Raw genomic sequence first — 105,806 nt, 5'->3', positions numbered from 1 at the left:
TTATCAAGTGCCTTTAGGTCTTTGTATTTGAGAGATTGTTAAGTTACATGTTTAAGTTTCAGCAGTGTAGTTGCAGTAGATCCATTTTCAACAGGGGGGATGCCTTTTCCGGCAGGTACTTACCGAAAAAGGCATCCCCTTGAATTTTGCACTTGTGCAGCTCCCATCATCTAGTGCCTTTGGGACTTTGTATTTGAGAGAGTGTTAAGTTACATGTGCAAGTTTCAGTTGCATAGCTGCAGTACAGCTAGTTTTAACAGGGGGATGCCTTTTCCGACTAGTGCTGGCCGAAAAATGCATCCCCTTGGATATTGCATTTGTGCAGCTCCCATCATCAAGTGCCTTTGGGAATTTGTATTTGAGAGAGTGTAAACTTAGCTGTGCAAATTTCAGCAGCGTAGCTGCAGTACAGCCAGTTTGAACAGGGGGATGCCTTTTCCGACTAGTGCTGGCCGAAAAAGGCATCCCCTTGGATTTTGCATTTCTGCAGCTCCCATCATGAAGTGCCTTTGGGACTTTTTATTTCAGATAGTGTTAAGTTACCAGTGTAAGTTTCAGCAGCGTAGCTGCATTAGATCCATTTTTAACAGGGGGCATGCCTTTTCCGGCAGGTACTTTCCGAAAAAGGCATCCCCTTGGATTTTGCATTTCTGCAGCTCCCATCATCAAGTGCCTTTGGGACTTTGTATTTCAGATAGTGTTAAGTTACCAGTGCAAGTTTCAGCAGTGTAGGTGCAGTAGATCCATTTTTAACAGGGTGGATGCCTTTTCCGGCAGGTGCTTGCCTAAAAAGGCATCCCTTTGGATTTTGCATTTTTGCAGCTCCAATCATCAAGTGCCTTTGGGAATTTGTATTTGAGAGAGTGTTAAGTTACCTGTGCAAGTTTCAGCTGCATAGCTGCAGTACAGCCAGTTTTAACAAGGGGATGCCTTTTCCGGCAGGTGCTTGCCGAAAAAGGCATCCCCTTGGATTTTGCACTTGTAGAGCTCCCATCATCAAGTGCCTTTGGGACTTTGTATTTGAGAGAGTGTTAAGTTATATGTGCAAGTTTCAGCTGCATAGCTGCAGTACAGCCAGTTTTAACAGGGGGATGCATTTTCCGACCAGTGCTGGCCGAAAAAGGCATCCCCTTGGATATTGCATTTGTGCAGCTCCCATCATCAAGTGTCTTTGGGACTTTGTATTTGAGAGAGTGTTAATTTACATGTGCAAGTTTCAGCTGCATAGCTGCAGTACAGCCAGTTTCAACAGGGGGATGCCTTTTCCGACTAGTGCTGGCCGAAAAAGGCATCCCCTTGGATTTTGCATTTCTGCAGCTCCCATCATCAAGTGCCTTTGGGACTTTTTATTTCAGATAGTGTTAAGTTACCAGTGTAAGTTTCAGCAGCATAGCTGCATTAGATCCATTTTTAACAGGGGGGATGCCTTTTCCGGCAGGTACTTTCCGAAAAAGGCATCCCCTTGGATTTTGCATTTCTGCAGCTCCCATCATCAAGTGCCTTTGGGACTTTGTATTTGAGAGAGTGTTAAGTTACATGTGCAAGTTTCAGCAGCGTAGCTGCAGTAGATCCATTTTTAACAGGGGGGATGCCTTTTCCGGCAGGTACCTGCCGAAAAAGGCATCCCCTTGGATTTTGCATTTCTGCAGCTCCCATCATCAAGTGCCTTTGGGACTTTGTATTTCAGATAGTGTTAAGTTACATGTGTAAGTTTCAGCAGTGTAGGTGCAGTAGATCCATTTTTAACAGGGGGGATGCCTTTTCCGGCTGGTACTTGCCGAAAAAGGCATCCCCTTGGATTTTGCATTTTTGGAGCTCCCATCATCAAGTGCCTTTAGAACTTTGTATTTGAGAGAGTATTAAGTTACATGTGCAAGTTTCAGTACTGTAGGTGCAGTAGATCCATTTTTAACAGGGTGGATGCCTTTTCCGGCAGGTGCTTGCCTAAAAAGGCATCCCTTTGGATTTTGCATTTTTGCAGCTCCCATCATCAAGTGCCTTTGGGAATTTGTATTTGAGAGAGTGTTAAGTTACATGTGCGAGTTTCAGCAGTGTAGGTGCAATAGATGCATTTTTAACACGGGGAAGCCTTTTCCGGCAGGTACTTGCCGAAAAAGGCATCCCCTTGGATTTTGCATTTCTGCAGCTCCCATCATCAAGTGCCTTTGGGACTTTGTATTTCAGATAGTGTTAAGTTACCAGTGCAAGGTTCAGCTGAATAGCTGCAGTACAGCTAGTTTTAAGAGGGGGATGCCTTTTCCGGCAGGTGCTTGCTGAAAAAGGCATCCCCTTGGATTTTGCACTTGTGCAGCTCCCATCATCAAGTGCCTTTGGGACTTTGTATTTGAGAGAGTGTTAAGTTACATGTGCAAGTTTCAGCAGTGTAGTTGCAGTAGATCCATTTTTAACAGGGGGGATGCCTTTTCCGGCAGGTACTTACCGAAAAAGGCATCCCCTTGAATTTTGCAATTGTGCAGCTCCCATCATCTAGTGCCTTTGGGACTTTGTATTTCAGATAGTGTTAAGTTACCTGTGCAAGTTTCAGCTGCATAGCTGCAGTACAGCCAGATTTAACAGGGGGATGCCATTTCCGGCAGATGCTTGCCGAAAAAGGCATCCCCTTGGATTTTGCACTTGTGCAGCTCCCATCATCAAGTGCCTTTGGGACTTTGTATTTGAGAGAGTGTTAAGTTACATGTGCAAGTTTCAGTTGCATAGCTGCAGTACAGCCAGTTTCAACAGGGGGATGCCTTTTCCGACTAGTGCTGGCCGAAAAAGGCATCCCCTTGGATATTGCATTTGTGCAGCTCCCATCATCAAGTGCCTTTGGGAATTTGTATTTGAGAGAGTGTAAACTTAGCTGTGCAAGTTTCAGCAGCGTAGCTGCAGTAGATCCATTTTTAACAGGGGGGATGCCTTTTCCAGCAGGTGCTTGCCGAAAAAGGCATCCCCTTGGATTTTACACTTGTGCAGCTCCCATCATCAAGTGCCTTTGGGACTTTGTATTTGAGAGAGTGTTAAGTTACATGTGCAAGTTTCAGCTGCATAGCTGCAGTACAGCCAGTTTGAACAGGGGGATGCCTTTTCCGACTAGTGCTGGCCGAAAAAGGCATCCCCTTGGAGTTTGCATTTCTGCAGCTCCCATCATCAAGTGCCTTTGGGACTTTTTATTTCAGATAGTGTTAAGTTACCAGTGTAAGTTTCAGCAGCGTAGCTGCATTAGATCCATTTTTAACAGGGGGGGATGCCTTTTCCGGTAGGTACTTTCCGAAAAAGGCATCCCCTTGGATTTTGCATTTCTGCATCTCCCATCATCAAGTGCCTTTGGGACTTTGTATTTCAGATAGTGTTAAGTTACCTGTGCAAGTTTCAGCTGCATAGCTGCAGTACAGCCAGTTTCAACAGGGGGATGCCTTTTCCGGCAGGTGCTTGCCGAAAAAGGCATACCCTTGGATTTTGCATTTCTGCAGCTCCCATCATCAAGTGCCTTTGGGACTTTGTATTTGAGAGAGTGTTAAGTTACATGTGCAAGTTTCAGCAGTGTAGTTGCAGTAGATCCATTTTTAACAGGGGGGATGCCTTTTCCGGCAGGTACTTACCGAAAAAGGCATCCCCTTGGATTTTGCACTTGTGCAGCTCCCATCATCAAGTGCCTTTGGGACTTTGTATTTGAGAGAGTGTTAAGTTACATGTGCAAGTTTCAGTTGCATAGCTGCAGTACAGCCAGTTTCAACAGGGGGATGCCTTTTCCGACTAGTGCTGGCCGAAAAAGGCATCCCCTTGGATATTGCATTTGTGCAGCTCCCATCATCAAGTGCCTTTGGGAATTTGTATTTGAGAGAGTGTAAACTTAGCTGTGCAAGTTTTAGCAGCGTAGCTGCAGTAGATCCATTTTTAACAGGGGGGATGCCTTTTCCGGCAGGTGCTTGCCGAAAAAGGCATCCCCTTGGATTTTGCACTTGTGCAGCTCCCATCATCAAGTGCCTTTGGGACTTTGTATTTGAGAGAGTGTTAAGTTACATGTGCAAGTTTCAGCTGCATAGCTGCAGTACAGCCAGTTTGAACAGGGGGATGCCTTTTCCGACTAGTGCTGGCCGAAAAAGGCATCCCCTTGGATTTTGCATTTCTGCAGCTCCCATCATCAAGTGCCTTTGGGACTTTTTATTTCAGATAGTGTTAAGTTACCAGTGTAAGTTTCAGCAGCGTAGCTGCATTAGATCCATTTTTAACAGGGGGGGATGCCTTTTCCGGTAGGTACTTTCCGAAAAAGGCATCCCCTTGGATTTTGCATTTCTGCAGCTCCCATCATCAAGTGCCTTTGGGACTTTGTATTTCAGATAGTGTTAAGTTACCAGTGCAAGTTTCAGCAGCGTAGCTGCAGTAGATCCATTTTTAACAGGGGGGATGCCTTTTCCGGCAGGTACCTGCCGAAAAAGGCATCCCCTTGGATTTTGCATTTCTGCAGCTCCCATCATCAAGTGCCTTTGTATTTCAGATAGTGTTAAGTTACATGTGTAAGTTTCAGCAGTGTAGGTGCAGTAGATCTATTTTTAACAGGGGGGATGCCTTTTCCGGCTGGTACTTGCCGAAAAAGGCATCCCCTTGGATTTTGCATTTTTGGAGCTCCCATCATCAAGTGCCTTTAGAACTTTGTATTTCAGATAGTGTTAAGTTACATGTGTAAGTTTCAGCAGTGTAGGTGCAGTAGATCCATTTTTAACAGGGGGGATGCCTTTTCCGGCTGGTACTTGCCGAAAAAGGCATCCCCTTGGATTTTGCATTTTTGGAGCTCCCATCATCAAGTGCCTTTAGAACTTTGTATTTGAGAGAGTATTAAGTTACATGTGCAAGTTTCAGTACTGTAGGTGCAGTAGATCCATTTTTAACAGGGTGGATGCCTTTTCCGGCAGGTGCTTGCCTAAAAAGGCATCCCTTTGGATTTTGCACTTGTGCAGCTCCCATCATCAAGTGCCTTTGGGACTTTGTATTTGAGAGAGTGTTAAGTTACATGTGCAAGTTTCAGTTGCATAGCTGCAGTACAGCCAGTTTCAACAGGGGGATGCCTTTTCCGACTAGTGCTGGCCGAAAAAGGCATCCCCTTGGATATTGCATTTGTGCAGCTCCCATCATCAAGTGCCTTTGGGACTTTGTATTTCAGATAGTGTTAAGTTACATGTGTAAGTTTCAGCAGTGTAGGTGCAGTAGATCTATTTTTAACAGGGGGGATGCCTTTTCCGGCTGGTACTTGCCGAAAAAGGCATCCCCTTGGATTTTGCATTTTTGGAGCTCCCATCATCAAGTGCCTTTAGAACTTTGTATTTCAGATAGTGTTAAGTTACATGTGTAAGTTTCAGCAGTGTAGGTGCAGTAGATCCATTTTTAACAGGGGGGATGCCTTTTCCGGCTGGTACTTGCCGAAAAAGGCATCCCCTTGGATTTTGCATTTTTGGAGCTCCCATCATCAAGTGCCTTTAGAACTTTGTATTTGAGAGAGTATTAAGTTACATGTGCAAGTTTCAGTACTGTAGGTGCAGTAGATCCATTTTTAACAGGGTGGATGCCTTTTCCGGCAGGTGCTTGCCTAAAAAGGCATCCCTTTGGATTTTGCACTTGTGCAGCTCCCATCATCAAGTGCCTTTGGGACTTTGTATTTCAGAGAGTGTTAAGTTACATGTGCAAGTTTCAGTTGCATAGCTGCAGTACAGCCAGTTTCAACAGGGGGATGCCTTTTCCGACTAGTGCTGGCCGAAAAAGGCATCCCCTTGGATATTGCATTTGTGCAGCTCCCATCATCAAGTGCCTTTGGGAATTTGTATTTGAGAGAGTGTAAACTTAGCTGTGCAAGTTTTAGCAGCGTAGCTGCAGTAGATCCATTTTTAACAGGGGGGATGCCTTTTCCGGCAGGTGCTTGCCGAAAAAGGCATCCCCTTGGATTTTGCACTTGTGCAGCTCCCATCATCAAGTGCCTTTGGGACTTTGTATTTGAGAGAGTGTTAAGTTACATGTGCAAGTTTCAGCTGCATAGCTGCAGTACAGCCAGTTTGAACAGGGGGATGCCTTTTCCGACTAGTGCTGGCCGAAAAAGGCATCCCCTTGGATTTTGCATTTCTGCAGCTCCCATCATCAAGTGCCTTTGGGACTTTTTATTTCAGATAGTGTTAAGTTACCAGTGTAAGTTTCAGCAGCGTAGCTGCATTAGATCCATTTTTAACAGGGGGGGATGCCTTTTCCGGTAGGTACTTTCCGAAAAAGGCATCCCCTTGGATTTTGCATTTCTGCAGCTCCCATCATCAAGTGCCTTTGGGACTTTGTATTTCAGATAGTGTTAAGTTACCAGTGCAAGTTTCAGCAGCGTAGCTGCAGTAGATCCATTTTTAACAGGGGGGATGCCTTTTCCGGCAGGTACCTGCCGAAAAAGGCATCCCCTTGGATTTTGCATTTCTGCAGCTCCCATCATCAAGTGCCTTTGGGACTTTGTATTTCAGATAGTGTTAAGTTACATGTGTAAGTTTCAGCAGTGTAGGTGCAGTAGATCTATTTTTAACAGGGGGGATGCCTTTTCCGGCTGGTACTTGCCGAAAAAGGCATCCCCTTGGATTTTGCATTTTTGGAGCTCCCATCATCAAGTGCCTTTAGAACTTTGTATTTCAGATAGTGTTAAGTTACATGTGTAAGTTTCAGCAGTGTAGGTGCAGTAGATCCATTTTTAACAGGGGGGATGCCTTTTCCGGCTGGTACTTGCCGAAAAAGGCATCCCCTTGGATTTTGCATTTTTGGAGCTCCCATCATCAAGTGCCTTTAGAACTTTGTATTTGAGAGAGTATTAAGTTACATGTGCAAGTTTCAGTACTGTAGGTGCAGTAGATCCATTTTTAACAGGGTGGATGCCTTTTCCGGCAGGTGCTTGCCTAAAAAGGCATCCCCTTGGATTTTGCATTTCTGCAGCTCCCATCATCAAGTGCCTTTGGGACTTTGTATGTGAGAGAGTGTTAAGTTACATGTGCAAGTTTCAGTTGCATAGCTGCAGTACAGCCAGTTTCAACAGGGGGATGCCTTTTCCGACTAGTGCTGGCCGAAAAAGGCATCCCCTTGGATATTGCATTTGTGCAGCTCCCATCATCAAGTGCCTTTGGGAATTTGTATTTGAGAGAGTGTAAACTTAGCTGTGCAAGTTTCAGCAGCGTAGGTGCAGTAGATCCATTTTTAACAGGGGGGATGCCTTTTCCGGCAGGTGCTTGCCGAAAAAGGCATCCCCTTGGATTTTGCACTTGTGCAGCTCCCATCATCAAGTGCCTTTGGGACTTTGTATTTGAGAGAGTGTTAAGTTACATGTGCAAGTTTCAGCTGCATAGCTGCAGTACAGCCAGTTTGAACAGGGGGATTCCTTTTCCGACTAGTGCTGGCCGAAAAAGGCATCCCCTTGGATTTTGCATTTCTGCAGCTCCCATCATCAAGTGCCTTTGGGACTTTTTATTTCAGATAGTGTTAAGTTACCAGTGTAAGTTTCAGCAGCGTAGCTGCATTAGATCCATTTTTAACAGGGGGGGATGCCTTTTCCGGTAGGTACTTTCCGAAAAAGGCATCCCCTTGGATTTTGCATTTCTGCAGCTCCCATCATCAAGTGCCTTTGGGACTTTGTATTTCAGATAGTGTTAAGTTACCAGTGCAAGTTTCAGCAGCGTAGCTGCAGTAGATCCATTTTTAACAGGGGGGATGCCTTTTCCGGCAGGTACCTGCCGAAAAAGGCATCCCCTTGGATTTTGCATTTCTGCAGCTCCCATCATCAAGTGCCTTTGGGACTTTGTATTTCAGATAGTGTTAAGTTACATGTGTAAGTTTCAGCAGTGTAGGTGCAGTAGATCTATTTTTAACAGGGGGGATGCCTTTTCCGGCTGGTACTTGCCGAAAAAGGCATCCCCTTGGATTTTGCATTTTTGGAGCTCCCATCATCAAGTGCCTTTAGAACTTTGTATTTCAGATAGTGTTAAGTTACATGTGTAAGTTTCAGCAGTGTAGGTGCAGTAGATCCATTTTTAACAGGGGGGATGCCTTTTCCGGCTGGTACTTGCCGAAAAAGGCATCCCCTTGGATTTTGCATTTTTGGAGCTCCCATCATCAAGTGCCTTTAGAACTTTGTATTTGAGAGAGTATTAAGTTACATGTGCAAGTTTCAGTACTGTAGGTGCAGTAGATCCATTTTTAACAGGGTGGATGCCTTTTCCGGCAGGTGCTTGCCTAAAAAGGCATCCCCTTGGATTTTGCATTTCTGCAGCTCCCATCATCAAGTGCCTTTGGGACTTTGTATGTGAGAGAGTGTTAAGTTACATGTGCAAGTTTCAGTTGCATAGCTGCAGTACAGCCAGTTTCAACAGGGGGATGCCTTTTCCGACTAGTGCTGGCCGAAAAAGGCATCCCCTTGGATATTGCATTTGTGCAGCTCCCATCATCAAGTGCCTTTGGGAATTTGTATTTGAGAGAGTGTAAACTTAGCTGTGCAAGTTTCAGCAGCGTAGGTGCAGTAGATCCATTTTTAACAGGGGGGATGCCTTTTCCGGCAGGTGCTTGCCGAAAAAGGCATCCCCTTGGATTTTGCACTTGTGCAGCTCCCATCATCAAGTGCCTTTGGGACTTTGTATTTGAGAGAGTGTTAAGTTACATGTGCAAGTTTCAGCTGCATAGCTGCAGTACAGCCAGTTTGAACAGGGGGATTCCTTTTCCGACTAGTGCTGGCCGAAAAAGGCATCCCCTTGGATTTTGCATTTCTGCAGCTCCCATCATCAAGTGCCTTTGGGACTTTTTATTTCAGATAGTGTTAAGTTACCAGTGTAAGTTTCAGCAGCGTAGCTGCATTAGATCCATTTTTAACAGGGGGGGATGCCTTTTCCGGTAGGTACTTTCCGAAAAAGGCATCCCCTTGGATTTTGCATTTCTGCAGCTCCCATCATCAAGTGCCTTTGGGACTTTGTATTTCAGATAGTGTTAAGTTACCAGTGCAAGTTTCAGCAGCGTAGCTGCAGTAGATCCATTTTTAACAGGGGGGATGCCTTTTCCGGCAGGTACCTGCCGAAAAAGGCATCCCCTTGGATTTTGCATTTCTGCAGCTCCCATCATCAAGTGCCTTTGGGACTTTGTATTTCAGATAGTGTTAAGTTACATGTGTAAGTTTCAGCAGTGTAGGTGCAGTAGATCTATTTTTAACAGGGGGGATGCCTTTTCCGGCTGGTACTTGCCGAAAAAGGCATCCCCTTGGATTTTGCATTTTTGGAGCTCCCATCATCAAGTGCCTTTAGAACTTTGTATTTCAGATAGTGTTAAGTTACATGTGTAAGTTTCAGCAGTGTAGGTGCAGTAGATCCATTTTTAACAGGGGGGATGCCTTTTCCGGCTGGTACTTGCCGAAAAAGGCATCCCCTTGGATTTTGCATTTTTGGAGCTCCCATCATCAAGTGCCTTTAGAACTTTGTATTTGAGAGAGTATTAAGTTACATGTGCAAGTTTCAGTACTGTAGGTGCATTAGATCCATTTTTAACAGGGTGGATGCCTTTTCCGGCAGGTGCTTGCCTAAAAAGGCATCCCTTTGGATTTTGCATTTTTGCAGCTCCCATCATCAAGTGCCTTTGGGAATTTGTATTTGAGAGAGTGTTAAGTTACATGTGCGAGTTTCAGCAGCGTAGCTGCAGTAGATCCATTTTTAACAGGGGGGATGCCTTTTCCGGCAGGTACTTTCCGAAAAAGGCATCCCCTTGGATTTTGCATTTCTGCAGCTCCCATCATCAAGTGCCTTTGGGACTTTGTATTTCAGATAGTGTTAAGTTACATGTGTAAGTTTCAGCAGTGTAGGTGCAGTAGATCCATTTTTAACAGGGGGTGTTGTAACTTTATTGCTGTTAAATGGATTTATTGTTATGCATACTTGATTGACTGACAGTTATACAATTATATTTCATTGATTTGTAAGAAATACAGTTATTGAGAGTACGTTTAAGTCAGTGTATTATGTTGATGCTAGAAAACTGCATTTCCCATGATTCTTTGAGAAGACGAAGAGCGGGATCTCAGCTCACGCAAAAAAACCAAAGGGGTTTTTTTTTTTTTTACTTCTGTTTCGAATGGAAGGCTGGAGAGGCGAACTTTGAGAAGCCATTAACTTTGTTGTAATTTGTGTTGTACACCAAATTTTGAAGTCTAACATAAAGACTCGTCATTTTCCATTATTGACGTCTTGTCCATTCTTGTTAAAAGGATTTGCTACGACATATTTTTTGGTGCCGAAACCCGGGATTAATAATGAGTGAACGGGACACACGTAAAGATGCAGCCGGAGCTGCGGGAGCAGCAGAGGAGGATCGTCAAAGGATAATGGAACGAATGAAACGAAAACGGGGAACAATTAGAGGTGCTAATACACGACTTGTACATCAAATTGACTCAGAAATGGCTAAACCAGATCCGGATATTGAACATTTGAGCACTTTGCTGGAAATGCTAGCTGCAAAGGAGCACAGTTTGCTTGATTTAGATGGTGAAATAGAACGCCAAACTGCACTGGATGACTTGGAGATGGAGGTTGAAACCTCAGAAGAATATAAGGAGCATATCATGTTGTCCAAGAGCCGCGCACAGCGCATGATTAGGCAAAGGGAGGACTCGCTCCGTGGAGCGTCACATCAAAGGGTGAGTGACGCTAGCTCATCAACGCAGAGAGCAACAGTAAAGCTACCCAAGCTGATAATTCACAAATATGATGGCGATGTCAGCTTGTGGCAAGAGTTTTGGAGCCAATATGAAGCTGCTATTCACCAGAACGAAGCACTGTGTAAAGGAGAAAAGTTTACATATCTGAAAACATATCTTACTGGACAGGCAGCAAAGGCAGTAGCAGGGCTGACATTGACAGATGAGAATTATGACAATGCAGTTGAGTTACTGCAAAACAGATTTGGAAGAAAGGATATGGTGATTAGTGCTCACATGTCAAAACTACTTAACCTAACACCTGTTAAAAAATCCTATGATGTACACGCTTTGAGACAGCTATATGATGAATGTGAAGTTCAAATTAGAAGTTTGGAATCACTAGGCGTAGTGTCAGAAAGATATGGAGGCCTACTATGCCTAATACTCCTGAAAATGATTCCAGATGACATTGCACTTGAATATAGCCGTCAGAGAAAAGAGGATGAGGAATGGAAGGTGTCTGAAATAGTCACCTTTTTACAGAAGGAAGTTCAAAGTAGGGAAAGAGCACTTCAAATGACGAAATCATACACTCCACAGAAGACGGAGAACAAGCAATACAAGTTATCGTTCAATGAAAGGTTTAAAAGACCTAGCATGCAATCTGCTGCTGCACTGCACACAGCTAGCCAGAAACAAGTCAACTGTTTATTCTGTGATGGGGCTGAACACAAATCAGAAAACTGCCCAAACTATGACATTGTTGAAAGAAAGGACAAGTTAAAGGGAATGGGAAGATGTTTTGTGTGTCTAGGCCAGAAGCACATTGCAAAATTCTGTAGGATGAAGAATGTGTCATGTGAGAAATGTGGAAGGAGACATCACGTTGCTGTGTGCACTGGTGAAAGGGTTGCTGTGCAGTCCCTATCTGGATCTGAATCAAGGGAGACAGTAGTTTCCTCAGTCCTTCCCTATCCAGTGAAAAGTAAATCAGGTGAACAGAAAGCTGTGTTGCTACAGACCGTGAAGGCATGGGTTGGAGGCCCATCAGACAAGGAAATAGCTCGTTGCTTACTGGATGGAGGCAGTCAGAGAAGTTTCATCCATGAAAGCTTGGTGAAGCGCTTAAAATTGCCAATAATAAGACAAGAGACACTCACACTACATACATTTGGCTCTTCTGTTCCCACAAGGTCACAACGCAATACAGTTAGGGTCATGCTGCAGAACATCTGGGATCCTAATCAGAAAATCGAAATAGAAGCTGTGGAAACCCCACAAGTGTGCTCAGCGGTAATGAAGGTCCCTGGTGAACAGATTCAGCATGAACTCAAGAAAAGAGGACTCCAACTAGCAGACTTCCTAGGAAGTGATGGAGAACCTGAGCTCGCTGTCCTCATCGGAGCTGACTACTATTGGCAGATAGTGACAGGGAAGTTTGAGAGACTAACAGAAGCATTGGTGGCATTGGAAAGTACCTTTGGTTGGTCTGTACAGGGACCAGTGTCTGCATCAAGCATTACTGAGGCAACTTGCATGTTCAATCCCTTGGGAGAAGATGTAGTCCTCTCTAAACAGCTGAAGGCATTCTGGGAAATTGAGTCTTTGGGTATCACAAATGAGATAGCACAGGAATCAATAGAAAATGAGACTCTACAGATGTTTGAGAGAACAGCAACTTATCAGGACAGAAGGTACCAAGTACAGTTGCCATGGAAACCAGAAGCAGCGGAGCTTCCCGACAACTACAGAATTGCCAAAAAACGGTTTGAAGGTCTAAAGAAAGGATTCAAGAGGGATGTGACTTTGTTTAGCAGATATAATCATGTGGTGGAAGACTATTTAGAGCAGAACATTGCAGAGGATGTGCCACAAGGCAGTGAAGGTGCAGACACTGTAAAATATTATATGCCACACCATGCAGTGCTCAGAGAAGACAAGGCGACAACCAAATTAAGAGTAGTTTTTGATGCATCGTCCCATGAAGATGGCTGTCCGTCTCTGAATGACTGCTTACTTAAAGGGCCAAACCTGAATCCAGATCTGCTCAGTGTTCTCATCAGATTTAGACGACACAAAATCGCATTCCTAGCAGACATAAAACAGGCCTTCCTGCAAATACGCCTAGCAGAAAAGGACAGAGATGCAGTCAGATTCTTGTGGTTCTCAGGTCCACCAACATGGGAAGAGAATGATCAGCTGCGCATTTTGCGGATGACAAGAGTGGTGTTTGGGGCAACACCAAGCCCATTTCTGCTTGCCGCTACAATCCAAAGACACCTGAAACAATATGAAACCGAACAACCACAAGTTATAAATACAATAAAGGAGTCACTTTACGTGGATGATTTTATTTCAAGCGAGCATACCGTTGAAGAGGCATACCATGTAACAACAGCTGCCAAACAAATGCTGGCTACTGCGGGTATGGAGCTCTGCAAATGGATGACGAACTCAGACGAACTGAAGAAAAAATGGGACGAGAGTTTAGTGAACTACATGATGGCGCCTGAAACAAATGGAACAGTGCTGAAAGTACTTGGGCTAGTGTGGAGGCCGGCGACCGACGATTTCACCTTTGACCTCAAATCACTAGTGAGCCTTCTAACAGAAACGAAAGGAACGAAAAGAAGCGTGTTACAGTCATCAGCACGTGTTTATGATCCACTGGGCTTCTTGAATCCCTTTACCATCAGAGTTAAGTGCATGTTCCAAGAGATGTGGGAAAGAGGACTCTCATGGGACGAGAAACTGCCACCAGATCTAAACCAAGAATGGCAACAGTGGTGTTCAGAACTGACCCAGTTACACAAGCTTGCCATACCAAGGTGGTACAAAATAGACATGCAGCAAGAAAACAAGCATGAGTTGAAACTGCATATATTCTGTGATGCTAGCGAGAAGGCTTACAGTGCTGTGGCTTATCTGCAAGGCAAAACACAAGACGGAGAAACAACAATGAGCCTTGTCGTTTCCAAATCCAGGGTGGCTCCTCTAAAAAGAATGACTCTGCCACGTCTGGAGCTCATGGAGCTCATTGGAGCGAGGCTGGCAGACAACTTAAGCACCTCCTTGAAAATGGAACAGACTCAAATAAAAATGTGGACTGACTCCATGATCGTGCTGCACTGGATTTGCAGCTCTGCTCAAAGGTGGAAACCATTTGTTGCGAACAGAGTGATTGAGATCCAGACACTTACCAATCCAGCTTCGTGGTCACACATCTCAGGAAAGATAAATCCAGCTGATTTTCTGACAAGGGGACAAACAGTTGAGACATTGATAGAGTGCCAGCTATGGTGGAATGGTCCCAGTGTTCCTCCATCAACCGAGCAGACACCACAGACTGGTGGTGGAGACATTTCAGATGAAGTGAATGCAGAACTTAAATCCAGTTATAAAGTCACTGTACAGCTTACTGTCAATGATACCCATGTTTATGAACCAGTACTGGAGGTTGAAAGGTATAGCAAACTGAAAAGGGTTCTTAGAGTGACAGCATGGATCAGAAGATTCATAAACAATGCTAAACCAACAACATCAAATTTACATGGTGATCTGACTGCAGATGAGCTTCTTGAAGCTGAAAGGTACTGGATTAAGGTTGCTCAACATCAGGGTTTCAGTCAGGAGGTCCAGCTACTGAAGGCAGGAAAAACTGCAAGGCACGGCAGTAAGATCCAAGAGCTTAAGCCATTCTTTGATGAACATGAGCTGCTAAGTGTTGGAGGAAGGCTGCAGCAGTCCAACTTTACATTCAGAGAGCAACATCCTTGGATTCTGCCTAACAAACATAGATTATCAGAACTACTGATACAGGACTGTCACGAAAGTGTGATGCACTCAGGAGTAAGAGACACTCTCGTACAAGTGAGAGAGAGATACTGGATCATCCGTGCTAGGCAGATGGTCAAGAGCATTGTGGCCAGATGCACAGTGTGTAAGAAATTCAAGGCGAAAGCTGGACAACAACCCACTGCACCTTTGCCTAAGGACCGAATATCTGAATCACCACCATTTGAAGTCACAGGCGTGGATTTTGCTGGGCCACTTTATGTGAAGGCGGATGGCTCTGTAAAAAGATCATACATTGCTTTGTTTACTTGTGCTGTTACCAGAGCTGTACATTTAGAGTTGGTTTCAGATCAGTCAACAGAGGCATTTCTGTTAGCATTGAAAAGATTCATTGCTAGGAGAGGATTATGCCGAGTCATCTATTCTGACAATGCTAAAACATTTAAGAGAGCAGACCAAGACTTGAAAGAGCTTTGGAAGAACATCAAAGATCCGCAGTTATTGCAGTTCTTCACACAGAGAGGGATCACTTGGAAGTTCATCGCAGAGCGAGCAGCCTGGTGGGGAGGATTCTGGGAGCGACTTGTCCGATCAGTGAAAACTTGTCTCAAAAGGGTTCTAGGCAAGGCGTCCCTCAACTTTGAAGAACTGTGCACTGTACTAACGGAGGTTGAGGCTACCCTGAATTCTAGACCTTTGACCTTTGTACACAATGAGGTAGATGAGCCACAACCACTGACACCAGCCAATTTCCTGGTTGGCAAACGACTGACGTCTCTACCGCCTAAGACATTTCCAGGCGACATTCATCATCAAACGCTTAAAAGGGATGACATCACTCGAAGATGGAAGTACAGGCAGAGGCTTATGACTAACTTCTGGAACACCTGGCGCAAGGACTATTTAATGGAACTGAAGTCAGCGCATCACTGTGGTCCATCAAGGTCCACCCCTCTGAAACTGGGTGATGTTGTGCTCATTGAACAAGACAACCTGCCCAGACAAGTCTGGAAACTTGGAAGAATTGAAGAGCTGTTTCCTGGCCGAGATGGTCTTGTTAGGTCTTGTTTAGTTCGTACTACCACAGGAACCTTGTTGAGAAGGCCGATTCAGTTGTTGTATAATTTAGAGATTTAGATGAACAAGTAGTTCATCGGGGGGGAGAATGTTGTAACTTTATTGCTGTTAAATGGATTTATTGTTATGCATACTTGATTGACTGACAGTTATACAATTATATTTCATTGATTTGTAAGAAATACAGTTATTGAGAGTATGTTTAAGTCAGTGTATTATGTTGATGCTAGAAAACTGCATTTCCCATGATTCTTTGAGAAGACGAAGAGCGGGATCTCAGCTCACGCAAAAAAACCAAAGGGGTTTTTTTTTTTTTTTACTTCTGTTTCGAATGGAAGGCTGGAGAGGCGAACTTTGAGAAGCCATTAACTTTGTTGTAATTTGTGTTGTACACCAAATTTTGAAGTCTAACATAAAGACTCGTCATTTTCCATTATTGGCGTCTTGTCCATTCTTGTTAAAAGGATTTGCTACGACAGGGGGGATGCCTTTTCCGGCTGGTACTTGCCGAAAAAGGCATCCCCTTGGATTTTGCATTTTTGGAGCTCCCATCATCAAGTGCCTTTAGAACTTTGTATTTGAGAGAGTATTAAGTTACATGTGCAAGTTTCAGTACTGTAGGTGCAGTAGATCCATTTTTAACAGGGTGGATGCCTTTTCCGGCAGGTGCTTGCCTAAAAAGGCATCCCTTTGGATTTTGCATTTTTGCAGCTCCCATCATCAAGTGCCTTTGGGAATTTGTATTTGAGAGATTGTTAAGTTACATGTTTAAGTTTCAGCAGTGTAGTTGCAATAGATCCATTTATTAAGAGGGGGGATGCCTTTTCCGGCAGGTACTTACCGAAAAAGGCATCCCCTTGAATTTTGCACTTGTGCAGCTCCCATCATCTAGTGCCTTTGGGACTTTGTATTTCAGATAGTGTTAAGTTACCTGTGCAAGTTTCAGCTGAATAGCTGCAGTACAGCTAGTTTTAAGAGGGGGATGCCTTTTCCGGCAGGTGCTTGCTGAAAAAGGCATCCCCTTGGATTTTGCATTTCTGCATCTCCCATAATCAAGTGCCTTTAGGACTTTGTATTTGAGAGAGTGTTAAGTTACATGTGCAAGTTTCAGCAGCGTAGCTGCAGTACAGCCAGCTTTTACAGGGTGGATGCCTTTTCCGGCAGGTGCTTGCCTAAAAAGGCATCCCTTTGGATTTTGCATTTTTGCAGCTCCCATCATCAAGTGCCTTTGGGAATTTGTATTTGAGAGAGTGTTAAGTTACATGTGCGAGTTTCAGCAGTGTAGGTGCAATAGATGCATTTTTAACACGGGGAAGCCTTTTCCGGCAGGTACTTGCCGAAAAAGGCATCCCCTTGGATTTTGCATTTCTGCAGCTCCCATCATCAAGTGCCTTTGGGACTTTGTATTTCAGATAGTGTTAAGTTACCTGTGCAAGTTTCAGCTGCATAGCTGCAGTACAGCCAGTTTTAACAGGGGGATGCCTTTTCCGGCAGGTGCTTGCCGAAAAAGGCATCCCCTTGGATTTTGCACTTGTGCAGCTCCCATCATCAAGTGCCTTTGGGACTTTGTATTTGAGAGAGTGTTAAGTTACATGTGCAAGTTTCAGCTGCATAGCTGCAGTACAGCCAGTTTGAACAGGGGGATGCCTTTTCCGACTAGTGCTGGCCGAAAAAAGCATCCCCTTGGATTTTGCATTTCTGCAGCTCCCATCATCAAGTGCCTTTGGGACTTTGTATTTCAGATAGTGTTAAGTTACCTGTGCAAGTTTCAGCTGAATAGCTGCAGTACACCTAGTTTTAAGAGGGGGATGCCTTTTCCGGCAGGTGCTTGCTGAAAAAGGCATCCCCTTGCATTTTGCATTTCTGCATCTCCCATAATCAAGTGCCTTTAGGACTTTGTATTTGAGAGAGTGTTAAGTTACATGTGCAAGTTTCAGCAGCGTAGCTGCAGTACAGCCAGCTTTTACAGGGTGGATGCCTTTTCCGGCAGGTGCTTGCCTAAAAAGGTATCCCTTTGGATTTTGCATTTTTGCAGCTCCCATCATCAAGTGCCTTTGGGAATTTGTATTTGAGAGAGTGTTAAGTTACATGTGCGAGTTTCAGCAGTGTAGGTGCAATAGATGCATTTTTAACACGGGGAAGCCTTTTCCGGCAGGTACTTGCCGAAAAAGGCATCCCCTTGGATTTTGCATTTCTGCAGCTCCCATCATCAAGTGCCTTTGGGACTTTGTATTTCAGATAGTGTTAAGTTACCAGAGCAAGGTTCAGCTGAATAGCTGCAGTACAGCTAGTTTTAAGAGGGGGATGCCTTTTCCGGCAGGTGCTTGCTGAAAAAGGCATCCCCTTGGATTTTGCATTTCTGCATCTCCCATCATCAAGTGCCTTTAGGACTTTGTATTTGAGAGAGTGTAAACTTAGCTGTGCAAGTTTCAGCAGCGTAGCTGCAGTAGATCCATTTTTAACAGGGGGGATGCCTTTTCCGGCAGGTGCTTGCCGAAAAAGGCATCCCCTTGGATTTTGCACTTGTGCAGCTCCCATCATCAAGTGCCTTTGGGACTTTGTATTTGAGAGAGTGTTAAGTTACATGTGCAAGTTTCAGCTGCATAGCTGCAGTAGATCCATTTTTAACAGGGGGGATGCCTTTTCCGGCAGGTACCTGCCGAAAAAGGCATCCCCTTGGATTTTGCATTTCTGCAGCTCCCATCATCAAGTGCCTTTGGGACTTTGTATTTCAGATAGTGTTAAGTTACATGTGTTAGTTTCAGCAGTGTAGGTGCAGTAGATCTATTTTTAACAGGGGGGATGCCTTTTCCGGCTGGTACTTGCCGAAAAAGGCATCCCCTTGGATTTTGCATTTTTGGAGCTCCCATCATCAAGTGCCTTTAGAACTTTGTATTTGAGAGAGTATTAAGTTACATGTGCAAGTTTCAGTACTGTAGGTGCAGTAGATCCATTTTTAACAGGGTGGATGCCTTTTCCGGCAGGTGCTTGCCTAAAAAGGCATCCCTTTGGATTTTGCATTTTTGCAGCTCCCATCATCAAGTGCCTTTGGGAATTTGTATTTGAGAGATTGTTAAGTTACATGTTTAAGTTTCAGCAGTGTAGTTGCAATAGATCCATTTATTAAGAGGGGGGATGCCTTTTCCGGCAGGTACTTACCGAAAAAGGCATCCCCTTGAATTTTGCACTTGTGCAGCTCCCATCATCTAGTGCCTTTGGGACTTTGTATTTCAGATAGTGTTAAGTTACCTGTGCAAGTTTCAGCTGCATAGCTGCAGTACAGCCAGTTTTAACAGGGGGATGCCTTTTCCGGCAGGTGCTTGCCGAAAAAGGCATCCCCTTGGATTTTGCACTTGTGCAGCTCCCATCATCAAGTGCCTTTGGGACTTTGTATTTGAGAGAGTGTTAAGTTACATGTGCAAGTTTCAGTTGCATAGCTGCAGTACAGCCAGTTTGAACAGGGGGATGCCTTTTCCGATTAGTGCTGGCCGAAAAAGGCATCCCCTTGGATTTTGCATTTCTGCAGCTCCCATCATCAAGTGCCTTTGGGACTTTTTATTTCAGATAGTGTTAAGTTACCAGTGTAAGTTTCAGCAGCGTAGCTGCATTAGATCCATTTTTAACAGGGGGGATGCCTTTTCCGGCAGGTACTTTCCGAAAAAGGCATCCCCTTGGATTTTGCATTTCTGCAGCTCCCATCATCAAGTGCCTTTGGGACTTTGTATTTCAGATAGTGTTAAGTTACCAGTGCAAGTTTCAGCAGCGTAGCTGCAGTAGATCCATTTTTAACAGGGGGGATGCCTTTTCCGGCTGGTACTTGCCGAAAAAGGCATCCCCTTGGATTTTGCATTTTTGGAGCTCCCATCATCAAGTGCCTTTAGAACTTTGTATTTGAGAGAGTATTAAGTTACATGTGCAAGTTTCAGTACTGTAGGTGCAGTAGATCCATTTTTAACAGGGTGGATGCCTTTTCCGGCAGGTGCTTGCCTAAAAAGGCATCCCTTTGGATTTTGCATTTTTGCAGCTCCCATCATCAAGTGCCTTTGGGAATTTGTATTTGAGAGATTGTTAAGTTACATGTTTAAGTTTCAGCAGTGTAGTTGCAATAGATCCATTTATTAAGAGGGGGGATGCCTTTTCCGGCAGGTACTTACCGAAAAAGGCATCCCCTTGAATTTTGCACTTGTGCAGCTCCCATCATCTAGTTCCTTTGGGACTTTGTATTTCAGATAGTGTTAAGTTACCTGTGCAAGTTTCAGCTGAATAGCTGCAGTACAGCTAGTTTTAAGAGGGGGATGCCTTTTCCGGCAGGTGCTTGCTGAAAAAGGCATCCCCTTGGATTTTGCATTTTTGCATCTCCCATAATCAAGTGCCTTTAGGACTTTGTATTTGAGAGAGTGTTAAGTTACATGTGCAAGTTTCAGCAGCGTAGCTGCAGTACAGCCAGCTTTTACAGGGTGGATGCCTTTTCCGGCAGGTGCTTGCCTAAAAAGGCATCCCTTTGGATTTTGCATTTTTGCAGCTCCCATCATCAAGTGCCTTTGGGAATTTGTATTTGAGAGAGTGTTAAGTTACATGTGCGAGTTTCAGCAGTGTAGGTGCAATAGATGCATTTTTAACACGGGGAAGCCTTTTCCGGCAGGTACTTGCCGAAAAAGGCATCCCCTTGGATTTTGCACTTGTGCAGCTCCCATCATCAAGTGCCTTTGGGACTTTGTATTTCAGATAGTGTTAAGTTACCAGTGCAAGGTTCAGCTGAATAGCTGCAGTACAGCTAGTTTTAAGAGGGGGATGCCTTTTCCGGCAGGTGCTTGCTGAAAAAGGCATCCCCTTGGATTTTGCATTTCTGCATCTCCCATCATCAAGTGCCTTTAGGACTTTGTATTTGAGAGATTGTTAAGTTACATGTTTAAGTTTCAGCAGTGTAGTTGCAGTAGATCCATTTTTAACAGGGGGGATGCCTTTTCCGGCAGGTACTTACCGAAAAAGGCATCCCCTTGGATTTTGCACTTGTGCAGCTCCCATCATCAAGTGCCTTTGGGACTTTGTATTTGAGAGAGTGTTAAGTTACATGTGCAAGTTTCAGTTGCATAGCTGCAGTACAGCCAGTTTTAACAGGGGGATGCCTTTTCCGACTAGTGCTGGCCGAAAAAGGCATCCCCTTGGATATTGCATTTGTGCAGCTCCCATCATCAAGTGCCTTTGGGAATTTGTATTTGAGAGAGTGTAAACTTAGCTGTGCAAGTTTCAGCAGCGTAGCTGCAGTAGATCCATTTTTAACAGGGGGGATGCCTTTTCCGGCAGGTGCTTGCCGAAAAAGGCATCCCCTTGAATTTTGCACTTGTGCAGCTCCCATCATCAAGTGCCTTTGGGACTTTGTATTTGAGAGAGTGTTAAGTTACATGTGCAAGTTTCAGCTGCATAGCTGCAGTACAGCCAGTTTGAACAGGGGGATGCCTTTTCCGACTAGTGCTGGCCGAAAAAGGCATCCCCTTGGATTTTGCATTTCTGCAGCTCCCATCATCAAGTGCCTTTGGGACTTTTTATTTCAGATAGTGTTAAGTTACCAGTGTAAGTTTCAGCAGCGTAGCTGCATTAGATCCATTTTTAACAGGGGGGATGCCTTTTCCGGTAGGTACTTTCCGAAAAAGGCATCCCCTTGGATTTTGCATTTCTGCAGCTCCCATCATCAAGTGCCTTTGGGACTTTGTATTTCAGATAGTGTTAAGTTACCAGTGCAAGTTTCAGCAGCGTAGCTGCAGTAGATCCATTTTTAACAGGGGGGATGCCTTTTCCGGCAGGTACCTGCCGAAAAAGGCATCCCCTTGGATTTTGCATTTCTGCAGCTCCCATCATCAAGTGCCTTTGGGACTTTGTATTTCAGATAGTGTTAAGTTACATGTGTAAGTTTCAGCAGTGTAGGTGCAGTAGATCTATTTTTAACAGGGGGGATGCCTTTTCCGGCTGGTACTTGCCGAAAAAGGCATCCCCTTGGATTTTGCATTTTTGGAGCTCCCATCATCAAGTGCCTTTAGAACTTTGTATTTGAGAGAGTATTAAGTTACATGTGCAAGTTTCAGTACTGTAGGTGCAGTAGATCCATTTTTAACAGGGTGGATGCCTTTTCCGGCAGGTGCTTGCCTAAAAAGGCATCCCTTTGGATTTTGCATTTTTGCAGCTCCCATCATCAAGTGCCTTTGGGAATTTGTATTTGAGAGATTGTTAAGTTACATGTGCAAGTTTCAGTACTGTAGGTGCAGTAGATCCATTTTTAACAGGGGGGATGTGTTTTCCGGTAGGTGCTTGCCGAAAAAGGCATCCCCTTGGATTTTACATTTCTGCATCTCCCATCATCAAGTGCCTTTAGGACTTTGTATTTGAGAGAGTGTTAAGTTACATGTGCAAGTTTCAGCAGCGTAGCTGCAGTACAGCCAGCTTTTACAGGGTGGATGCCTTTTCCGGCAGCTGCTTGCCTAAAAAGGCATCCCTTTGGATTTTGCATTTTTGCAGCTCCCATCATCAAGTGCCTTTGGGAATTTGTATTAGAGAGAGTGTTAAGTTACATGTGCGAGTTTCAGCAGTGTAGGTGCAATAGATGCATTTTTAACAGGGGGATGCCTTTTCCGGCAGGTACTTGCCGAAAAAGGCATCCCCTTGGATTTTGCATTTCTGCAGTTCCCATCATCAAGTGCCTTTGGGACTTTGTATTTCAGATAGTGTTAAGTTACCTGTGCAAGTTTCAGCTGCATAGCTGCAGTACAGCCAGTTTTAACAGGGGGGATGCCTTTTCCGGCAGGTGCTTGCCGAAAAAGGCATACCCTTGGATTTTGCATTTCTGCATCTCCCATCATCAAGTGCCTTTGGGACTTTGTATTTCAGATAGTGTTAAGTTACCTGTGCAAGTTTCAGCTGCATAGCTGCAGAACAGCCAGTTTTAACAGGGGGATGCCTTTTCCGGCAGGTGCTTGCCGAAAAAGGCATACCCTTGGATTTTGCATTTCTGCATCTCCCATCATCAAGTGCCTTTGGGACTTTGTATTTCAGATAGTGTTAAGTTACCTGTGCAAGTTTCAGCTGCATAGCTGCAGTACAGCCAGTTTCAACAGGGGGATGCCTTTTCCGGCAGGTGCTTGCCGAAAAAGGCATACCCTTGGATTTTGCATTTCTGCAGCTCCCATCATCAAGTGCCTTTGGGACTTTGTATTTGAGAGAGTGTTAAGTTACATGTTTAACTTTCAGCAGTGTAGGTGCAGTAGATCCATTTTTAACAGGGGGGATGCCTTTTCCGGCAGGTACTTACCGAAAAAGGCATCCCCTTGAATTTTGCACTTGTGCAGCTCCCATCATCTAGTGCCTTTGGGACTTTGTATTTCAGATAGTGTTAAGTTACCTGTGCAAGTTTCAGCTGCATAGCTGCAGTACAGCCAGTTTTAACAGGGGGATGCCTTTTCCGGCAGGTGCTTGCCGAAAAAGGCATACCCTTGGATTTTGCATTTCTGCAGCTCCCATCATCTAGTGCCTTTGGGACTTTGTATTTCAGATAGTGTTAAGTTACATGTTTAAGTTTCAGCAGTGTAGTTGCAGTAGATCCATTTTTAACAGGGGGAATGCCTTTTCCGGCAGGTACTTGCCGAAAAAGGCATCCCCTTGGATTTTGCATTTTTGCAGCTCCCATCATCAAGTGCCTTTAGTTCTTTGTATTTGAGAGAGTGTTAAGTTACATGTGCAAGTTTCAGCAGTGTAGGTACAGTAGATCCATTTTTAACAGGGGGGATGCCTTTTCTGGCAGGTACTTGCCAAAAAAGGCATCCCCTTGGATTTTGCATTTTTGCAGCTCCCATCATCAAGTGCCTTTAGAACTTTGTATTTGAGAGAGTGTTAAGTTACCTGTGCAAGTTTCAGCAGTGTAGTTGCAGTAGATCCATTTTTAACAGGGGGGATGCCTTTTCCGGCAGGTACTTACCGAAAAAGGCATCCCCTTGGATTTTGCATTTCTGCAGCTCCCATCACCAAGTGCCTTTAGGACTTTGTATTTGAGAGTGTTAAGTGACATGTACAAGTTTCAGCTGCATAGCTACAGTACAGCCATTTTTAAGAGGGGGATGCCTTTTCCGGCAGGTGGTTGTCGAAAAAGGCAAACCCTTGGATTCTGGATTTGTGTAGCTCCCATCATCAAGTACATAACAATAATAATAACAAATAATAAATAATAAATTTATAGAGTAAGTTGTTTGCAAAGGGCAGCCATCTGGTGGGACACCCAGAAAGCTGGGGGTTAAGAGCCTTCCTCAAGAACCTGCAGACATGGTGAGGCTGCGTTTGAACTAGTGACATTCTGATTTCATGGACACAGGCTTAGCCAACCAAGCCACACGCTGCCGCCTACAGAAAAAGTATATCCCCTCACCAAATTCATCATTATATTTGCACTGACCCCAGCATCATGCACGTTTAACTAATACAATTTGAAGACAGGTCAGTGTCATCTGAGCTACATGGTGCAACACTATTTTAGCCATTAATTAAAACGAGACCCAGACATTTTAAAAAGATTGAGTAACAAATAATTTTTTTTTTCATGAAAAAACAGTTACTGTGCATCTGATACACACTTATAATGTAACAAGTTTGCCACGTTCATGTCTGTTTTGAACTTTTGAATCGATATTAACAGGCACGTGACAGCCCATTAAGTAACAAAGCGTTTTCAGGTCAGCGATCTATTTTATTTGTTTTGTGTTATATATCTGTATTTTAACAAAATACAACGTCATGTGATGTGTTATGTGCGTTTTATGAGTTTAAGTAAACAGGAACGATCATTTCTACGCATTACAAAAAAGAGCTTTCGTTTCGCTGTTTTCAGCGGTGCGCGCTCCCGAGACAGGCATGCTTTCTACGGCAGGGATGCCTTTTTCAGCATAACACCGGGCATGACAAATTCATTGCAAAATGTGTGATTAGTTATTTTTTTTAATCGATTGACAGTCCTAGTTCAAATACTAACATATGACTTTTAAATTCCATATTTTAACCAATACTTTTGGGCTGTATCAATTAATCTAAGAGATTTGTAACATAGTGGGCTAGCAGCATTAAATAGCAGAGCAAAAAGAACATTAAGGAAGATCCTGAATAATGCATAATTGCATGTAGCTTCACGCTATAAAATTCACTCTCTTTTTCTGTTATTTAATCATTACTTTTCATCATATTGTCTACCTTCTGAGTGGGGTCATTTGCAGATGTATTGCTAATGGAGATCTTACATATTGGGCTTATAAGGGAAGGGGGGAGCTGGGATGTGTACTTGTTTTGAATGTTTGTTTAAATTAATAAAAAATGATTATTAAAAAAAAGAAAGCCTTTCAGGCACTGCAAAAGTTTGTGAACCATTGCATCATTCTGGGCAGAGAGTTTGGCTTTCGATGTAGGGCATCCGACTCTGTATTTTGTCATCCAAGTATATTGGATCCTTTACATTTATCAAGCACATAAAGCCTATTACTGACCTGACACCAGATATCGCCTGCCTTCTGTTCCTTTCTATAACCCAATGAATCCACTGTTTGCTTGCTCCCCCATTGGATGTCAACAGCAAAGAGGACCATTCTGTCTGTGTCCTTATGGAGTGCCATGTTTGTTTGACTTGGGGGGGGGGATATAGTCCAAAAGAACAATCCTGGGTTGCATCACATGACACCCCTCTCTGACTGAGGACTTCCATCACACCTAACCAGATTACCTGCACCAAGGCATTGGATGCCGTCAACTCAAAAATCTTCTGCCAGTCAACACATGCTGAAGCTAAGCCCATTCAGACCACACCCTGCCTCACCTGAATGTTACACATGCCTACTGCCTCCTAATTAGCCGAAGGATATATGAGGGTCTCTTTGAAGTAAAACCTTGTGCTTGCTCTTTGTTGAACCACTGACTGTGTTTTTAAGTTCTGTTCTGGTTCCTGAGTTTTTACCTCTTTTATGACCCTGGTTTCTGAGTGTGAATATGGATTTGGATTTCTTTTATTTTATGTTTTGGCCTGGGCTTTGGAATTTGCACATTCAGGATGCTCAAGCAAGTGTTGACATCAATGACTCCACAGACCATACACGACCAGACTCGGGAGCTCAAGCCTGAGAGGCACTTTATATATCACTGACGAGGGAGCAGACGAGAGGCAGCTGGAGTGTGTCACATGAGGGCTGAAACAAGAGGTAAGACAAATAAGTAACAGGCATGGCTCTTTAGAGTCACACTGGGGAGAGAGAGAGGGAGAGAGAGAGAGAGTGGGGGGGCGGAAGCAGAGCGTGACACTTAAAATAAGACACATATTTCGCATGAGTTGTGCTGTTTCCTTTACTCTTTGATCCTGGAACTCTATCATTATTCCTACTTCTGAGCCACATTACTGTATATTTAATATGGAGTAAATGGAGTCCCAGTTACACTTCAGCTGTGACTCAGTATCCTCCAAAGAAACAAGGTTCGAGGTGCTTAGCTCCTTTATAAAATGCTCCCTGCATAAAAAAAAATGGTGTGCACAGTTCTTAAAATGCTCAGCTTTTACTGAATAAATTAAGGTGAATGCCTTTCTCTGCCAGTGAATGGAGATTTGGTGACTTACAAAATTCAGAAAATAAAACATCCTTGCTATGAAACTAATTAATGCTAGTAACCTAGTAACTCCCACAATTAAATAGCAAGTGTTATTTGAAACAAATTTTACATGTACAAATGCATTCACAGACATTTAATAATTTCAATTCATAAAACTACTAAAGATTGCATTTATTCCAGATTTTTCACTCTCTGACATTCCCTCTCTCAGCTGCGTGAATTCACTAGCTCTCTATGCAAGTGAGAAAGTCACACCAGCAATTCTGTGTTAGTGCCTTTGCCTGAAGTAGCTTTGCAGAGATCGTTATTTATGGACTGTGTGTTTTTTTACTGCCATCCTGTTCAAGGTGTACCATAGCTTAGTGTCCTGTGCTGCCTGGGATAAGCTCCATCCACCTCACAGCCCTGATCGGAAGAAGCAGCTGGAAGATGAATGGAAATGTTATATTACAGAAAATTTTCTCAGTGGGTATGTTTAATCATTTATTTCGCCATAAAATCCCTTACACTTTAAATCATTTATTCCATTCCACTGACATTTACTTTTAGTTCTATTGGTGTACCATATTAATTACAGTTTCATACTCATATTTCATACTAGGGGGGCAGTATGTGGCTCAGTGGGCTAAGCCTATGTTCCAAACCCAAGCCTCAGCACAAGGAAAAAAAAGGATTAATGAACATTATTATACTCCTAACAGTTATATCACTAGTCGTATCCAGAAATGATATTTTCATGTGTAAATATAGCCATCTTGGTCAAAAATCATTTAAATGAAGTAGGCCGCTTGGGTCCAAATTTCCATCCATCCATCCATTTTCCAAACCGCTTATCCTACTGGGTCGCGGGGGGTTCGGAGCTTATCCCGGAAGCAATGGGCACGAGGCAGGGAACAACCCAGGATGGGGGGCCAGCCCATGGTAGGGCACATGGCAGGGTTCTGTCATGCCCGGCTCATCCGCTCCTCCTGTGTGCCACGCCCCCTGATTACCCATGTGTTTTCTCCCGATTGTACCCAGCTGTGTCTAGTTAATTTGCTCAGTCCTGTGTATTTCAGTCCGTGTCTTACCTGAGTCCATTGTCTGTTATTGATGTTGTTGTTCCGTCCCGCTGTACTCGCTCCGTTTTCCTCAATTAAACCCCCGTTTTCCCCGTATCCCGTCTGCCTGCCTGTTTATGATCGCTTGCGCTGCCGGAGCGATCTTCCGTCCAGCCCGTCCGGCAATTAGCGTGACAGAATGACAGACCCAAAGGAAAAGGCACCTTCCGTAACCGAGGAAGAGTACATCGGTTACGTTGAGCAGGTGCTCTTCTGGATTGCTCAACCCGGCATCCGGGAGGATACCCTAGCATGGGATCTCGTAAGACGGAACAGAGACATCCTGGACCAGCTGTCTCTCGAGACGGACGCTCACCTCACTTTGGAGGTGCGCGAGAACTTCCGGCAGCTGGTCAAGCTCCGGCCAGAGCGGTGGGTCGCTCCAAGTGAGCCCGGGACTATTCTCCCACCGTCTGCTTTTGTAGGAAGCGCGCAGCCTCCCCTCATGACGAGGAGTCGGAAGAAGAGGAGAAAGCCTGCGATCGTCCCAGCGATCGCTCTGGGGAAGTGTGTACTCGTTTCCCCCGAGGCACTTCCTCCGTCGCCCCCTGAGCGATGTCGACCAGAGCAGCTGGCCTTTAGGGAGGCCAGAGCGGTGCGGGAAGCCATCCCGCGAGTCCCCCGCTCTCTTAAAGGGGCCACGCCCGTTTCACCCGCGGCCCTCGCCGACAAATACTTCACCCTCCAGGGACTTTACTGGAGGGTGATGGGGGAACCGGCCCCACAGGGCCCCCCTGAGGGGGAGAGGCTCGCCGAGTAGCTGGCGCTGGATTTCGCCTCATTTTCTCCAGAATCTCCTTCTTCCGACCTGGAGAGAATGGCTGAGGACCTCCGGAGGCTGATCAAGCTCCGGAGAGCACCGGCTTCAGCTTCCGAGCAGCAGCAGCCGCCGCTGTCGCCCGCGGATCCCTCTCCCGTGCGGCCGCTGCTGCCTGCGCAGCCGCCTGCGCACCTCCCCCTGCCTGCAGCTCCAGGGCAGGCGACCCCACTGCAGCAGCCTGCAGCTCCAGGGCAGGCGCCCCCACTGCAGCAGTCTGCAGCTCCTGTCCCTGACCGCGCTTCTGTAGCTCCCGAGGCACCCCCTCCGCCTGCAGCAGCTCCCGAGGCACCCCCTCCGCCTGCAGCAGCTCCCGAGGCGCCCCCTCCGCCTGCAGCAGCTCCCGAGGCGCCCCCTCCGCCTGCAACTCCAGTCCCTTCTGCCCTAGTCCCCGAGGTGGTCCCAGAAGACCCCATCTTAGCTCCTCCCTCTCCGGAGGTGGAGGAGCTTGAATGGGACCCCTCGGGGACCTTCCTTGTGACTTCTTCACCATCGCCCCGGCGAACTCGACCCCGACCTGGAGTCGTCATGTCTGTGTCCCGTAAAGGGAGGGGACACAGACGAAGGACTGGGGTCCCGTCCGCCCTGCCCCCTGGCTCGCCCTCCCTCGCCTGCGCTAGGGCTTGGTCGGCTCCTGCAGGTCCTGGTCCCCCGGGTCGGCGGTCGCCTGCGGATCCCCCTCTTCGCCCTGCCTCGCTCCCTCCGCCGGGTCCTCGGCGGTCGCCTGCGGGTGCCCCTGAGGCGGCTCCTCAGTCGCCTGTTGGTCCCCCGCCTCCTGCGCGTAGGAGGACGTCGCCGCCTGCGGCAGCTCCCCCCCTCTCCTTGCCCAGGTCCCTTCCGGCTCCCTCGTCCCCTTCCCTGGTTCCCCTTCCGACTCCGTCCTTCGTCCCTGCTTCGGTCCCTCGCCCTGTCTCCTCGGCCCTTCCAGGGTCCCCTCCGGCCTCCCGGCCGCCTGCGGCCCCTCCGGCTGCCTCCTGTCGCCCGCAGTGGCTCCCTCGGCCGACCCTTTGCTCCCCCTCCTTCTCACCCGGTGCCCCTGCCTTTGTCCCTCCTGTCTTTGCCCCTCCGTTTTCTGCTCGCCCTTTCGTTCCGCCCGTCTCTGTTCCTTGTTCCCCGGTGTGCCCGCCTAGCACCCCTGGCCCCTTTGTTCCGCCCGTTCCTTCTGTCTCTCCCTTCCTGGTCTGTCTCTCCGCTTTCCCGTTCGTCTGTCAGCTCCTGTCTTACGTTCTGTCTCTTGCCGTGTTTTGTGCTTCGGTCCTGTTCCCCGTCCTGCGTCGATTCTGTTCTTGTTTTTCAGGTCCTGTTTTGCCTCGTCCCGTCCGTCGCCCCCTTCCTTGGCGCGCCCGGAGAAGCGCGCCTTTGGGGGGGGGGTTCTGTCATGCCCGGCTCGTCCGCTCCTCCTGTGTGCCACGCCCCCTGATTACCCACGTGTTTTCTCCCGATTGTACCCAGCTGTGTCTAGTTAATTTGCTCAGTCCTGTGTATTTCAGTCCGTGTCTTACCTGAGTCCATTGTCTGTCATTGATGTTGTCAATGCCTGTGTTCCGTCCCAGTCTACTCGCTCCGTTTTCCTCAATTAAACCCCCGTTTTCCCCGTATCCCATCTGCCTGCCTGTTTATGATCGCTTGCACTGCCGGAGCGATCTTCCGTCCAGCCCGTCCGGCAATTAGCGTGACAATATGCTTACAATATAATAAGTCAGTAAAGATTGCACATGGTGCTTTAATTATTTCAGATACAGTAAATTGAATGTAAATTAAAAGCATAAACATCCCATTTTCCTGAACAGATTTTCTATACGAGGGCAGTGATATTTAGCTCGTTTTTCGTTAGGTAGGTCTAAGTGATTGTAACCTGTCCTACGTAATTAGTTGTTTGTTATGGCTTTGAAACCAGCCGGTATCATGGCTCTAAAATATTAGTACATTATAGTTTTAACTGGCTGTCTATCTATTAATCTATTTTACTGCCAAACTTAAATAAGATACGTATTTTTCATGAGTTATAATGTTTATATAAATTGATGTAAAAGAATAAAGCATCAAATAAATGTCTTTGCATAAGGTCACAAGAGAGAAAGCGTGCAATCTATTTTATGAGTAATCACTTTTTGTCAGGCTTGCCTATTGCGATTTTCTATTTCCCTCATGTCTAAGCAAGGTAAAAATCTATATTTTCAAGTTAGCTTATGCTTGTGTTGGTTTTCCTTAATTTAAGGCTGCTGGGATTGCTGCACTGTGCGGGAGTGGTGTAGACGCTGTGTGCACTTGCGTTGTGTTGTGCGCATTTTGAAGCGGTTGACTGGAATTATCTGTAAGTACAGTTTTGTGGGTGGTTGTTGTTTCATTTTTCACTTTTTTTTTCTCGGTCTGCGTGAGTACTTGTCTGTTCTTGTTAATAGACGAGTGTTATCGGTAGCTGCAGGTGTCGCATGAGCGGTGTTTCTGTCCGCATGCCTTCATTACAAACACCCGCGGGGTAATATTATTTAACGTCGGTAACATTAACTTGGAAAAGGACAGTTGCTCCTGAGCTTTGCTCGGTCGCCAGTCGAGGCCAGGAGGACATTTTCCACTTTTTTTCCCGCTCCGGCAGTAGCCTGCTTTCAGAGGGTTTTTTGTGATTTAGCAGGAAGTTAGTCTCGGGTAGGTAATTGTTAATTTGGATATTTTAAAAGTTTAATTTCTAAGGTTGTAATCTCTGACCCTATCGAATACTTTAATAAGTTCCGTTTTTAACGCAAGTCTTTATTTAGTGTTTATTGTACTTCCCAAGCTCGTCCGCTCCTCGTGTGTGCCACGCTTCCTGATTATCCACGTGTGCTTCCCCGATCTTGCCCAGCTGTGTCCACTTATTTTCGCCCAGTCCCGTCTATTTCAGTCCATGTCTTGACTTAGGTTCTTGTCCGTCATTGACGTTGTGTTCCTTTATGCTGTTTCCTAGTTGCTGTTTCCCCGGTCTCCCCAATAAATCCCGTTTTCCCCGTCCTTTGCCTGCCTGCGCCGTCCTTCCCTACCTTCTGCCTGCCAACCTGTCCGCCTTCACCCGTGGTTCATAACAGTACTTGGCATTTTATTATGTTAACTGTACGTTAATTAAATCAAGTAAAAGTTAAATACGCTATATAATATACTGGGCTGGGAGTAAAGGACGGAGTCATAGTGAGCTAGTTAAATATGGGGCCAGCTCAGTGTTGTGTTTGCAAGACGTTTGCCCTTCTGGATGTTTGCATCCAGTCGGACAGCTTCTGCGATCGATGTAAGTTAGTGGACTCACTCATGGTCAAGGTTCATGACCTTGAGGAGCAACTGGCTCTAATGTAGCACAACAATGAGTTAAAGGAGAGAGCTAATATGCCTTTTAGGGAGACGGTGTGTACATCACAAGGTGGGAGGGGGGAGAATAATGAACAGGAAGGTCGAGAGAGCTGAGTGAACATAGGTCATAGACATAGAAAAGGGCATACACAGATCAGAGAGGCGGCATCAGCTGAAGTGACGGTGTCTAACCACTTTCAGGTGCTTCCCAGCTTTAGAGCCGGAAGAAACTGGGGAGGCAGGTGGGTCCTTGGGCACCAAGGAGCCGCCTCCCCCCAGGAGGAGGGAGGTTGTGGTAATAGGGGATTCAATTATTAGTGGTGTAAACAGTTATTTTTGCACCCGTGATAGAGGGTCCTGAAGGGTGTTTTGCCTGCCTGGTGCCCAGGTAGGGGACCTTCCGAATCGTGTGGACAGGCTTTTGACCCTAGTCGGGGTGGATCCAGTGGTCATGGTGGATGTTGGCACCAATGACATAGGAAAGGGCAGGAGGGCTGTTCTGCAGGATAAATTCATAGGAGTCGCGGATAAGCTTAGAAATAGAGCATACACTGTGGTATTCTCTGGAATACTTCCCGTGCCACGTGCAAGACAGGCTAAGTTAGCTGAGATAAGGAGATTAAATGCGTGGTTAAAATGGAGATGTAGGAAAGAGGGGTTTAGGTTTATGGGGCACTGGAAGACCTTCTGGAACAGGTGGTATCTGTTCAAGCCAGATGGGTTGCATCTGAACCAGAGGGGAACCAGTGTATTGTAGAGTAGTTGAGGAATGTTTCAACTAGGGACTGGGGGGGGGGGCAGGGAGGTTAGGTAAGAATTTAGGTGGGGAGAGACGGAAAGCCCCAATTAATATTAAAAGTGAGCACTGTAAAAGGCCTACCCTTTGCGGTTTGTATTTAAACGCTAGGAGTATTAGAAACAAAATTCATGATTTAGAGGCTTTAATTTCATCAGATACTTACAACATTATTGGAATAACAGAAACATGATTGAGTGACAATGATGGTGAAGAATATAATATAGTTGGTTACACGTTGTTCCGTAGAGACTGGATAGGAGAGAAGGGAGGAGGAGTTGCAGTATATGTAAAAGAAAACTCGCAGGCAAGGGAGCTCACTGATAAAAAATAAAAGTACAGAAGCTGTATGGATAAAATTAGATGCTAAAAACTCAAATGGCCTAATTGTCAGGGTTTGTTATAGAGCACCTAATGTACCTGCAGAGAAAAGCAGAATGTTATATGATGACATCAGGATTATTAGTAATAAAAATGATGTGGTGGTTATTGGTGATTTTAATTTACCTGGGATACAGTGGGACACTGTATCCCATACACTTGAGATGGTGGAATTAGTACAGGACTGTTTTTTACTCAGTTTGTTAATACCCCTACCAGGGGAGAAGCCCTTCTTGATCTTGTTTTCTCTAATAACCAGGATAGGATTGAACAATTAGAGGTTTTAGAAACACTGGATGGTAGTGATCATAACATGGTTAAATTTGAGGTTAATTTTAGTGTCTGAAAAGCAAAGTCCAAAACAAAAGTATATAATGTTAGGAAGACTACCTTTAGTCAGGAGGAAAAGGGCTCTCTTCCATAAATGGAAAATAACTAATGATTTCAAAACTAAACAGGAGTATGTAATTCTACAGGTTGAGTTAAAAAACAACATTAGACTCTCTAAGAGGAATATAGAAAGAAAAATTGCATTGGAGGCTAAGGATAACAATAAAAGTTTCTTCCAATATTTTAACTCCAAAAGAGCTCTAAAAGCTGAAATCACTAATTTGCAGGATACTAAGGGCCCTTTAATCGAAAATGAAATTGATATAGTAAATGAGTTTAATGATTATTTTCAATGGGTGTACACAGTAGAGAACATGAATAACTTACCACCATTTAGTATGAATACAGCATCGTCTTTGACCAATATATGTATAACTGAGGCTAATGTGGTAATAAGCCTAGCTAAGCTCAAAATAAATAAAATCGCAGGGGCCTGATGGCATCTTACCTATAGTTTTAAGAGATGAGAGATATTATTTAATATTCATTTAATATTAAAGATTTAATAACCTTTAATATTCCAGAAATCGTTATCTGTGGGTGTGGTACCATCTGATTGCAAGCATGCTAATATTATGCCCATATTCAAAAAAGGGGATAGAAGTAACCCAGCAAACTATAGGCCAATCAGTTTAACTAGCATTACTGGAAAAATAATGGAAGCTATAATCCAAGTGAAAATGGTAGATTACCTGAATGCAAATAACATTCTGAGGAATAACCAACATGGATTTAGGAGAGGTAGATCCTGTTTAACGAATTTACTTGAGTTCTTTCAGGAAGCTACAAGAGAAATTGATCACAAAAACGCCTGCGATGTGATCTACCAATAGAATGTTGGATTACATCTCTAGGCGTGTGGAGTTTAATCAAGGGAAGTGATGTTATATAATAGTAATTCCTTGGTAAGATCACACCTACAATACTGTGAGGGATGTTAGGTGGTACATTGGGCAGATCTTAATTTTGCTCAGCTTCTGACATCATAAGCGGGAGGGGGCGTATCCTTTATTCTGATTGGTCGAGGGCTTCTCTATATACAATACATGTTTATGCCACGTGCTGCCGATAGGGGGCCATATGGTTTGGGAAATTGTCGTTAAACTTTAATAGAATAAAAATATATTACATGTATTTATTAATGTGCTTTTTAAATTACGTTTTTAACGAATAATAAAACATATAGCAGGATGAATGCAAGCTAGCGCATACATGTCCAGCGGGGGTCCGTCCGGCCGTAGCCACGTGTTGTTAGTAGACACAAGCGCCACGGCGTATTTTAAAAGAAGAAAGCACCAAAATGTTTTAAAGAAGAAGAAAAACTTTAGCGTTATTTTAAAAGAAAAGCAGACGGAATTTAAACAAACATGCCCGAAAGAAAGAGAAGAGCAAATTTAAACAAACACAAGCGAAACCAATAGACATACAGCACGTAGTTTTAAAAGGAGAGCACTCATTACATTTAACCACCATGTCAAAAGAAAGGCTTTAGTGATATTTACCAGGTTGGAGAAAGCATTTAAGCAGCAAACTTTTAGAAGAAATAGGACGAAACCAGCCCGGAGCTTGGCCACATGCGACTACTCTGTTTAAACAACGCGGTCGAAATGAAAGACCGGGGTCCAGCGCTTGGCGCATGCGCACCCACGCCGAAATGGCGACACTGGCGGAGCGCCAGTTATTTCAAATAACCCCCTACAACCATAACGTTTTTAAGTAATGAAGCACTTTTCTGCCAATGTGAATAATAAAGTAAAGCGCTCTGAGCATTTTCGACAGCAATAATCAAGGAATAACGCGGTTAATTCATGTTTAAATGAGCACATGCGCAGACACGCAAGAGTTGTTTCCTCATTTCCCAAACGGCCACCAGAATTGGATGGTCCTTAAAGACCTTTCATAAGATTTGGAGGCCCTGTCCTGAGGTTTATCAAAGACCAGGTTTTTAATGTGTTTTTGAAGCATGGTGCTAAATGCAGCTTACTGGTTCCTATTAAATATAATTAAACAATCATGTACACCTTCTTTAAAATAACAAGACTATATCCTAAATTCTTACGCCCCTGCCTGATTCCACAGTTCGTATCCCACACTTATGTGTCCCCCATACCACCCTTCCATGACTTGTGAGATAAGGAAAGCACACTTCTGCCTGCCTGGTCGGTCATTTCTAGCCGCTATTTAGTTTCTTCCTCAAATCTTGTTGCCTAAATGACTTATATCACACGCATATCAATTTAAAATTTCGCTATAACAAAACAATCCTTATACAGGTCCTTCTCAAAAAATTAGCATATTGTGAAAGAGTTCATTATTTTCTGTAATGTACTGATAAACATTAGACTTTCATATATTTTAGATTCATTACACACAACTGAAGTAGTTCAAGCCTTTATTGTTTTAATATTGATGATTTTGACATTTTAATAAAAAACGTGAACTATATATGTCTGGTATATATAGTATATATATGTTTTTTTGATTGAGCAAACTCTTTTTTGTGTTTTTGTGTGCATGTCCGATACAACTGTAGTTTGTATACCTTTAAACATTAACAAAAACAGTTAATGTATTTTCTTTAAAATACATTAAAGTCTATTTCTGTCTCCTTTTTTGCGATAAGTTAGGAAACGACTAAGTTAGGGTGCTTTGGCGTTTGGTTACATATTGTGATCAGCAACATAAAGTTAAACTCTAAAGCCCCCCCCGAACTCCGGGGTGTGTGTGTTTGTGTGCATGCGGGTGAATAAACATTTACTGAAAAAGAGCAGCCACTAACTCTGCCACTTTCCCTGTGGTGACTCTGGTCACTCTGGTCTGGTGCTCAGCTGTCACTCTCTGCAGACCCTTGCACAGGATCAGCATTTTGGAGGCTGTAATGTAGCTGAAAATGAGTAAAGAATAACTGTTAAAATTATACTTTGTTTTATTTAGCAGTATATATTATTTCCATTCATGTCTAATCTACTTTTCATACCAATAATGCAACAACTAATAAAAATGATAATAATTGAACAATAATGATATTAATAACAATAATAATGTAATAGCATTTGTACACTGTACCTGTCTGCACTGATCTCCACAGTGACCTGCTGAAATGGCTCCAGAACCGTGCATGCCTCCTGCAGCACCTCCCATTCCTCTTGGCTCAGAGGATCAACAGGTGCACTGATAACAGCCAGAGTAGAGATGACTGCATCCTTGGACTCCAGAATACGTTTTAGCATATGAAAGGTTGAGTTCCACCTTGTAATGCACTCCTGTTTGAGCCTGGGCTCAGGCATGCCCATGTGTTGTTGGGTAGATTTAAGCTTCTCTGTGGCTGTTGTGCTTCAGTGGAAGAATTCCACTATCGCCTTCACTTTGTCCACAGTGGGTTTCATCACCTTCAGAGCATCTCTCACAAACAGGTTAATTGTGTGTGCAAGACATGGGTGGTGGGTCAATTTCAGGATTGTAATTGCTTTGATTATATTAGCCGCATTGTCACTGACACAGCAAACCACTTTGTTTTCCACATCCCACTCTTTTGCCACTTTGAGCAGCTCCTCTGCTAAGTTATCAGAAGTGTGTCTATCACTGAACTCAAAACAATCCAGAAGACTGGACACCATCTTGAAATTTTCAATAAAGTGGCAAGTAACTGCCATGTAGGATGTGGTGGTGCGGGATGTCCAGCAGTCAGTTGTCAAGCAAACTCCTGGGGCTTTTTTAACTCTCTCTTGCAGTGAAGCACGTTTTCTCTCTTATAGGTTTGGGATAATTTTGTGGGAGAGTTTTCCTGCTTGGAATTACATAAATTGGATTGAGAGCATGAGTAAAGGTTCTGAATCCTTTGTCTTCCACAAATGAAAATGGTTGGAAATCACGTGCAATCATTTTAGCCAATTCCTCATCAATTGTGTTCTGTTTTACTGGAGTCATAGCTTTTTGTACAAACTGTCTCATAGAGCTCTGGGTTGTAGGTTTAGGTGGTTGTGGTGTTGTACTGGATAACGGTCTAGACGTAAACAAACTGGCACTTTTAACAGTTGCAGTAGACAAATTGTCACTTTTATTAGTAGCAGGTTCACCTGCTTGTCTTTCTTCTTCCCACTGCACTGAAGGATGCACAGTTCTCATGTGCTGATGCAGGTTATTTGTAGAGCCTGTTCAATAAGAGATTTTAACCTTGCACGCTCTACACTCTGCCTTTGTATTATGAATGTAATTGAAATGAATCCAAATTTTACTTCGTTTCCTGCGGTCACTCATTTTGTCGTGCGACTCCTTCCCTCCTGTTTCTCACTGTGCGTGCAATTGCTGTATTTGTGGGTGCGTTTGACTTCACGCAGCCGTTTGCAGCACTGGCTTAAAGCAATGCATTCTGGTCCCAACGCAATGCATCATGGTTAGATTTTTTTTCTTCGACTTCAGCCAGCGCTGCAAAACGTCACCACCCGTAACCATGTCACATGGTACAAAAACCTCGCGAGAGCAAGACGACTTAAGACTTAAAGCCCAAGTCAAACGCACCCTGTAGCACCGCCCCTCCCCTTCTTGCTCAGTGCAGACATGCATCGTGTAGTTGGCCAATCCGTGCAGCTTAAAAAAAAATAAAAAATAATAGAGAAAGAAAAAAAGCGGCTCTGACTCCGGCTCACAGGCAGGAGCCGGTTCCGATCGTTCACTTCAAAGAGCCGGCTCCAAGAGCCGTTTCGTTCACGACCGACACATCACTACCCACCAGCACCCAGTCCATAAGGCACTTCATGGTTGCAGGAGCGTTACAGAATCCAAAGGGGAATACCCAAAACTGCCACAAGTACCTACCTGGGCACCAGGCAATCTAAATCAGCACGAGCTGGCTAGCGTGTCCAGCATGTCATTGATGAGGGCAGGGGGTTAAAATCTTGCTTCATGACAGCAGTTAGTATGCAGTAGTCAGAGGAGAACTACCACAAACTATCTTTCTTTTTTGCAAAGATGGGGGGCACGGTTGGTAGCATGTGAACTGGTGCACGGCTTCATAATGCCAGAGGTCAACATCTCCTGCACCTTCTCTTTGGCAGCCATCTTCTTGGCCAGGGGAAGTAAATGGGGGATTAGGCAGGTGGTCAAGGCAGTGAAGATGTTTGCAAATTCATCCACCAGTGCCTTGAGTTTGGTCTGCTCACTTGTACATAGGGATAGTGGTTCCTTTCAGGTGGAAGGTACTCCTGTACAAGTCATGGATGACGTTGTGAGTGAAGAGGAGGTCCATCCCCACAATGCACTTATCCCGGATAGAAGACAGCCAGAGCTCATGCACCATGGAGACACAACACATCAACGGTCGTACACGGGGACAGTGTCCCCTCTCACTGAGGTGGGAAATAGCTCCTGCTTGATGCTGCCCAAGGCCAGGAGTTGCACCTGTTGCTGCAGCTTCTCTGGCAGGAATGCAGAGAGGAAGGCTTGGAGCTTCAAGTCTTCTTGAATGGGGGAAGGGTAGGTGGGGTAGGAGAAACTGGGAGTGGTGGCTGCTGAGCTATGGCACTGCATGGTGACCAGCACTCTATGCTGCTCCCCCGGTGATGAGGTGCCTTGCACTTGTCCCATTGTGCAACGTTTGTTGCTGGGCCGCCTTCAGCTCCCCAAACTGGAATTTTGCCTCTGGCCTAAACATCAAGGAGAACTTTGAGAACTCCCCCTTCTAGGATAAGACCCACATGGATGGTGATAGTCTACTCTGACCAGGTGTTTCACTGGGTAGTGAGTTCCAACTGGACCAAATACAGTTCCCACTGCAGTTCCTCTGTCTCTCACTTCGGAGTCCAATGGACCTGGTGCAGATTCTCCTAGGGGTTCGAGCCATCCTGCTTCTTAGAAGAATGTGGCATCTGCTAGACACTAATGGTCTGACTTAGATACACACCGAACAGGGTCATACATCTAACACATGCACGGACACAAAGTGGGCAGGTACATCATGGAATAAAACTGATACTCAAGGAAAGGGAGAGATGATTGACTAACATGAGCAGGAATAAATATATATTTCACTTGATAATACTAGTAACGAGGCTAACTATGTACATACAGACTATGGGGCGTGACAGAAAAATGGAAATCAGAATACAGGAACTTATTTATAACACAGCCAGCTCACGAGGGTCACATTTATCTGGCTGTACTTTAGCCTGTTCTGAGTTCTCCTTGGTGCAAGATTGTTAGTTTAGCACTACTTTTGAGTATTGAACATGTGATTAATTGTGTGATTAACCATTCTGTTTATATATGATTAATCACGGTTAAGAAATTTAATTGTATGACAGCCCTAATTAAAATCCCTGTATTCACACTTGCATCCCTGTATCCTGAGCATTTTGTGAAAGCACACAAAATTAAGACCAAAACAAATTAATCTATTAGTCGAAAATATATAAATAGGCTCAAACGTGATGTGGCTTTCTTGTAAAACAGAGCAACAGCGACAAGCAACAGGAAATGAAAGCGAAAGAAGAGTTAAAACAACTTATTGAGGAGGTGGCCAAAACTATATTTTAATAAAATAATTACTGAAATGTTGTCCAACATAGTGCACAAAACAATAACAGCATCACATCATTCAGGAGAAAATTAGTAGCTCCCAAGGACTTGTGCAGGCACCAGAATCACATCTTTCACATACCCAGAACAGAACTGTGTGTGTCCTTAGGTGTGTGGTGTTATACCTCTTCAAGCACGGTTTGGGGATTCAACACTGGAATCGGTTATTTGCTAAGAGGATACCTGCTGTCTTCACACTCTTATCACAGATAGTTTGGATATTTGTTCGCGATCACAATAGCACCAATACTCACTCACGTAACAGTATGCAACAAATGCTCAACCTGTGACCCTGGACCAAATCCATAACATGTAAAGAGCAGGATGTAGGTGTCAACACATGCTGGCAATCGGGGAAGGGCAATTACCAATTAATATGCTCCAGGAGAAAACACTAGGCAGGCCTGACATCTCATTATTGTCTATAACAAACAGTGGTACAGACATGGAAGCCAACAATTCATACTCAGGGGTCCAAACTAACAAAAAACACACGCATCCTACAGTAAACAATACATAGATATGACATGTATTATTTACAACAAAAAATATATAAATAGATATACTAATTTAGACCATTTATACATATCCGTGGTAGCATGCCATTTACTGAATACAGATGCTCCCTAGGTTATGATAGGATTACATGCTGTTAAACCTAATGTAACCCTTACGGCGAAAATACCGTAAGGAGAAAAGACATGTTAAAACAGTACACCTAACCTAACAAACTTCATAGCCTAGACTAGGCTACCTTGAATATTCTTAGAACAATTGGGCAAAATCATTAACACAAAGCCTGTTTTATAATAGAGTGAACATCTCATGTAATTTATTGAATAATGTACCGTAAGTAAAAAACGTAATGTAATTGGGATACCCATTATAACGTCGAAATATCATAACAGGAACCATTGTAACCCAGGGAGCATCTGTAATTAGTCCAGCATCATAATGTCATTCCTCATTATCCAGAGCAGTATTAGGGCTATTCAAACTACCTAAACTTTCAGCATCTGTCCCCACAGGAGTTCCTGATATTTTATAATTGCATGTAAAAATAGTACATCACAGACTTTCCCAAGAAAGAGAAGAAATGTAATTTTTATATGCAGAGTCTAGCAGAGATGTTTCTGTCAAAGGAATGGTTTAAACATTTTCATTTCAAGATAGAATAGCAATTAATGAGGATATGCTAATATGCTAATTTGGAATCCCTTTGCTGGCCCCAGGATGTTGGGCTCCCCCTCTAAGTCTGGTTCCTCCCAAAGTTTCTTCCTATGAGAAAGCTATTTTGCCACTTGTTGCCTCTGGCTTGCTGTCTGGCTGCATTGGGCAAGGACGATGTAAAGTGCTTTGAGACAATGCAATATTGCGAAAATGTGTATAAATGAATTGAATTGAATTGAATTGAACTGAATTGAATTGCTGTCCTGGAGCCGACACCTTATCATGGTGGAGGGGTTTGCATGTTCCAATGATCCCAGGAGCTAAGTTGCCCAGGGCTTTATGTCCCTGGTAGGGCCACCCAAGTCAAACAGGTGCTAGGTGAGGAACCAGACAAATTGCGGCTCATTAGACCCCTTATGAAGAGAAACATAATGGATCCACAATTTCCCTTGCCCGGACGTGGGTCACCGCCCCCCAATAGCCAAGCCTGGTGGTGGGGCTCGATGGCAAGCACTTGGTGGCCAGACCTGCACCCATGGGGCCTGGTCGGGAACAGCGTGAATAAGGCACGTGGTCCCCCCTCCAATGGGCTCACCACCTGTAGGAGAGGCCAAAGGGGTCGGGTGCTGTGTAAGTTAGGCAGTGGCCGAAGACAGGGACCTTGGCAGTCCGATCCTCGGCTGCAGAAGCTAGCTCTAAGGACATGGAATGTCACCTCTCTGGCAGGGAGAGCATGGTCTGATGAAGCCAACAGAACTACATCATCTGCAAAAAGCAGAGACCTAATCCTGAAGTCACCAAACCGGACACCCTGAACGCCCTGGCTGTGTCTAGAAATATATTATGAACAGAATTGGTGACAAAAGGCAGCCCTGGGGGTGTCCAACCCTCACCGGAAATGAGTGACTATTTCCGACAATGCGGACCAAGCTCTGACACCAGTTATACAGAGACTGAACAGTCCTTATAAGGAGGCCCGGCACCACATATTCCCGGAGCATTTCCTACAGGACTCCCTGAGGGACACGGTCGAATGCCTTCTCCAAGTCCACAAAGCACATGTAGACTGGTTGGGCAAACTCCCATGCACCCTCCAGGACCCTGCTGAGAGTATAGAGCTGGTCCACTGTTCCACGGCCAGGGTGAAAACCGCACTGTTTGACAATCCGACGGACCTTCCAATCCAGAATAGACTTTACCTGGGAGGCTGAGGAGTGTGATCCCCGTATAGCTGGAGCAGATCCTCCGGTCCCTCTTCTTAAAGAGGGGGACCACAGCCCCGGTCTGCCAGTCCAGGGGTACTGTCCCCGATGTCCACGCAATGTTGCAGATGCATGTCAACCAGGACAGCTCCACAGCATCCAGAACCTTAGGGAACTCTGCATGCATCTCATCCACCCCCGGGGCCTGGCCACTGAGGAGCTTTTTAACCACCGCAGCGACCTCCGCCCCAGAGAAAGGTGAGTCCGCCCCCAAGTCCCCAGACTCTGCTTCTTCGTTGGAAGGCGTGTCGATGGGATTGAGGAGGTCTTCGTAGTATTCCCTCCACTGACCAAAAATGTCCCGAGTTAAGGTCAGCAGCGCCCCATCCCCACCATAAAGTGTTGATGTTGCACCACTTTCCCGCCCTGAACCGCCAGATAGTGGACCAGAATCTCCTCAAAGCCATCCGGAAGTTATTTTCCATGGCCTCGCCAAATTCCTTCTATGCTCAATTTTTGTCTTGGCAACCGCCGAAGCTGCATTCCGCTTGGCCCACCGGTACCTGTCAGCTGCCTCTGGAGTCCCACAGGCCAAAAAGGTCTGATAGAACTCATTCTTCAGCTTGACGGCATCCCTCACCACTGGTGTCCACCAGTGGGTGCGGAGATTGCCGCCACCTTACGGCCACAGCTCCAGTCAGCCGCCTCCACAATGGAGGTGCAGAACATGGCCCATTCGGACTCAATGTCCCCCACCTCCCCCGGGACATGGGAGAAGTTCTGCTGGAGGTAGGAGTTGAAGCTCCTTCTGACAGGGGATTCCACCAGATGTTCCCAGTAGACCCTCACTATATACTTGGGCCTGCCAGTGCACATATGGACACCCTTATGCTTGAACATGGTGTTCATTATGGACAATCCGTGATGAACACAGAAGTCCAATAACAAAACACCACTCGGGTTCAGATCGGGGGGGGGGGCGTTCCTCCCAATCACGCCATTCCAGGTCTCACTGTCATTGCCCACGTGAGCATTGAAGTCCCCCATCAGAACAAGACAGTCCCCAGGACGAGTGCTCTCCAGCACCCCTTCCAAGGACTCCAAAAAGGGTGGATTTTATGAACTGCCGCTTGGCACATAAGCGCAAACAACAGTCAGAACCCATCTCCCCACCTGAAGGCTAAGGGAGGCTACCCTCTTGTCCACTGCGTTAAACCCCAATGTACAGGCGCCCAGCCAGGGGGCAATAAGTATGCCCATCCCTGCTCGGCGCCTTTCCCCGCGAGCAACTCCAGAGTGGAAGAGGGTCCAACTCCCCTCAAGGAGACTGGTTCCAGAACCCAAGCTATGCGTCGAGGTGAGCCCTCGGTGAGCTCTAGTCGGAACTTCTCAACCTCGTGCACCAGCTCAGGCTCCTTCTCCGCCAGAGAGGTGACATTCCATGTGCCTAGAGCTGGCTTCTGCAGCCAAGGATCAGACCGCCAAGGTCTCTGCCTTTGGCCACTTTGTGGACCATTGATGTCACGGAATTACTAATACCTATTAAAAAAAAATTATCGTACATGGTATATCAAATTCGTAAATACATACAAAATAAATATATGATCTCTTACTAAAGAGTATTTTATAATTTATTACATATTTTTAGACAGTTTAAAGAAAAACTGCTATTTTTTTCGATGAAACAAATGAGAATTTCTAAATATCTAGCGTTTCTTTTGACAAGGCTTAATATACAGCAGATCGTCACTAATTTCATTAAAACATCAATACTAATTTGTACTTTGTTTTACACTTTTTTGATGGTCATTCACACCTGTAACATCATAAATGCAATACTAGAGTAATGTATGTCAAAGTCTGAATAGCAGGTTAAAAACCTATTTGACTTGAAACAAAACAAACTCAAAGGATTACTACAATTTTCTGGCAAATAGAATAGGTTATGTTTTTGTGTGTGATAATGTTTGTGAGTTTAACAGGAGCATTGGTGTTCACAATTGTATAGGTCCCAGGAGTGACTCTGTTGTTAGATCATTGAGCGTAGTAGTAAGACTTGCTGCCAATCAATACGTTAACTGCATCTATCATTTACAATTTGGAATAATTGTACCCCAGAACTGATAGTTTTATATCAACCAAAACATGCCCAAGTTCAACTCCATCTGAATTCTCCAACCAGTGGAACAACATTCATATTCATTCAATACAAATTTGTAAACCATTCTAAACTGTAATACAATTACATATAAAATGGTAATGCAATTCATTATGCATCTTTTCCCAGTTTTCCACTGACAGTTCTCCCAGTTATCCAGCTTTTCAGACTTCATTTGCTAAAGTAGCTGCAGCACTCGCTAAATTGTCCCACACTGACAGCAGCGTGGACTGTAATCACTCAAGCTCTTCCTAAAGCCTCTGCACTCTCTTTTATGCAGGGATATAATATGTATTAAAAGAGTTTTTTTTTTTTTTTTTAAATTAACTGGCCTGCCTGTACACTTTCAAAGCTGTGGAACGTGGTGCAAACCATGTCAATGGCATCCTGTCAGCAAGCTGCTTCCAGTCAGATTTCCCAAGGGATAACAGTCCAGAAACTTCAAAGTAACTGAAGACATACTGTACTTATCATGCTCCCCCACAACTATCACTGGCAGCAGTGGAGTGTCACCCCAGGACAGTGGTGGCTTCCTATTCCTAGGTTTTCTTATCACCAGTGTTGGGCATTTCAGATCCAGAAACTACAAATCTAGGCCAAGATTTTGTTTTTACCAACCAGGTGAGTACCCTATGACTGTGACTCTTTATGCTCAACTGGTTTGTAGAAACAAAATCCTGGTTTGAATTTGTAGCAACTGGAGTTGAAATGCCCAACACTGCCTTTCGCCCGAGAAATGGGTGCGACACAGTTCAGTCTCAGGGTGTCCCTCTTCTCACCAAACCTTCCTCTGGCTCATCTAGGGAGGTGGGTGCAGAGCAGACTGACACATGACTGTTTCATAATTGCAGGATGCTCATCCTTCTTATAGTAAATGCAGCACAGTGTTCTGATCCACTCTCCCCGCCACTGCCAGCCTGCAGCATCCAGCTCAGCCTCTGCCGTTTGTCGTGATGCTGAGCATCTAGAGTCACCCATTTATGTTCTGCTCCTAATTCCTTTGGTGTTTCATCTCCTCAAAAAATCCTCCTTTTATAAAGCAGGAAACTGAAACCCTGCATATGAAAATGTGCAGAAATATTTAACAAATTCACCATATACCGCACATAATTGTGCTTCAAGATAAGTCACTTAGTATAATACACCACACCTACTCAATGTTAATGATAAAACAACAAAGCAAATAAAAAGCTATATTTGCATTGTGTTTTCAAATGTGTGGTCGTCAGTGTGAGGTCAGTTTTGGCGCTTCAGCAAGGCCCTTAACTCCAATTGCTTCAGGGACCCTACTCTCAAATCATCATTTATATGTTGCTTTAGACAAAAACTTCTGCTAAATAAATGCAAATATATGTATATTAGTATTTCAATACCCTGATGAAGGTTTGCATTTCCAAACCTGGGAACAATATTCAAATAGAAGATAAACTGAAAAAAAAAATCACTTTTGAGTAAATGTTATACTTACGCAGCAGAATTCCTCTGAAGCATCCTATTTTAATCTTCTACTGAAAATCAGATTTCTTAATGCTATAAATTTTTTCTCAAGAAGTGTCGCTATGGACTGTCATGCTGTGCACCTAACCTTTGTTCAGTCACACCAACGCTTATTTCAACAATTGTGTGGAATTATGAAATTACTATAAATGTATAAGGAACATCACATCATCCACCTTCTTTTCAACTCCACAGCAGAAGACAGGCTTTGTGACTGTCACAATAATAAAGAAAATAGCAGGTCCAAGAATTATATAATTGGTCTTGCATATAATAAGTGTTATACTCAGGGTTGGACTTTGGGGTCCCCATGGAATATTAAGGTGGGGGGAAGTTACAACCATTTGGAATAAAACCCATAAGAAAATGCCCAAAGTTATACAAGGTGGCCAGTCTAGGCCAGCTTGCACTCTCAGTATTTCTAGTCTTCATTTAGTTTCCTGTGTATTCATGCCCATGCTCTTGTTCCTGGGGCTGTGTTTACTAAAGGGTGTTTTGTCTGCCATCTGGCCCTCAGCCCTAACCAAAATGTGGTCATTCTCCTGGAACCTCCCTGTTCCTATGAGTCGTAATCCACAAAATCATTGCACTTATGTTTATATCTTGCTCTGGAGCAATCCCCAAGTCATAAGTCGCCTCTTTCCCAGGATTCCATTCCAAAAGTCTCTTTTCGTATTGGGCAGAATCCTGGCAGTTGGTTGGGATGATATAGTTTGGGGTTTTCTCCTTTTTCCTAGTGATGTACTTGTATGAATAAAGAGCTAGGTTGCTCTGACTATTGGGCCATGTACAACAAAATAACAAACAATATATAAAAATAACAAAATATATAAAAACAAACTGCTTTAAAATATCTTTTTATATGTATAAAAGGGAAAACACCTGTAAAACATAATGAAATGAGAAAATAGATTTGTATTTCAATAGTTAAAATATATTATATTACATTAAAAAGTATTTGAAATAATACAACTGATCTCAGGCTTGATGTGAGAGTTATATAATTCCAAAGGGTTGTGGGTTCAAATTCTATTGACAGCAAAGTAATAATATCATCTTTGGGACAGGCCTTTAACTCCAATTGCTCTGTGAGTTTGGAATGACTTTGTTCCCTGATCTAAGTTTCCTCACTTGTATGTTGCTTTAGACGAAATATTTAGTCTGCTAAATAAGTAAATGTTTTTGTGATTAATCTCCAAGTGAATTTACCAAATCAGATTTAAGCTTCATTTACTAGGTTGTACCTTATTTTTTACCTCTTTTAAACCCAATTCCATGTTTTGTGGTCTGCAGTAGTAGATGACCAATTTACAAGTTGATTTATTTCTTTAGTGTTATTTAGCAAATGCTTTTGTCCAAAGCAATGCACAAGTGAGATAGCAGGGTGGGCAGGTCCTTGGAGCATTTGCTGCCCGATGGTGACATCACTCCGCTAACCATGGGATTTGAACTGGTGACCTTCAAACCACAGACACAGTCTTAATCCACAGGGCCAGGCACCATGCCTATAATTACAGAGCTCTGAGTTGACCTCTTGAAACAGATGTCATCGAAATTAAACAGGTATTTAATTGCTAAAAAGTATTTTATGAAGTACTTGCCCTAGTGTGAAAATAATGTGACTAACTTCTCACTTCTCCCTTTTTGGAGCAATTAGTACATCATACTGTAGTAACGGGTGTTTTGAATTTGAATATAGAAAAGGTAGGACATGCATGCATGAATGAATGAATGAAACTTTAAAAGGACATGCAGTGGTTGGTCAGGAATGGATGATATAATTTGCTTATCCATCTGTCTTTCTTCTCAGGGCTTTTCCTGGTCAGGGCCACGAGGTATTTTGGTTTTAGTCAATTTAATTCATTTTACTTAATCACTGTAACATGCTGTTTGGCATTTAGGGGTCTTGCATGTGGAACAGCGCAGCCAGATGTGAGCCTTCTTTAACCATCTAGAAAGAACATCCCTATATGGAATCAATCCGAATGAAGCAGACAAAGGAAACAAACTGTCTCTGAGTCTCCAAAGCCTGGGTTGTGATCGGGAGTCTGCAGCCTGGTGTGGCTCTGCAGGAGGGTATGGTCATGGTGACCTTTTACTGCATTAAGTTCATTCAGTCTGGTGAATGTCTGCTTAATAAGACGAGTTTGAAAAGGGTATGGTCAGATGCAATTAGAAATTTAGGTCACATGTAATCTGAGTGCTTTTACTGTCACACATAGCTTCCTATAATATATACAGTTAGCTTGGCAAAGGCTATTAGAAAATAAAATTATTGTGACCTTGGCTCAGACAGCACAGTGATTCACTCTTACTGCGTATATAGCCTTGGTCTTCGTTTGTGGCATTTGCATGTCCTCCCCATATTGCAGGGGTTTCGGCCATTTGAGTGGGTGTGTGTGTGTGTGTCCTGATCCCATCCACAGTGTTCTGTTGTTTTGTGTCCTCTGCTGCCAAAGATAGGCTCCAGGCCTCCTGTGACTCTGTTCTGAATAAATAGTTAGAAGATGAATGGAAAATCTGTATTCTAATTATATAATTAAGGACATCATGCTGATCAGCAAATGTTATCCTTCTTGGCCAAACTCTAAGTAATCTTTAACATTCCTGTTGGTAGTGAGCTATAGCATATCTATGTTTTTGAGATGCTGTCATGTTTAGAAGAAAAGTACAATATTAGCATCATTCCACAAAAATTAATATTGCCGATATTGAATTGCATTATTCAGACACAGTATGTAATTACCACACTTTTATTTATAGAAATACAAGTACAGTAATCATATATTGAACTTCAACCAATGCTTGTTATTTTATGGGTTATGGTAATTAAACATTGATTGACATAATTCACATTTTGAAAATCTGCAGTTTTACAGTAATTGAAATGAGCTAAAAGTCATTACATGTACAGGTACCTGGAACAAACTGCTTTGCAGGCTCTGTCTCACTCTCCTTCTCACTGACTTCCGTTATAAATTCACTGCAGTGTTGTGATTAAATCCAGATTACAGGAGTTTATATCCTCTTTCTTGCCTTAACCTATTTTATCCCCAAACTGGAGATATTCTGGACAGATACTTTTCCACCGTCTGTTCCTAAAGAGTTCCCATTATATGGATTAAGGGAATCATTTTGATTTTCATGGAAATTAAATGTTTACAGTGTCAATTTTTACAATGATAAGATTTGATTTTATAAACAAGGGTAAACAGCATGCAGGTGCAGGTCAATAGGGTTGATTGTGCAATACAAGAGATACACTACAACAAGACAGATTACAAGTAAGACACAGAACAAAGACAATGACCACTATACAACAATGACCACTATCACACAGGCAATGCTCGACTTGCTAGTCAGGGCCTAAGGCCTCACATACAGTATAAAGGGTAAACCACAGATGCAGCACTTGAAGATAATAAGGGCAGGGCAATTACCAATTAACACGTTACAGGTGAACACACTAGGCAGGCCTGACACAGTCTTCCCTCCCTTTGTTCTTATTTCACTTTTCCATTCTTCTGTCTTTCATTGGCAAGACATCATTCTTACAAATTCTTTAGAAAAAAAAGGGAAAAAATCAGCATAATTTATAGGTTGATATGAAATTGTTATGAAATGCATTAACATAAATGTACACATACTATTACTATTATTATATTAATAAAATAGACAACATTAATGATCATCATTGGTATGGGTCAATTTGCAATGAGTGACAAAATTTTTGGTAACCTAATTTCTGATGATGTATAATACATAATATTTTCAAATAAATCATGCATAGGCGTCGCCACCATTAAATCATTTCATAATTATTCATTTGGACCCCCCCCCCACATACAGCATAAAATATTACTTTTATGCCAGTGTGTCCCCCCCACATTCAAAATGCTTCTGATGCCCCTGAAATCAAGGGTGTAGGTTTATGTATTTGGGAGGACCGTGTGTGTTTGTGGGGTCCGGGGTTTGGACCTTATTTGGTCACTTGCAATGTTGAAACCAAACCTATGCTATTGAGCTAAATATCAGCAAACCCCATATGAAGAGCTGTGTGGGCTGTATTGCATCCAAACAACAGGTCTTTGACTGGCTATACATTTTCTAATTTTTTCAAGTTCAAATACTCAAAACAACTGTTTCTCTACCGGTTGGGCATGACGCAAAAGTGGATCTCAACTGGGTCACCAAGTGTGTGGTTAAAAAAATATTTAGCCATTTTTTTTTCTTATATTGGACTATTTGTGCACTAGGTGTTTCTGATTAAGGCATGAAGGCACCGTGCTACTCTTACTGCACTATTTTAGCTGCACTATTTTGTCTGGTATCAGTTTGGTTCAAAATTTTTAAAATTTAGGTCATAAGTTTATAACCAAGTTAAAATGTAGATCCTGCGGCTAAACCAGTTGTGAACCACTGCTCAACACAGCATGAGGGCGTCTGCTTTCTTTGTTGCTAATTGTTGCAGAATTTCCATTCTTACCCTCAAAATCCACTGAGCCATCCCCATTGTTGTCAGCCTCTCTGAGCACAGCGTCAATCTCTCTGTGACTCATGTGCTGTCCCAGTAGCTTCTCCATAGCGCTCCGCATTTCCTCCATGCTTATCTCTCCATCTCCGTCCAAATCGAACTTTTAAGAAAATGAAGTAGAAGTCACTTTAGCAAGTGCACATCTAGCTAACTGGATGTAAAAGAGAATGAGAGAGAGACAGCTACAGCAGAGAATACAAAAGTAAGGCCTTATTCTCTGATCGAACCCTGTGTTTAGGGTAAGTCATTGGGAGATATGACTGATACACAGTGCTTATCCTCACTTCTTTGAAGGCATCCTTTAGTTCCTTTAGTCCAATCATGCCAGCGGTTTCTGCCAGGAGTTTTGGGGCCATTAATTCCACAAAATCTTCAAAATCCACCTTTCCTCCCACTGAAGAGTGATGGGAATTGGAGTCAGACATTAGCTGCAGGTTCCTGTGTGTTTTTCGCTGGCGTGTAGGGGGTTAAAAAAGGTTTCTTACATGATAGAAAATAAATTAATTCAGCTAGCGTTCCATGGACTTTATTTTAATTTGATTAAAACACTATTTGTACCATGCTAAGTCTGGACACCAGCTGAGTTTCAAAAATTACATTTTCTATCAGTACTATTTGTTTATAATAATATAATAAAAATAAGTTACATTTATATAGTGCCTTTGACAACACGCCTTTGAAGCCCCTAGGTAACCATAACATAGGAATATGATGTGCTCCATCCAGTCTTCTTGACTCGTCTGACATGCAGATAAACAGGTGCTTAAAAATATAAAATCAGTCTTGCATGGCAGAAACATTCATTGGTCTTGAATAGCGAGAAGGAGGGAGGGTGGAGATCTTTTCAAAGTCCTGGGACAAGCTTGTCGCTCTTCTGTAAGTAGTTTGTTATTGATCGAAAGTTAATCTGTTAATGGTTAATCACCAATGATCTGCGATCATTTAGGATGGGTAGATGTATACATCCATATACACGCTGTCAGTGGTTCTTAGGGATAGAAATCTGTTTGTCATCTTTTTTAGTGTTTATTAAATTCTCATTAATCTCTTTGATTTGACAGTTCCAGGACATTCACATGGACACCCAACAGTTATGCACGAAAGGCATTTATACTTCCAGAGGCAAGACTTTTAGTGAAGTGACTCACATGGAATGAAAAGATGCAGCCCCCCAATTTCGGTCAGCCTAGTATCTTAAGCACTATATCAGCTGCTCATAGCAAACCATACTGAGCAGCATCGATTGTTCACTACTTGCAACTACTTTAAAAATCAGAGGTGAATTAAAACTTAACTTCTTAACATCCATTACAAAGAATAAATAATCTTGTTCTGTGTTGTACCCAGCTTGCTAAGCAGATCCTAGCTTATCATAAGCGATGCTGTGTGGTGAGACTCACAGTTCATGTTGATTTTCTGGCTCAGCTCAGTGAGCTCCATCTCTGTGGGCATGTAGCCCATCATCCTCATCAAGTTCCCAAGGTCCTTGCAGCCAATCAGGCCGTCCTTGTCTTTGTCAAACTCATTGAATGCCTCTTGTAATTCTACGATGACAGGGAGTGTGCACATGAAGTTATATTGACTGATCTATGCTGCAGAGACAATAAGGACAGATGCTAATGTGTGTATCTGTTTCACTGTATTATATAATTTAGTAGTATTAAGGAGATTACCTTTTAAAAGGCTTTCCTTTCATCCAGCCAATTGCGAAATACAAATGCTTATGTAATTGTAAAATATTTTTTATAATGTATGAAGTATATAAAATTTCTTAGAATGTTCCAGATTCCCCATTATAAAGTCAGGGGAAAATATTTATCACTGACTACTGCCTCTAATATATATTTCAGAAATTTGAACAACAGGAAAAATGTATCATATTTAATATTCATATCCTAAATGATCATTATACACAAAATGTATATATCAAGATATAAAGTTTACCTTCTATTTCATCATCTGCCAATGTTCTTTCCTGTAAAGGAATTTTAGAGTTGTATAGTAATACACACACACACACATATATATATACATATAAATAGAAAATAAAATGTTGATGCCTTCTGTGTCATTCAGCAAAAAACATTCAAATTAAGGTGCTAGAAGGGTTTCATGTTATTCTTACACATCACAATATAGTCAATACAGAGACATAAAGCAGAGACATAAAACTTACAATTTTTTTCCCTCCTCGGAGGAAGATGCATGCTCTCCTTAAACTCATGGCTGATGGAGTTACACTGACTTTGTGAGGTAGAAGTGCCTCTACGTTACTTTCTTTTGAAGCGTATGTATATTTCTTCAAATGCAAGTTTAATCCACTGGTCTGTCAGAATATGTCCTCCTTTCTTGAGAAAACAGTATTGTTATAATGATAATACTCTTTACATAAACCAGACCAACATTAAATTACTAAAATCATGCACTGACAGTAAATTAAAAGAGGAAAACTGATATAACCTATTTACGAGTAATGATATTCATGCTACACAATTAATTTACAAATGAAGCAGACAGGTTTTCATAAAACTATTGAGGAGTAATAATATACATGAAACTATTACGTATAATTAAATGCAACTCTATATTAAATGCAACTCAATATTAAAATTACAATATTATGAATGAAATGTTACTATTATTACTATAGAAAAGTATTTACATTAGCTAACAGTCATATCACCTGCTTACTTATATTTCACCTTTTTTCACTCCTCTTCGATCACAGAGTAACTGCAAAAGTAATGCACTTTTCTGCCCCCTGACTCTGCTCTTTGAATGACAGGGCGGATAAAAGGGACATGGGCAACAGAGAGGCGTGGAGAGAGTGGCTGGAGGAGGAGCACTATGACATCCATAGAGGTTTATCTGTAATTATCAGCCACATCCATATTTTTTATTAAACACATTTAAAAAAATGTCTGATGGACCTTTCTCAAACATTGTACATGCACCGAATGGGTGATGAAATGAAGCTGATTAAATTTTGAGAGAGATTGCCCCAAAATTGAAGCAATACCACTTAGTGTCAGCAAAAGGAATAGTGAAAGACATTTGACCTTGTGAATGTGATAAGTCAAAAAGTATTTGATGGATCTTATTAGTGCCTCACAAAAACATTATATGGATGAAGTTCTACTTCTGGTTTCATTGTCACACAAATTGTCCAAAAAATGTAACCTCAGTGCTGTGCAGCAGCAATGGAAGGAACACTTGGTATTGTGAACACAGTAAAGCTTAAAAGTGTTTCACGGATCTTTTTCAGTATTTGTAGAAATGTTGTGAAATTTTGAAACAAATAACCGCCTTAGTGACAGCCATGGGGGTCGCTAGGTCCGATGATTTGGGGATGTAGCCCCGAGTATTTTAGCCCTGATGCTAATCTTCCTTATAAAAAAAAGACAAGCCCCAAGTAAACCTCACTTAGGCCCTGATCTGATCATACACACACACACACACACACACACACACACACACATATAGGTACATAAGTGTGTTTTCATGGGGCCCAAAATTTTTAGCAGCATCCCTGTTTAAAACCTATGTTTGATAGGCATTCCATTGAATTTGGACGCAATACATGTAAAAAAATGTAAAATGTACTATATATATATATATATATATATATATATATATATATATATATATATTAAATGCACTCAAAATTTTGGGCCCCATGAAATCATACCATATTGGGCCCCCAACCACCCAGGTCAATTCAATCAACCAAACCAAAATTTTTAGGGCCTGTCACTCAGGGGCCCTTGGAATCGTCCTAATGACACACCCCCACCCCCTTCAACGATGGCCCTCATTTCAAACATATTTCTATAAAATTATACGATAGTTTCAAGTATGTTCCTATAAAATGTATCTTTCTCTAGGCCCTAAAGGAAAGTGCCATAATGTCATCTGAAGTACATACATTTTCTATCATAAAATCCTGTTTGTATGACACTTTTATATGAGTCATAATACCTATTGTTCATTTGTTAGGTTGTAATCATGTGTTTGCTATTTGCTTAATTTAAGTCTAGGCAGATATAATCATATTAAACTGAAAAGTCTCCCCAGTTTTAGAGAGCTGAGTGAAAAATAGAAGCCTTACTAGAGCCAAAATGAATGACCAGAACTGCGTATTTTAGTTTATATACTTTAAACACTAGTGTGCTTTCAAAAGGAACTGATTTGTTTACCATTCCAAGTATAGCCTTATGGAAAATCCTCTTGACTGCTCCTATTTTTTTCACATAATGTACGCAGTTAATTAAAGTCTTCAAAGCAATAACAGAATCACAGCAAGGGTGCATTCAAAGAAACTTCTGCAAATTACTTTTGCGGAAGCCTCCAGGATCTGGAGCTAAGTTATAACTCACAATTTAATTCCTTTATAGTATTTCAATTAATGTACAATACACTACATTGGAAGTGATGAGACATGGAATATGTTTTGACTTATATCTATTAGTTTAAAAAAAGCAAACCTGAAAAAGTGAGCATTTCGGAATAGATTTAAAAATAATAGTTTAAAAAACTAGGAGAAAAACAAAGTAGAAACTATTTGGTCCTCTTCACAGTAATTTGCTTAATGAGGTCACACAACAAGACTTTCAGCTAGGCCTAGTCCCTACTGGCTACCTGCCACAGGATTTTATAGATATTCTCCAGAGGGCAAAAACAGAGGAAAAACTAAAAACTTCTACTGCAGAAAATTTCTGTCTTATGCCCTTTGCTTCCTAAAAAGGGGTTAATGTGAATCTAGCTTGAGATTGAATAGATGGATGAATGAAAAATTTATAATGTTGTCAGCTATCCTCCTTCACCCCTGACACTCCTGCGTGTGACTGTACAAGGATATACAAGTACAAACTAAATATACTGAAAAGAGGAAACACAACTGAATGTTCTGGATGTAATTAAATAAGGGATACATTTTTAGCTTGCAGCACACTTCTGGTACTCTCTGTGTGACGTACTGCAGATGTGGACATAACGGTGTGCAAAGAAAAAAATGTGATCCTTATTGGTCGCTGGAAGGCTAATAAACAAATGAAGAGAGAGAAGCATTAATTATTTTTAAATTCATTTTGGGAACTGAAGCATGCTTAATTAATACCCCTATGTTCAGTCTATATGTAGCAGAAGATGCCAGGAATAGGACTCCCTTTACTAGGTTTTTTGGTTAGAAACACAAACAGATTTTGTAAAGCCTGCACAGATATATATATATATATATATATATATATATATATATATATATATATATATATATAAATGATTAAACTTCTTTATTGTGTAAGCATAAAAGTGCAGTTTCATTTGTCTTGTTCAAGTTTTATGTCACATCTGTCTAATACGTTACATTTTACAAACAGCAGTTGTTAAATGGTGATGCTGTTTTTGATATTAGTCACTGTAAGATGTATTACATTCCTAAAAGAGCACTCTATATAAAATACAAACCATTCATGATGTAGTATATTATGGCACACCAAGTTATTTTCCCTAGAGAAATTTAAGTGACCGGAAATAGGTCTTTTTTCCTAACTTTAACTTCCTATTTCCGGCCCGATCCCACCTCTGTCGCCATCTTGAATTTCTGAACAAAAACGGATGAGGAAGAACAGGGGAATAATAGCCTTCAAATAAATGAGACGGTAAAGACGAATGTAACGGCAAAATATGAACGAAAGGGGTGCGGAAGAGGAGAACCGCCGCGCCCCGCGTTGAAGCAGAAAACCGTTAGGTAGTCAACTATACTTACAGTTAAGGAGGCAGATTGAAAGAATTTATTTGGAGAGAAGAGGAAGAGATATACAGAAGGGGAGCTTACTGTAAAGAAAATGGATCATACAGATTGAGTGCAATTTGTGTTGTAACGGGTGGAAAAAGTGGAGAGGGCAAAGAATTTTTGGGGGCTAGCTGTATAGCTAGCCAGGATCACAGTAAGCCGCGGTAAGATCATTTGTATGTGCTTTGAAGCCGTTATATCTTCTATATAGTGCTTATATATTAGTGAACTATAGCTAGCTAGCTAATTCAGGCGCCTGTTTGATTGACTGTCAGACATTGTTCTGGCTTGATAGTTAAATTCTCAGTATTTTAATGAGTTCTTCCCTACTGTAATAATATAAATTTTTCATTTCTGTCAAGTTACGTATGAATGCTTTGGTTGCTTGTATCCTACATTACCCGCATGTAGATTTTCTTGCTCTTAGCTGTCTGCTGCTGTAACAGTCTTCGCCGTTTTTGGGATGTCTTATAAAAATGTAGAAAACTTAACACATTTTGTTTCTTCTGTGATATATTCATATATAATTTGTTTATTAATTCGATTGATTAGTAGAATCTGGTGCAAACAAGTTGTACTTATAGCCAGGTTAATCTGACTAGTTCCGACTAACGGATTAAAAATGCATGTAGCAGTTAATCGTTTTTTTTTCCTTTTGCACAGGAACTGCAAATTTGTATTTAATCTGAGAATTTATCTGTACTTGTGTGTCTACGCAGACACCGCAGTAATTTTTAAGTACATCCACCTGTCAGTAAGCTTTTTATTAAACTAAGTCTGAGACTGCTGTTTTTTGTGCAAGGTTATCATTTTTCTGTCATATTTGATTTTTCCTCACCTGCTTATCTGTAATCTCACTTTACCGACCCTTTCTTTGGCTTTAGATGTATTTATATGCCGATTTTCTGGGACGCAGCAGCAGTGTTTAGTTTATTTGTTCTCCGTTGAATTCGTTTTCGGTGTTATTAATTCCGAGACCTTCACGCAGATTGTGACACGGTATTAATTAATAGTCATTTAAATATGAATTATTTCTTATGAGCAAAGGCACAAACTATACGAAGTCAACCGTAGATGTAGTTGTGGATAGACGAAAGACCAATGCATTTCCTCTTTGATCTTTTTATATAATCTCTTGACTTCGTGACAGCTGCCTAAGCAGTAGTTTGGCTAGACAGTATTCGCATTTTCCATACGTGTTTTTATTTAACTCTTGGCATGTAACGAACATTGTTTCCCCCTATTTTTGTGCTTTGTGTTTTTCCTGTCCTGTCTAAGTGTGCATCCACAATTGTTGCCTGAATGTAAAATGTATGTATACTTAATTGGTTCATAAATATTTTACATCAGTTTATGTCAAGCAAGTATTGTTTTTAAAAACCCTGGCATGCTCACCTTGAATACTGAAGATGTCAATGTTGCGTAACTGTGAGCTTTATTTACATGGTGTATATCATTTAGTACATGCTGTGTTGCTTTCACGCAGTGGAATTGTGCTGCCTATCCTCTTCTCATTGCCTTCCCGCTAATGACGGTCTGTCCCGGAATTCATGATGTGTTTGTGCACATGTTGTATGTAATGAACTTCCATCTCAGAATATAGTTCGTATATCACTAAAGGTTTTTGGGAAGGGACAACCGTAAATTTTTGTACTAGAAAAAACCATGACTCTATTGTATATATCTGTTTGTTTGTTTATGAACTTTGCTTCTGTGCTTTTAAAATATTGTTTGGATTGGACCTCAGATTTTGAAATTTTAGGGACCGATATGAGTTTTAAACGTTTGAAAATGGGAAATCAAACTAAATTCCTTTATCTGAAAAAATGTACTGTTATACTATGCAATTAAGAAAAGTTAAAAATTTAAGTTCAAAATCCAGCAGGACAACATGTACTACTGCATTTGATCATTTACTAAGCACACAGCTTTTCTGGCAAATTATGCAGGTGTGGCAGCAGTCATTCAGATGTGTGAATCACAGAAGATTCACTTCTGAGTATACCACATTCAGTTCTAAAATTGTACTGATTCTGCTACAAGGCTTATCGAGCATTTCCTACAGTACGAGGGTGCATTTACTTTCCAGTAGTGTCAAATGATAACTTTGGTTTAATGATACTTTAATTGTTCAGCACTGGACTGTTCATTCAATGAAGCATGTTTAAGAGGTAAGTTAGATAGGAACCCAAGATATACTTGGGTTCAGTATTACAAATGTTGAGGAGATGATGATGATGGAAGTTGAATAATACTAGTGAATACATGGATGTTCTTCATTTCTAAAGAAGCAAAGGTTGTGATGAAATTATGAAATTAAAATTCAGCTTTTGTTGAATTCCCTTTGAACTAGCATTTAATGTCTAATGCTGTTAATAATTTTTATTTTTAAAATCTGTAAAATATGTAAAAGCTTGACATATATACATATTTTCATGCTTTTTGTTCTGGTGGGTATGATTTCTAAAATTTTTGCATTTGAAGCTGTAACATTGCGAACAACCTTTATGTGTCATGTCTCAATTATGTTATGATAACGTAACAAAGGTTATGACAATATGATGTGATCATCTCACTTAAAATGACTAATTTGCCACTGCTGGGTATTTGGCTGAAATGGCTAAGATTAAGTGCCTTGCTCACAGGTTGGCCCAGTTCAGGACCTTAAACTAGAAACCCTCAGGTAAAAAATCTGTGCTCCGGATTCTGCAGCATTGAAATATATCTGTTGCTGGGCTGGGGGGGTTATGTCACTTTGGGCAAGGGTGTTTTCAAAAATCAGAAAGTTAGGAAAAGCTGCTTCAGTATGGAGATTGGGAGCAGTGAAATTGAAATGCAGTAGTTTGTTGATCACCTGGATTATGAATAAATGTCTCTCTCTCCTGAGGTTGCACAGAAACACCACCTTAGCCCGTGTTGTCTGTGGCATGAGAAACGGGCTGCTGTGTGACAAAACAAGGAGAAACATCTTAATGAAATTGGCTTGGACAGTGATTTATATATGTCGTTGAGTGCATTGCAATAATTGGATACTTGTCAGAGGAACTACAAAAGGGTTTATTTTGCACAGATGGAAGATGTGAGCTTAATAACTCCAAAGACTCATCTCTCAGCAAAGCTTTTATAATCTCTAAAGCAAATGTGCAGTTTTTTTTTACTGACACCTCGGGCTATATTTGAGTCCTGTTTTTTGAGGTAACAATGTATATGAATGAAGAATTGTCCACATTTTTCCCGAATCGCCTAAAATGACCAAGTACAAATTCTGATGAACTTAGCAGACAATGCAAAGTAATACAAAGCAGAAAATAATCTGTTATCTCTAAAACATACAGAATACATCCTGGCAGTGTCTGAGTGTATACATTTGCATTCATTTGGTATATGAGACATTCTTGAGCCTTTATTTTTGTAAATATGTGTCATGCTTTCGACTTCAGAATGTAATGTCAGAACATCAAGTATGGAGGGGGTAGGGGAGATGGCATTTAGCTTCTCCCAATTTATTTGGTTGCATGCATAATGCCTATATAGGCGTTATGCTTTTTATACCAGAAAGACATGATCCTGTAATCAAAGTGTTTAAGCTGGGTTGGGTTAGGCAACAATCTTCAGAATCAGTTTTGTTTTGCCAAATACATTATATGCACAAGGATTAAATTTTGTTTTCTGGCACTGAGATGTTTTCACTCGTTTGACATTACTTGTCATATTTCTACTATATGAATAAAACTCAAAGTACAGGGAGGTATTTATGTTTAGTGCTCACTGGTTCCTAATGTTCAATGCAGAATAACTTTGTAGATAGAGAGATGTCAACTTTTGGGTAAATTTGAGACAATCTCTTAGTAGTGTTGTGCAATTTTGTATGGATTGCATGTTGTGGTATTGAGTCTCTGTTTTGGAAAACTGGTTAAGCATTGTAACAGCTCTAGGAAAGAATCTTTTCTAGTGCTTTGGTTCTGATTGACCGGCGAACTTTGCTAAACATTATTAAAGAGATGGTGATCTGTGATTTTTCAATCCAAATTGACTATACGTTACTTTGAGAAGCATACAGAAACAAGTAATACAGGGATTTGGCTTGGGTGAGACAAGTCTGGGTGCATTCAGGGTTAGTTTCCTTTCTAGGAACATGGTCAGGGCAGGGATGGGATCAGCACAACAAAGACTGAATCACAAAAGATAAAGGAGTTTCAGTGGACATGCAAAATTAACAATAAAATTGGACAGGTCATTGTGGATTACCAAACAATCAGCAGGATACAGCCCTTGGAACAAGTATCAAGAGTATGGTCTGGGTCTCTGTGAGCAAAACATACCACAAAAATTCAGGTGTATGGAATGAGGATCAGGTACACCCAATCAGTGCAAAAAAAACCCAGGTCACTTAACTCTCCATTTTGTGAAGTATAAGCCATGACATCCATTGCACTGAGTGTTAGTTTGTTCATTCCCACTTTTTGCTTTCCAGTTGGTTGTACTGAGTGCAGGCAGGGTAAGCCCTGGATTAGATAGAGGTCTGTCACAGGACATTTTTTATTTTCCTGGCACTGTGAGTCACACAGGAGCCTGAACATCATGTCTTTGAATTACGGGTAGCAGCATCATTCTAAAACAATCTGAATATTTGAGGTTTCAAGCTACCCACTAAGCCTCCTGACTAATAAAGTTTGTGGATGTTGACACATTTTCAAACAAATGCAAACATTTCTCTTTGAAAAGTCTTATGTGTTTTGAAAATGGTTCATGTCTGTACATAGTTTAAAAGATTTATTCCTTTGTGATATTCTGGATTCAGGTTCTTAGTATAAATCCTCACAGTAAGTTATGTTTTTTTTGTGCCTGGTAAAGTTGTAATGAACTTCTTTAAATGAATGAGGTGACATTTTACTACAGTCTATCTTTTAGAATTTGATTATTTCTTAAAAGTTACCATAAAATGTTGCAGGATTACGGATGTTACAGTACCAGAAATTTAGCGAAATTCCAAAATTGTCTATACCTAATTCGATACCACTGTAAAAAACTAAAACAAAACAACTAATCCCATGTATTTAAATATACACTACTTAATTAAAAAAACATGTGAACAATGGATAAAACAACAGTGGCATCTAGTCTTCAACTAATAAATAAAAAAGAAATGACTATTAACATTACATAAAAGAACAGTGACATGTAGCCTTTAAATATTTAAAACATACTACTGTGCTTAAAATACAAACTGCGATTGCATCACCAATCACAACAAGCTTATAAACGAATGTAGGTCAGTAACTTTGAAAAAACATTGTCAGGAGGGTTGCCATGTTAAGCAAAATATTTTTAATAACAAAACAAACAGCAAAATCATTTATGGAAGTGCAAACATTTTACAGTAAAAGTATTTTGTATCTTTTAAAAATCGGTTTATGATCCGTTAACACTTCATGACTGTCAGGATTTAAACCAGACCATGTTTATGAATGTAGTACAAGTGGTTCAAGAGTAATAAGCATTTTATTTTGGGTATGTCCTATTTTTAAAATATTTTTAAATGGGGGGCTGGGTGGGGGGGTGCCTGAAAAGTGGACTAGAACACTTGTAGAAGTATTTGCTGCTCCCATCAGGTTTATAAGTATTGCATCCCAGTACCTATGGTAATGTACCATCATGTTTTCAGAATTTTGGCATTGACTTGGTATCAGTATCATGACATCTCTAGGTAGGATAATAGGATTGTGAAAGTTTGAAGTCAGTTGTACATCTTGAATATTACCAGTTTTTAAACATTTTTCATTGATATAATTCCATGTCAGCAATGGTGCAATTGGGGTAAAAGCAACCTGTTGCAGTGTGATATGGATGATAAAATGATGGATAAAATATGGTGATGACAGAATATTTAAAAACTTGTCTATCACCTTGAAGGATAAAAATGAATGCATTTGGAAACTGTGCAAACTGTAGGGTAAATTCTGGCTTCATGACAGCATTAGTCTAAATGAGCTTTAAGATTTTCTTAGGCTGGTCTTATCTTTTTTTAGCATTAAATAAAAATGCCCACTTCATTTAAATAATATTTGCTTAATTTCATAACTACAGATTGGGGCTGCACGATTATCAAAAACATGTGAATTGTGATTCTTTTGCTTGGAATTGAGATCACGATTCTCTGTAATGATTTTTTTTCTTAAATTGAAACACTTATTGCACTGATTAAACTGCAAAAGGAAACACCACAAAACATGACTATGCCAAACAAATGATTGATCGAGGGCCGGCATATCAACTTCTCACAACAGAAAGGAGACACTCAATTGGTCATTCAATTAGGGTAACCAAACCAGCTATACCAAAAGTTCCAGTACCAATAGTTCTAGTGGGGTACTTTTTTGGTACTTCAGTACTTTGGGGTGGGACTTCAAATCTTTCTTTGTTCTTTGTTGAACGGTTATGCCTGCCTCTGAAACGCAAAACAACCACAGTCTTTGAAACAGATGCAAACTCAGAAAACAATGATAAATGAGGTAATGATAGTAATAATTTGTCCACATATCCATTATTAAGTAACCCAACCTTTAACTTTTAAAAGCTTTATCTGGTCAGAAGAATCAATCAGGATAGCATAAAAATATAAGTATTTTGTATGATATACTAGGACAGCACAGTACTAAAAATTTTCTAAGTATTGCAATGTGATTTTGTTGTAACTATTTAATGTGGTAATTACAAAACAAAAAAATTCCCAAAAGCCCATCTACGATTGATTTAAACAGCAAGGATGAAAATGATGTGTCAATGCTCATGCAAAGGCAGTGGAGGTAAACTTTAAAGTGATTTTAAACACATACTGGATAAGTTTGAAAAGGAATAATAATTAAAATATCAAAACTTGATTTTTTTTTTCTCCTATGACTGTAACTATGTTTTAGCAAAACTTAAACTCCCTGCACTATAAGGTCCATATACAGAACTGAAAGAAAAAGCATTTGGCTGACTGCCAAAGTATCTTTAAGTGTACAACATGCCATGTTGGTATTAATATCGCACATTGACCAGCCCTATTATATACAGCCATTTTTCAAATTAAGTACAAAATACCTCGCCCGTGCTGTGATGTCATTCAGTGCCAGTACCAGTTTTTACGGCAGTGGAAAACCACCTTGAAGTTCCTTACTTTTGGTACTTTCTTGAAGTATCAAAAGTAAGGTGCCTGGTATGGTGGAAAAGTGCCCTATTAAAGAGAGTGCAGAATTGTGGGATGCTTGAGGCAATGGTGTAAAGTAGGAGCACTTGTTTTGGTGCAGCTGATGTAATACAATGCAGAGGAACTGTTGTAATTTAGAAATGAGAGCTTTTTTTATAATGAACTGAACTGCACAATGATCTACTGCAGATGGCCTTAGTTTGGGCTTTATTGGAAAGGATGCTATGGGTATTATCAAAACAAACCCCAAAGCATTCAGTCATGTAGACATTTGACAAGATCATGCTCACATTTCAGGTCCTTAAAAAAATGTTGTGTGCTAGTCTGTTTTTTAGGCTCGTTATTAAATATTTTGTTTATTATAGTTTCTCCATGTTCAACTCAGAGAGACATAGCAGTAAGAGATACAGCAGGTCTGAGGAAGTGCGCAGAGAAACCTAACCATCTCAGGCAGGAAGAGATGAGCTGGGGGTGGGGAGAGAAATCAGGAAGTACGGCCTGCTAATGTAGTTTGACCAAATGGGATATTAACAGCACGTTGCTGTCTCTGTCACTGTGTCGTTATACTGACATAATTGTACATTTAATAGCAATTTTTAACCAAGCAAATAATACTTTGATAAAAGAATAGGTGTCCTTGGTATCAGTTGCATGCTTCAAAGGGAAAATGTCTGACCTTGTACCCTTTCAACCTATTTAAAAAAAAAAAACTATTAAAAAATTTATTAACTAAATTTAACAATTGGTAAAACTGGTAGCTTGTTGGTTTGTATTTTTGTGAATTGCTCTTAAGGGGTGACACAACCCCCTTGGACCTTAAGGGTTTGGGCTTAAACTATGCTTTCTTACTTTTCTTCTCACAGCTCAAAAACATATATTTAAACTAGAGTGACCTGTTACCCTGTCTGGGGTCTTCCCCTGCCTCATGCCTTGGGTTTTCTGGGATAGCCTCCAGGCTCACTGTGAATTCGAATGGATTTACTGATTATGGCAAATGGATGGTTTAAGCTCTCTAGCTTGAGACTTGGGTTATTGGAGGCATTAAGGTCAACGGTGTACTACCAGGATGTCCATACTTGTTTTTTGGCCAAAATATGCAATCACAACTGAACAATCATACTGAAAGATCAGTAATAGGCCTCAAATGTTTATGGAATAAAACATTGTACAAATAATTCTTCTATTTACCAAGCCTTGTTTCTATTCAAAATGCTTGAAAGTTAGCAGTAAATTTTCCATTGTTCTCTGGTGATGGGGAATTCATGTTTTGCGACCTGACAAAAGTCTCTCTCTGAAATGTCAGTCACATTGTAAGAAACCCCCAATATCTTTTCACTTGATCTGTTTATCCAAGGGTCCATGGTTCTTTGTTTTTTTCTCTGTTTTCAGGAAAATCTGAAATACATAACTGAAATTTAACATGGAATCAAATATGAACTATACAATGATAATGGTGAACATGAATTGGCTGTTTGAGAGTGCCTGGGTGTGCAGTGCAGTGCAGTCCTGTGTTGCCTGGTATTCTGGCTGAGAAAACTAAAATGTAAAAATAACAGTGATTGGGAGAAATGGCGGATAGACTCTACATTTTAACAGTTAGTGGGAGGACAGTGAAAGAGGAAGAGAAGGAGTGATTCAGCCAGTTGTTTGGTTGCTGCCTAAAACGTTCAGATTGGTTGAAGTTGTAGTACGGGAGTGAATTTATATTGTAGTACAGAAATATAGAACATGATTTATGCACCTTTTGAATAAGTCTAGCTGCTTCTTTCTACTTGTCCAAAGATTTTATAATGACCCTGCCTTTGTTGTTAAACTTAAATTTTTTATTTAAATAAAATGTAAATTAATGGTTAAGTAGTTACTTCTAATTATTCAAATCCAGATCAACAAATTAATAGAAATCCCTAGCAATATATTAATATCAAGGTGCTGTTAAAGTAGGACCATCCTTTACTTTGAAAACAGCTTCAGTCCTCCTTGCAGGGTTCCCAATTGCCCTGGATAACCTGAATATGTGAACATGTTCCAAACTTCATATGGGAATATTAGTTGTTTGCTGAAATATTTTTCCAGGACGTTTTAGTTTTTTTCCCAATTTCCAACTGTTTTGCATGACTGGAAAATTAGTTGACTATTTCCCATGTTTTCCAGGATGAGTAGCATCCTTGTTCTTGGAATTGTCATCATACAAGTATCACAGGTATCATCATACAGGTATCACTTTCCTTGGCCACTATACAACCATGCAGAGCCATAATGGGGTCTGATTCACCCCCGAGATGGCAGCCCATACCAATAGACGTTGTGGCTTGAGGACCCCTTTTGGATTTTTCCCAGACATAAACCCTTCTTGGTGTAGACAAAAGTGTGAACGATGACTCACTATACCATAGTACTTTCCATTACTCAGGGGTTCCAGTTTTGCACTCTTTCCTCCGGGTTATGTGTCTTTGTCCAATAGATTTAAAAAAGTGCCATGCTGAAAATTTCAGTTTTGTGAAGTTAAAAACAGTTTTTTTGATGATAATGTTGCATAGGTGCTGATTCAGTTCTGTTTGAGGCAGTAATTTTGCAGTGTTTCACAACTATTCTGTTGTGTCTTATCTCCGCTGGTGAACTTCACTGTTCCTCTTTGCTGACGCAGTTTACATATATTTGGCATATGCTGTCATTTTTGTTTTTCATACTGTTCCTCTTGACTCATTAAATAACTTCACAGTTTTTTTGTCCCAATTAAAGATATATTGTATCAGCCAGGTTTACTTTTTATTGAAGTTGAATGAATGACCATTTTGGAGCCTTGGGAGCCCAACATGTGCAGTGAATGTTTCAATAATGAATTTGGGATTTGAACATCCAAGGTTTGCAGTTAAGGTGTTTTCGAGGTTGAAAACTCATATATACTTGGACGGTGGTGTTACATGACTTCTTATGCAGTGTGAGAATATGATGAGAATTTTTCTCTAATTCTAGGCGCTGGCCATGCCGTCGAGTGCAAGGGCTGGAAGCCTGAAGGACCCAGAGGTGGCAGAGTTGTTCTACAGAGATGATCCAGAGAAGCTCTTCTCTGACCTACGGGAGATTGGACATGGCAGCTTTGGAGCAGTCTACTTTGTAAGAACAGGCCTAAGGAGATTGAATACCATGTTAGCATGAGGGTATGGAGGAGGAAGTGGGGTAGAGGAAGGATATTGAGGAAGGAGATGGGAGGAGGAGTGCTGAAGGACTCTTGGAATGTGCAGAAATGCTGGGAGTTTGCTAAGGGATCATGTCACTGTCTGGTCAGTGCGAATAAATGAGACTTAACAGAAAAATATTTCCTCATACATAACATATATTTAGGTTTGAGATGCTATAGTACCATGAAACATTTTGTATTTTAGTTGCACACCCTTCATATTTTTAGGATATAAAATGTTAGGAAAATTTTAAAGGTGATTTCTCAATCAACTATGGTGCTTTTGCCTGTATACTACAATTTCTTTCACAGAAGCAAATATGTCATCCTCTTCTGTGTTTATTAACGTTACTTGCCCTAAGTCTTTGATTTATTTTGACACAAAATGAATGATTAAGGCAACTGGAGTATAACCCAGTGTTTGTTTACTGCAAAGTCCAGATTCTTTTTGTGCGTCAGTCTCATTTGTGACTGGCACCATCTCTGCTGGCTCTTCCATCATAGTTCTCAAAGTTCACGCCAATCACATGAGTGATCCATAAAACTGGGGGTTGACTGTTGATTTATTTATACTGTAGTAAATGTCACTATTCTAGCCCATTTCTAAATTTGCTAGTTGTAATTGCAACAGATTTTGGGACATAGGACACTGATTGGGTGACACAATAAAATAGATACAAGTCGGTTCCTTATTCTGCCCCTTGTAGCTAACTTAATATATAATTTTGTTTAAGTTCAAGTTTTATTTGTCATTTACACTGTAGATCTGTGTAGTGAAATGCTCTTTCTGGATTTTACATCATGCATAATGCAAAGAAACACTAATGTACAAAGATGGATAAATATAACATTAAAACAACAATACAAAAATATAAAGCAATGATATCAGTAGCTGTGAAATGCAAAGTATGCAATAGTACAAAGTGCATAGAGTTAAGAGGCATGTTAGCTGTGGGACTCTTCATTTAGTATTTGGACAGCCTGAGGGTAGAAACCTGTTCTCAATATTAGTTTGTGTAATATTGTTTTTATGTTACATTTTTAATTATCAAAATTTTACCTAAAATGCATCCTCCACCCCCATCCCCCCATGTTAAAAAAAGAAAACAAGAGAAGAGCACAATCCACTGTTAGGGTCACATATGTTGAAGGGGTATGCGGAAATGAACTATATTACACTGGCATTGCCAGAATCAAATGCTGTTCCTGTGCCTCAGGCAGGATATACAGTGAAGCAGAACAAAGGCTCAAAACAACAGGGCTTAACCAAATGACTTTTATAAAGAAACCCGGTAGCACCCAAAGCTAGTGAAAACATAGTGAACGGCTACCGTGTACCATATAGCACTTTGCAAAACTTGTGAACATCCAGTGTCTTGTGCCTCAATCATGCTTCCACCGCGCTGGCCATATTTATACCCTAACACGTTCAGGACCTGCTGGGATTCATTAAAAAACAACTGTAGGCATGAAAGCCGGTGATCAATTACCATGGTAACCTGAAATATGCACATAGACCCACCCCTGTGCTGCAGCTCTGCTCCCACTGACTCGCTCCATGTGGAGATCAAACAGGCATATTATGCTCCTGAAGCTGGGAGTATCTGGAAGGTATCGTAATCAACTCTCTCATACAGCTGTGAATTGAATACCGCGACTTTGTGATGTCTTTTGATTAATGGTGATTATTAAACGGCGTCAACTTTCTTAATTATAATACTGACCTTTGTTGCACACCGAATCGACAAGTAGCAACAGATTTGTGTGTTGCTGTTAGTGTTGCTGTGACATGTCAAATCACTCAGCTGTCATAAAGCTTTGGTGCGAGAGAATTAATGTTTTTTTTAAATGATAGGAATACACACGAATAAATAACTACAAATATAGTTAAATCTATGAATAAACAGAACTGCTGTTAGTTAAATACAACGTTATGCCATGAGACAGAAGGGAGGGAATGGGTATGAATCGTTCTGGTACACTTAGCGCAGTTCTGGCTGTCCTATTTGTACACCTTTTTCTCCTATGTATACATTGTGTGTGTGCGTGTGCGAAAATCTCACCCACTCTCTCTCTCTCAGGCGCGTGACATCCGCACAAATGAGGTGGTGGCTATTAAGAAAATGTCCTACAGTGGAAAGCAGTCCAATGAAGTGAGTGTTGAGAGTCCATGTGAAGGCATTGAGAAGCAAAGACACGATTAAACATGCCTGAAGTTGTTACAAGAAGGCCCACTTTGCAGTGCACCACACAGACCTGCGCCTGTCGGCTTTCAGACTGTACAGTTGCACAGGGTTGGGCTCGAGAGCATTCAGGGAAGTCAAGAAACCTCAAGTAAACATTGCTGTGGCAGTAGTTACATAAGCAATAGTAGTTACAGGTTCAGCAATGTTGCCTTAAACAAGTCTCTCTTCTTGGCAGAAATGGCAGGACATCATCAAAGAGGTTAAGTTCCTGCAGAAATTACGACACCCCAACACTATTGAATATAGAGGATGTTACTTGAGGGAGCATACAGCCTGGGTGAGTGCCTCCTTTAAGTTGTTTTCAGCATTTATGTTGATATTTGCAGGCAGGGAATATTGATTATTTAGAAGAATATATATTGCAACGTGTGCCTTGTTGCATCTCACTTGAAAAGTTAAAATTTAGCGCAGGCTCTGTGGTCTGCAGGGTTGGTCACTGTGCTTATTTGGTGATATGATTGTTTTAGTTGGTGATGGAGTACTGCTTGGGTTCTGCATCGGACCTCCTAGAAGGTGAGAAAAGGACGACATGAAACCAGAGGAGAGGATGTTGCCAGTATTTAGACCGATTTCCATGTAGCGTATAACTAAAGCATTATTTTTGACTAGCATGGGTTTTTTGTGGGATTAAATATGGGGGTATAACAGACCTTTTTTTTTCTCACCTCGCACAGTTCACAAGAAGCCACTACAAGAAGTGGAAATAGCTGCTATTACCCATGGTGCACTGCAGGGTCTGGCATATCTGCACTCGCACAACATGATCCACAGGTAAGCTGCGTACTTGTCTCAGAAGGCATGGTTTCGTAATGATCTGTCAGATCCTTTTCACAGTCTTTGATGTTGTCCCAAAGGGATGTGAAGGCGGGGAACATCTTACTGACTGAACCTGGTCAGGTGAAGCTGGGAGATTTCGGCTCAGCCTCCATTGTGGCTCCTGCTAACTCGTTTGTGGGCACGCCTTACTGGTAAGACCATGCCCATGAAAAAGAGTAGATATTTAATGCCTGTTTCTAGCAATGTGTGTGAGAGCCTGAGCTTCAGTACTTTAACACCTTGGTTCAGCATTTCTAAATACTGGGAACTTCATACGAATGCAAAGTGATGTCAAATATTGTCTTGCTCAGCCGAAAGTTTGCTTGTTAATCAGCACGTATTTTGAAATGTCCAGTGAAAGGTACTGTTTAGAATTCGAATTTAGAGATCAGTGGTCATTGTTAACACACCGAACAAACTGTGTCCTCTGCATTTAACCCATATGTGACTTTCGTGACATAGCAAGGGGCAGCTAATTCAGCACCCGGGGAGCAGTGCTTGGGGGCGGTACCTTGCTCAGGGTACCTCAGTGGTGCCTTGCTGGTCGGGGATTTGAACCTGCAATCTTTGAATTACAAGTGCACTTCCCTAACCATCAAGCCCCCACTGCATTACTTCCATTACAGTTTCTTCATGTTTCCGTGTGATGTGTATTTTTACTTGCTGCCCCCATGCAGGATGGCCCCGGAAGTGATTTTGGCGATGGATGAGGGCCAGTATGACGGCAAGGTGGACGTTTGGTCGCTCGGAATTACCTGCATAGAGCTGGGTAAGGACTGGCTAAGCTGGGCACAGCCATGCAACTGTCAGCCTCACTGGCTGCTTGTTCTCCAGGGTAGCACCGGCTAAATAATGAATAGCTGCTTATTTTTATTTGTTATTTTCTTGATGATGTTGAAGGGACGTGCATAGCAGTTGAACTTGGGTTTCTGGCAGGAGGTAATCTTTATGCTTGCATTCTTGTAGCGGAGCGGAAACCCCCCCTTTTCAACATGAATGCTATGAGTGCCTTATACCACATTGCTCAAAATGAAAGCCCCGTCTTGCAGTCCAACCACTGGTGAGAAGACACTGGCATTTCCTTCACTGAACCTGTATCTTCCTCTGCTCCGTCAAAAACTCATACCCTCTTTCCCCTATCAGGTCAGATTATTTTCGTAACTTTGTGGACTCCTGTCTTCAAAAGATTCCCCAGGATAGGCCTACCTCTGATGTTCTGCTGAAGGTAGACCTCCCTTGTCTGTTCTTCCATCTGTCTGTACCCTCTCGGCTGTAAAGCAACCTTCTTGTAGTTTTGCCGTTGTGTGACTCAGTAAGTGGCCATGTTCGGAAGCCTTACTAAAATAGCGATCCCTCTCCCACTGCAGCACTGCTTCCTCTGCAGAGAGCGCCCCATGTCCGTCGTGTTAGACCTAATAGCTCGCACGAAGGATGCGGTAAGAGAGCTGGACAACCTGCAGTACCGCAAGATGAAGAAGATACTCTTCCAGGAGACACACAATGGCCCTACCCCCGAGGGTGCAGAGGAAGAGGAGGTAATGACTTCCTCGGCTTCGTGATGCCCAGCACGGGAATGTAAACACTTGGGCTCTGTTTTCGCGTGCCCGGCTGGCACCACATCCCACACATCTCCCTGCGCCAGGAGGTGGAGCAGTACATGCTGCGGACAGGCACCATCAACAGCATGGAGAGCTCGCACTCGGTCCCGTCCATGTCCATCAGCGCCAGCTCCCAGAGCAGCTCGGTGAACAGCCTGGCGGACGGCTCGGACGACAGCGGCGAGATGGCCATGATGCAGGAGGGCGAGCACACGGTCACCTCCAACAGCTCCGTCATACATCGGCCCCCGGTCAGTGCGGCACCACGCTGCTGCCCTTTTGCATTCACGGCCTATCTGAAAGCACGCGGCAGTAATTTTCGGTCACAAAGTGCATTTAGGAGGAAGTATGATGCAGAACTAGTTTGACCAGTTCTCAGGTATAAACTGAGGTCAGTCTATGGAGTTCGGGAAATGAGGTGTAACGTCATTCTAGACCAGTGTTTCCCAATCCAGCCCCTGGGGACCCACAGACAGTCCATGTTTTTGCTGTGGGAGCTGGGAGGGACTAAACATGTGGGCTTGTGGATTGGGAAATACTGCTCTAGACACACTTCCTTAGAATTTCCTGCCTCCATTTGACGCAGACTGGGCCTCAGTAATTCTTTTTAAGTGAATTGTCTGCCTTTAAAGTGAGTGCCTCGTTCAAAATTAAAGCACATAAAATATGAGCATATTGATTTATATGACGTGTATTGTAGAACATTTATATAATATTTAAAAGGTAGAATTATTGTCCTTGTGGTTCACTGGTGTTTGCCTAGAGAAGAGCCTGCACCCACATTTAGATGGATTTCATAGCTATACTTCGAGTTCCAATTGCCCATTGAAGTGTTTTAGTTGTTCTAACAAATGTTTACATGTTAATTCAGACTGTAGGTGCTTTACTGTTCTTGCGCTTTGCCCCCAGGGTCATGAAAACATCTACGATGACCCGTACCAGCCAGAGATGGACGCACAGCAGTCAGCATCCTCCGGAGTGCGCCGGCGAGCCTATTTCCGCAACCGGGACCACTTTGCCACCATTCGCACAGCCTCGCTGGTACGCCCCGGCAAGTGGCTCTCAGTGTGCACAAGCTTGATGAGGCTGAGTGTCTTACGGGGGGAAACGGCAGTGTCTCACTGTGTTGGATGGTTGAGTGTGTTAAGCATTTTTTAAGTGCTGAAAAGCTTGGATCATTGGAGATCGGTGATTATAAGAGTGTTTACGGTGTTTAAGTATTACGGCTCTTATTGAGTTGAGGCAATTGCTGGTAAACGTTCAGTTGGCTCACTGTGGCATTGGCTACTCGTTGCCATTGCACAGGTAGATGAATCCCCCCCCCCCCCCCCCCCGGAAGCCCACAGCGCTAACGGCTTCGTCTAGACAGACTCTAAGATGTGAAGGGTTAGCATTTATCGCTTGCCCGCGGCTGACTCACTTCAGCTCAGAAATAAGCCTGGACTGCAAGCTGACCGCGTTTGCTGGAAACTGCACATCAAGTTCTTTTGTGCTAATTGCATTGGGTGAGAAGAGAAATGTATTTGGACAGTAACATCTTCATCTTGCCAAGTTTCTGATCTGAATGATATTATATAAATATAATAAGGCATTCCAAGACTGTCTGTTCCTAAACGATTGTGATATGTTTTCATTTTGAGATCATTTGAAAACATTTGTCCTGCCTTTGGGGGCAGCAGGTGGCAGGCTGGTTAGGTAACTGGACTTGTGACAGGAAACTTGAGAGAAGTTGCATTAGAAATTGTCTGTCCATCACAATAGATGGACAGGGAATAGTTCAGCCAGTGGCACCTGCAGAAAATTTCAGTTGGGGTAGCCATCGGGGGCCAGTCTTATGTAATGGGGTGACAACACTGCACCGCATGCGTCTGGCCTACCGGGGGGATGGGACTCCTCAGTATATTTTGATCATGGTGGGGAGGGGGGGAGGAGTCCCCCTCTGTATATTTGGCTGATGGTGAAATAAAGCATTATCCATTAATCATCTTGCGATCGAGTTGGAGACACATCACGATCGACTAGGCGACGAGTTGGGCAGCTCTGGTTTGCATAATTAAATGCTCCATATTTCTTATGAGGGGTGGCAACTAGGGTGGTCACCTATTTATTGGGGGGGGGGGGACACTGCTTAGATCATGTCCTGAGTTTAGCTGCTCATCGTGTAAAAATGAAGTCATTTGTTTTCAATATCTGATCTCTGTCACAACTGTAACGTGCAGCTATGGCAGTTAAAGGTCTCTTGGGAAAAGGTTGCCTCTTTAAAGCTCTACTTGTTTCTCGCTGAAGTCTGTAGCAAATACCTGCTGCTTCCGCAGGTGACACGGCAGATCCAGGAGCACGAGCAGGGCTCAGCACTGCGGGAGCAGATGTCAGGCTACAAGCGCATGCGGAGGCAGCACCAGAAGCAGCTGATGGCACTGGAGAACAAGCTGAAGGCCGAGATGGATGAGCACCAGCTGCGGCTGGACAAGGAACTGGAGACCCAGAGGAACAACTTCGGAGGGGAGGCAGACAAGCTGAGCAAGAAGCACCAGGCCATCCTGGAGAAAGAGGTAGGAAGGCGTCCAAGTGTGCAGCAGAGTCTGGAGTGGTACCTGTTGATCATTGATCGTTTTGGGAAATGTAGGAAACGCTTAAGGAAAGCATGGCTTTAAATGATGGATGATGGGGAGATTGAGGGGATCAGAAGTGTTTTGTAGAGGGTAGGAGTGCCATAGGTGCGGTGAGGGATCGTCTGTCTGAAAGCTAAAGGGAATCTGAAGGAATACTGGAATCGGAATGGGAGCAGTGAAGGGCCTGTGTCCACACCGTGACCATAGTTGAAGAGACCCCGATGAAGGCCGTCAAGAAAGTCACCCAGAGCACCTCCTACAGCACGGCTCTGTTTGTGTCCACAGACCAAGGCGGCGTTGGCGGAAGAAAAGAAGTTCCAGCAGCACATCCTGAACCAGCAGAAGAAGGAGCTGGCCAGCCTGCTGGAGTCCCAGAAGCGCCAGTACCGCCAACGCAAGGAGCAGCTGAAAGAGGTGTGAGAGAGAGACTGTGTGTGTGCATTCATTCACGGCAGGGCCTGCTGGCTCCCGCAAACATCTGCTGGCGACTCGGCAGCGTTAGCATTAGCGTGAGCAGGCGGCCCTGCGCACGGGGTGGCTCTGTGGGCCATGCCCCATCCCCAGCATGACCCGCGGCTGCTGCCATCTGCAGGAGCTGAACGAGAACCAGTCGACGCCGAAGCGAGAGAAGCAGGAATGGCTGGTGAGGCAGAAGGAGTGTCTGCAGCAGCAGCAGGCGGAGGAGGAGGCGGGGCTGCTGCGCAGACAGAGGCAGTATTACGAACTGCAGTGCAGGCAGTACAAAAGGAAGATGCTGCTGGCCAAGCACAACCTGGAACAGGACCTGCTCAGAGAGGTACAGCGCCACCTGGAGCCTGGGCTGTCTTGGGCCCTGCCGTCTAATGTATAACATCTCAGCGTTATGAAGAAAGTGTGAGCAGAATACACACTTCCTGTGGCAGAATACATTTTCTTGGTAGATGAAAGTACATAAATATGATAATTAATTACTGACCTCCCAGCATAAAGCACAAGATATGGGTATCTGACTGTACGGCTAAAAATCATCAACAGTAATACTAGATTACATTATGGTGAATTTTGACCATTTGACTCGGATGTTGAAAACAAAACCAATGAGAATTACAGATATTATAGACCAGGGGTTCTCAAACTTTTTGATTAAAAGTCCGTATCAGATTATTGTTCAAAGTTAGAGGTCCAGAACAATTTTCAATAATAAAACAGCATTTGCTGAACTTTAATGAATTAAGAATAACCTTCAGTATAGATATCAATATATAACAAAAATGGGAACACTCACTGATCACTTCATTTTGGTGGATGGATTATGATGAGTTATGTGTTGGTGGTTTTACATTGTTGTACTTCGAACCACGTTAAGCCTTATTCCGTTAATGCACCTTATGAATCACTTGCGTTCTTTTGACTTTGAGAACACCTGTTGTAGACTCACCGTAACGGAATTAGTTCAGTGCCCCTCACTGTAAGACGTGCTCTCCCATGCAGCATGTGACTGTCACTGAGCTGCATGCTCCGGTTCTGAAGTTGCCCCTTTCCTGAGATGGGGCTAGGCCAGCTCGCCACCAGCCCCCACACCTCACGTTCCTCTCCCTGGGCTTCCTGTTACAGGACCTAAATAAGAAGCAGACCCAGAAGGACCTGGAGTGTGCCCAGCTGCTGCGGCACCACGAGTCCACTCAGGAGCTGGAGTTCCGGCAGCTGGGCCTGGTGCAGCGGACGCGGGCCGAGCTGATTCGCACGCAGCACCAGACCGAGCTGGCCAACCAGCTGGAGTACAACAAGCGACGTGAGCAGGAGCTGCGGCAGAAGCATGCCACCGAGGTGCGGCAGCAGCCCAAGAGCCTCAAAGTGAGTGTGGAGGGGGGCGCAGGGGAGGGCAGGGAGGACCAGGACCAGGGGGAGACAGAGGAGGAGGTGGAGGAGATCGGGCAGGAGGGTGAAGTGATGGCCGAGGAGGACATGGGCAGCCTCGAAGCTCCGAGCACTGCATTCACGGGGAGTGCCTCTGAAGGAGGACAGGTAGGGAGCCCGACTAGCCAAAGCGAGGAAGACGAGAGCAGGGTCCAGGAAGAAGGGGTGGGAGGAGACGAGAGCGAAACAGAGGCCCCAAAGAGGGACAGCAATGGACATGGCGAGGAGGGCAAGGCACAGCCCGAGAGGACGTGGTCAGAAGGGGACAGGGAGGCCGGCCCACTCGAGGGGGCCGAGTGGGAGGTGGACAATGAGGGGAGCGCAACAGATACCGAGGCCGAAATTGAGGAGGACAGGCACGAGGGCAGGGGAGTGGCAGACGGCTGTGCCTCGGAGCATCTTCCTGGCTCCCTGGAGCGCCGTGGGGAGCGGGAGGCCGACGAGCTCTCCGAGTTCTATTTTCCAGATTCCCTGGAGGAGCTGGAGCCCCCGCCGCTGTACGTGCCCCCCCCGCCGCCCGCCCCCTCTTCACTGCCCTCCCTTTTCTCACACGCGGTCTGTTTGGTGCTCTCGCTGTCTGCCGCGGCTCACCCCACACTTCCTGTCCTTCTGCTCCTCTCCGTCTTTCTCCTGTCTCTCAGGCGCTCTCCTCCTCTCCCTTCCTTGGCCTCGCTGCTCCTCTCTGGTGAGCTGGTCCTCCTAGCTCTTTTCTTTTCCTACCTCTTTCTGCGCTCCTGCTGTTATGTCTCTCTGGCCTTTTACCTCTCCATTGCTCTTTGGGGCTGCGGCCTTTTCAGCTTAGGCCTCTCACTCAGCCTGGGCCTCTACTATGTCCCCGTGGCTTTGATCTCAGCCTTTTTCCTCAGCTCGCCATCTCTTTTCCTCTCTCTCTACCTTATCGTCGTCCTGGTCGTCCGACCAGCGAGGGTTTTCCTTCAGAATGCCCCTAAGAAAATCAACCGCCTCTGGGTCAGAGTCCTGTTCCGTCTTCCCAAGCCTTTATTCACCCTGTGTCAGTCCCTTCTTGGAGGGCTTACAGAGAGAAGCTTGTATGACATGTTCCCTAAAGCAGGTAGAAACTGGGGGGTACGGCAGTCTAAAATTCCTGTGCCGCTCAGGACCCTCCCCGTGGAGTACTTCTCCAGGCACAGTCAAATCTCTGCAGCTTCCAAATGTTTGCTGTGGGTCAGGCGCTTCCTCAGACGGCCCATCGGGCTCCTTGCCGACTGGGCCAATTCTGTAGTCCTCAGGCTGGCCAGCCGTGTCCTGAAGAGGTTGCCACACAGTTACCTGAGCAAAATGAGGGCCCTGGGTTTGCTGAAGGAGGAGAGAACCAGCAGGCTGCCACGGCTTCTGCCCAGGGAGGTGCGGGAGCGTAGAGATAGGGAGCGGAGGAGGAGGGAGCGAGAGAGGAGGAGGAGGGAGGAAAGAGAGAGGATCATCAGAGAAAATGGGAGGTGGGAGTCTGGTCTGAGACGAACTGCTTCAGGGAGGAGTTTGAGGGGAAAGGTTGTCCCCTGGAGGTAGGGTGAGGGACAGCAGAGGACATCTGTGCAAATGTCTTGTTCCGTAACGAATATGTTTGTTCTGTTTATATGCTGCATTGTGTCAATGTTGTACTTGACTTTAGTAGTTGGTTTGTTGAGCTCTTCTCCAGCTGGAGGCGAGAGAACAATCCAAGCATTTATGGAATGTGATTATTTTGTTTCTTTATCCGCCAGTCTGGTTCAGTGTATGCATGTCAGTTCTTTTGTATGCATGCAATATGACCTCTGTTTTCTTCCATTTTTCACTTAACTTTTTGTAAGTTTTACAAGTTTTGTTTCTTTCTTTTAAAGGTTATTCTCTTGCGGTTGGTTTTTAAAACACCGCGATTGTGCATTATTTTTTTAAGTCTTAAGATTTACTGTTTGAGGTTTTAGTCTCGCACTGTCAGTTAAATCCTTGTTTATTGTACCACACCGGAATTTAGTGCTAGCCTGTTTTTCCTCAGATTGGCAGTTTTTATCAAAGTACACACTACATTTTCCATATTCCCTGCAATACGGAGACAAACCCACACACACTAATTGGCAGAGTACAGCTTCCATGCTGCTTGCAAAGCAGCATGCCTGCCAGTGTGTGCCACGTGCCGTGCTCTGCATGCTGCACTGTGCGTGTCACATACTCAAGTGAGGTCTCTCCCCCTGTCGCTGTCTGCAATCTCTGGTTCATCGGGCGGCTGTGAGCTGAAAAAGAAGGCCCCCCCCCCTCCGCCTTGCAGGTTTCCTTACCTGGGACCTTGTACCGTACTGTACTCTGTTCTTAACTCTCCATTCCATCTCATTAACTGTGACTTAGGCAAGTGTTGCTTACTTTTATATACATTTTTATTGATCTGTCCAGTAAGGCAACCCAAACCTGACCTTTTACTTTCATTTTTCATTTTTGTTGTTAGAATGTGAATTTACTCCCACTACCCATGTGATTGTCATCATTCTACATTCTGCTTCTCTTATGCATTGATAGCTCACCTGATTGCCTCCTTGTTTTGGTCCTGTTGTCTTAGCTGCTCTTTCCAGCCATAGTCTTAAATTAACTTTAAAAAAATGTTTGATTTTATATTGTTGCTCTGTGTTTTGTCATGAGACTGAGGAACAATTGTGTGGAAGAGACATTGGTTTGGAATATGAATAGGCCTGGAATAGGAACTGCTTCATTAGCAGGCAGGAAAGTTCATTGGCTGGTACAGGGTAGAATGTCAGACAAAAGGCTCTGATTGGGATGGGGGTGGTATAAATGGGAATTCTGGGGGAGAGTTTGGTGAGGGTGCCTTTTAATATGTTAAAATAAGTGTTTTTTTCCTGTTGCACTATTAATCATTTTCATTTTGAAGGATTAGCCATAAAACAAAGCATTTTAATTGAAAATGCTTTCGTTTTGCTTGTGTTCCTGAGGAAACAATGCAAACAAGTTTGGGAGCGTAACATAAAAACTGGTGTCACCAGTTTTTCTCTGGCAGTTAAATAAAATGTCTGTAAATGGTCTAAACAGTCAATTTTGCATGTGCAAAAGCTACCATACCAAAGATAACAGCGGAGCCCGGAAATGTGAGTACAAAAACTGCATAATACTATGCAGAGGTTAAGTATTGCACCCCATAATAAAGGTATTGCAGGCAACAAAGACGCACATGCATGCAATTCCTGTAAATCACTCTTTTGCTGCTGCAGCAGGCATATACATTGTGTGTGTGTGTCTGTCCCCCACACTGTCTGCTAAGAGTCCTGCACACCATTGGTTAGTAAATTAATTTACCCAAGACCACTTGGTGGAACAGTGATACACACATGCTTGTGGGAGAGGAGGGGAATGTAGAAATGGGTATGTTTTGCAGGGGAGAAGGGTTTTAAAACTTGAAATGTTAATATCTTTGAAAGTGCAAAAGTGCTACTCAATTCTAATTTGATAGCCCAGGGCTTCGGTCTGTCCATCACTCCCATTTAGCTCCCAGCTCAGGGATTGACACAGATTTTTCATAATTGTGTAAATCTTAAGGATGGACATTTGATTTAATTTCATTATAAATCCCTAGTGTGCATTTATAAGTGATGTCAAATCATCTGGTGAAAGCAATAATATGAAGAGACTCTATCTTGCATTGAACATCCATTTCTGTTAAGAATGAATGTATTTTATATTTTCATTTTTGTTTCCCTTTATGTCTGTCTTGTGTAGGATCTGTATTTATGTCTTGTGATTTGTAAAAGAATTTATTGCATAAAAATATAAATTTATAATATATGCAGTATTTGTATACTAAGTGGATCCTGCATTTTGTGTGTGCAGCCATTTATTTGATTTATTTTGCCCTTTGTCTGTGTGTGAATGTGTGTGAGGACATATAATATTTCATCCCCCCCCCCAAAAAATAAATTTTGTTGAAATATCATTTTAGTGTGTCTTGTTCTTTCCATTGTTTTGTCCTTATTTAATTACTTTTTGTCTGGTGTAATTAGTGCAAATCTTATACTAGATAGTTAACATAAAATGTTTACAAAATAGAATCACTTTAACTAATTATCATAAAAGTAGTAGGATCTCTCCTGTTCCAGTGCTACTAAGTCAGCCATTTTGCATCCTCTTCCTCTTTTTACACAAACCTGTAGTAGTTTTGCAACAACACTGATTAATACTCATTTAGTCTTCATTTTATAAAGGCCCCTTCATTGCAATTTCTTCCATCATCCACATGCCTCAATGTATGCGCATGTATGATAGATATTTGTTTGCAACAAACATTAATGTTGTTCGTCTAATCGAAAGGATGCTTCTGCTCGTATTCCCGCTACTTTCTGTTTGCCTTAAAAATCGGTGCCTTGCATCATCACTGATGTTAAGTGAACAGTCTGGTATTAAGATTTTATTTGAAGGTAAGTTTAAAGCTTTTTTAATTTGTCAAGGACTGTGCGGAGACACTATTCTGTAGTCAGACACTTAGCAGGCTGAATTACTGAAGCTCAGGCAGTTACTGATTGTTGTTCCTTCATAGTTTTAGTATAAGCAGCACCCATCCCCGTCCATTGTGTTCTCACCTTTATCTGAGCCTTGTGTCTGTAATGATGGGGGGGCGGCCGGGGGAATCTGTCTCATGTATAATCATTTGAAGTTGGGTGTCACCTTTGTAAGAGTCCCAGAAATGCCTCTTTCTCTCCCCCTCCCCGCAGTCCAAAGAACTGCAGATCAAGCGGCAGTTCCAGGACACATGTAAGATCCAGACACGGCAGTACAAGGCGCTGAGGAACCACCTGCTGGAGAGCACGCCCAAGGCTGACCACAAAGCCGTGCTGAAGAGGCTGAAGGAGGAACAGACCCGTAAGCTGGCCATCCTGGCCGAGCAATATGACCACTCCATCAACGACATGCTCTCCACACAGGCTGTGAGTAAGGCAAGCAGACATTAAACTGCACTACTGCAGTCAGACCTGGGAACCCCAAGACATTCGACCCAATGGTGCATCCATACTATATGTGTATACTGCAGTCACGGTTAATTAAAACATGCCATAAAAAAGTAATTTAGCTTAAAAGATTTATAATGTTTCATGTTCCACCCATCGGCCTGGAGTTTTTGACCTTGTTTTTCACCTTCAACTGGTTTTTAGTTTGACAGCCATATCTGTGATTCAAGATAAAAGCTTTGTGCAGTTATGCTTTTGAAGAGAGGGCATGTTCGACATAGTATTCAGTGTTTCCTGATGAAATGTCAGCCTTTTTCCCAATCATCAGTGCAGTGACCCTTCATTTGAAAGAACAGTGAACAGTTTTATAAAATTGCCCACATTTCAGCCGTGTGACCTGGATTTACGGTCTGGACCAGATCACCTATCACATAGTGATAAAGTCAGATGCTGGTCCTGTAGCTGCCCTGTGGTTTGATTGAACTGCCTGATAAGCTGATTGTTCCACAAATGTGGAAATAATGTCCTGTGTGGTCAGTGAACAGGCTGGCATTAAAAGCCAAGTACAGGACCGGTCCTCTGAAAGGATGGCAGACCACGATGAGACTGCACCTGTTTGAGTACCATGGGTGTCCCTGCTGTTGTGCACTGGAGCCAGGTGCTGGACTTAGCTGTCCGAACAGTAAACATTTACCCTGGGATTGAGAAAGATGCAATGCAGGGAATTACGTTTCTCTGGCATTCCGAGTGCAATTGAAACCTTGTCCTGCCGCGTCCATATGGCCTTTTCCAGCTCCGACTGGATGAGACCCAGGAGGCGGAGTACCAGGTCCTGAGGATGCAGCTGCAGCAGGAGCTGGAGCTGCTGAATGCTTACCAGAGCAAGATCAAGATCCACACGGACTCCCAGCACGAGCGCGAGGTCAAGGACCTGGAGCAGAGGGTTTCTATTCGGCGGGCTCTTCTGGAACAGAGGGTGAGTAGACTGGGGCGAGGTCAGCGGCCACGACTGTCATCCGCCCTATTTTGATAACCTTGTTCCTCCTCCAGATCGAGGAGGAGATGCTCTCGCTGCAAAATGAGCGCTCGGAGCGAATCCGAACCCTGCTGGAGCGCCAGGCTCACGAGATCGAGGCCTTTGACTCGGAGAGCATGCGGCTGGGCTTCAGCAACATGGCGCTGACAGGCATCCCCGCGGAGGCCTTCAACCAGGGCTACCCGAACCCGCCCAGCGCCTCGGGGGGCTGGCCTTCACGCCCCGTTCCCCGCTCTGGCAGCCACTGGACGCACGGGGTACACCCTCAGAACTCGGGGGCGCCGCACTCGTGGAGAAGCCAGAATAGCACGGCTGGTGGGAGCGGGGGGGCCTTTAGCAGGGGGGAGTCTGTGACCTCCCTGCACACCATGAGCAGGGAGAGCGGCCTCCATGCATCTCACTCTACTGCTTCCTCCACCTCATCCTCACATCACCACCATTATCTCCCACAACACTACCATCACCAGAGCACCCCTCAGCTTTACAGGGAGAGGGAGAGGCAGAAGGAGAAGGAGAGGGAGAGAGAGAGGGAGCGAGAGAGAGAGACGGAATGGGTGGGAGGTGGGGGCCATTTATCCCACTCTCACACCCACTCCCACCACTTGCCCTCTCACTCCTCCTCTCAGTCCCTTGCCCTCCTCCCTCCACTGCCCCCCCCACCTCCCATTTCCCTCTCTTCCTCTTCCCCGCCATCCTCGTCATCCTCTTCTTCTTCCCAAGGGGGGTACAGTGGGGGAGGAGGCCTGGCGGTCAGGGGCCCAAGCTTGATGGCCCTGAGGAATAGCCCTCAGCCCCTGAGGAGAACTGCCTCTGGGGGAGGTCCCGGGGGGGCCGGGGGCAGCGAGGCCGTGCTAAGCCGGAGCACGTCAGTCACATCTCACATTTCGAACGGCTCGCACCTCTCGTACTCCTAGAGTTCTGCTTCGCGAGACCAGGCTCAGGCACCCTGTAAAGGGCTGCTCTGCTTACTGCTGCTCAACCTCAGCTACTAATTGCTTTAACGAAGGAGTTTATTGGCTAGTATGTCACCTCGCCTTGTGTTTTGGTGTTAATTAAACGGTAATTAAATCATAGTCTGTAAGATTCGCCAGGCTCAAGCCCTCAGGAAAAAGATTTGCTCACCAGTATTTTAATGTAACTGAAGAGGGAAACAGCAGATACATAGGAAGGAGCTAAAGTAGACCAGTAATGTGAAGAAGAGGATGGTGTAGCTGAAGACTTAACATACATTAGTAAATGGGACTTAACTGAGAGACCTGGCTTTGGGTGAGCAGGTGCAAAATGAAAATCCAATCCTTAACCAAAGGATGTCAAGGGAAATTAACAGGAATAACTTGAATCGAAAAGAAATTCGTTATGTAAATAAGTCAGACATTGGGACTTGTTTTCTCTTCAAATTAATTAGTCAATTAATTTTTATTGTGATAAAGGATTTTTTTTTTTAAAAGACTTAAGTCTTTTTGGAAAATGATTAAAAAAAACACTGCCATGCATAAAATGGCCAGAAAAACCTACTTATTCCATCTCTGCCCACCGCCTTTAAGGTCCCTTAGAGGAATGCTGACATGGAGTATTTCGTTTGTTGTTGGAGCAATAAACAAAACCACATATACTGATATGAATATACAGAATGCCTGTGAAGAATGTTGACTTTGCCCTAATCTATATAAGAACATGTTTGTGTAGGGGACAATTTTAAATAATAATACTAATACCATGTTTGTGAGAACATGAGGACATTGGTCTACTTTGTGACAAGCATACCGAGTGTTTGTATATATGACATATGTATGAGAGCGCATGAAAAAAGTGTACAAAGCATTTGTATACATAAGCATACACATATAGTACCTGTTAAAAGTATATTAACATTAAAGATGTTCGTTGTCTAACACTTTTGAACTATACTGTATATATATTTGTGTATATAAAAATCACTGACTCAAGCATTTTTATATAGTAGTAATATGTTGTTGAACTGATATTATTAGAAGAAAAATGTTGGATAATTAAAAACCTTTTTTAATATCATTATTATTATTACTAGTGCAATTTATTATTGTTGTAATTAGGTTGTACACATTTTAAAATGTTTTACAAAAAATATATAAACGAACACAGATTAGGTGAACAAAGTTACATGAAAGGTACGTTTCGGAAATTTAGCAAGAGTAAAATAACCAAACAGAATATAGGTATTCCGCCATTGTGCTTCACGGTAGGAAACTGTAACACGTATTGTCAATTACAGTATGTTGCTCTTTCGACTCTGTACAGTATAACTTTTTGTGTGTATATTTGCATATTTGTAAATATACGTATGAATGTGTGTATGTAAATGCATACATAGCTACATACTTTTAACTGTCTCGAAACGCCCGATGTCCACCCAGCGGCGTTAATGTCCTACTTTATTAGCGTTTGTTGCTGTTGTTAAAGAAACTGCAGAGCAGGGTGCCTCTGCATGAAAGCGGTCGATGCTTTCGTAAGTAGCAGGTTTATTTAACGCAACCGGAGCACCGGCTGCGTGAAGCAGACGCGGCTGCATTCGGTTAACGGGGCCGCCCTGACTTGTCCGAATCGGCGTCCCTGTTTCACCGCACGTGGAATGAAGCCCTGAATGATACAGAGAACGGGGTTCTCAGGTGCTTGGTATGTCTCGGGGTTTATCAAAGGAGAAACTGGGTTTTTAATAATGTGTACAAATAAATGAAGTTTGGTAGAAGAACAGTTCTGAAATGTGTTGTACAGAAGCGTAATTAATTTTAAATAATAAATAAGCATAAATGATAAATGGCGTGTTTTTATTTAGACATGATTGTCTCAAACCAGATGGTGCTTTTTTAAAATATGATTTCTTCCCTGTTGTCCATAATATCCGGCTTATTCATTTCCAGGATCAACGGTGTACCACGTGACTGTCTCCGTTGACAGTGTTAATCTGGAACAGAAGAAGTTGATCATAGCTGCTAATGTGAAAGTATACTACCTAACTGCAAGTCTCTGGACTGTAGAAAGAATACCACAGGAATTTGACTACAATCACAACTACGGAATATGAAGCTTAGAATCTTGGTTAACAAAAGTCGCCAAGTGAAAAATATGTGGTATAACATACAAACTGCTGAAATGAGCCAATGTAAAGTGTTGGATTGGTCAGATTGATTAGATGAAACATGCATACGTCAGCAATGGCTCAGTAACTCACCTGGTCTGTGGTGATCAGTGCAAACAAGTGTTTTTATTGTTAACTTCTCTCTACCAAAATCAAAAATATCACATGTGGCACAACCCTAGTAAGACACTGTGCAGGTGGTGGAATATCCCTGTTATAGCAGGTTAAAGTTACTAGGGGTTAGTTTAACTGTGAGACGCTTTACTGACAAAAAAAAAAATATTTGTAAAAAGGCAGTGTGACCTTCTAAGAGAGAACCTCCAGAAAGCACCTCCTTTGGTTTCTTCTCCTCATTGTCTCCCTTTGAGGAGGTGCAAGCAGAGGACCGTGATAGGGGGCTGGGACCCTGTGGGCATGCTGTTACACTATGGTATAGCGTGGTGGCAGGAACATCCTGTTAGGACAGGGGTGGCCAATCTTACCCAGAAAGGGCCGCTGTGTGTGCAGGTTTTCGCTTTGACTCCCTAATTAAATTACTAATTAGAGGACTGATTGGCTAAAGAGTCCTCACACCTGGATGTGAACAGCTGACATAAAGGTTATCCCAAAAATCCAGATACACACCGGCCCTTTGCGGATAAGATTGGTCACCCCTGTGTTTGCTTTTCATTGCTTGGGACATCAAACACATCAAGAGTGAGAGCAAAAAAAAGTCTTTAAGGGTTTCTTCAAAACAATAACACAAAATCAAAGTGATACCATAAAAAAAAAATGCCCAGATGAACCCAATTTAGAATATATACAAAAAAATCCATCAATAGTCTCCATTGTCACGGGGCTGGAAGAATTTTCAGAGAATATTCAGTTGGTTCATTTCTAATATAAATTCCTGAGAATCGCTACATTGATTATTCACGTCAAAGAATGTCGGTCAGATCATCTGTACGTGTAGAAATAGCTGATATCAACAGTGCCACAGAGTGAGACACCATGAGGCAAACTACTGACCTGAGGTAAGCTGCACAAAATGACAGCACTGCTGATAGTTCTATGGCCAGCAGGTAGCCTCGCGTAAGGGGCTCATTGAAAACAGGGAGTCTATTTTTAACACATGCCTATTCTGTAAAACAGGAACTGCACAGAAAATCATACACAACACTAACTTACTGACTTCCTTAAGCAAACTGTACTGCCTGCACACTCTTCTGTATCATAACTATTGCTGGACTCTAATATGTGACCAAATTAGCCCAAAGTCTAGACTTATTGTGCATCAGTTTGGTATTTTTCTGCGTATAACCAAACAAACAACCCAAGCAAACGTACTATAAAAATAAATATGTAAATAAAATTCCCCTTAACAAGTGTGGAGACTAATGTGAAAACCTACACACCCCAACCTGTGATAGACAGTTGAGGGTATAACCTAACATCACACCATAACTGAATGTGCTTATCTCTCTGTGCCATCACATATCTGATATTCATATCATTGAAGGTATGGTGACTCAGAATCTGTATTTACTGCCAGCGTCTGCTAGTGTGTCATGCAAGATTTGACACTTATTATGGAAATAGGAGGGTTCCACATGCCAGGCTCATAAAGATGTATTCTTTTTGACTAGTAGTTGAATACTAAAGCAATCCATAAAGCTTTTCCATCCATCATTATTATACATTAGAAAGGTAGTGGTTATTTGTCAGAGAAATTAAGACAGAAATTAAGTGTTAAAATGCAGTAGAATAATCCACTTGGTTAGTAACACCTGCTTGACTTTGGATGGAATTTTCTTTACATTTTATTAATTATCTACTGTATACACAGGCATCTGAGTGCAGGCAGACTGTAATTGCCATCAATGTACTATCAAGGCAGACTGTAGTTATTATCAATAGACAGACCATTCATATTCATATTAACAAGGTAGGGAGGTGTGGAGGCTCAGTGGATAGTGCTGTTATCTTATGCATCCCCGGTTTGGGGGTCGGATCCCACCTCCGCTTCATAGTTTTGGATTTCACCCTGTGTTGTCATACAGCTTCCTCCAGTGTTCCCCCACAGTCCAAAATTATGCTAAGGTGAATGTGAGCTGCCAGATTGCCCGTAGGTGCAAATGGTATCCTGAATTTGATAAGTGGATACAGAAAATGAATTAATGTTCTCACTGTTGTGTGGGCTTGTACCCGTAATCCAGTTACATGCAGTTAAGCTAACTGGGGTGTCTAAGTAGGCCATTGACAATGACTTGGTATGTGCTGCTGCAGTAGCCTGCCTTGCGCTACCTGTGCTAGGCTCTAGATGACCCTGACCAGTCTAAGCAGTTTGAAAATGGATGGGTTGTGATGCATTATTTGCATCACTTGTATGTTGGTTTGGACTACAGTACCAGGTAAATATATGAATGTACTGTATCATTCTGGTGTTAAACGTGTGAGATTTCAGGCTTTTTTTTATCAGAAGCAGTGATGGACTGTGATGAAATAGTGATGAAATACATATTAGCAACCAGTTCCACTTTTGGCAAGCCAAAGATGGAAAAGGAAGAATGACTCTAAGGACTGAGGAACAAAGTACCTCAAGATAGCAGAGTTCTGAGAATTCTTCAAAATCCAAATGCCATTTTATATCATGTACCATTTACTGTTCAACAGACGTTTCATCTGATAAAAAGACATTCACAATAGACCTTGTAAAAAAGACCATGTAACAAGTAAGTAAATTATCATAATAGTTTGCCCTGCATAATACAAGCCGGTATAGAAAATGGATGGATGATCGATTTTTAAGAGTAGATGGTCTCATACACGATATGATGTTAAGCGACATCTAGTGACAATAATACGCATTACAAGTTACTTCGCCCATAACGCGCTACAATATTCTATCGAATAAATCATTATTTATTTCTTCTAAGTGAACGAATGCATGCGCGTATTGCATAATCGTTAAAATTACAGCAAGTCAAATAAAAAAATCAAATGCTGACATATCATTTTATGGGTCTAATAGGGCGGGTTATTCTATTAGTATCTGAATTTGCTATCCACCTCCTCCCTTCTGGCCATAATCTTTCCATAATGGTGCTGGACTACAGTATTTAACGTCACTGTCGAGCGTCATTTAAGACTGGACGGTGCATCACTGCGTACGAGCGTCACACTCCCTTTAAGAGACGTTTGCCGTGACTCTTGCGTCTTTTTTTCTTTTCTCGATCGCGCGTAAATGGATTTAGGCTGCAATTATCGATCAGCTGTTCGAGGTAAACTTTAGGGTATCGTATTTATTAATATAGCACGTATTTGAACAATTTACGTCGGCCGAGATAGCCAATGGGAGGGGGCAAGGAAAAAGGCGTCTATAATAAAGTGTGATGCAGCTAAAAAAGAGGTAGGAGAGGGGAGGGTGTTCGGCCGAACATACCTTCCCTTTAAATATTAAGTGGGACATAGCAGTGAGGGAGGTATACAGAAGGGAGTGAAAAGGAGAAATTGAAAAAAAGAAGGAAGAAACAGAGAGGGAGGGAAAGATAAAGGGGGGTGAAAAAAAAGAAAGATGACACCTATATCGCTGAACACCCAAGGCGGGACGACGGGCTACCGCTGGGTGGAGGCGCTCTAGCCGAGGCCAGGACTGAACGCAACTCCGAGGCTTCGATAAACACCCGCTTTGGCCTATAGGAAAAAAAAATTCTGAACAGCAAAAAATATGTAGTTATTAATTCAATACACTATTTTAAAATAGTACTGTATCTACCTTAGTACAACACGCACGGAGGATACTTTTTACCACTAGTAATCACATCTTGCATGGTAATTGGGAGCATTGATAGCGTGCTATTAGCGCATAGCGAAGTAGTAGTTACTGCTGTGATTACAGCTGCACAAAAATACATTTTCAACACTTAGGTTGCTGTTCAAGCAGCAATTGTGATTTAGCATTTAATCGCTTAATTGGCTATCGTGTTAGCCAGCTAACTACATAACTAGCTTTTAAAATACTAAATGTGTTTACAGAAATATATGTGCATAATTAAAATTACTGTAATATCTACGGTTTCGTATTGAATAACCCAAGAATGACAGGTTCGCCAAATAGGTAGCCCGCTATATTTTGTCCAGTGGATGTTTGCAACTTATTTTGCGTTTCAGCTCCCAAATGAAATGGCATCCTGCCCTCTTTCTGTTATAATCTCAAGCGATCGTAGACACTAGTGATTTAAATACACGTAAAGACTTAATTTTGTTCTTCGTCGAGGTGCAAAATGGATGCTGCTTGGAGCAATTTTCTATTTCAGGTAAGTGTTTTTAGCTTCTCTGCAGTCGGCTTTACGGGCCGTTTTGGGGGACCTCCGGGAGCGCGCTTCATAGCATGCAGTACACGTGGGCATAATAAAGCGCTTATTTGCAACGGGATACAAATCTCGCATTTGATCAGAACGTCAAATTGTATATATGTTTATATGTATAGTTCATTAAAAATGTATTAAATATCCACGTGTCAGTGAATTCGTTGTTGTTTTTCTTTAGACTACGCCAACCCAAAGTCAAGTTGAAGCAACTCTCCAATCCGATCTCCTCCCAGGTCTTGCAGGCTCTACCCAAAACGCACCTACAGAGCACATAGGGTTACCGCCTTCGACCGTCGACACCGCGGCCCTAAATGAAGAGCCTTTAACGTTACCTGGTGAGAGGGCGGTGTGTGATCTTAGGGGTTTAACTGATAAGGCAAAGCTGGAGAAGAACAGTCATGTGAGACGTGCTTTGTAATGCCTATCTTACTAAATTCTAAAGTTTCATGCCCACTAAGTGAAGTGGAATTGGCTAATTGAGGAAATAAGTTCATATTTTCATGCAGTAATTATTTTTCCTGCAAATCAGTGAAATTTACTGCTAAAAAGTTTAACGCCTTATATTTGCTTTACTCGTTCTCTTTTCTGCTCATTTACATGTGATACCATTGAACACAATTTTGAAAATTTGATCTTTTTTCTCTAAAAAAAGATTAACGTTTATGTTTCTAGTGTAGTTTCTGCTCGACTATGAGTCCAGTGTGGAAACTGATGATATGCCTGCTTTGTTTAGTCAGATATGCTGTTTGTGCCCATGCTGGTTACCCTCCTGGACAGGCGTTGGGTGGCAGTTTGCAGAGGATGAGTACATGTAGCTGTTGCTAACTTGATCACCATTTTCTAACTTTATCACTGCTGTTTTTAGCCAAGGAACAAATTTAAGTAAAGGAAATGAAGCTGTTTTTTTAAAATAACTTTTTTATTGCAGAGAACACATGTCAAGTAACATGAAATATGTGTTATTCAAATGAGTAACAAAGTATATCATCGTTATTTTGGACATAAGGGATGACAGTACGATTTGTTTGGTTTGTATATTATCTCCAGACAGTCATTTTCATCCTATAGCTACTGAGTCAGTCTTCGTTACTGCCTTAGGCATTAGTAGTTTTGTGGTCGATATGAATCTGCATTGCACAGGAGTATAGTTGCACATGCTGAAGCCAAGTGTGGCTTTTCCAAGTCAGGTCTTGGTGATGTATCCAGTTCATATTTTCCTTGCATCATCCTGACACTATGGATTCTGTGTGTTACCACTTAAATCCAACAAATGATATCTATTTTATTCGGTATGTGCACATGGTCCGTTCCTTTGGGTCTGGAGGTCCCAGACACCTCCTTATGAATGCAGTTGTCTGCATCCTTCCATGACAGTGGTTTTAATAGGACCAGCTAATGTTATTGCGGTTGTTCTTGGTATTTTAATGCTTTTGAAAGTGTGCTCACTATAGTGTATTATACATACCATATGGGTGCTGAGTGTTGTCACCCCCCCCCCCCCCCCCTGTCTCGATCACAGTGAAACATGTGTCTCGGCCGGTTCGTGCCGCCCACATCTGCTCCTTGTGCAACAAGCAGTTCAAAAACAGCTACAACCTGCGGCGTCACCAGTCAGTCCACACAGGAATTCGCATGAAGGACAGAGCAGCCAGGGACAGGGAGGAGGGAATCAAAGGTGGAGCACCGACTACAGCAGAGGGCAGAGTGGAGAGGCAGGCAGTTCCCCTTTCCCTGCTGCACCTCTCTGTTCCGCTTCCACCCCCAGCTGCATCGGTGGTTCACCCGCCCTCTCTCAGTAACCAGGATGGCGAGGCGGTTGCCATGTCGGTTAGCCTCGCAAACGTTGCCATGGCGAGCCCCCCACCTCCTGCTGCTGTGGTGGTGGCTGGAGCAGCATTACAGGTGGGTGTGTCCCTCAGCTGTCTGTGGGGGCTGGCTCGGTTTTTAATCACCCCCCATTTTAGTGTTGATGTGAGGTGCCGAAGCATTTGGCTCGTGCAGTGATGTCTCGAACACATTCCCTGTCCTGTATTAGCGCTCTGGAAATGCCAGCCAGAACCCGGTGCGCAAAAACCACGCATGTGAAGCCTGTGGGAAGGCCTTCCGAGATGTCTACCACTTGAACCGGCATCGACTGTCCCACTCAGACGAGAAGCCGTACTCCTGTCCCATCTGTCAGCAGCGCTTCAAGAGGAAGGACCGCATGAGCTACCACGTGCGCTCACACCAGGGAGGGGTGGAGAAGCCCTATGTCTGCCCCCACTGCGCCAAAGGCTTCTCACGGTGTGACACTGACTCGGCCCCCACCCACATGCCGTTGCTGCCCAGGCTCCTTTATCATTTATCAAGGAGTTGTAAAGCACCTGCATGTTCAATAGCAGTGCAGCTTATCTTTGTATTGAGGGCGGTTGGGTGAGAAGATGGTGGCACTGTGTTGTGCATATAGCTCATCCAGTCAATCCTAACTTTCTTGACATGTGACCTGTAGTGTGCTAAGAAAATGTTCTGTATTGTAGGAAGTGTATTACGTATGGTTTAAGATGAAAGTGTCGGGAAGTCTGTGTTGGACAGTAACCCTAATGATTTCATCCCTTTTTTGAGTGAAAGCTGCGTTGTTTTAACAGTGATGTATGAATTCCCCCCCCCAGGCCTGACCATCTCAACAGTCATGTTAGGCAAGTTCACTCTACAGAGAGACCTTTTAAGTGTGAGGTAATTACCTCTGTAACTAAAATGTTACATTCATTACACTCTATTCATTACACTAGCCTGGCATGTAGTTTTATACACAAATTGTTGACTAAACTATATGTATATTTATTACCGGGATTATTCAATTTTTTAGGAAACTTGTACATAATATACATCTGAGTGTATGATAAACTGTTAAATTTTATTTTTAGGTCTTGCATTAATATTTGTTTCTACTTGCAGACATGCGAGTCCGCATTCGCCACGCGGGATCGGCTGCGCGCTCACATGATCCGGCATGAGGAGAAGGTGCCGTGTCACATCTGTGGCAAGCTGCTGTCAGCGGCTTACATCAGCGATCACATGAGGGTCCACAACCAGTCACAGCACCACTCCTGTCACCTGTGCAATCGCAGTAAGCATCTCTCCCTCCTTTACGCTATTGTATTTGGTCCAGGCTTTATCCCTGATGCAGTTCCGTATGGTTTAAGATGTATTGGTGCTCTTTTCAGAAGATTGCCTGGAAGGTTTGTAGAGGGTACAGTTATAACTGTAACTAAGCCGAAGCAAAGCTTTGCTGTCAAATTAGGTGCTTCAGACTTAACGGAACAGACTTGGAGGACTGGATGCCTTGTGTTTAGGTCCTGTGAATTGTAAGTGGATGATAAGCTCTGGAAAACACATCTTTTCCAGACAAAGAAAATTACACCAAATAATCACATGTCACACATTTCATTCATTAAACTTAATTCATGGTAAATAAATTATTTCTTATATATTTGTTTTGGCATTAAACTCATCTTAATGTTAGTGTACTTTGTAAATATGTCAGATTTATATGAAGTTTGTAATTTGACATCAAAGTATAGACATTGCAAAATGCAGTTTGAAACACTTGCAGAAACATTATAAAAGTACATAGTAAGCAATGGTGGCAGTTTGTTTTGATCTCAGATATCTGATCACCAAAGTCTTGGCTACATAAAGATGACTAAATGGTGTAGTTGCAACATTCAGTTGGATAAATAAATAAGAAAAAGCTAACTCATGTCACCATTTCTGGGCTCCTTTCATTGAACATGTAGGAGCTCTAATGCATATGCATGAGCCATTTACACCTGGCCACATGCCCCTCCCCTTTTATGGCACTGATGGGGATGTATCTGGATTACATTTCACCGTTGCGCTGTTCATCAAATTACCATGGGAATGTCATTTGAATACGCGGAAATGCGGCTATTTAGAATGTGAATAGCGATCTTCTGGTGAGAGCGGCACTACACGCCTCCCATGCAGGTAAATCAAAGTAAGGTGACATGGTTTATATTTTGGCAATTTAACCTAATTTTAAAAACTTGAGTGTGAGGGGCAGAAGTCAAGTTCTGTATTCTTATTGACATTGATTGACGCATGTTCAGTGCCACGCCTGTCCGCTTAGGCGCTCATTAATTCTGGGTATGTAACCATGCTTTTATGAAGATGGTGTCATTTTCCCTTTGCTGCAGGTTTCACCACTCTTACCTACTTGCGCATCCATGCACAGAAGCATCACGGCCAGGAGTGGAAGGAGAGTGGGGGCCAGAGGGGTGTATTTGGGGGCACGGGGCCCGGAGGTGTGCTTGTGTGCCAGCTCTGTGGGGTGCACTGCAAGACACCCATCCAGCTGCAAGGCCACATGGGGACTCACAATAACGGGCAGAGCAGCGCCAGCCCCGCGGCCACCACCACCAGCTCCACTGCCTCCTCCAGCATCTCGGCGGCCGTCTCCCTGGGCAGCGTGGTGTCCGCCTCCAGCGTGTTTGTCAGCGCCAACACCGATGTGGGACTGCTGGTTTCGGACTGTTCCGGCATAGCAGCCCAGTCCCACAGCTAGCGGGAGGGGGGGGGGGCAGGGGGGTGAAGTGATGCAGAGAGGAGAGCCAAAATGAGAAGCGGGGGTCACTAGAGCATGTCGGGGGGGGGGGGGTATCGTTTTCTTTCTCGTATTTCTGTGTTGCTGTATCTTGTCGCCACATTGTGCAGTTACTGTTTGTACCATCTGTAAATGTCCTTCTGCTGGCACGTGGAGTGCAGCCACCTGCTTTCGCTCATATTTGGCTATAGTACAATGTCCAGTCTGAGTTTCTAAAAGCGTTTTTGTCTTTAGTTTGTCGCTGTCTTTTGATCCTGATGCTCCCTTGGTTTTTGTGGATGTGTGTAAAGATGAGTAGTCAGCTGTGGGCACTTATGCCCCCCCCCCCCCTCCAGCAAAGTGGGAGGAAAAGGGTAACTGGGGGCTTACGAAATGTCGCTCAGTTGGAGCGGGTTAATCACTCTGTTGGCCGAACCCGCCATTACTTCGGACGATACAATAACGACAGTATTAGGATGTTGTTTGTCGAATGGGGCTTGTTCTCATAGGAGAGGTATTCATACACTTTTCTTGAGCAAAATAGGAATCTGTATTTTATGGAGATTTCACAGCATAATTCCTTTTCGCTTGCAGCTAAAGAATTACAGGAAAAAAATTAACTCTAATTCTAATGCATTTTTATGTATTAAATTTTTGATGACTAGAACATTAATAAAGTTTTACTGCTGTAACCTGGAACAATGCTTTGGCTAATCACACCTACCCAAAATATTAAATTTTACTGTATTTTTTGTGTGTTTGTGTTGATAATATACAATTCGTATATATAAATAATACAAGAAGGTCAGAAGTATAAGGTACCTAATTATATAGTTTGTTGTTGTATATGCGTTAATGTGTCATATATAACGTCATTATTGATATATTTGGTGGAAAATGATTGGCCGATTCGGACGCACTCTGCTCAATCATCTTGCTGGAATAGACTGAAGTGCCTCTCCTTTAGGGACTTGTCCTCTGACAACAAATCTTAATGCCTTACTGTACATTACTGCATATACAATATTTTACTCTGAACAATTTTACATTGTAGTTACAGGTTGAGAAAAATAGCAAGATACATATATATTTATATTTGTATATTTCTTAGTATCATGCTTCTATGAACTTAGATTAAAAATGAACTGTTTAGTGTTTCTTATAATCGTAATTATGGATGTTATTTTGTCATTTTTACTATGTTTAATTGGTAAAGGTCTAAAACTTTTGTGCATACCCTTTGATGTTTGAGCATGACTGTGAAGTGTGACCTATACTGTTTGTCTGTTCAGAGACTTGTGCACCACTGCCCCTACGCCTGTAATGCTGTTGTAAAATAATTCTCCCATTACTGTACATACACGAGTAGCATCAATAATAATGCCATTTACTTACACTAAACTGAGTGTCCTCTATTTATTCACGCTGAATGGAGTGCTAGTTGGTGTCAGATTTTGTGTGTTTGTGTGTGTGATAGTTAATTCCTACAGGATCATATTCAATTTTGCCGCCACTTGTGTTGCAGTAGTACAGCATGCGGGTTCCTGCTGTGGAATTTACATCAGGCAGCTGTACTAGATCTAAGCTTTGAAGTACCTGTGTACAGTCGGTAAGGCAGAGCCTGAATTCTGACTCTTTGATAGATCCTCAATAATAATCAAGTCCTTCGGTATCAATGTATGTCAGTTCTGTCTTGGGTTACATGCTCAACACTTCACCTAATTTCTTCTCTTTTATTTTGCCTGGCTTTTTATGTTAATTTATTATGAGTAATGGATTTTAGTATGTAATGCATCTAAATAATGTGTATGTGTACCCCAGTACTCTACAGGTTTAAAAATGTATGTTTTTTTTTCTTTCATACAGGCATTTTTACTTGCAAGCATACGATTTAGGTTTTTAGATTTTTAAGTTCTCAATAAATCCCATGGAACCCGTTCCTGACCTGTCTGGTGACAGGTGTGAATTATTTCACAAAGCATAAGAAGGTAAATTTTAGACCAGCAGTCACCAATTCCTAGATGTATGAAGAATATCAAACCCTTCTGTATAGTATGTATACTGCTATTATTGTTTTTGTGAATAATATTAAACTAAATTCTTGGCTCCCTCGCTGAATTTTATGTAAATTTGACGGATTTATGCGCCACTGTAAGGTGCTAGGCTCCCCGATCATGTCAAGGTTTCCTTTTCCCTACCGAATCTGTCCACGGCAAGGTTGGAGCTGATAGTAAGGAGAGTACAATTTCCCTGCAGTCCTGCATGCACAGTATGCCCACATTGAGCATAAGTCAAAAATGCATGGCCAGTTTCTCGCATCTGCTGGGAGCGCACTTCCTGTCGATGGATGTCCCAGCCTTTTCCTAATCTGTGTTAAAATCTGGCAAATGCACCTTTTTAAAAATCTAAATCAGTTCCAACCATTCAGTGTGGAGGTGCGATACAATACAATGTCTGATAGGCATGTGTGCTGGGGTTGGATCAAACAGGGGAAAAGTCCTGCTGAGGAGCAATGCTTTTTTCCCTTTCTTTTTGTTTTTTATTTTTTAAATATGTTTTCCAGTTTGTAGCGTGATTTTGTTGCCAAGTGAACTGTTACGCGAATGGCTGATTTTCTGCATGACTTCTGGCTCCTCTATAGGTAAATAGACTAATAATATGTTGTCTAATGGGTCGACCTGCACTAATTGTACGTAATAAATCCGTAACTCCCAGGCGTCTTAAAAATGCAATCATTTTTTCTTTCCCTATTAAATCATAAATTGCCTTTCGTTCTACAGCTCAACACCAACTAATTTCTTCTTTATTTTGTCTGATTGTGAAATTAGGGGAAATACAGGATCATGTCGTGATATGAGTCGTCCGCTTGGTGGCATAGAAATATCAGTTTACTGCTTAACGGTGATTAGAAGTCCTCGTATTGCACCGATTTAATCCAAGGTTTAAGGAATTTGGTTATTGGCGGTATAGGTCAAAATAAGAGTTTTACTCATATGGTTAATGTCGTGGACGAGGCTCCGGTAGATTAAGAATTAACGTGATCATCGCCTCACCGATTTAGCTGCCTGAGCGGAGCACTGGCAGGTGCATCCACTGTATGTACGATTTCTAAGGCGTTTCCCTGTTTTACTGGACGGACCACAAATATACAATTTTAAACTGATATTATGGCGATAATCTTCAGTTAAGATTGCTATGCAAGATAAGTAAATTAATGACCTTTAATTATTTTGCCAGCAAATCACAGCGCATGAGAAAGTCTGTCTTCATTGTTCATATGGGTTGTTCCCTTGCGCTTGTTTTCCCGGAGTCCCCCCCCTCCAAGTCCCCTCCCGCCCCCGAGGGGCTCACGCCTTTCCCGCATCACGGCGGCTCCCTTACACCTACATCACGTTTTAATCGGGATGCGATCGCAGTACTAAACAATTCCGGGATCGAAGGAGGCTGCATTTGCATTTACGGATTTTGTCAAATAAGTTGCATACTTTATTATTATATTTCACGGTTAGTACGGCAACTGGTTATCGAGGGAGATATTAATGTTACCGTTACTGATGTGGATGTTTTGAAGTGCAAATGCATATCGTTATTCGACATATGGACGTTGGGTCGTTTTTTCTATTGATATAACTTCATTAAGGTGGGTTGTGATCGATTTCCTCAGAATATTTTATTTAAATGTACACTTTTCATCAATTTAATATTTGCATGTGGGACTGAAAATGGATAGTATTTGTTTTCCCCGCAGAAATAAAATGTATGCTACTGTATTTCAACTGTACTTATACTACATGTAACTGGGTGGCGTGCCCGTCTGTCGCTCAATTGTTGGGATAAATTAGGGAATATTGTACTATGATGTACTACGAAATTATATTTTCACTTTTACGTGTTTTGCGAATTAAATCATTCCTTTTAGCTAAATTGATCGATCATAGACCTGAAGAATCCTAAACATTTCTCAATGTCCCCCCCCCCCGGCTTTGTTTGAGCTCCCATATGCTTCCCTGCCCAGTGCAGCATTTCTGTTTATTTATTTGTTTATTTATGCTTTGTAGTCCAGTACAGTAGCACCATATGCTCAAGCAGAGCAGAGTAACACTAACGCTGTATTGGAAATACAGGTACCATACAGAGGAATAGTCACATTCACTATTTAACGTGGTTTTAATCCTGACTTAGTGCTGTCTGTTAAAACGTACTGGTTTTATCAGCCAAGCTGTTCCTTCTGATATCTGGTGCTACTATAGCTTGAATTTGTGTGTGTACGTGTGTGTTACTGTAATGAAATTGCATTGTTTGTGAAGGCTGTAGTAATACAGTAATACATTTTATTTGTCTGTTTCCTGTTTATCTATCTTGTGCTATAGAGGTATCAGGAATAATAGCAGAGAGAGAAAGAAAACATTTTGACTGCATAATGGCTTTGAACAATGACACTACAAAGCCCATCCCTGATCCTACCATTGTGTCAACTGATCCTGGAGAAGAACCGGTGGAAGTTGACCATGCACCTGACTCTCAGCAAGCTTCTAGTGTGGATCCAGCCACCCCTCAGTCGGTGCCAGGGGAACAACAAACTCTCCTGCCCTCAGAGTCCGCACCCTGCCCCAGCCCTGCTTCTCCTGCTACTGACTCTGCACCTTGTGTGGAGGTGCGATCTGAAGAGGAAGTGGTTCTGATTGATGAAAAGAGAATGGAGAATGGTAAGGGTGTTTTAGATATAATTTTGGTTTGTTCGTTTAACAGAAAGGCATCCCAGAGCAGATAACAGGTCAGGATGCTGTGTGTAACTCCTACGGTTCATACTTCATGTCTCAGGTGCCTCCCCTGTACTTCCTAATAAAGCATTATGAAGAAGTTGAGTAAACATCAGGAAATAGGAAGTATTCTACACCAACAGGCTTTGACATTTCCTGTTTTTCTTCTTTCCTTTTTTTCTTAACTTTACATTATTATTTTTTTTTAAAAAAGAGGGAAAATTGGTACCTTGCTTGTTACTGGGGCTGTTCCCTTGTAATTGTACCTTTTAAGGTACAGAAATGGACTCTGAGGAACTTGTCAAAGGTACAAACAGCATTAATGTACCAACAATGGTACAGAAACGTTCCTCCATTTTCTGTACCTTTCTGTACAATTACCTACAGCTAAGGGTACAGTTGACAGAGGCTTGAGGGTACAGCAAAGACACACATTTTTTCCCTTTTTTCTGAGAGTATGGATATCAACAGGTGTAGTAACTATCTGTCCAGGCCTGATAGACAATTTATCATAATTGTGCATTAATACAGCTGTCATCTATATTTGTTTAGAACTAGAATATATTACATGTTGTATTTACAGCACATATGCATTTAATATGTTGATAATTTGTACTAATGAATATTGTGACAAGGTCATATGATTTATGCAAACACAGACCTGTTTTGAGTCACCATGTGACTATTGCAGTATATATCACCCCCCCCCCCCCCCCCAGGTCCTCCCCAGTGTCAAACTCCTTACGACGCCGATTTTCTTGCTTTAGCTTATTGATGTGTAAGAGTTTATTTGGGCAAGGGAGCAACAGCAAGCTGACCTGGTGCCATCCTTCTGCTCACCTTTTTCAGGGAATAGCATTTGCCCTGTGCCCGCTGACAGCACTCCCCCCTCGTCTCTGCCCTCCCCACCTCGACACCCGCATGGTAAATCGCACACCCACTCTCAGAATGGCAGGGCTAGGCTAGGCAGCCGCTCGGGGTCGCTGGGTCATGTGACAGCATCGCCACGACCATCGCTGTCTCGCCACCCCAGCATCGTGACGAATGGCACGGGAGACGGATCCAAACCCAAGGACTATCTAATACTAGCCATCCTGGCTTGCTTCTGCCCCGTTTGGCCTATCAACATAGTGGGATTTGTTTACTCAGTGATGGTAAGTAGCTATACTATATGTGTGCTTTTTGGGGTGTGTATGTGTGTCTTTGCTCAAAAAGAGCTCCTTTTCTTCTCTCAGTCCAGGAATAGTCTACAGGAGGGCAACGTAGATGGTGCTCGACGTCTGGGCCGGGTGGCCAAGCTACTGTCTGTGGTCTCCCTGGTGGGAGGGGTCCTCATCATTGCTGCCTTCATCATCAACTGGGGCAGTGAGTGTCTATTAAATTTGCCTTTCTCATGTTGTATTTGACTGAAAGGTATCTGTTGTGCATGAAGGATCTTACATCAGGAACAGGCTTTTTAAGTATTTGCCCACTAATACAGTTGTTTATCTTTTGCAGTTATTCTAAAATCCTAAGTAGTGCTTCTGCACAGACCAAGCTAAACATCAGCCAACACATTTGGATTATTTTTCATCAATCAAATTGAAGCATCTACCTTCTACCAACACTATGCTATTGGCTGTACTTTCTTCTCTCAATGACGAGCTATGGAAAGTAAAACAACCTATACCTCAATTCTGTCAACCTTATATAGCTTAACTGCTTCTGAGAAACAACACCACACCAAAATTTATCAGAGTCAACTTTATATTCCAAATTGAGGGACTGCAGTTGACTAAATGAGTAACACCAAAAATATCTTGCATGTTTCCAGGACTCTTGATACCATTGGTGATATGGTGAACATTAAAAAATTTATAGGAAAAGGTCTGACATAGATGTTCTTTCACAACCTTAATTTACCATCTTCGGTGTATGCGAAGACTATCTGTGACCCTGTGCAAATGTACTGTACTCAAGATCTTCAAGAACATTGTGCCAAAATCACTGGGGGACTATAAGGAGGAATCGTTGTTAAGAAGGCAGTATCTAGTACACGAAAAGGAGAATGAAGAATATTTAGTCTGATTTTTAACATACCTAATACTATTTCCAAATTTAACCATGAAATTAAAAAATACTCTTCAATTAAAACAATTTTAGCCATTTTAACTGTAGCATATCAATCTAATATTAAGATAAATTTGTAACAAAGGCCAATGTTGAAATCATTAGGAATGATTTCATTTAGAATTTTGGAGTTTTGTGAAACAAAACTATGAATGTAGATTTCCAATTTATTGCAAAAAGAGAGACAAACCACTCGGCGAATACTGATGATTTTTCATGACTATCTACCCTTTTAAATTGAATTTGAAATATCAGGAAATGCAAGTAGAAATGTTTTACATACACAGAATAGAGCAGCTAGGAATAGCACTGGTGATGGACAAGAGATGGGAAAAATAAGGGAATAGAGTTAAAAATGAAACAAGGAAGGAAACAAGTGCAAAGGAGAACATGAAGGAGGAGCCTGAAGAGGATGTTTCATGAACAAACTTTTGGATCATGGATTTACACTAAGGTTGCTTTTCTATGCTGGACAATCCGAAAACCAGGTAAATCCTTTCAGACTGTAACAAAGTCATGACAGCTACTAATTTTTAATTTCTCTTTGTAATTTTATTAATTTATTTTTACTTGGCAGTTGGAGTTTGCTTACTAAACTCTATCAATGAGTGCATTACCAAGATAAATTTGTATGTTATTATTTGAGTTAGCTAGAAAGTGTGAAGGATGCAAGTGTATAAATTCAGATTTAGCTTTTAGACGGTGAATGCTTTACGACAAGTAGAGGGCTTATTAGAAATGTTCAGTATCTGCATGTTGTATTAGGCAGGCAGTAGAACTGGTTAAGGTAAAATCATTTATTTTATTTTTGCGACTTTCTCGGCAGTTTCCGTATGTGACACTTTGGAAATTTAGTTTTGATGTGTTGTACCTTGCAGTAAGATGGTGTCTTGAGATTATCATGAGATAATCATAGAATGTAAAACTCAGTACTCTGTACTCAGAAATGGTCAATTCCCTTTTGTGACTTACATACATGTCAGACATTTTTAGACTGACATTTGAATTATCTCTATAAACTCAAATTGTATGCCCTTCTGATTTTGGCAGGAAATGCATTGAAGGGACAAAATATAATTTTTTGGTACTAGTGGACAGTTTTTGGAAATTTTGGTTAGAAAATATTTATTTGGATAAACAGACACAGCACACGTGGAAACATCATATATTGGATAAATGGTTATGGAAAATAGATGGATGGACATACAAATACAAACAGGATAGTATTGTGCAGAATGTGTACATCACAGGTGTACGTTATGTGTAGCATGATGAGTGAGTGTCCTTCCTTACAACAATAGAATCCATCTGATATTCACTATACATTCATTGCTTTATATAAAAGATTTTCCTGCATTAGTCCATGAGTAAACAGACCAAAAAGTTTTGAAAGTAAAATAAAGGAATTTTACACATAGCCACCTTGTCTAAAATAGAATTTTTCTATATGCTTCATGAGTTGAATAATACAATGATAAATGAAATTAGGCTGATTAGTATATTTTTTTGACATTTGTACTTTATTGCAGAGGGCATTTTCTGTAACGTGTGGCGGGTTTGCCTTACATATGAACAAATCTATGTATTTAACGACTTCTCCTGCATATTCTGCATCTTTAGGGAATAGGTGAATTTAGATGAGGACAAATCGCAAAGCATTGGCCTTCTCAGTCCCACACAGATAAGAGTCCAAGCTGTTAGTATTACAAAAATAATCCAAGGCGGCCAACTGTTTTCAGTGTAACTACTTTTATTGGAGAAATGGTGAAGAACAACCTTCTGCCAGATTAAAGCAATGTAATATGAGGTTTCTTTCTTGAGGATTTTAGAGACAAACACGTTGAACCGATCAATATTAAACTTGAGTGTTGTGTGAAGTTCAATTGCAGTTAGTAATTAGTATGCAATTCAGTAGCCCTAAGCAGCATCATTTGTGAAGATAAACCCATATATATTCATTGCAGCTGTGTTGCATATAACTAACTCATACCTTAGACTGGGGATTAGAGTGAAGCTACATGAATTGAATCCACTTTACTTGTGCTTCACTTCCTTCAGAGAAGGCGAGCACGTTGGCCCGAATGCAGAAGGTCGCCGTGCATTTATATTTACAAGAATGAATGGATTTTCTCATTAATCCCTTGGCCCAATGGCTTGTCTTCACACCCTGACTCAATGAATGAAACTTCTGCATGTGTGTTTTTAAAGGTTAAAAAAAAATTGCCTTCTGCACTTAATATACGTTTTGTTTGTTCAGCGGTGCATAAATACCCATATCTTTGACCTGCTTGTTCTATCTGATATAACACAGAAATATCTTCCTGTATGTATTTTGTGTATGATTATATAACATATATATTACTCTAAATCTGACTGTTAAACTTTCTGTGCTTTTAGGGAAATGTAAATGCCCTTTATTATAATCGTCGTTGTTATGTTAATCCTTTCCGAATGACTATGCTGCATTTTTAAGATGTTATTACACAAATACTTGGTAATGATATCTGAAAGTTGTTTTTTTTATGTACTTACTAAATACAACAATGCCTGTAATATAGACTGACCTCTGAAGCATGTTTACACTTTTACTTCTGATGACTTTTGTAAATGTCTACAAAATGAAACCTTAATCCCACTGTGCCATGTTTTAAATGCCACCAGCACTCTCCCAAACCATTGTTGGCTGCTGTATTATATTTTTATATGTTCAGTCTGACATTTTCCTATTCTGCGTGTTTTTAAACACTTACGGAACATGGTTTTCGTCATGCTACTTATAGGTATATAATTCAATATGAAATGTACCACTATATAATGCTACTTACTGGTAATACTACTGATATTATTATACTCATGGTTATATTTTGTTGTCTATATATCGTTTTTGTATGAATTGCCTCTGCATGCCTTACTTGATGCATTTGCTTTAGTATCAAATATATTATCTAAATAAAAATGATTATTCAGATGTAGCGAATCTTATTTATGAAAACTCCCAGGGAGTGAATCCATGTTCCCAACTGACAATTAGTATTTCCAATAATAACTGTATAATATCTCTATTTACACTCATTATTCTTGTGTTTACATGTTTCAAGAATTCTATGCACTATTGTCATGGCGCAGCCATTGATTTTTGTAAATGAGAAGATTCTTCATTGTTCCCAGAGCTCCATTTTATCCCTTCTGCTTGTCTGCATTTGTGTGTTCTGTCTCAGATGTTTCTGTTGCCAAGGAAACAGTTGGTAGGGACCACGAAGGCATGGAAACAGAAATGACTTCTTAGACAATGTTGGGGGAGGGGGGTGAACATTTAATTAGAATTTTTAAGCACATGAATTATGGAAACATTTTTTGCAGTGAACCAGAAATTAATTATTGAAGAAAATGATGAGTAAAGAGAGAGACATGAAGGAGCAGGTGAGGCACAGCAGTCAGAAGTAGAGGGAGAAATGGCGCTACAGTGCTCCGAGTGGGTGGTGGGAGGAGGGCGGCAGGAGCAAGTGATGGGAGGTGTTTGCGTGTAGGATTCAGACACTTTGCCAGCCTGGACACCACAGCACTTCCATGAAGCAGACAGGGAAAAGGTAATTTTTCTGGATCCATGTTCCAGACCAGAAAAGTGGAAATGCGGAAGATGAGATTTCTGTACTGCAGCATAAAAAAAAAAAAACGTAATTTTAAGTTGAGCAGAATCACAAAGGCACTTTTTGTGGCAAAAATGAGGGGCAAATATAGTAAAGCTTTACTTTAGCATGGGTTACACAAATAAAGAAATTCTTTGTCTTTCAGCATCAGCACTAGATCATTATTAGAATTCGGAAATGGCTGTGCTCTAAATCGTGTCTGTTCAGAGAAAACGTTTAGCAAATTTAGAATACTGACGGTGATCGAAGAAGCATCTGGGATGGGTGCTGGGGGTGCTGGAGTATCCTTCCTTGGCCTGTGGGTCTAATATCCCTTCAGCTGTATTCTCAAAACGTACGACTTTATTCTCAAGGTCTTATATTTTATTTTGCTCACTTTATGAATTTTTTCTCGCAACTTTATGATAAAGTACCATATTATAGCACATATAAGTGCCATAATACTTACTAATATTACTACGAATACTAATATTATTCATTCCTACTACTATTACTAATAATAAGTAATTATTATTTATTATCTCAAAGTATTCTATTCTTCAAGCAGTACAACATTACAACAATCTTTAAAGTTACAACTTTTAGTTTTTATTTTTAGTTTTATGTTTTTATTTTATTTTGCAGGATTTAGGCCTAGCTAATTGTCACGGGCGATCGCGGGCAGAGCGGCGATCGTGCGGGCAGGCAGTCAAGGAAGCAGGCAAGACAGGCAAATTCAGGGCAAACGGGGATTTAATCTCAGGACAGGGTCCAGGAAACATCAAACACTGACTGACATCAATGACGGACAAGGGAAACCGGGGAGACCAGGACTTAAATACACAGGACTAAATCAAAGTAACTAGACACAGCTGGGTACAATCGGGGAAGTACACGTGGGTAATCAGGGGGCGTGGCACACACGAGGAGCAGACGAGCCGGGCATGACACTAATTATTAATTTATTATTTATAACACTGCTACAGGGTGGCACGATTAATTGTTTTAAATCACGATCTTAATTCATGCGATCTTGTTCTGACAACATTGATTCTGCTGGTGAAATCTGTTGAATGACATCGTGTCATTTTTTATTCAAATAATAGGGCTTTATTCAGCTCACAACCGGCACAGGGAAACCAAAAAGGACGGAAAGGGGTCAAAGTACAGGCACTCTAGCCCTGGGAGAATCACAGGATACAAAGGGGATGATGTCAATGACTACATGTGGTCCATCATAGGTCCTAGAATGAATACAGCTACATGTAATTTGGGCTCACAGTCCAGTGTTGGAGGTTCAAATCTAATCTCCGTCTGTTTGTGCTGAACTTCCTCCAATAAATTGCGCAGGAGTGGAATACCTGGCTGTGTGTGTCTTCTGATAGCCTGGCATGCATTCCTGGGCATTACCTGGCCTGTACATGCTTCTGCATGTTTCTCTATGGGTACGGAAGATGGAACAATTGGTGGGGTGAAGAACATGTTGCTAGTTATGGAACATTTATTTAAGGAGACAGTGTGTGTAATACAGGCCGGCAGGAATGGGCACTAAGAGCAAAATGCAAGTCCCAACAATTACAGGTGGTTTTATTAATTTCCAGTTATTTCAAATTCAAAAGAGACCCACCCACCCATTCATCCATCCATCATATTCAAAAAAGCATGAACTGATTTAGAAACACTTGTCCATTTAAACATCAAGTTTTTGGACTTGTGGGAGGAAATGACAGTATTTTGAGGAAACTCACATAGCGGGGGAAAGTGTAAGACCACCGTACCTGCAGCATAGTTACTACTCTCCCCTCCCTTAAGTAACCTGCTTTTTTGTAAACGGAAGAATGTGTGAATGACACA

The 105,806-nt window shown here is 42.4% G+C and overlaps 4 protein-coding genes across 13 annotated transcripts; 3 read left to right on the top strand and 1 right to left on the bottom strand.

The window, feature by feature from the left end:
• Positions 1 to 48,379: 48,379 nt before the first annotated feature.
• On the bottom strand, positions 48,380 to 53,073 carry cabp5a (calcium binding protein 5a). Of its 7 annotated transcripts, none has more exons than XM_049014428.1 (7): positions 52,790 to 53,073; positions 52,283 to 52,454; positions 52,051 to 52,081; positions 51,507 to 51,650; positions 50,391 to 50,500; positions 50,059 to 50,206; positions 48,380 to 49,132 (listed from the first exon to the last, which is right to left on the bottom strand). In XM_049014428.1, exons 2-7 carry the CDS (start codon positions 52,328 to 52,330, stop codon positions 49,104 to 49,106), a joined length of 510 nt encoding a protein of 169 aa, XP_048870385.1. In that variant the 5' UTR covers positions 52,331 to 52,454; positions 52,790 to 53,073; the 3' UTR covers positions 48,380 to 49,103. The 7 variants fall into 7 exon arrangements, with proteins under 7 accessions (XP_048870385.1, XP_048870387.1, XP_048870384.1 ...); XM_049014430.1 differs by having other exon boundaries at positions 52,283 to 52,450; XM_049014427.1 differs by having other exon boundaries at positions 52,798 to 53,073.
• Positions 53,074 to 55,667: 2,594 nt separating this feature from the next.
• taok2b (TAO kinase 2b) lies at positions 55,668 to 84,205 on the top strand. 3 transcript variants are annotated; one of them, XM_049013826.1, is made up of 20 exons: positions 55,668 to 56,061; positions 66,063 to 66,203; positions 68,349 to 68,420; positions 68,689 to 68,790; positions 68,981 to 69,026; positions 69,188 to 69,284; positions 69,368 to 69,481; positions 70,007 to 70,098; positions 70,296 to 70,389; positions 70,473 to 70,554; positions 70,697 to 70,864; positions 70,972 to 71,178; positions 71,837 to 71,968; positions 73,243 to 73,479; positions 73,825 to 73,953; positions 74,132 to 74,335; positions 75,133 to 75,372; positions 80,142 to 80,354; positions 81,169 to 81,351; positions 81,426 to 84,205. In XM_049013826.1, the coding sequence occupies exons 2-20, from the start codon at positions 66,072 to 66,074 to the stop codon at positions 82,323 to 82,325; spliced, it is 3,444 nt and encodes a 1,147-aa protein (XP_048869783.1). In that variant the 5' UTR covers positions 55,668 to 56,061; positions 66,063 to 66,071; the 3' UTR covers positions 82,326 to 84,205. The 3 variants fall into 3 exon arrangements, with proteins under 3 accessions (XP_048869783.1, XP_048869782.1, XP_048869781.1); XM_049013825.1 differs by having other exon boundaries at positions 80,142 to 80,363; XM_049013824.1 differs by lacking the exons at positions 80,142 to 80,354; positions 81,169 to 81,351; positions 81,426 to 84,205 and having other exon boundaries at positions 55,670 to 56,061; positions 75,133 to 79,366.
• A 3,471-nt stretch (positions 84,206 to 87,676) lies between these two features.
• LOC125742296 (myc-associated zinc finger protein-like) lies at positions 87,677 to 94,858 on the top strand. 2 transcript variants are annotated; one of them, XM_049014184.1, is made up of 8 exons: positions 87,677 to 87,914; positions 88,782 to 88,821; positions 89,054 to 89,210; positions 90,395 to 90,777; positions 90,911 to 91,158; positions 91,524 to 91,587; positions 91,810 to 91,981; positions 93,072 to 94,858. In XM_049014184.1, exons 1-8 carry the CDS (start codon positions 87,898 to 87,900, stop codon positions 93,437 to 93,439), a joined length of 1,449 nt encoding a protein of 482 aa, XP_048870141.1. In that variant the 5' UTR covers positions 87,677 to 87,897; the 3' UTR covers positions 93,440 to 94,858. The 2 variants fall into 2 exon arrangements, with proteins under 2 accessions (XP_048870141.1, XP_048870142.1); XM_049014185.1 differs by having other exon boundaries at positions 87,682 to 87,786.
• A 1,945-nt stretch (positions 94,859 to 96,803) lies between these two features.
• On the top strand, positions 96,804 to 103,294 carry LOC125743097 (trafficking regulator of GLUT4 1-like). Its single transcript, XM_049015766.1, has 5 exons — positions 96,804 to 97,097; positions 97,828 to 98,163; positions 99,067 to 99,371; positions 99,453 to 99,582; positions 99,715 to 103,294. Exons 2-5 carry the CDS (start codon positions 97,878 to 97,880, stop codon positions 99,729 to 99,731), a joined length of 738 nt encoding a protein of 245 aa, XP_048871723.1. The 5' UTR covers positions 96,804 to 97,097; positions 97,828 to 97,877; the 3' UTR covers positions 99,732 to 103,294.
• The last annotated feature ends 2,512 nt before the right edge of the window (positions 103,295 to 105,806 follow it).

This window comes from Brienomyrus brachyistius, chromosome 5 (assembly GCF_023856365.1).
Source record: "Brienomyrus brachyistius isolate T26 chromosome 5, BBRACH_0.4, whole genome shotgun sequence".
In the NCBI taxonomy this organism is placed as follows: domain Eukaryota; kingdom Metazoa; phylum Chordata; class Actinopteri; order Osteoglossiformes; family Mormyridae; genus Brienomyrus; species Brienomyrus brachyistius.
Note: the sequence above shows the minus strand (reverse complement) of the source record. Positions and strands in the feature narration are given on the sequence as shown.

Coding starts and splice junctions, on each gene's coding strand:
- taok2b (XM_049013824.1), top strand. CDS start 66,072: ATGCCGTCGAGTGCAAGGGCTGGAAGCCTGAAGGACCCAGAGGTGGCA. Junction 70,099..70,295: donor AATTACCTGCATAGAGCTGG/GTAAGGACTGGC, acceptor GCATTCTTGTAG/CGGAGCGGAAACCCCCCCTT. Junction 73,480..73,824: donor AGGCCATCCTGGAGAAAGAG/GTAGGAAGGCGT, acceptor TTGTGTCCACAG/ACCAAGGCGGCGTTGGCGGA.
- LOC125742296 (XM_049014184.1), top strand. Junction 91,159..91,523: donor TGCGCCAAAGGCTTCTCACG/GTGTGACACTGA, acceptor TCCCCCCCCCAG/GCCTGACCATCTCAACAGTC. Junction 91,588..91,809: donor AGAGACCTTTTAAGTGTGAG/GTAATTACCTCT, acceptor TTCTACTTGCAG/ACATGCGAGTCCGCATTCGC.
- cabp5a (XM_049014428.1), bottom strand. CDS start 52,330: ATGAGTTTAAGGAGAGCATGCATCTTCCTCCGAGGAGGGAAAAAAATT. Junction 50,501..51,506: donor CCAGAAAATCAACATGAACT/GTGAGTCTCACC, acceptor ATCACTCTTCAG/TGGGAGGAAAGGTGGATTTT. Junction 50,207..50,390: donor TAAAGGATGCCTTCAAAGAA/GTGAGGATAAGC, acceptor TTTTCTTAAAAG/TTCGATTTGGACGGAGATGG.
- LOC125743097 (XM_049015766.1), top strand. CDS start 97,878: ATGGCTTTGAACAATGACACTACAAAGCCCATCCCTGATCCTACCATT. Junction 98,164..99,066: donor TGAAAAGAGAATGGAGAATG/GTAAGGGTGTTT, acceptor CACCTTTTTCAG/GGAATAGCATTTGCCCTGTG. Junction 99,372..99,452: donor GATTTGTTTACTCAGTGATG/GTAAGTAGCTAT, acceptor TTCTTCTCTCAG/TCCAGGAATAGTCTACAGGA.